Below are 144,179 nucleotides of genomic sequence, written 5' to 3'. Positions count from 1 at the left end.
CATAACCTCACAAAATATACATTTTATCCATAACGGATAGAGAGACTTAAATTTGCATTTAGACTTGTCTTATGCATCAAATTTAATCACCATTCTTCTCCAATCAGGCCTGTAAAGGCTGCACAACTATTTTCTCTTACCAATTAATCTTTGATCAAATATTCTTCAAGCTTGGGGTAGTTAGGGCGCATACTATTTGTTAGTTTTTCATAATGAATTGGTTAGTTCGGACAGGTATTCCCTGCCTTTCTGCATGGCTTAAAAACTTTCTTGTCATATTCGAGAAAATAACATTTAGAGTTTAAGGTCTATTTCAAATTGAAATCAGGATTAATAAAGGATTACACAAAAGTAATTTAATTTTGTTGATTAAGTAACAGTAGCGTTCAAGCAATTCCTCAATAGTTCATGTCTCCAAGATCCTACTCCAATATTAAGGAGTGGGCCTCGCTCTTCCAATGGCTACCACCACAGCTCCCTCAAAGAACGATGCTGTGCCAATTCTATGTACATATATACAAATATTTTGTCAGCTTCTATATCGCTCGCCCATATATGGCGATGGAAACGCGCAAGTAGGCTACATACACACGTACACTTGCTATAGTAAATGGCTTCATACTACTTGTATTGTAGTCGCATTGCATAGCACAGCAGAGCATAAAAAGTGAAAATCATTTGGCTTTGGCTGCGTTGCCTAAAAAAGGGCATGAACAATTTTGTGAACTGCTGAAAATAGGAAAAACGAAAAATAAATGCGGCGCTTTTTATGCCAAAACTAAAGCGTTGGATTCCTAAATGGGCAAATACTTTTGGCAGCAATTGCAATTGCTCGCTCTCTCTCTCTCTCTCTCTCTATCTCTCTCTTGTTTTTTCAGCTTGGATTGCAGCTTCATTGGGGGTGGTTCTTGTAGAATAGACGAACATGGGTGTTGACTTAGTGGTTGTTGTCCTGTCTATGAATTCGCCGTAGGTTTCGGTAGCCCTTTTATGGTTTGCGAAAATTCCAAAAGGGGAAATGGTCTAGTGAGAGGCTTTCATCGAAAGAGAGCGAGAGAGTAAGAGAGGCGGTTTGCGCCAGCGCTCAGAGAGGGACAAGCGCACGTTTGTTGCACGTGCAGTTTTTCCACATGTTTTTCCACAACTTTTCTCGTAGTCTCTTTTTTTTTTTGTATTCTGCTTTGCCGGTCTGTGTCCACACAATACAAATGTGTGTGTGTGTATATACATATATGTATGTATGTATGTATGTATGTATGAAATGTTTGGGTGGTTGTCGAAAATCGACCTTCTGGTGCGCCTTTAATGCGCTTGTAAGGCGTTGTTGTAACATTTCGTAGAAACTTTGAAGGTTGCTTTAAAAACACGCAGCTACAAAGAAATAGAGGAATAGAGAAATATAGAAGGGGGGGAAGTAAGTACAAGTAGTTCTTGTTTCGATTTCTTGTAATGCTTCTTGTAACAGCGACTACGACTTCTAATCAGTCGGCCCGATAGAGACCAAACAGCATATCAGCAAATGAATATTCCAGGTGTTATCATCGACCTTGTTGCTTTGATTATGGGGAGCAGCAAAGTTTTCACTTCAGGGTCTTGTGTCTCTTGATTGGGCCGACTATCAGAGTTTTGTGTTTTCAGTTGCTTTCATTAAAGGAACATTGTAAGTAATATTGTATTGTTTTTTCTTTTTCTCTTTTTATCGTGCTGCCACAGACCCATGTCTGCGTCACTAAAACACTCCTATGACGCAAGTGGTATCCACGTAATGCCCAAATATGTACCGACTTCATGCGCCAGAGCTCTCCAACTCGACGATCATCCCGCACAGCGATAAGACTATAGCCTTTTATTTATGATTTATTAGTCGTGCCGCGCCTCACACAGCGTTTATCTAAATTTCTTAAGCACTATCGCAACCAGAGTACGCTCCCATATCTATTGCTGGTACTGTCGTGGCGCTTTTCAAAGATCTACACGTTTCGGGGAAACCAAAGAACGTTCTAAGAAATTCGAATGCATAGTTAGTGGAACCTCCACTTATCATTAATGATGATACCATTCTTAGCAACGCGAAGATGTACCTACATATAGCTATAGATACCCTTATTCTGAATGGCTGTCCACTTTTTTTTTTTCAAATCTCAGCAACAACATCAATAATTTCATTGAATAAAATATAATGCAAAAGCTAACAACTACAATTTAGGCCACCGAGATGGAAATATATTGCCCAAGAAACTTTGTGTTCGGATCTGTACTTCTACTATTTATTTCCAAAGAGTTCTAGCTCAGAACTGAGAATTAGACCGGAACTGTCCCTGTTAAGCAAACTCAACCAATAGAAGCTTGGGGGACTAGCATCGTTATTATAAATAGGAAAATAGAAAATATGAAAAACCCGTATCGAAATCAAAACACCTTGTCGGTAAAGTTTTGGTTCTTCATTTTCGATGATAGACATAAGTATTTTATACATACTTGTACATATATTATTTTTTTAAATTACTTGTAAATTTCACACGAATCGGAACATTTTAACGGTAAAGTTTTGATTCTTCTGTGGTGGCAATTTTTCGATTATAGACGTATTTTATACATATACTTGTATTATTTTTTAAAATTTAGACATATTTTTTGGAAATATATACATATGTATATTTTTTTAGATTTAGTTTCACACGAATCGGAAGACTATATCATACTATATAGCTGTCAAAAGGAACTGAAATGAACTGAAAATTTATACTAGAAACGGGAAAGGGTATACCAGAAATATGCACATACAGTGCTCAATTTTTCACTGAAAACTTCCGTCTTCAATTTCTGATCGAGTTATATTCGTTTCTTCTTCTATGCACAATAATTGGTTAAAGGTACAGACTTCATTGCGATTTGGTTTTAACCAGGGACTGTAATCATTATAAGCGTTATTAAAAAAATTACAAAATAATGATTATTTTTTAATTTTATTAATTCGCTCACAGTTTAATGATTAATTTTGAGTTTTACTTTAAAAATTAACCAATAATCATTATTGATGAGCAAAAAAATAAAACTTATAAAATAATGATTATTCTTTGAGTTTTATATTGTTGATCAAAAATAAAATTCAAGCTGAAATTTTGTCTGTTTCATAAGGATTAAGGACAAAATTTATATATGTCCTTTATCAGTGAGTCAAGACGAACATTTCTAATTAATATTAATATATTAATATTTTAACATTAAAATTAAGGGGAAGCTCAAAATAACAGAAGTCTTCAAAAAGTATGGTCGCGCTACCGAATATTCGAAATAAATAAATAGATAATAAATTAATAAATAAATACATTTTATAAATGGTTAATTTCCTGGAATTACAAATTAATGTTTTCAGCTTAAACTATGACGTTTATACTTTAGTTTTCCAACCAAAAAAGACGTTCTTTCGCTATCTAAATTTACTCAAAGCTATACTTTTTTTAATGTTAAACATGTAATCTGATAAATGTTTAGTAAAAATAATAACAGCCGAAAGAAAAAATGTGGATGGTAGAAAATTCAAATAAACTAAATACACCTAATTCTGTTTTTACAAGCTAGATTGGTTCTAGAAAAAGTCGTGTAAAAAAGACATTAATCATATGTTATTTTACATCGTGCTAAATGGAATAGTGTCGTGTAACAATTTTTAATTTTCAAACCTTGTTAAATCAAAACCGTGTAAAAACAGAATTAAATGTATAATAAAAGAAAATGTTGTCGTTTCTATTAATTTTTCCAACAAAAAAATACGTTTTTTCGCGATCTAAATTTTAAACATGTAATCTGATAAATATTTAATAAAAATAATTACATTCTGAAAGAAACAATTTTGATGGAAGAAAATTCAAATAAACTAAAAATAATAAAAGAAAATTTTGTCGCTCATACATATAGGGCAGGACATACATATTGGATCCCTGAAAATAATAAAAATGTATTAAATTGTTCTACCTATTTATGTTTAATTTTTGTTGAATCAAATATATAATACAGGGCCGCTATTTTCCCTCCACACTTGTGGGTAGAATTTCTTCAAATCAATCTTTGTGAAATGATTGTTTGAACTCAGGTCGATAGAAAGTTGGAAATAATTATTTAATAGAGTCTAAGCAGGAACTACTCGTAGTCGGCCAAGGAAGTCTGTCATGAGTGTTCTGTGGTTCTTCTGGCCTTTCTGAAGCAGTTGCGAAATGTTGTCGCACTTATTCCCAATTGCGTCCACAATGCCGCAATCAGTTGAGTCATGCTCGCTCCGAGGCGACAGATATAGCCTTAAATCGAACACGTGCCTTGATTGCAACTCGAGTCTAAGCAGGTTGCCTGTCACTAAGCCTATATACGAGCTATATAGCTATGTGTACATACTTATGTGTATATAGGCATTGAAATCAGAAATAGGCTCTACAGTGTTAGTATAAACTGTATACGAGCCGAGAGCCTAATCTAATCGTGAGTTCTTTATTATCATCACGCTGCCAACCAGGCAGGTCGTGCTTGCCTCTCCGATAAGATCATGTGTGGGCAGGTGGGGCGCAAATAGGTAATTGCGTAATCGGAATAAAATGGCAATAAATAATCAAAGAAAAAAAAAAAAAAAAAAAAACCGAAAACAAAAAAAAAATTTAATAAAGTAATGATGATAAATATAATCGCAGTATTGGGAGATAGCACGAGTGCTTCATTGTTGCCATCAACTGTTTGGCCTGGGGATTACGAGAAGCCCTGAGACTGGCTCACGCATGTGACCGATCGACGCGACGATCGTTTCAAGACAGCGACAACAGTGCTCTCCTATTTCCGGCTCGCTCGACCTTTCCACAAACATAGGTACATACATACATATATGGGCATATGTACTTAGTATGTACAGAAAATACATAACAATGCCATCAACAAGTGTGCGTGTGTGTGTGTGTGTGTGTGTGAATGCGTTTAATTAATTACCTAATTGTCGTTTTATTGCTATTCATTCCAATTAAATGGCAGCCCAGAAAAACAGAATAAATGGTGATAAAACAAAAGTGAAACAATAACAAAATAGACAACAACTGTGGGAGAAGAACAACCAACAACAACATGCAAATGGGCCCAAGGCAGGGCCAGGCACAACAGGCCATGGCCCATTGGTTTGTCGTTGTCGTTGTTGTTTGGCCTTTGGAGCTTATCAATTGCAATGTCGCGCCCCACAAGCTGTTTGTTTCGAACATTTTTTCCAACTAACCACCACTTAGCCGTTTGACCGCGCGTCATGTCAAATTAGCCAAAAGTTTAATTAGAAATTCAATTCGATTTTGTAGAAAAGCAGGAAAAGCAGTTCTACGACTTGCCGAATTAGCTGTTTTTTTTTTAATAAACAATTAAGTATTTGTGCAAAACAAAAGTTGTTTGCTCGCCATATTTCTGTGCGGAAAGTTCAATTCGTAACGTTTATGGTTTCAGCAGTGGGAGTAGTGGCTCCATCTGTTGTTAACTAAGATGTGACTTAAGTTGCCGCTAGATGACACTTTTTGTCGCATGGCGCTGCCACACTGCTTCAAAATGTTCTGCGATGGCAACACCAGCAGCTGTTTAGGCAATGACTGCCAAACTCATTGCTAAAAATATAAGCATCAATGCCTTCATTTGTGCAATAACAGCTGTTAAGTACATTTTAAAACTAAAAACAAAACAGAAAAAAGTGATAAACAAATGCATGCTGTGCGCTATCAATGCATGTGGTGTCCAGTGAGCGCTGGACAAAAGCAGCAACACCAACACAGCCAAGCAAAGGAGCAGGTGGCACAGTTGTGGGTCAACTGGACAATATACGCAATAAACTGACGCCGCCAACGCTTGCCCCTGCCTGTCCATAAGGATGCTGGCTTACAATGTGGCCCGCCGCACTGACACGCCTGCTAAGACGACGCATACTCCTGATAATCTTTGCCCTAATTGCCATTATCTACATCTTTGGTAATCTCTTTGATCGGGTGAGTAGTGTGCTTACATCTAATTAGAAAAAGCAACACAAAAAAGAAAAAAAAAGCACCAATAATATTGCTAATGAGCATTTCGGTCACAGAATGGTGCTTTTAATGCGCTGCACTACGATGAGTATACGGTGCAGCGAACGCGTCCGCTACTGTGGCAGAAAATGCTTCTGCCGGAGGAACATCTCAATCGTACCCATGATCCGGAGCTGCGCTGTCGGAACTCCGTGCAGGGACGTGAGCTGCTGGCCGATGAGCGGGGATTTGTGTGCCGACGGGAACAGATGCTCTCCAATGGGTGCTGCAATTTGGAATTGGCCGACGTCAGCTACTACAGCTGCCACACCTGCAATGCCAGCTCCCATTGCTGTGCCATCTACGAGTATTGTGTATCATGTTGCCTGCATCCGGACAAGCGACCGCTGCTCGAGCTGGTCCTACGCTCCCCCAATGGCCAGAAATATATCTATGCCACAGTCGAGGATCATTTCGAGCTGTGTCTGGTCAAGTGCCGCACCAATTCACATTCGGTGGAGCACGAGAACAAGTATCGAGATGAGGAGGCCAAGCATTGCTATGGCACAACGGAAGCCCACGAATCACAACGCGCTGTAGCACCCGGAGGCGGGCAGCATTAACAGAGAAACGCTTACATTTACAAACTTACAAGCCAAGGTATTTGTTTGTTTGTCTCAGTTAAGTGCCCGATGTCGTCTACCTCATAATCGTCCAAGTCCAAGTGTCACTTGGAGGTCGCAAGCATCAAAAAGACTTCGATCTTGGCGAGCTTCATTTTTCTGAACAGCTGGAAGCCACTGCACATTTTATATACGCTATTTATACATAAAGATCTACGCTCAATACGTATTCGTAAAAGAGGTTCAGTAGAATGCGCGTGTACATACATACATATGTACATATGTACATACTATATAGTCATGACGATAGCTGCATTTCAATATTCAGACGCCCTCAAGAAGTGAAAAGGCTATACATTTTTTTAATTTTTTTTTTTTTTTTTAATATATTGTAACTTAGTTTAATTGGTTTGTAGTTGCTGTAGAGCAACCACCATTGATTTAAGCATATTGCCAAATTCTTGGTTAAATTGTTAAGTTGATTAAGTTTTTTGCCATTGTAAAAAATTGTGTACGTAAGTCTGATGTTAGGGAAAAGCATCACAGTCTGCACAGTGAGATATGATTTCCATGACGGAACGATTAGATATAGATATACACACGTCGATCGAAATCGCAGCTGCTCTCTCAACGTTCCAAAAACAACAAGTACTGGAACCAATTGAATCGGACAAACCGTATTATGTAGCTGCTAGGATGCTAGAATGAGGGAACGACCGAATAACTTCATTAATTCTTAAGACAGGCGAATATTTCGACCAACTACATATATGCCATGATTGGGCGAAACAAGGTCACCATGTTATTCAATCCATGAAATTTCGACCACAACATTGAATAATGACTGCAAAAGTGCTCAGGCATATTCAATATCCAAATGAACTTCATTTAGAGAGGAGGGTGCTTCCGTAGTCCATATTTTCTTGCCCATATCGGTAGTAATGAGAAATGACTTTAGAATATAGCTTAAGGGAATCAAGAGTGAGGGAATAGCTTAAGGCAGAATTGTGGAATCGTTAGTAGTAAGGCAAAGTTGCTTATACTATTTAATTTTTAGCTGTGCGGTTAAATTAATTTTAATAATTTATTATTTTTTATTATATGTGTATACATGTCCCGCCCCATTGAGTTGTGGGCGTGGCATTTTAGTAGCTTGGATATGGACATTTTTGTGTAATACTCGAAATAAGATTCCAACAAAATACATCGAATATATGTATGTACTATAGATATATACATATGTACCTAGAATATAAATGCATCTGTGTATGGCTGCTGTAAGAATCACTCGATGGATCCTCAGTTCGTGTCAAACGATTCGGTAAGCACAACATTTTGATCGATGCCATAGAAAATAGTGCCATTCTGGATGTAGCCCCAGGCCATGCGACGCGAACTGAAGCTAACGCCAATCTCGCCATTGTAATCGACGACAATGGCGCCGCCAGTGCCGCCAAGACGTTGAGTCATCAGCTTGCATTCCTGTTCTGCGGCTGCCTGCGCCGACAGCCCTTGGTGTTTGATGGCTGAGAGTATGCGCTGAGCGAGATTGTAGCGCATAATGGTCTCGCCATGGCCGGTGGTGGATACGCCTCCAACAGTGTTGTCCGCATAGGTGCCGCAACCCAACAAAGGCGTATCTCCAATGCGTCCCGGCCACTTGCCCGTAATGCCGCCCGTTGAAGTGCCCACCACAATGTTTCCCAACTCATCCATGGCCACAGCGCCCACAGTTTCGCCGCTGGGATCGGTGCGCAACTGATCGAGTTCGGTGCGTGCATACGTGACATCCTTGCCTTGCAGCTGCTGCCTCTTGAACTCCAGCAGACCCTGCTGAGCACTCTCCGTGACCAGAGTACCAGCAGCCAATTTCTCAAAACCGGCGCCCAGTGCAAATTCCTGGGCTGCCAGGCCACCAATGAACACGTGCCGCTTCTTCTCCATCAACTTGCGTGCCACCGATATCGGATGCAGAATGTCGCGCAGCAAGGTGATGCAGCCGGCACGCAAATCTTGGCCCTCCATAAAACTGGCCTCCATCTCAACATCACCGGCCGTGTTAAGGCACGAGCCATGCCCAGCATTGAAGCATTCATTTAGCTCCATCGACTGTATCGCCCACTCGACAGCATCTGCGGCACTGCCCTCCACACTCTGTCCGGCCTGGAGTCGTGGCCAGGCTCGACGTAGTGCCTCCTTGATCCCATTGAATTTGCCAGGAACTCGTGCATCGGTTATATCGCCGGCACCGCCATGGATGAGCAGAACTGGGCGTGGCATTGCTAGTCTCCGACCCTAACTGAACCGATCGTAGGCAGCGACTAGATCTCTCTGGCTTAGTCTTACTTACTCCACCTACTATAATTATGAGTGCGTATCTGTGAACTGAAAAAAGCCGCCTGCCTTGTTTGTCTTGTTTACTGGCTTTTGTGCTTCGCTCTTTTGCACTCTTCTTCTATCGTCTCGCTTTACAAATGGAAATCCGTTTGTTTGTAATGCTTGTATGTTTATGAATGCAAGTAGATTCTGCCTTATATTTGTGGTGCGCTGATAAGATTTTTAGGGATGGCAAAATACATATATACATACATATTTAGATAACGGCAAAAATTGCATATGCGCGCTGGTATCTCTGAGTATGAAATACGATTTATTCTTTAATAAAATTAAAGCTGCGTTTTTAATTTTAAATACATATGCATATACGTACAAGTATGTAGATGCAAATAAATACAGAAACACACGCAGCAGAAATTATCAGCAACTACCACTCAGAACAAAAGTGCAATGGCCCGATCTTCTCCCAGCCATACTATCCCTCTCTCTCTCTCTCTCGTTCCCTCAAAAGCTTAGCTTGCATTCATGACATCTGCACTCACTGCAACTTTTTCACTCTCGCTGAGCAGGTATGTCAGAATAAGCTCTGTGGTGTGGCCATAGTGTTTGCATCGTGCTTTTTAATGCTGCCACATGTTCTGCCGTGCAGTTAAATTCAAAAATGTCGCTCATTGGTGTAGCCAGACAATGACAATCATCGATGACCACTCAGAACAAAAGTGCAATGGCCCGATCTTCTCCCAGCCATACTATCCCTCTCTCTCTCTCTCTCGTTCCCTCAAAAGCTTAGCTTGCATTCATGACATCTGCACTCACTGCAACTTTTTCACTCTCGCTGAGCAGGTATGTCAGAATAAGCTCTGTGGTGTGGCCATAGTGTTTGCATCGTGCTTTTTAATGCTGCCACATGTTCTGCCGTGCAGTTAAATTCAAAAATGTCGCTCATTGGTGTAGCCAGACAATGACAATCATCGATGACCACTCAGAACAAAAGTGCAATGGGCCGATCTTCTCCCAACAATACTATCCCTCTCTCTCTCTCTCTCTCTCTCTCGTTCCCTCAAAAGCTTAGCTTGCATTCACGACATGAGCACTCATTGCAACTTTTTCACTCTCGCTGATCAGGTATGTGTGTGTGTCAGAATAAGCTCTGTGGTGTAGCCATAGTGTTTGCATTCTGCCACATTATTTTGCGGAGCAGTTAAATTCAAAAATGTCGCTAATTGATGTAGTCAGACAAAGATGTCGGTGTTTGGTTTAGGCTGTGTATGCAATTGTAAAAATGCTTTGCTTGGATATAAGGGCATTAAAATAACATTCCAGTCGAAATGGGAGCGACAGAGAACGTATATTGAAACGTAGAGCTTATTGTGATGCCATTTCCATGAGAGCATGTAACAAAAGACATGCGTAATGGCATATCATGGGTTGCTATAGATGACAAAGCAATTGTGGGGGATATCCATAATACATCATGATCGCAATCAAAGATAGAGGGCAAATTCCCAGTGTCAAAAAAATAAAATAAACATCGGTTAATCAAGATCTGCTATAACTTTTACAGCTGACCTTTCACGATGATCTTGGATTTTTTAATCGATTCGTCCTATATTACATAATATGGCTTGCAGTAAAGTCTCTCTGCACATGGACTGGATAAGTCTAGATACTAAGCTTGTGCCCAGTTTTCTTGGTTTATAAGTTTTGGGTGTCTACCGGACAGAATATAGAAGATAAACGTTAAAGAACTAGGTAAGCATAAGGATCCAACTTCGCTTCGTGGAGGTTTTCAATGAGAGGATGCTAAGCTAGAGACACGACATAATGGACTTTTCTTACCTTGCACCCGAAGAGGAATGAGGATATGTTTCGTTTGTGCCAAGTATGTAACAGGCAGAAGGATGCATTCCTGACTTGTTATTAGCATGATGAAGCAATTCGAAGAACGGCTGTTCGCCTCTTAGCCTGGAATTCGACCAATCTTATATTCTCCTATTTCCTAGGCAATTCATATATTTTTATATGATAATTTACTTTTTCCCTTTTGCATAAACTAAACCTTGCATACGTATGTTAACACCATAGTTTTCTACCTCTGTTTAAAATTTTATTTAATCCGTCAATTAAAAACAAAACTGTTCGCTCTTGCAGGATGTTGATTTATCTGGGTAAAGGGTATTTTACGGTCGGGTCTGCTTGACTGTAACACGCTTTCTTTCATGCTTTTGTTCGTCGTCGAATTGCACACTTATGATAAATAATTTGTTTATTGCGTTGCCTTCATATCAACTGCCCATACTGTTAGGCGTCACATAAGCCCTTAAACAAACACAAATTCACATACATATGTATACAGACGTATAAGTATGTCCTTAATGATCGCAGGCAACTGACCTAGAAGCCGATTTCGACCTGCAGGGAAGACTTGCAGTTAGGTCCTTCGCTTGACTTCATTGGCCTTGTCAGCAGGTGCTAAGCACACACATATACATAAGTACTATATACATATACGTACATATGTTGCTAGTAAGTAGGCTTAGTGTGGCGCCTGCATGTGTGCAATGCATATACATACATATACACTGTGCATATACATATTTGCATTAGCTCCCCACGAACTGCGCTTTTCGCCAGGCACACACAATCTCGATGCATGCACACTTGTAGACTTGGTCTTTGAACCCGTCAAGCGTTTGTATTTAACGGTCAAAATTAATTAACAGCAAGCTGGACGCATGATTGTTAATAATATTGGCAGAGGAGGCAAACAGTTGGGGTTGCCACATTTTGCGAAAAACTATCTGCAGTACAGTAACACCAAAGGCACCAACATCGATATAATACATATCTGCAGTTTGCTCAAATTTTTGAGTGAATAATAATAACAATATTTTAGAAATGCAAATAAAAGAGTGAGACCATATAAAGGACACGGGCAGGACTCCTTGAGGCTGTCATATGAGAGTATAATGCCGCTTCTTTTTTGTTGTTGTTGGATTTTTTCAATCACTTTCCATATGTATCAACTGTACGTGCATTCTATTATAATAATAATTCCCTCGTTTCGATAGCACTAGGCCTGCTTTCGAAATGACCTGCCATACTATTATGTGGTCCTTACATTCATTGCAGAGAATTGTGTATGGCTTTAAATAATTCCACTGGTTGAAGACTGACTTATAATCGGCTCCAAATACATTTGGATCACTCCATTCATTTAGAGCCACCACATACAAGTATTTATTTAGGTACGTAATTCAATTTTGTTGGCGTTTCGTGGGCGTTTTTGGTTATTTACCAAATTGCTGTCATTACCAACAGGGATGTTGTTATTACTTGGTTTTGTTTGTATTTCCACACGTATGTGTGTGTGTGTGAGAGAGAGAGGAAATGCATGTTTTTGGTCAAAGGGCATCAAGTTCGAACCAAAAATCACAGAGCATATGCACACAAGTCGCGCATTTCGTTGTAATTCATTGTTGTTGCTTTCGCTGCTGCTGTACAATCAATTCCACATGAATTCGATTGTTGTTGTCGCTGTTGTTGTAATTGTCTCGTGCGATTTGACAAATGCATATAGGCTCGTTTGTGTGTGCGTATACGCCGGTACTGAAATATGTATGTATTGACAGCCGTAATGAATATGTGATGCAGCCTCGTCTAGCATTCATTTTGTTGGCGAAAACTAAAAAAAAAAAAAAACAAGAGAGAACGCTACAGTCGAGCAAGCCCGACAGTGTAATACCCTGTACCCAGGTAAACTTCCGTCACTGAGTTATATGCGCCCATAGCAGCAGCAAAAAGACGAATGCAGTTTGTGGGGGTTGTACTGGCCAGAATTTGTTTTGCTAATAACTTTTCTTAAAATTGACCGAATTCAATAAAACAGTAGACAATTATATATAAATTATGTGTGCAAAGTTTGGTTTGGTTTGGTTGAAATGTGGACGCTATTGAGGAAATTCTGTAGCGGGGGAAGGGGGGGAAAATTAAAAAAAAATAAAATAAACTCGTCCTTTCTCGGACCTAGGAGAATCTGGATGCCAACTTTGGTTATTCTAGCTTTTATAGTTTCTGAGATCCTTGCGTTCATCCAGACGGACAGACGGACGGACATGTCTAGATCGATTTCTGTCGTCATGCTGATTCAGAATATATATACTTTATGGGGTCGGAGATGCTTCCTTCTGCATGTTACATACTTTGCACGAACCTAATATACCCTTTTTACCCTACGGGTACAGGGTATAAAAAACAACAACAAAATATGCACACATGAAAATTATGCATGTACATATGTAGATACAGGTATGTACATACATATATATATATATAGCATGTATGAGAATAGACTGGCTGTCCAACTGAATAGGTTCAGTTTGTGAATAAAGAAAAACGATGTACTTGTATACAATCCGCATCTATGTTGATTCCTTTATGTATGACGTTTTCAATCGACATAAAAATGGAGGAGGTTATCAATGCGTCTGTATTTTCTATTTTTCTATTTTATTTATTTCGCATTCGACTGAGTGAACCGATTTTAATATTTCCTTTCAGCTGGTGCTTCCCGAATGGTCCGCTTTCTACTATTTTAAATATCAAATTCGAGTAAGTAGCGCTTCAACAAATTCTTAGCCCAAGATTCATTCATTTTCTCACATAAAGCTAATTTTGATTTGCTATGGGAAATCAATGGAGCTATGAATCTAGAGTCAGTTGAAATAGTCGAACAAACGAAAAAGCTTGAAGCTTGTATTATAGCTAGATTTCTTAGCAACATTACTACGTACAAAACACAAATTAAATATGGCCGACAAACCAAAACGTCCACTATCTGCGTACATGATATGGCTGAGCAGCGTACGCGAGTCCATCAAGCGGGAGAATCCTGGCATTAAAGTTACTGAGGTGGCGAAGCGCGGTGGCGAACTCTGGCGCGGACTGCGGGACAAGTCTGAGTGGGAGGCAAAGGCAGCCAAGGCCAAGGAAGATTACAATCGTGCCATGCAAGAGTTTAAGGCGAATGGTGGCGACAACGCAGGCTACCGTGGTGGTGCCAGGAAGCGCGCAAAGCCAGCAAAGAACCCAGCAAAGAAACAATCGAAAAGGAGCAAGAAGGATGAGTCTGATGACGATGAGGTGGATGAGAGCGACTAAATTAACAACAGTGGACCTGTCAATCGTCGTCAGATGTTTTTCTCTACTCTAAATTACACACCCAGCCGATGTTTCTTGTTAAAATTTTACTTGTGTATTACACTTTTCGATGATATATTGAGGCATTATCGTCTCTACATACATATGTCAGCAAGATGTTTTAGTAAATGGATTTTAATGAATCTTCACAATTTTATGAGGTGCTATTCTAAACATAGGTTGGCAAAAATCTTCTAGCTGAACTCTCCCAGCGAATGGTAATGGCACTACAATAGTCCCGTGCCTTGTTGATTGGTGGTGTCCAGTTAAGTTTAGGGATCGGGGACGCATAACCTTTGAACATGGCTCAGGGGTAAGGGCTGGATCCTGGTGTCATGCGACCCGCACCAAAGATCAGCCAGACTAGGTGCCCCCCTAAAAAGCACAGTCGCAAATAAATAGCAAATTTATTTGCAATATCTTTATAACATAGGATTTATCTTATTAGGAGTGATTTTTTTCACAGCTCAGCCTTAGGAATTAATAATAATCTATATCTGCAACTGGATAAGACAAGTTTACATTCAAAGTTTGGGTTTCCTAGCTTTAATGGTTAAAAAGTTCGCGGCGCTCATACAGACGAACAGACATACATAAAGGTACCTACAGTGAAAACTCTCCGAACACTCACGGTCGGACAATTTATGTCCGCCCAAGGGGAGTGACCGCTTAAGGGGATACCTAAATACTTTATACACCGATCGAATGTTGTAGAAAAAGTGTCCGCCGAATAGAGTGTCCGGATAAAAGAGGTGTGTCGATCATTTCGATATGCTTGATCTATTTAAATGAAGCGCATCGTATGCTATACTATATATGCATGTGCATATGTTCTTTCTATTGACACGTTCTGGTGCTGTTGTTGTCATGGGTTTTTTTAGGCGTACATGCTAAAATTTCACAATTTGCATTTTCAATTAGGAATTTTTGTGAAATTTGCTCAAAATTGATTTACAAATGTTATAGCCCGACATGAGTGGACCCTGCTATGAATCTGTATGTAAGTATGTATGTACGAGTAGGTATGCAAGCTCAGAGTTTAATGCTGGGGAATGAAGTGAATGATTATTGGGATGGTCGTTGCTCCCGTTGAGTGTGTTTTGTTGGCTGATTTGGTTTTTGTGAGTGTCTGCGTCCGTCCGTCCAAATATTTCTGACATGTGCCAATATTGTAACTAAACATGTTGTTGTGAGTGTTGCCTGCTCATTGCCAGCAAAATAATGTGCATATTGATGCATTGATGGCGCATACAACTCTACTCTCGACCCTGACTTTCCGGCCATGCGAGCGCATTCATGTCTGAATGTCCATAAAATTAGGATTCCATCAATCAAATAATGTGACAGATTATTAGTAATGTGATGCATTTCTCTCCCCTTCCCTTCCTATTTATTTATATTGATTTTTTGAAATAAATTCCAGTCTAAACGAAACCAAAATTGCCTGCAATGGAATTCTACTTTGATTAAATTTAATTTAATTTACAAACATAAACGTACCAATTCAACAGCTTTTGAAAAATTCAACTCTCACTATTTTGTCCTTTATCTGAAAGGTTTGTGCAAAGCCAAAAATGTAACTGGCAGATTCCACAAATGTAAGTACATTTAAACAAAATAAAATTTAAGAACACATTGAAACTTACGTTTATATCTACAACAAAATGTTAAATAAACAAGTAAAAAGTCAATTTTTAAATGAAATGTTTTTATATTTGCATAATGAAGTGACTTAAAATTTAGTTGTAAAATTTGTAGATAGGATTGTTTTTTTAAACATTATTTGTATTGTAAGATGATGATCTTTACTCCTTTGACTGCACCTTTGCCGTGAGAAGTTGCAAATTAATTTCAGTCGTTGTAACCCCCTCTACAAAAAATTTTGCTATATAAAGTCGACCACACGTTCATTATTATGATGCACTATTTCGCCTTAAAATGGATCTAAGTTGGATCTAAGTTTTTGGACCACCCTTTGGTAAAAGCTGCCTACGCCCTTGTGTGACACACTTTTGAAAATCAATATAAAAATAACTATAGTATTTGCTTGATAACAATGGCTTATATTACAATTGGTTAATTTTTTAAAGCTTTGTTTAATTACACATTTTCCAAAATCCAAAATTTACCCTTAATTGATATTTGTTTGCCCTTTTGCATTTGTTTAAAGGTAGTAGCAAACATTGTGCAATAAGTTGCACAATAACTTTTAGAAATATAAATGGTTATGATAAAATGCTTTTAGAATATACAAAGCTGACTTGAGCGTGAACTCTAACTTTGTAGGCCTATATTTCGCAATCGCTTCGAACATGTTAATTTAATTATATTTGAACATTTTTCTGCAATAAAACAAGTGAAGAAAAACTGCTTGTTAGCTTTTTTTTCGGTCATGGTGGACTTTTCTATGGAAATGCCCAAATGTATTTATTTATTTATTTATTTATTTATTTAACAAATCAAAAAATAGTGCTGTAATACGTTTTGCAAAAACTATGATTTATGTTGTATTATCTCTATATATATCTCTATATATATAAAACAGTTTGTCCTGACTGACTGATTGGCAATCAACGGCCCAAACGGTGAGAGCTAGGAAGCTGAGATTTGGAAACAAGTTTCCTGTTAAAGTGCAAGTGACTTGACCTTACACTCTAAGAAAAAATACCCGATAAACGGCGTAGAAGAAATAATTATAATAATGTAGATACATACAGACACACATATTTTGTGCATATTGAAAAAATATGTATGTATGCTCCTTTATATGTTTTGCAGTTGCATAAGTGCAACAAATATCTTTGCTAAATTTTAGAGCTTAATTACATAAATATACATATATATTTCACAATTTAATCCACAATATTATTATTTAATTTTTGTGAAATTTCACAATTTAAATCCACAATATTATAATTTAATTTTTGTGAAATTTCACAATTTAAATCCACAATATTATGATTTAATTTTTCAGAAATTTCCCAATTTAATTCCACAATATTATTATTTAATTTTTATGAAATTTCTCAATTTAATTCCACAATATTATGATTTAATTTTTCATAATTTTCCCAATTTAGTTCTCGACTTACCAGCGCTTAGGAACTTGGTATAAGAATCGCAGAGGAGGGCGCCCACAATATTTATATCTAATGGATCAGAAATTTCACAATTTAATTTCAAAATATTATAATTTTAAATTTTCAAAAATTTCAAAATCTAATTCTCGATTTGCCAGCGCTTAGGTACTTGGTATGAGAATCGCAGAGCAGTGCTCCCACAATATTTTAATTTAATTTACATAATTTATTTACATATATACATACATATGTACATACATACAATATAAATAGAACGTGCATGTATTGCCCTTAATTATCTACTTCTGTTTCAAATTTCATTCAAATCGGTTATTTCTAAGAAAAGTTATTAGCGAAACAATTTCACTCCGGTACTACGCCCACAGTCTGCAGCAGCAAGCTCGCTCTTCTTCTTCTTTTTGCTTCTGGTAGAAGCGCATATAACTGAGCTTCGGAAGTTTGTCTGGGTACAGGGTATTTTACTGTCGGGCTTGCTCGACTGTAGCGTTCTCTCTAGTTTCTGTTTGCTGTTAGACAAAAAGAGAATATTATTGTTTCCTTTCAAATCAAACTAAATACACGCGTATAACGAGTGTTAATCGATGTACCAAAATGTCTTCAAGCACTAAATTCATTCCGGTTTAATAAACTGCTAACATTCTACCCCTGTTGTGCAAAGATATGCGTACAAGTTAGCTAGCAAGGACTGCATTTAGTATTAAATATTTGTATGCATGTTGCGTATACGCAATGTGAACGGCAAAAGGACGTATGCGTTATGCATCCTTGGCTGCTATTAGCAACCTGCTGTTACTGCTAGCAGCAACAATGTCTGTGTGGCCAAGATGCCAGCATTGGTACAAGGGTATCATTAATCTTGAGACAATGCGCCCGGCATGACGTTTCTATTTGTGCCACGCGTTGCGCGCCGGCAACCAAATAACAATTTACAGGGCAAAGGCAAACTTGCCCAAATGCCCAACATATTCTACTGCTGCTCTCCTGTTCTTGCACATACATACACACATACTAAATACATACATACATACATACATATGTATGTGCGTACAAACGAGGGAAGCAACAGCGACGATGACTGCGAGACAAAATTACAATAATTTAAAGCAGTTTAAGCTTAACAAAAATCTCTTCATCATTATCATCATCAGAAGCGGCGGCAGCAGCTGTATAATTTGGTAGCATTTCTTTTCTTTTCTTTTTGGATCGGAGAGGGGGGGGGGGTGGTTGTGGGTGTGGGTAGAACGTGGTGTCGCCACCGCCTTAGACACAAGAGCGTTGCCAATGAATGCGTAAATCTGTCACAATTAATACCTTAAATCGTGTTTATATCGCATACTCCCACACAAACACACATACACACACACATACACACACACATACACACACACATACACACATTATACGTATATAGATACACTCGTACATGTATAGTATACATACAAATATATACTTGTATACACAGGCGTGCAGCACTCGCTGATACGCTTTCACTTTGGATTCCACAAAGGCAGAGCAAAAAGGCGCTCAAGACGCAAAGTCAAATAGGGGCAGCTGTGTGGAAAGTGTGGCGGGGGCAACAGGAAGTGTAGGAGGGCGCAACGCTCATTTACACCGGAAGTTGCCAACACAATTACAACAAAAACAGCATCAGCAGCAACAGAACAGACGATTTAAGTATAAGGTCTGCGAAATAAATAAATAATGTGCCGCTAAGCACTTTCAGTTTTTCACGTTCCAGTTTTTTGCGGCTATTTCTTCTTAAATTCTATCAAGTGTGTTCTCTTGAAATCTAGGTTACTTCTAGAAAAATAGGACTCTAGTATGTTGATAGCCCATCGGCATATCTCCAAATCTGGCTATAAGAATTTTAGAATTTAGAAAAGATAAGCGAGTCCTGAAACTCCACATTCTGGTATAATTTTGAATTAATTAATTTTGTTTTCTTGCCAATAGTGTTGTGTTTTGTTGTAAAACACTGTCACATAAAATGCACATAGTTTTCTGAATAGAAGTTTATTTTGGATAACAAATACACACTTCAGATCCATGGAGTTTAGAAAATAAAAACTTAACGAATTGTATTTTTAAGAAGCCAATTCAGTTCAATTTTTAAATTGAATTTTTCTTTTTGATTCCCCTTGAACCATATTTCAGTACAAAATTCGCATTTATTTTAAATGAAATAACATTATTTTTATCACATACTTTGAAAATTCGACAAATTTATGTGCAAATTATTTGACTATCTAATCTAATCAAATTACAATAATATTCATCTCTGACCCGGCATTATTATAAATAATTAAAATTTAATTTAAAAATAAAAATAATATAAATTATGCAGTAGCACCCACAGACTTTAAGCTTAATTGTTCCTCATTTTTGGTAATATTTGAAGTTATAAAGCTATAAGTTAGCGAATATAGTTAAGAACAACCTTCTTTGAAAATCAAACTGATTGATCGATAGCATCAACAACATGGGTTGGCTCGAAACTACGCTTTCGGCACTCTTACGTTGTTTAAATGTATGTATATTTGATATTTATAAGATAAGTTTTTTCTTCTGTTTCTTTATCAAAAATATATATGGAAGAGATTTCCAAAACTGAAGGAAATAATACTCTGAAGAATAAGACGAGACGGTGGATCAAGTGAATTGAAAAAGTTATTTTGGTACAAAATTTGTACGAAGATGTTGACCAATATCTTGTATCTTATGTTTTGTTATAATCCTGATGTGGAGGTTATCAGTTATTTGCATTTATTTTATTTTCATTTACTTTAATAATAGACCCTGCTATAATGCGCCTTTTATTTGTATATTCAGTTGGGGATGCAGTGTAGGAATCATCTTTTTAGATCTAGTACGCATAGATAGAAAGCTAGTTATACTTACTTACTTTTAATCGGTTACTAGTTTTTTCATGTTGTACCAGTTTGCCTTTTTTTGGAGCTCTTATTGAAGCGGGATACTATATATATGTATAGTATATCTGTAAGCATTTTGAAGTGTAAGTACGAATATGCTTACAATTAAAAGTTTTGATTCCATTTCGAGCTATAGGTTGCCTATTGTGGTTGTCGTATTGAGAGTTAAATAAAAAGGACCAAGTTGCTGGCTGCTTTTATTTATTTCACACACCTTACAACGCACAAAGTTTGTCGCGCTTTCATTGTCAACATGTTGTTGCAACAACAAGCAAAAGCAAGCAAGCGAACAGACAAGGCTGGCAGGTGGAGTGGCATGAGAGGGGCGTGGCAGGCAGACAGCATCTTGTGCCATTAAAGCCATGTTAATCGATTTTCTGTTGCTGTTGCCAACTTTGCACGCGCCGCCACCGACGATGATGACGATGCCACATACACGTACATAGAAAGGGCCAATGCGCTGTTGCTGACACGAACACATGCCCGTTTCCCTGCCAGGCTCAGTCCCAGTCCCAGTCCCAGTCTCGGTCTCGGTCTCAGTTCCAGCCCCATCTCGGCCCCCTTCTGAGCGCACCCCTTGGCACCGCCCTGCCTTGCTATTTCAAGCAGCACCGTTGCGTTAACTTGGCACAAAGTGGAAAATAATCAGCGCTGCCTTAAGTGTTTAGGTGTGAGCTGACGCGGTCGGCGGTTGGGGCACTGCCCCAGTGAGCGGTGTGAGGCAAGTGAGTGTTTGGAGGAAACACTATACTGGCAATTGTGTATAAAATATATATTGAAAAGGCCGACACTTGCACTCAGGCTGCTGTGTAGAAATCGAAAGCTTGTCGATGATTGCAGCGCCATAAAATTATGTTAATAATATCCAGGTGGATGAGAAAGGATGAAGGAAGGATGCTGAAATAATACTATGTCGTTCATAATATAATATATGGTTAATAGCATAAATCAAACTATTATATAAATGCAATAAAATACAATTTAACTCAACTCTAGTTACTGAACTATTCGTAAGGTTATAATTAATACACTTAGGTACTTGATCTAAGAAGCTTGCACAAAATGTTTCATGAGACGAACGTGAACCAAGGTCTTGCAATATATATATATACTTGTATTATATATATAAGTATATTATAACTTTGTAAGTCGCCTTTCGTGCTTCACAACCGAATTTAGAAATGTTTTCTACCAGTTTTGTGCTTTCAAATCAAATTTTTCGTTATTTTCTAATTATGTTAGAAGGACATGAAATTAAAAACATTCAATTCATTTCATAAAAGGATATACTTGTTGCTTCTTTCACGACTATTGCTAGTCTTTGTAGGTCAACATTCTGCTTGGTATTGACAGTCTTTCGGACATAGCGTTTCCTTGTTTAGTTATTTTTTTTGTTAGTTTCTTAGTAAGCCTTGATTATTGAAAATTTTAAGCAAAATTATTAAGATTGAAGCCATCATTTCGAATATACGTTTAGATCTTGGGGAATTTTTTTCTGACACCGCAGCAGATGCAGTTTGCTGCCATTATGTGAAGACAACTTTATTGCTTCTTGATTTTGTTACCCTTTAGGTATGAGAAGAAATGCGAAAAATATGGACCAAAATAAAATGTAATTAATTAGTGCAGCATGAGAGTTATAAGATGCATGTATTGCTTGTCTTTTATGCGTGTCCTTTACTGAAAATAAACATCCTGTTGCTATGAACAGCACCCTTCATAGGTGTTGTGTGTGCGTGTGCGATGCTTAAAAAGTGTTTTCGTAATTCCGTAGCTGTCCCTAAGCCAAAACTAACTTACACCTAACTAAATGACAAAGTTTTAAAAGTCATGTACACACAACCTACACACACACACACACCCAGAGACCAACACGAGGAGTGCAAGCATTTCTCCCTCTCCGTGCAAAAAAGAAAAAGATGAGGGCGTTGTCTTACCATATGCTCGCCAAAGGTGCTTTGGTTCAAAGTATTTAATGACCAAATATTTGTGTCCGACTACACTACAAGAAAAAGAAATGTTAAACAATTTGAAACTTCTTCAATTAATAGGTTTCTGTGAAAAACTTATTCTTTGAAATTAAATTATATTCGAAATTATGAAATTTGAATACTTTTTCTGTATCAATTTAAAGCATTCAATTATGAAATGAAAATGATCGAAATGTTGCTCCGTCAATTTGAAACTTCTTCAACAAATAGGTGTTTGTCATACTTATAAAATTTATTTTTTGAAATTTGATAGGTTGTTGAAAGGTTGTTCCGTCAATTTGAAACTTCTTCAACAAATTAATTTTAAAGCAAAATGTATTCCTTGAAATTAATTTATATTCGAATTGATGAAATTTGAAAGCTTTTTCGGTATCAATTTAAAACTAACAGTTATGAAATTTTGAAATGAAAATGATCGAAATGTTGCTCCGTCAATTTGAAACTTCTTCAACAAATAGCTGTTTGTGATAAAATTTATTTTTTGTAATTTGAAAGGTTATTGAAAGGTTGTTGAAAGGTTGTTCCGTCAATTTCAAACTTCTTCAACAAATTGATTTTAAAGCAAAATGTATTCCTTGAAATTAAATTATATTCGAATTGATGAAATTTGAAAGCTTTTTCGGCACCAATTTAAAACTAACAGTGATGAAATTTTGAAATGAAAATGTTCGAAATGTTGCTCCGTAATTTTGAAACTTCTTCGGCTAATATGTTTTTGTGATAAAACTAATTTTTTCAAATTAAATTATGTTCTAAATGATCAAATTTGATTACTCTTTCGGTATCAATTTAACAATTTCAATTATGAAATTTTGAAATGAAAATGATCGAATTGTTGTTGCTGTTATAAAATTTGAATACTTCTTCGCTAGCAATTTAAAACTTGGAATTATGGAATTTTGAGCAATATTTGTTTTTTTTTTAATTTTTAATGTCTAGATCAATTTTTCTCGTTTAAGTGATTACGAATAGTACAAGTATGGGGGGGGGGGACCTGTTAGTATACCCTTTTTACTAGGGTTGTAAAAATTAAAAAGCATAATTGTTTCACACAATCTATAAATCGCAACAAACAAATCCATGCATCGATTCAATTATTTTTGTTGTTTTTTTTTTCGCCAGTTATGTGAACTTTATATTAGGTTTTAATTCTCGAGTCTTCAAGAAGATTCCGTTTGCTTTTGAATTCCTTTCCAAATTAAGCTTTAGATGTTTTAGCCAAAACAGCGATGATAATCGATGTATCGCGTTCAAGAAACAACATTTTTAAAACCTCACTTTTTACCATTCAGGTGTAGAGCATTAAGAGAAGCTTTATTTAAACAGAATATATATTCTGAAGGTATCTATATCACCAATACGTACTTGTATACATATTCCCACACACGGCTACGTAACATTTCAGGGTTTAACGCTGGCTACTGCCTTAACCGCATAAACGAGTGTAATGCACACATACGAGCACATATGTATGTGTGTGCAACTGGATGTGTGTGTGTGTGTGTGTGTGTATGATCTCGGCGAAATGAGGGTAGGGTTTGTGTAGACGTGCCCCTATGCGTTGACGATGCCGCCACGGTTGCATGTTAGTGTCAGGTGGAGCAACATTTGGAGTGTTGTCGTCATGTTTTGGTTTTTGTTGCCGCCATCACAGTCATACATAGTTGTTGTTGCTGCTGTTGTTGTTCCTGTTGCTGTAACTGTTGGTGCTGTAACTGCCATTTTACACATTTACAAGTTGCCACTTTATATTGTATAATATTACCACGTACATGTGTGGCACACTCTTTGCCATTTCTCTACACTTTTTTACGCCACTCCCCTCTCTCTCTCTCTCTCTCTCTCTCTGCCACGTGTGCGCCTCTCGGTGTGCTTGGGTCCTTGTGTGTCTGTGTGTGTTTGTGTTTGTGTTTGTGTGTGGTGTGTGTGTGTGTGAAGTAATTCAATAATTATGCTGTTGACATCATATTCGTGTAAATTTCTGTTTGAGCTTTTTTTTTCGCTGACGAGCGGTTTGAGAGCTGCGGCTGGATAAGTCACACGCCGCTTAACAATTAACCCACTAACGACATTGCCAGCGCACGTGACATTGCGAAAGACAAGGAGGGCCCTGGCTTGTTGTTTCATATTCCATTTGCCCTTTTGTGCCCACATTGTTTCCAGCTTTGGCAACCAAATTTTGCAGCAATTACATTTATTTTTAAATTGTAAATGATATTAGGTGTTGAACGTGCGCGTTTTAGGGCGACTGTGGTTTCTCGACTTTAGTTAACCCATGATATAGGCAAAAATTAAGTGGGTGTATGGCTGCTAACCTAATAGATTAGCTGCCGGCGAATACGAGCATGAGTATAAGAAAGTGCAGCTTACTTCAAGAGAGTACGAGTAGATATGTGTGTATTAACAATATTATGTCTAATTCGATTTACATAAGCATTCGTGCATTCAGAAAGGCATACTCGTAATTGAATCTACCTTTACTACAATATGTACGAGCATATGTCGCATTTATTTATTGATTTTAATCATTTTCAAAAAGTCTTCAACTACGTATACCTATACTTTATATATGTCTTATTTATTTATTTTATTTTTTTTAATATTCTTAAAAAAGTCTTTATTTACGTATAACCAATATCGTTGTTATATTGTTTCCTATTGTACGTATGATCATAAGATAAGTATATTTTTGTTGGGCGACAGTATTCTGCTTGGTAGTACAATTTACATAGAAAAATGTGTGAAGGTACTTTCTAATCCAACTGTACTGTCTAGTCAAAGGAGAAACTTAGTTATTTGTGAGACCAATAGTTTAAAAATGAATGAGGAATATTTTATTGGATGCTTTTTTGGAAAAATATTACGGCTATATATGTAGCATTTTTTGATATCAAATATAATACTATACTTAATTATTTATACTTTAATTATTTTCCCGCTTAAACAAGTTCCACGACCGTGAAGGTATTTTGTAATCCAACTGAATATGAAAATCTGTAAGATTTTTAATAAAATTGATTAAGATGTCATTTAATAATTATATCTTAAATGAAGACACAATTCAAACAAGAGAGAACGCTACAGTCGAGCAAGCCCGACAGTGTAATACCCTGTACTCAGGTAAACTTCCGTCACTGAGTCATATGCGCCCATAGCAGCAGCAAAAAGAGGAAGAAGAAGAGCGAACTTGCTGCAGTTTGTGGGGGTTGTACTGGCGAGAATTTGTTTCGCTAGTAACTTTTCTTAGAATTGACCGAATTGAATAAAATTTTGAACAACAATAGACAATTATATATAAATTATGTGTGCAAAGTTTGGTTTAGGTAGCATTTGAAATGTGGAAACCTAATATACCCTTTTTACCCTACGGGTACAGGGCATACAAATAAAATAAAATAAAACTTATGTAAACATATGAAACTTAATATCTAATTGATGCAGTCAAAGGAGAAACTTTTTATGAGAGAAATATTTTTAAAATGAAACAGGAAAATTTGAAAATGTTTTTAGATGCTTTTTTGGCAAAATATTACGGCTATGTTCTCTATATAGAATTGTGCAGAATTGTTTGATATGAAATATAATACTTGATTATTTGTAGTTGAAATTAGTTGAAATTAGTCGGAAAGTCCTTTAGTCCTAACACATTCCGAATACTCGTATTTCAATGGCGTTAGTTGTCCATTATGAGTAGCTCTGATAATTGACATAGCTTTTGGGAGCAATCATGGAAATGGATTGCCAGATGAATGTAGTATGTTAGTAGCTGTTTCCTCGTCACACCTACGATATTTAAGCCTGGCCAATGGCAGGAACTTTGGCTGCAAGTTCGATGTCGGCAACAAGCATAAATACGACCAACAAATTTTCAATTACTTGTTTGGGATAATATTTTCGGGAAATGCAATTTGTCTGACTAACTTTATTCATTCATTTTGGGGCTGAAGTTGGTGCAAGCACACACACATTCACACACACATATGCTTGTTCTAAGCAAACAGCAGCAATGAATGCGCTTTCCTACGTCCTACTTCCTCCAGCATGGGTGTATTAGTGTGCGCGTCTGTGTATGTGTCAGTGCATGTGTGTGAAAGCGCGTGTTTGCTTGTGTTTGCAGTTTTGTGCCAAAAAACAAAACTTTTGACAAAAAAAAAAGCAAAAACGAATGGAACGCAAAACGTGGAAAGCTAGGGGCAAGGGGCATTGCGCAACGCCAAGGGGCAGAGCTAACAAACATACTCACACATACACAAACACACACACATACACCGGCAGCGGCAGCGACAATGGATGCGGATGTTGTTTGTCGCGCTTTAAGCTGTTTGTGTGTGTGTGTGGGTGCTTGGCGGCAGTCAGCGGAGTTATTGTGGCACCAGCGAGGGGGCGGATTATGTTGCGAGGGGCGTGTCTGTGCCACCGCGCTTCTCGCATGTTCACTTTGACGCTTTGCACGTGTTTTCCGTTGAAATTGTAAAAGTTTTGTGATTTTTTTCTCGTTGTAGTTACCGTCCCCCCCTTCGCGACACCAAACCAACTAGCCCCTTGCCAACCACCTCCCCCCCAGACACCTATCCACACACACACACACACACACAGCTACCCGGTCGGCCCTTCGGCGCGCCACGTTGTCAGCATTGTGGCGCTGTCGCATCTAATTTCTGGTTTAAATAGTTGATTCCGGATGCAAAGGTTCATAGTTGCGCTTTTGCGCAAACTAACCCTTTTCTAAATGCTTTGAATAAATGCAGCATTTCCACGAGAGTGTGGCTGGGCGTGTGTGCGAGCATGTACATGCATGGCTGTGTTTGTGTCTGTGTTGGTGTCTGTGTGTGGGTGTTTGTTAACATTGTAGTTGACATTAATTTCATTCGTGCCCTGAGTTGGTCAAGTTTTGTTTGCCTTCCTACTTTTTGGCGTCACTGAAGCTGGCTTAGCCATAAATGAATTGTTGCTTATTCTCACAACAATTTAAATCAAAAAGTGATCGTAAAATAAATCGAAAAAAATAAAGAAAAGGCAAATTGAAATGGAATTTATGTTATTAGTATCTGAAATGTTGGTATTTTTGGATCTGAGCTTCTTTATCAATTGGCTTTTAACGAAAGCTAAAAAAAATCCTTATGAACAGCTGCCAATTAGTGAAGGCTTACAATATCCATCGACTATTTATAGTTGTTAATCAATCAATAAAATTATTTAATTTTAGACATAAAATCTGTTATCCAGAATATTTTGTGACACAATCCGTAACCACTTTGTAGACTAGAGATAAGATAAACTAGCTGAGCATGGTTTAAGGGACATTGTGTAGACTCGGTGCAGTCCCAGCTTGGGCTAAAAAAAAACTACTTAAAAAATATGTTCAGGCAAAATTAAGGCTGAGTTTTATTTATGATCAAAAGAATAAAACTCAAAGAATAATCATTATTTTATGTGTTTTATTCTTTTCTGCTGTTGAAAAGTAAAAATAAAATTTAATCATTAAATTTTGAGAGAATTAATAAAAATTACAATTTTTAAATCATGGTGAAAATGCATAGATAATCCTAAAAAATGATATTGGTGAATTCCTGTAGAGTTAACTATTTAAAGTCTTGTGTGGTTTCATCTGCAAAAAGAAAATCTACGAGCATTACGCCATCGGGACATGGAAGATGAATAAAGTTTAATGTCCCTGACCCAATAAATATGCCTGCAATATACATTTTGAAAATGTGCACGTATGGGTTAATTTAGCTTATATACTTACTTTTAATGTATTTAATGATTGACTACACTCTAAATAAAATTTTAAATGCATTTCTTTCACTTGTATTTTTTGCAATCAGGCGATCGCAGCTGCTGCAAATATTGGGTTCAATCAACTTTTATTTTAATCCTCGATCATTTCAGCAGAATTTCAATCATGTCGTAGATTGAATATTTATTTTATTCTTCATTCAGATGCAATTCTGTAGTGATTGTCTTCAAATATTGATCGATTACTAAACCGCGCCGTGCACTCGAATAAAATAGTAAGATATCGTTTTGAAAAAATAGTTCATTTATTCATTAAAAAAAAAATGTTTTGTCACTTAGAACTAAATACAATTCGACACAATTTCACGCTTAAGGGCTACTGAAGTGTTTGAAATAGAAACAAAAAAAATTGGTTGAAACACTAAAAGAGAGGTTGGGGAAAAAATAAATCATTTTTGCTGTTGGCAGACTGGCAGGTGTTATGTAGAAAAAATATATATAGTTATAGATAGATAGATAGAAAATAGACATGCTAGAACAGAGAACACACAGAGAGATGTCTGATTTACTTTCTATTGAACAGCAGCCGCGTCCTCCGTATCGGTGCTGGGGCCGGAGAAGATATAGTTATCTTTACCCGATATACCTGTACCACCGGCGTCGCCCAGCCAGGGATAGACATTGGGACACTCGCGACAGGTTTCCATGTAGCGTGTATCTGTTAGATTTTGTTCGGGTATCTTGAAGGAAAGCGCGCAGGTGCTCCAAATGTTACAGGGCTTGGGTGCCACTGCAACATTCTTGTCACATTTCCAGGCCTCAATCTGGCCGATGTCGCGCAGCTCCTTGGGATCGGTCATGTACTGCAACATTTGCGTAACCGTTAGGATGTAGACGTCGGGCCTGGGGAGTAACAATAAAAACGAATGAGAACGTTTAGAATTGCTTAGCTGAATGATGAATGGGTTAAGAGGTGCATCTATAACCATACACGCACGCACACACACATCCACACACTTCTATATACACCCACCCACTCACGAAATGACGGCGCACAGGTGTCTGACAAACAATAGAAATAGAACCGTAACTGGCACAAGCAACAACACAAGCAAACGCAGCAAATACGCCGGAGTGTAGAAGCAACAAAAAAAAAAAAAAACGGCAAAATGAAAGCAAGTCAATGCAAAAGAAAACTTTACGGCACTCTTCCACTTGCACAGTCCCTTCCAAGCAGCGGAACCAACCAACCCACCGACCCACCAACCCACCAACCGACCGCACCGTGCACATTTCATCATCGCTCTGGCACGCATTTTCAAGCATCTCATGCAAACATTTCCATGGCTGGCAGCGGGCAGCAGGCGGCATGCAGCAGGCAGCAGGCAGCAGACACCAGAAGCGGCACGGCACGGCACGGCACGGCAGCATCGTCAATGTTGAAAGTCATTCACACTAATTAAAAACTTCGCACAATTGTGCGAGAAATAGTTTTGCAGCTGCTTCTGCATCATCCGTTCATCTCAGCCCCAGCTTCAGCCCCATCCAGCGCCATCCTCAGCTCCAGGGCGTTACTTACTACCATTGCCTTCCGGTTTTTGTACCGAGCCCTTTTTCTACATTTTTCTATTGCCACATGTTCAATTGTCTGATCCTGATTGATAATTTCAATGAGCAAGCTAAATTATGTGCCAGCATACAAGTCAAGAATATATGCATTCTGAGTGCAAATTGATTATTAGAAGTGGTTGGAAAGACCAATCGTATTCATTGATTCGAATACATAGGACTTACCCCTGAATACATTTGATTCATAATGAACTCTGGCTTGACTCAAAGTAGTTCACAATAGAATTTTGAAATTTCTTAATAACCGATCCTAATTAAATGATTAGAGTGCTAAAGGCGACTGGTGAATACCGTGTACACTTTTTCCTGTACAAGCATTCAGTTAAAATAAACTGTGTTCCTTTGAAAACTGCATAGTTTATCAATTTTGATAGAGCATCGATTCGATTGTGGTGTAGTGTTATAAAATATCACACAGATCGTTTTCATGACAGCTATATGACATAGTTATCCGATTAAGATATCTTCATAAAATAAAATGTATTCTACTAAGAGCGATTATTGCACCGATCGGTCGTTTGGTGGCTATATATAGTAAATTAATTAATTAGGCTATTTCTGCACCGCGATAAACTAGCCTTGCATATTGATAAGACAAGTCTATATAACAAGTTTTATGTTCGTAGCTGTTATGGTAACAAAGTTCTCGATGTTCATACAGGCGGACAAACTTTTAAACTTATTGGTAACGAATAATGAAATGTAATTTGAATAAAATTGATTGTTTAAGGTAAATTTGAAAATTTCACCTATAATATGTACTGATATTTGTATTATATTATACTTATATATTGACTGATCAAAGTTTAATTAAGTTTGAAATGAAAACTGTTTTCCTTCTGATTTTTTAAAGACTTCCAAGATCGGGAAAAACCAGTTTTTGAGTGAAGAGTAGTTTTGGAATCTGGATGAATTCAATTTGACCCGGACTGCTCCATTTAAGCAGCGCATATACCTAACCGGTAAAATATTATAATTTTTTTTTGCTTGGTATCCTTTTACATTCGTGTGAAGTTTTCGTGTGTTTGTTTTCGACGCGAAAAGTAGTATGAAAAACAAATAATCAACGAGTATGTTTGAAATTTTGTGTTCCCACTGGAATTTTGGCTGCGGAATTATTGAAAATGTTGCAGAGGGGTTGTAGGGAGTCTGCTCTGTCGAGAACGCAACTATTTAAGTGCCAACAGGCTTTTAGTGAGAATCGTGAGGTCGTGCATCTACCTCCGGAAAATGTGAAGGAAATTGTGTTCGAAAATTGCCGAGAGGGAGATAGCAGAGTTTCTCAACATCTTTAATGAATCGACTCAATATATTTCGGTTGATGTTTTGGGGCATGCAGCTTACGAAAATACCAACTCATGGATTTTTCAATCATTTCCTGAAGGAACTACATCAGCCATACCGGCCGAGTCTTTAACAAGTGTACGAAAAATTGTTCTTGGATGTAATTTCATTTTTAGCCAGTTCGAGTTAAATTGGATCAAATCTCCACTCTAATGAATATTTGAAACTTATTTTGGAGTCAAATGGTTTTAGCTTATTTCCTGATCGATTATTAATAAGAAAAAAAATGAAATATGCGTACAATTACGAACAGAATTGGCTATACTTTTCAGTTATTTCTGTCTCAAGGCCACTACTTTTATTCGAAAGTAAATAGTGCCAACCATACAATGAAGGACAAATACAAGTAGGTTGCAGCGAGTTCTCATACAAGTAAAACGAGGTAGAACCTGAAAACTGTGAAATGAATTGAATTCAATCCCGTGGATTCGAAAGCCTTGCATTTAAATTAGATGGCATTTAGCTAAGCATTGCATTGGCCATTGTATTGCATTAATGGGCCCTTCTAATGCAACTGACACTTGCATGCGTGTTTTGTTTGCAAAATCCCAGTCTCTGATATGATATTTTTTATTTAATTTTAAACTAAAGCCCACACACAACACACCAACAGAATAATGCAAATGCAAATACTCTACAAGTACTATTATGATAATGGTGTTATAGTTGTTGCTGCTCTGGCTGGGGGTGCTGGAGTGAGAATTAGGCGGATCGGCTAACTTTGCTTATTTGTCTGTGTGTGTGTGTGTGTTTGTGTGTATGTGTGTGTGTGTGTTTGGTTGGGTCTGGTCGTGACATCGCCACATAATTTCCTATACGCAACGCTTCACAAATCCATTGTAACATAAAGCAGCAAAGCAATTACATCACAACATACACACACACACACACACACACACACACACACACACACTCACACTCACACACACTCTTACATGTTGTTTGGCCTGGTCCGCTGCGGGATTTGGGGGCGGCGCCTGATGACGCGGCTACTCGACGCTAGCGCTGACAAAGTGCGATGCTATCAGCATAACTTCATTACGGAAGTTTTGTGCCCCTTTGCACATTGTGCCACTTTCTCTCGATGTGTGTGTGTGTGTGTGTGTGTGTGTGTGTGTGTGTGTGTATAGATGTGTATGTGTTCGACCTGCTCATGTTGTTTTTGTGCGTTTGTAAAATGGCTTTTAGTTAGCCTTGCTCCGCAAGCCCTTAAAACGTTACGCGCACCCTGTTTTTTTTTTTTTTTTACATTAAATTTTATTATAAGCTTACATACACACATATATATTTCTACCCTGCAAGCAAAGGGTATGGCAATACCTTTAAAAGCTGAGCTTCATATACAAACAAGCAGCATAAATATATCTCAAAGCAGCCAAGAAAGCAACTGAATTGAATAAACGCAAATAAACGACTACTGATCTGCATTTTATTATAGTATTGTGGCTTATATCGAAAAGTTTTTTTTTTTTTTTTTTAAATGTTTTCTAGCTAGTAGGAATAGAAATGTTCGTGAAGCTTATTATTATTCTTTTAATACGATTCGAAAAAGGCAAAGGCATGGTTAGGACAGTTTTCAATCGTTTTTAAGTCGAACAGCACTATGTTTTCAACTAACAAAGGAAATGAAAAAAAAAAAAACTTAGCCAGCCTAATAACGATTGATATGACTTTGGGGAATAATTTTCTTCAACTTGAAATAGTTTCTGTAATCTTTATAAATAACAACGGTGACCAGATAATTAAAAAATGGTCCTACCTAAGACAGATCTTAAATAAAGATAAAAAAGAATGAAAAAAATAGTACCAATAATTTTTATAAATAACTATTACGTTCTTGTAGAAAAAACTGTTTTTTATAAAATATTATTAAAATATTTTCACTTGCATAGTATCATAAAGCGATGCGACAATCTGGACATAAGTATTACTAAATAGTTAAGAAAGAAAATATAAAAATGAGCAAAAAAATAAGCAAACTAAATTTCTACAAAAAGTATGAAAATAAACCTCAGCTTTTCAAAACAATGCTCCTATTATTGTCCATTAATATCACCTGATGAATAGTATGCGGAAATGTAGACAGTTACAATATCTAAGAGCCTGAGTGATATTATAACTATTTACCCACATATTGTAAGGTATATATATAAATTTAAATTCATCTGTTTTTTAATAATAAACAATATAATTTGTGTCCGTTGCCACATCAGGCGGCATATTTCTTCGAAGATGCAGATAGTGGAGATGTAACAGTTAATTTCTCCCTAGATAGTATATTTTGTAGTCGGGTATGCCAGCTTTAAGCATTCTTATGTTTTTTGTTATTTTTTTATTTTTTTATTTTTCCTGCCTTGATGGCACCCAGCATGTCCAACGACCTGGCTGTCTGCCATGTCTGTCCTGCACTGATATTTTTCAAAATGAAAGTTTAACAAAATTAAACTTTTCTCATTAAAACGTGCGATTTTTTGCTCAGCACTGCCGACGTCGTTGTGCCTTCCACTCTCGGCAGCTCCTGCTACCGCTGCTGATTTTTTAAACGCTGACCACAGCTCTACGTCGGCTGCCATTGTCGGTTGCCGCTGAGAATCCGCTGAGAGTTGTGCATATGGTTGACTGACTGGCATTGGCATGAATGGCTTGGTTGAAATGATGTGGTGTTGGGAGGGGGGAGGTGGTAGGGATTGAGGGGGGGGGGGGGTTGGTTCAAGTAGTGGAAGGTGAACGAGAACAGGAGCAGGAGCAGGAGCAGGAACAGGAGCAGGAGGAGCGCAGACAACGTTGAAGCGTGAAGCGCAGCGAATTCAGTTGAAGCTGCTAAAACTCCAAACATACACATACATACACATAACCATGTACATATGTATATGTGTACGATATATTGTACATACACACATACGCAATATATGTAGATGAGCGGCGCAAAGATGACGGCCGTAACGGTAACATATGCCGTGTCCATTCCCATTGCTGCTGCTTGTATAAGCAATTTTTCTACCATTTCGCAATTTTGTTGCTCTGGTTGTTGTTGTTATTTCTGCTGCTCTCTCGGTTCAGAGACTGCTTTTTGTTTCTCTCCGTTTTTTTTTTTTTTTAATTGAATATAAAACTTGCCAACGGCAATCGGAAGTGCAGTGCAGGAAACGACAGCTGTGCCTGTGTGTTGTGTGTGTGTTTGCCCGTATGTGTGTGTGTGTGCCAAAGTTGGCTTTCAATTAAGACAACGCAAAAATATAAATAAAAAAGGAGCAATCAAATAAATTTATGAAAAACTGAGCAGCAGATAACAAAGTCAAGAGTACAAATTTTGACTCCAACAATGGCTTTAAAACGCAACAATTGTTGCGATTCTCGTCGACCATAAATAGTCAGGCGACTAATAAAAAAAAAAATGACGTCAATCGTATTTACACATTTCTTTCATTCGGCTTGTCGTAAGTACAAAAACAATACATATATTTTCCAGAAGCACTCCCAAAATAATCGAAGCAGCACTCAGAAAATAACAAAAAGTTAACACAATTTGCTGTCAAAGAAAACTATAAACTACTAATATGAAAAGAAAACGATCTGCTGATCTAACAGAAATGAGCAAGAAACGGACACAGGGCTGAGTCCATAGAAATATAAATACGTTTTATATAGTCTGTCTTTCAAAATTGTCCTTGCCTTCGTCTCAAAAGACGGGTCTTTTTAGCAATGGAAATATTTCTATTTATACTTTCTTTATTGTATAACAGCATCTACCTTTTGGATATTTCAATCGTGAATAACTCTAACTATTTGTGTGCTTACATTTTTGATATCTCTTCCATAGATTTTCCGATTTTCCTTTTATCCATTTAATGGCGATAGACTACCTGAACAATCAATTAATCTAATGGCGCGCATTGTATTAGCTTCAAAAAAGGTTAAGACCACCAATAATTTAAAAAAATGTTTGAGCAAACTATATGATTTGGATATTTATATATATATATACTTGTATATATATATTTTTTTTTTGAGCAGACAAACAAATATTTCAAGTTGTATATAAACCGAATTTAAATTGCGCTCGAATCGGCATTCATCCGTTTTGCAAAGGAACCAAAAAAAGCATTTGTAAGCAAATGTAGATTCAAACAGAATGCATAATCATTTGATTTATTCCTGGTTACGGTTCTGGAGATGTTTAGTATTATTACTATTGGGGGTGTGTCCTATAAATTTCAAGTTTAAACTTATGCCACTGCTTTAAAAAAAAACCAATTCAATCACACACATACCCGTACATATTATAAGTAGTTTTTTATGATACTCACAGTTCGAGCGCCCAGTCCAAGAACTTGTGCAACCCATTCTCGAGGGGCTTGGTCTGGAACCAATTGGTATGGAATGGCATCATGTAGGGTGCCTTATTCTGTTCATAGTAACGCGAGAAGTCCTCCTGCAGCCACTCGAACACTTCATTCTCATCTAGGTTATGCAGAACACATTGATCCAAATAGGGGCAGTGACCGCCCTCATAGCCCTCCACATAGTGCGTATTTAGGGGCACCTCCCACACGCCAGGGAATGTGCGGGACGGGCATGTGCCGCTCTTACACTCATGCGAAATTTTAAAATCTAGAGTGTAGGGCCACACGGGCACAGCTACTGGTGGCACGGTAATTGAACTGTCATAGATGTAGCCGAAGTCTTCCAGAACCTTGGAATGAAAGAAGTAAAATAATAAACATCTGTAAGTAATCTGGGCTTAACAGAAAAGAATAAGTAGCTTTGCTTATCAACCTACGTAAAATCATAGCCCGAAAATTATTAAAGGCAATTAGTTTTCTTTTTTTAAAGTTGCTACTACTCTTGCAGGAGATTTAATAAGCATCTCCAACGCCATAAGTATACATCTTCTCAATCAGCCTGACGAGACGAATCGATATAGCCATGTCCGTCTGTCTGAATGAACGTCTGGATTTCAAAAACGGCTGAGTCCATATTGAGCAAACTTGGTATGTAAATTATAAATTCTATAAATTAGGCAAAACCAGTTTATTTTATTTTTTTGAATCTTTTCCTCCTCCCTTGTTCGTCCTATTTTTCTTCTGCTCTGCGACGGGTACAGGGTATTTCACTCTCGGTCTTGCGTTTCCCTTGTTTATTTTTGAATTAATTAAAGTTAATAAACGAAGAAATGAGAGCATTTGCTTAAATAATATTCGGCTCGTTGCTAAGTCTTCGAGACCCTTTTTTAATACTTGTATGTCATGACTCTTGAGGGATGGACTGTTTAACATGGTTTGAATATTTTAGAAGCTAAATAAATGTAAACATGCATCTTTCAATGCCGTTGATTGATAACTGAATCCAAATAAGTCATTTAATAGTTAGCTTTGATGCTTGCACTACAATTTTTAGAATGCAAATGCAAGTGACTCTGATTAACATATTTTTGTTTGAGAAAATAGAACAGATATTGCAGAAATCAGATACTGCTATCATATATTTGATTACTTTGTATATTCCTTGCAGCTCGAGTAAGCAGAACATGAACTAATATTTGATATTACTTGTATTTTGAATTCCTCTTAAGCCCAACCAACCAGTTACAAGACTAATCACAAATACTTATATAGTACATATATTCTTTATTTCATTAGCCTGCATGGCGTTTATTTGTATGGGAAAGCTGTAATCGCTTAAGGATAAGGATAAGGCTAAATACCTTGATGCCTCATCTAAATGTTGTCATCAAACACTCTCCAAGGTATGTGTTTCATCATTACGGGTATTATTACCAACAACACCATTGTGTTGAGCTCATTGCAAATATAGTACAATAATATACTTTGCACTGGGCACACAAAACACGGTCTACGCATACACGCATACATACATATATTACATGTTATTTAACACGATGCAACATGGAAATGGGCCAAGAGGGCAAAGGGCCAGAAGCACTAGTTGGGGCAGTGTGGGCGGCGAGGTCGTTTTCACAAACATTTTAGCCTATTATCCGCATAAAGTGATTTGATATTGATATGATTTTAAATGGCTGCATATATATGTCTGTACATATACGAGCCCTAACCACTATTAATTGGTACGGCACGGTTTTTTTCGACAGTGCAACTTTCAATGACTCATATTTATTTGTAGGCGATGATTGCCCAAACATATTTATACTTTTTAAAAAGGTCATTGAATTACCTTTAATTTCATATCAAAACATGCACAAGTTTCATATCAACAAAATGAAAAAACTCAATTTAAATAAAACAACTTTCATACTACACGAAATATTTTGACCATTATTAATTGGTACGGCAACATTATTTTTCTTAAAAAAACGGTGAAAAATGTAAAATGTAAACAAAAACTGGACAAGTAACGGTAAATAGAATATTGTGATGAAGGAAAAGTAAAAACATATGACATTTAGTTGTAGTTTTAGTTTTATTCCCTGATTTATGAGCACGATGGCACGTGGCAAGCCAGTTTGTGAGGAAGTTCGAGCTAAAATTCTAAAAAAATTAAATTTGGGCAACAGCTATGGTGAAATATCGAAAAGTCTTATGCTTTCTAAGTCTACAGTTCAAAATATAGTGAAAAGCTACAGAAAGAATGGCAATATACACTGTAATACAGCAAACAGAGGTCGAGTCTCAAAAGTTACTTCGCGTGACAAAAGAAGTTTGTCGAGTATAATAAAGGAAAATCGGCGAAGTACTGTGAGAGATATATCGGCAAAATGGTCTGCAAAAATTGGGAAAACAGTGAAACGAGAATGGACTCGACAGCAAATGAAAAGAATTGGATATGGCTTCTATAAGGTATGATTGCGGTTCCTGCTTAGCATAACAGATAATTTTTTCTGTACAATTAATATATGTTGGTGTTTTTAGGCCAAAGAAAAACCATTGCTCACAGCTTTGCAGATGAAAAAACGATTGCTATGGGCAAGACAAAGGCAGAATTGGGAACAGAGGCGTTGGCATTCTATAATTTTTAGCGATGAATCCAAATTTGATGTGTGTGTCGGTGATGCTCGAAAACGAGTAATACGAAAACGTACGGAGGCATATCACAAAGATTGTCTTAAACGTACAGTCAAGTTTCCAACGAGCACAATGGTGTGGGGATGCATGTCAGCCAAAGGTGTGGGACAACTTTACTTTATAGATGGAACTGTAAATGCAGAAAAATACAAGTGTATCCTTCAAAGTAATCTCCTTCCATCAATACCAAAGCTTTCTGAGTGTGGGGAATATACCTTTCAACAGGATGGTGCATCACCACACACCGCAAAAACAACCAAAAATTGGCTTCAAGAAAATGGAATTGATGTCTTAGATTGGCCGTCATCAAGCCCAGATCTAAGCCCAATAGAAAACTTGTGGGCAATCATCAAAAGAAAGCTGAGGAATGACCCACAGCGTACTCTGTCAGGACTAAAATCAAAAATTCAGGAAATTTGGGATTCCATAACTCCAGAAGAATGCCTAAAATTAGTAAATACCATGCAGAAGAGAATTCAGGGTGTTATTAAAAATAAAGGAGATGTTACTCAGTTTTAATGAATATATAATGTTGCCGTACCAATTAATAATGGTCAAAATATTTCGTGTAGTATGAAAGTTGTTTTATTTAAATTGAGTTTTTTCATTTTGTTGATATGAAACTCGTGCATGTTTTGATATGAAATTAAAGGTAATTCAATGACCTTTTTAAAAAGTATAAATATGTTTGGGCAATCATCGCCTACAAATAAATATGAGTCATTGAAAGTTGCACTGTCGAAAAAAACCGTGCCGTACCAATTAATAGTGGTTAGGGCTCGTACATATGCTATAGGTATATGAGTATGAGTGCGTGTGTGTGTGTGTGTGTGTGTGTGTGTCAATGCCTCGCCTCTCGGCTAACGGCGCACTTGAACCGTTTTATGCGTTGTGACGTTAATGTCATGTCATGTCATGTCAAGTAGGCGACTATGTACGCGATTTGTGTGCGGGTGTGTGTGTGTGTGTGTGAGCGCACAGAGAAAAACATTTTTAGGTATTTGGGATGTATTTTTAAGTTTCTTAAATTAATTGTTTGCTCAAAGACTTGAGCGAAATATTATTTTGCAATCAACAAATTCGGCATCTTAGTCTAGATAAAGACGAATGGGGTTCAACTGGGGTTTCTGACGTCATACTTATTTCAAAGAAATGTAAGCGATATACTTGAAATAGTATAACCAACTTTAAAAAAAGGAGGAGGTTCTTAATTCAACTGAAGTTTTTTCAGGATGCTGTTACTTCAAAATTATCCTCGAAACATTATGTTACTTTAAATGACAAATTCTACTATTTTAAATATCAAATTCGAGTAAATAGCGCTTCAACAAATTCTTAGCCCAACATTCATTCATTTTCTCACATAAAGCTAATTTTGATTTGCTATGGGAAATCAATGGAGCTATGAATCTAGAGTCAGTTGAAATAGTCGAACAAACGAAAAAGCTTGAAGCTTGTATTATAGCTAGATTTCTTAGCAACATTAATACGTACAAAACACAAATTAAATATGGCCGACAAACCAAAACGTCCACTATCTGCGTACATGATATGGCTGAGCAGCGTACGCGAGTCCATCAAGCGGGAGAATCCTGGCATTAAAGTTACTGAGGTGGCGAAGCGCGGTGGCGAACTCTGGCGCGGACTGCGGGACAAGTCTGAGTGGGAGGCAAAGGCAGCCAAGGCCAAGGAAGATTACAATCGTGCCATGCAAGAGTTTAAGGCGAATGGTGGCGACAACGCAGGCTACCGTGGTGGTGCCAGGAAGCGCGCAAAGCCAGCAAAGAAACCAGCAAAGAAACAATCGAAAAGGAGCAAGAAGTCTGAGTCTGATGACGATGAGGAGGACGAGAGCGAGTAACTTAACAACAGTGGACCTGTCAATCGTCGTCAGATGTATTTCTCTACTCCAAATTAAACACCTACCCGGTCATAGTACCCCCATCAAATAGTCTACAAAAATCATTAAACGACAACAAAGATCCGATCAAAAATTGCGTTAGTGTGGGCTTCAACTGCCGCCTTCAGCAAAATCCTCGCCACACAACACAAAAAACAAAAATAAATTGTATTTAAATATTAGTATTTAAGTTTATAGTAGTCGTTTCTTTTTTTTAGTTCACATAAAAAAAAGAACGAAACATTTCCATTTAGTGTAATTCTGACAATGGCATCCGTGAGAAAACTATTTTAATCATACATCATTTATTTATTTATTTAATATATCGACAAATAATGCTATCAATACAGTTTAGTAATTTTTAGCTACAATTGAAACTTGAAAAAGATGAGAAAGCCTCAATAATAACTAATAATAATAACTATTTGTCATTTGGCCAGCTATGCCACGATTCATAGCCAAATGTTGTCAGAGACATTATAGACCTACTCCACTAAAAAATAGATAGTATAGGAGAAAACTTAATTCTACTTAAGAGCTATCTAGAGAGAAAGATCATTATAATTGGAACAAATGATCAGAAAACGATTGTTGGTCTACAAGGCACTGAAAAGTTAAGCGACCTAAGAGAGCAGAGGAGTCTACCTCACCAATAACCAAACTGTGGAGAAACAGACCTACGATTTACTAAAGAAGGAAGGTTTATAAGCATCACTCTGCTAGAGAACAATTGCCAGAGGTTGGGATCCCAGCTTAAATCACTTAGAGCAAAAAGAATGAATTGCTTCTGAACAGACTCAATACGTTCCTGATGCTTTCCATACCGGATACACAAAACGCATGAGCAGTATTCAAGCACAGGGCGTACTAGAGCAGTGTAAAGAAGCTTAGTGGTATAAGAGTCATTAAATTCCTTGGACCAACGTTTAATGAATCCAAGTAATACATTCATTTTCTCACACAAAGATAACTTTGATTTGCTATGGGAAATCAATGGATCTATGAATCTAGAGTCAGTTGAAATCGTAGAACAAACGAAAAGGTTTGAAGCTTGTATTATAGCTAATTTCCTTAGCAACATTTCTACGTACAAAACACAAATTAAATATGGCCGACAAACCAAAACGTCCACTATCTGCGTACATGATATGGCTGAGCAGCGTACGCGAGTCGATCAAGCGGGAGAATCCTGGCATTAAAGTTACTGAGGTGGCGAAGCGCGGTGGCGAACTCTGGCGCGGACTGCGGGACAAGTCTGAGTGGGAGGCAAAGGCAGCCAAGGCCAAGGAAGATTACAATCGTGCCATGCAAGAGTTTAAGGCGAATGGTGGCGACAACGCAGGCTACCGTGGTGGTGCCAGGAAGCGCGTGAAGCCAGCAAAGAAACCATCAAAAAAATCATCGAAAAGGAGCAAGAAGGATGAGTCTGATGACGATGAGGAGGACGAGAGCGAGTAACTTAACAACAGAGGACCTGTCAATCGTCGTCAGATCTTTTTCTCTACTCCAAATTAAACACTTACCCTGTCATAGTACCCCCATCAAATAGTCTACAAAAATCATTATACAACATTGAAGATCCGATCCAATTGCCGCCTTAAGCAAAATCACCACAACACAAAACAAAAAACAACAATAAATTGTATTTAAATATTAGTATTTAAGTTTATAGTAGTTGTTTCTTTTTTAAGTTCCCACAAACGAAAAAAAAGCACGAAACCTTTCAATTTAGTGTAGTTCTGACAATCGCATCCATGAGAAAACTACTTTAATCGTACCTCATTTAATCCAAATTATCCCCGCAACATTATGTTAATTTAAATGACAAATTCTACTATTTTAATTATCAAATTCGAATAAATAGCTATTCAACAATTTCTCAACTCAACATTCATTTATATTCTTAGAAATCCCTAGATGGTGTCTACAAATTTATGAGAAACAAACACCATTCACCTTAATCGATTGCACAGGATAATCGGAAATTGAGGAAAAAAGTGCCCCCACAATGACTGGTGAGGGCGTTTTGGACGCTTGGCCGCTTGTTATTCTTCATACTTGTTGACAAACAAAATCAGTTCAAAAACGGCCGACATTTTACCAAAACAGTAATTAAAGAATAATAAAATCTAATAAATTATTATTATTATAACTTCAATGCAACAAACTACAAAAATCTTCATAAGAAACGGAAATATGAGGAAACGCTTCAAAAGTGTTTAGTTAGTATTAAATAACAACCTTTCGGAATAGAGTGATTTGTCTGCTGTCGGAAAAGTGTTTTAAAATGTTGTGTATTATCATATGGAAATAATTAATTATGAACAACTAAGTATGTTAGTTGTACTTGTATTTATGGTACTTAAATAAACATGCAAATCACGCAAATGCTACTAATTACAAGAATTAGTATTTAAATATGTTTGAGTCTTATTTTTGCAAGTGCATGGCACAGTACGAATATTTTCTGTTTCAATTTCCAATAATCGCAATTGAAAATTATAGTATGTATCAATTACCTCTCTCATTGCTTGACGCATTGTTTGGGGGCTGCACAGCCCGCTGTGTGAGCCGTTTCTTTGCATTTATTTGTACGCCTGCTGGCGAGTAAATGCATGGGGCAGATAGGGGAAGGTATGCACTCACCTTGTATTGTGTGTTGCGTCCTGGTTTGAGGAATGGGGCACGCATGCCGACCACATCGTTGACAGACACATTAGCAAAATGACGCAAAATTTCACGCATGCCAATCATTTCGCCCACCCACTCCTCATAGCCCTTGTCCTGCAGTCCGAGTTGTTGTGAAATACTTTCGGTTGCAATCTCATGACCAGCATAGCCCAAGTGTTGAATCTGTTGATAGTTGCTGCAAGGAAACAAAAAAATGTGTGTGAATATGAAAATTGTTGTTGAGTAATGCGGCTTAATTAAAAAAGGCACATCATGAAGTTGGCATTTGAAAGGGATGCCAGGCAGGACCTTTTTGCAGATTCTGTGCATTCTTATCTCACAATTGTATAACTCAAAATTCTAATATAACTTGCAGTCAGGAAAATATATATTAAAAGTAACAGAAGCTGATTAACAATTTGTTACATTGTATTGCAAGTTGATGAACACCAACAGATTATTGAAAGGGTTTTCGAAAGAAAGGCAAATAGATAACCACGTTCCTTTGATACTTAATTTGTAATTAATATGCTTACATAATTCCGTGAAGCAACAAAAATGAAATTCCAAATAAGTTTCAAAAATCTAATAAGTTTCACATTGACTTGAATTTTCTGATGAGTTCAAGAATGAAGATAATTTTGATTTGCTATGGGAAATCAATGGAGCTCTGTATCTAGAGTCAGTTGAAATAGTCGAACAATCAAAAAAGCTTGAAGCTTGTATTATAGCTAGATTTCTTAGCAACATTAATACGTACAAAACACAAATTAAATATGGCCGACAAACCAAAACGTCCACTATCTGCGTACATGATATGGCTGAGCAGCGTACGCGAGTCGATTAAGCGGGAGAATCCTGGCATTAAAGTTACTGAGGTAGCGAAGCGCGGTGGCGAACTCTGGCGCGGACTGCGGGATAAGTCTGAGTGGGAGGCAAAGGCAGCCAAGGCCAAGGAAGATTACAATCGTGCCATGCAAGAGTTTAAGGCGAATGGTGGCGACAACGCAGGCTACCGTGGTGGTGCCAGGAAGCGCGCAAAGCCAGCAAAGAAACAATCGAAAAGGAGCAAGAAGGATGAGTCTGATGACGATGAGGAGGACGAGAGCGAGTAACTTAACAACAATCGTCGTCAGATGTTTTTCGCTACTCCAAATTAAACACCCACCCGGTTATAGTACCCCATCACATAGTCTACAAAAATCATTATACAACATCAAAGATCCGATCAGAAATTGCGTTAGTGTGGTCTTCAACTGCCGCGTTAAGCAAAATCACCACCACACAACACAAAAAACTAAAAATAAAGTCTATTTAAATATAAGTTTATAGTAGTCGTTTTTCTTGTAAGTTCAGACAAATAATATTATTATTTTATTTTTTATCAATATTTTTATAATAATTAATTTTGATATATTGCAAATTTATGTTCATTTTAAAGGGTACTAATACAAATTTTTCCTAAATATATATGCATTTCCTACAAGTTAAAGCTTGTTTGAAGATGATATGTGACAGCAAAAATGTCTTTATTTTAAAAATATTATGCAATGATCATGAGAAAACTGAGGAGAGGTTAAAATATTTGACCCTCAACTATAGCTCCAACAAAAACTAAGCTAATGCTTATCATTCAAATATCGACATCAAGAGTAATTATATAAATAAATATATAATATATTTAATGGGAGAAAAATACAGATTTCATAGTATCAGCCGAATTGTGATGGGAATAAATTGAACTGACGTGGAACCATTGCTGCTCCAATCAGAATCGAGTACGAATTGAAAAAAAGAAAAGCAAGATAATTACAATTTAGAAAGCAATTATCTAACAAAAAAATGAACAATCCTCTTTCGGAATGTACAATAGCAAAATGCGACTTTATATTTAAAATCTTCTAATTTGAGTGAAAAAGGAATTTATGTGAATACGACATAATACTTGGGGCTATGGCCAACAATGTTACGAGCAAGGTAAAAAATGTACGAGAGTACAAAGGGAAAATTTGATGTAGTGCAGCTAAAATGTTAACAAATAGTTTTCACACTTGATGCACAAACACAAATAAAGCCACAAACACTCATGCGGGCTGTAGTAGATATTGCAACAATGGTTAACAAAGAACTTTGGTAAAAGGTACACCAACTGACTAACTGAGTGAGTGAGAGACTGACTGGCTGACTGACTAACGGAATGAATGAATTTCTGACGTGCTATAAAAAACTGCAGGTTTTGCCAATTAAAAGAACTTTACAGTTGCAACAACAGCAACAATACCAAGAGAATCCGAAGCATGAGCACTTGCAATGAAAATGAAGCTGGAGATAAAAGTTGCGCACAACAGTATGCAATGGCAAATGTGCCCAGTTATGCAAAGTAAAAGTAACAAGCATAATTGCGCATGTGTGTGTGAAATAAATTTCTTAAAGTTGAAACAGGCGCAAAATGCGAACGGAGACGCGCGCCGTGCGAATAGTTTTACAATGTTTAACACATAGAAGAAGGCAAAAAATAATAAAAAAAAATAGCAATAAAAAGAAAATCTACTGCAACAAAAAAATTGTTAATGAAATAAAATGATGGAAGTGCTTTTATTTTTATTTTGTGTTTGGTTTGCTGTTTTTTCATTCTGTCTCTCACCCACTGCTTAATATTGTTGGTTGCTTGTTTTTCATGTGCATGTGAAATATTTTTATACGTATTCATTAAACATTTCACTCTGCAGTGCAACCAGTCGGAAGAATATCTATTTGTGTGTGTGCATGTGTGTTCTTATGTATAAATGTATATATATGGATAAATATGTGTATGTGTATGGGTGTGTATGTGTGTGCGTGTATTTGTGTGCTTTATTTTTGGACAAACAAACTGTGCAAATATTTCGCAATGAAATTACGCCCTAAAGTCAAACTTTTGGCTTGTTGTAAAAAAAGAAAAAAAAAACGGCGAGCGATAAGTTAGGGCAGGACTTGTGCTCGTGTAGGAGCTGAAGCAGCGAATAAGAGAGAGGGGAAGTCAGCTAGAGCTGAGTGTAGTCAAAATAATGAATGGTGCAATGGCAAGTGCCACGCACTTTTGAATGACGCACATAACGGAAGTGTCCCACGCACACACTCCACCCACACCCACACCAACACACACACACACACACACTACTTTACGAGTATGCATGCACACATACGGACACATGTGCTAATATAATGTGCCACACAATGGCGCGTACAAACTATCTGACATCGTCAAAAAGTTCATGCAAAAATGTGAAAATGTGAAAAGTTGGCTGAAAAGCTCAGCACCAGCTACAACTTGCAGACGGCGACAATAAACGCCCACACACTTGCAACAAACACGCGCACACGTATGCACACATTTACACTCACATGTGAGATAGATTTATAGCATGACATTTCAATTGTTGGACAAACAGTTTGCCTGGACGAAAGAATTGGGCGAAGGCGGTACAGGGGACAGGGCAAAGGGCTCTTGGTCCTGGGCCAAGGCTGTTAGAAAACTGAAAACTGCACAAAGTATGGGTAAGGGCAATAGTTGAGGTGGTGCCGTCTATTTCTTGCCTGGTCCTGGGCCAAGGCTGCGAGGCAACTACATTTGGAGGTTAGAGGCAGCATAAGACAAGACCAAACAGACATTGCAACGATGTTTTGCATATAAACAAAACACACACACACACACCCCCGCACACATACTCGCACATAGAACGGGAAGTGCATGAAAGGCTTGAGGGTTTGTCGGAGGCATGTGTAGATGCACAGGCAAAATGTCAGCAGCAATTAACACTGCGAACAAATAACAACAACAACAACAACAACTACTACAAAAACAAATGCTGCAAAACAAGTGCCACCAACAGTGGCTGACGAAGCAGAGAAGGCGCCACGCGAAGATGTACAGAAATAACTAACAGAGGAAAACAAAAACAACATGGATATGAACCAAGGCAAACAGAAGGAGAAGAAGACGACGAAACAGATACTAGTAGCAGAAAAAGAAGGTGGACAAACACAAACACACACTGCTAACCAACACATGCCATACTTTTTGATGAATGCTCTTTGGCCTTGCTTGACAGCACATGCAGGCTACCGTCCATCATCAAAGTGAACGATCGGGCAGATGGCGATATATTTTTATTAGGCTGAACATTTCAGGTCCGACCATTTACTACAAGTATATACGCTCGATCTGGCGTGATTTCCCAAAACCACACAGACAAAAAGTAATGCATAGGCGAAACAAATTAAAAATAATTCAAACATGAAAAGGAAATAAAGTGTGTGCGAAATCTTGTATAATAAGTTCGTTTCTTAAAAGTCTCCCTTTTTTATTGTAATATTCAATATTCAATTCAATAAAGTAGAGAATGGTGTCAACATTGTATATTATAAAGAAATGTGAGTAAAAAATGTAAAATAGGCAAGGGAACAAACTTTTCTAGAATCTATTTTTAGATTTTGATTTTGATTTGTTTGGATTGGCATTCGATATTTATCCACGACTTGAATTCTTTATTTTTCTAAGAACTTATAAAGTAGACATTTGAGATATAGAAAAGCATTTGAAAACCCTAAATTTTGATTTTAAAAATTATACAAATTGTTTTGAAAGTGTTTTCAAAATTTGAACTATATGTGAAATGTTGATTTGAATGGAAAATAATGGTTTAACTGTATTTATTTAATAATTTGCATATAACAATATAATAAAATGCATATTTATGCAGCAATATAAATGTTGTGCAGCTTATAGATTCAAATGCCATTCAAAAGGACAGCCTATGTACAGAAATATCTACGAGTTTAGCCAAGAACTCCTCTAAATAATCTACATAATAATTGCAATTGAATGAAGTTCACATTCTTGTCATTACTGACATGATCTGAGTTAATAAAGCTGCGATTTCGTATATGAGTATTTAGTCGGTAGGACTGAAATGAGTACGTATGTATGTATGTTTGTGCTTATATGCACATATCTACATATTTAAGTATGTGTATGTGTGTTGACTATTGTTTATGTCAACAACACAACACTCATACGCATCGTGGCACAGCGAAATGGTTCGCAGTTGACTTTTTGTTGTGCAATTTTTGTTGGTTGTTGTTGTTGTTGCTGTTTCATTTCTTTGCTCGCACGCCTACAGAAAACAACAACAGCAAGTGTGAGTGAGAAAAACAGAAAAAAGGATGAAATGCTGCACCCAAATATGCTAGGAAGTAATTAACAATAAATAAATAAATAAATGGATTTTGTCTGTGCTAACGAGAAGCAGTTGTCCCAATGCCGTGGTCTCACTTTTTCTCACCTTCCCCCCGCCACGCTTTCCTGCCCATCATCACACATCACTTAGAAGTGTGCTTGCTTATGTGTCTTTATCTGTCTGTCTGTCTGTCTGCCTGTCTCTGTGTGGGTGTTGAGTGTTTTGTCCTTTGCTGTGTGGCGTTGTGGCTGCTAACAAGTTCAATTTGCATTTAAAAACGAGTAACACATGTAATCTCAACGATTAGAAATTGTTGGCATTGAAGAAAACACATAAAGTCGGTGGGAGTGTCATCCACACACACACACATGCTTATATATCGACCCATACACTTACAAATATGTATATGTACATGTAAGTGTGTTTGGAGTAAGTATGTTGCCGGCATCGTCTGAACAATAAATGCATAACGGCCCATAGCATTCTGCTGGCCATTCCACTTGGAACTTGTTTTCCTAGCCTAACTCTCTCTCACACACACACGCCCCCGCTACATATTTTTCTTCAATTTGCGTGGCCTAAAAGTATGCAACGCATTCCGTTGTTGTTGCTGCAATTTCTTTTAATGCGCTTTTAAAAGCCAAATCTACTGCACTTGTTGGCTGCCGTCGCTTCAGACTACCGCCCTCAAATTATCGAGCACATATGGCCTCGAATGAAGTTTGCCTTCCACATTTCGTATAATTTCTACAAATATTACCCATACGGCCCACGGTAACAATAACAGTCTGTCTAAAACTAACTGGACGCTTAAAATGCTTTTCGGGTCATTTTTTTGTTGTTATTTTTTTGGAAATATATTTAAGCAAGGAATCGGAATGTTTCACTCTTAACATATTGTTGGCCCTTAATTTCTCCAATGAACTGAAGGCTGTTTAAATACAATTATTTTTTTGTGCAGTATTTTAAGAAACGAGACAAATTATTATTAATAAAAATCTTGCAGAAACGGTATAAAGAGGTGTGTATATGTATATAGAAATATATTTGAATATCATTATAATAATATGTATGTATTGTTAAAAGGTACATTGATATCGATCTAAATATTTAATGACTATCGTACTAATTACGAAGTAACCAAATTCAATTAAAAGTAGCCTTTAACAGCATTGCACGATATGTCTTTGACCCTAAAAGAAGAGACTCCATAACGGCATACGATATAATTTTTGTAACCTAACCCTAACTATTGGATTTAACTTAGGACGCATGCATAGAACCATTACTTGAAATGAGCCGAATTATCTGTATGACAAAATCTCATTTACGTCATCATCAATAAGAATTAATAAGTTCAGAACGACACTTTTTCATATATGCTGTTCGTCTGTGGAACGAGTTAGCACATTACTTCAAAACAATCAGCAGTGAAACGCATTTAAGAACTAGAATTCAAGCCCACCTTCAAGAGAATAACTAAATGAAAATAAAGTAAAAAGCACAATGCTAACACTAATACATTCTGTAGACGACACTTATGTACTAGTTATAACGATAATAAAAAGAGCGTAGAAACTTTAAATTTATGTACATATAAATAAAATTTAACTCATAAAAATAGGTTAAGTGGGCTAATCAAATCACTTTCAATTTTATTTAAGAAAATTGTATGTATGTTTTCTGATTAGTGTATTAATTTATAAGATTCTTTCTTGTCGCACTAGAAACTAACAATACATAAATATATAAATAAAACTAGGATAATGATTACAAAAATAAATAAAATAAATTAAACAGGAGTGCATTCAAAAGTCGTTCTCAGGCTATTTTAAATGAGAGCCAACAGTGTTCGAGCAATGAGCTTTTGTTTTTATTGTGACCAGCCAACCAGCCAGTCAGCTCACACAAAAATTTACTTAATTTGTGTCAGACATATTGTGCGTGCATGTGCCTGGGTGTGTGTGAGTGGGTGTGTGTATTCATGTGTGCGTGTATGTGTGTGTGCCATCCATGACCATGCCTAACGAGCTGCACAAAACTCAGACTTGGAAAAAAGCCAAAGCCAAGGCTCGTTTTCAATAAAGCTCGTCGACGGCTAAAACAACAACAAAACGCACACACACATGCAAAATTCATAAAGAAATTGGCAAAAGAAACAAGCAACCAAAAAATGGGAAAAATGAAATCGGGATGTTGGGGAAGGAGTGCGGTTGTAAAAGGAAGGAAAATTCTTGATGGTAGGCAGCAAGTGGATAAAAAAAAAACACAGCTCAGTTCGTATAGATGCCATACATATGTATGTGTATGTATGCGCTATATATGTATGTATGCATATATGCATTTGAACAAAGCCAACTTAATGCATTTGCTGCTGCTGCTGCTGTTGTTGTTGTTGTTATTGCTGGCGCTGTTGCTTGTCTATATGGGAAAATTATGGTTTGGTTCGATGGCTTGCTGGCTTGCTGGCTTTCTGGCTGGCTGGCTTACTGCCTGGTAGCCCTTAACTTCGGCTCTATGATCATCGTTATTATCAACACCAGTTAAGCAATAACAGCAGCAACAACAACAGCAACAATAAAACCAACAACTGGTATAGCAGCTGTGTCTGCATGTTGTGAGTGCGGTAGTGATTACAAGGGCGAGTAATAAAAGTAGACAACTAAAAACAGAAGAAGCACACACCGAAACACATCCAGTTACACACACACTCACACACATACACCAATGCTTGTGCACAATGAAAAATGAAAGGCAACACAAAGAAAAAAGAGGAAAAACGTGGTTGGAAAGGAAAAAAAAACAAGGTCTAGTGCAGTGCTTAGCATGCAGGGATGCGTGTATGGGTCAGGAAGTACTCGTAGCGTCCACCACAAATACTCACACACACGCACACACAAACACACACACACACACACACATACATATATATACACAATTACACATATGCACAAAAGCACCTGCACACACATGCACACTCATGCAAGCTGTTAAAGTGTCGTTGGCTGTTGTCATAGTCATTGTCAACGTTGCCCTTATCTTTATTTCACATCAACGACATTGTCATCATCATTATCATCATCAGCAGCAGTAGCAGCAGCAGCAGCAGCAGCAGCAGTATCGTCATTGTCGTAGGTAGGTTAGTGGAGAGGCATAGACACAGATTCAAGACCAAGTCTCATCATTGTCGGCAACAACTACAATAAGGGGCAGCAGCAACTATGCCTTCATCAACAATTTGCAAGAAGAATAACATGAAAACAGCCAAAATACAGGGGGTAGCTCAAAAGGCACGCACTCAACCACAAAAACACACACATCCACATGCAAAAATATACATACACATACACATGTGAGGCTCACGGCTCACGGCTCATGGCTTCATGCATTAAGCAGAGCGCTCAAAAATCTAACATCTAGATATTAACGTTACGGATATTTTGCTACAAAATTGCAGTTGTCGCAACAAAATGTTGCACGGCTCACTGCCAGCATCAGAGCGCTCGACATTCAGCTGCCAATATGGGTAATGGAGAAATGTTCATACTATATATATACACACATACATATGTACCCGTGTATGTGGGAGTGCAGGCTACCATATTGTTGTTAGAGAACAACAATTTAACGCAATGACAGACTTAAATGTGTCTATTTCGTATCGCTTTCGATTTTTGATATTCAACTATAGATACAAAATTTCAACTAGACACACGTATATAGAGTAATATTTTAAAAGTAGCCTAATTTCAAAATTAGTTATATTTCAAAACAAATGTATGTATGTATAAAATATACAAATTAAAATTGAACAGCTTTAAAAAAAACTGATAAAGTGTTCAATAGTCCTCTTCTTACGACTGCAAATTGCTATTTATTTATTACCAAACTAATCAGAATAATCAAATGCAGATGTAAAGATTTTAGAAAATTGTATTTATTGTATTGTAGTGCCCTTCGACTGAACGGAGAACGGCGATTCGCTGCGCAAAGCAATATCGGGCAGATGCGTGAACTACACAGGAGGGACCGGAGGCTTGCTTCGATGGGGGCCATTTTCCAGTATAAACAAAAGAAGCGCCAAAAATAATTGCGACATTCAACTCAGTTCTAATTTATATAATTTTATTAGCCTTCCTAGAACAGGTGCTTGTTCTTGGTTATCGATGCGTGTTTGCAGCCAAATTCCGGATTACTTTCTACTTTCTTGGAAAATAGCCTTCTTCGAAATCATGCAAAATATTCCAAGTACAAAGAACTTGTGCTTTTTAGATACTATTTCACATGCATTATGTATATACTTAGTATAGAATATCGATAGTCCCAGAACAAAGCAAAATATTGGAAAATTATATTTATTTCCCTACCTAGTCGGGAGACAGAAATCATTATTATTAGATAGGACCTTGAAACGTTTTAAAAAAAGTTGTGTGCCTTAAAAAACTGAAGCATTATCTTAAATCTTGTACAGAATTGGCTTTGTCTTTGAAATGTTCTCTGTTATCGTTCCCTTTTATGTTAAATAAATTATCATATACATACATACGACAAAGATCCTTAATTAATTATTAATTATTATTATTAATTATCATTAATTTAATTATGCTTAATTAAAATCCAAAGCTTGGCTGTAAACACGTATCGAAAAGCGATAACAGCAATTATAAAAAAGTAAAAAACAGCAGCAGACGTTCAAACAGAGATGTCCTCAATGAGAAGGTATTCATATAACGAGATGTCTACAAAAATCCGTAAAATGGTCTAAATCGAAGTTAGTATAGCTCGATTCTTGTTGAAAGTATTTCTGTTTTAAATTTGAAGCGTGTGCATGTTTGTTTTCGACAAGAGTCGCAGTGCTGGGTGATACCATTGCGTATACGTAATTTGGCTGGCATGGCTAGAGGCGGAAGCGCGCTAACAACTTGAGCAAATTAAAGGCAAACGTAAGTAACTGTGATCACAAAATGCCAAAATGACAGAGCAAAGCTTATTCACGAGCGTTTTTTTCTTTCTTAAATTTTAGTTGCCGCTTGTTTTCTTTTATTTTGTATTCTTGCCTTTTTGATGGCAACTTAAAACTTGCAGCCAAGTACCACAACAACTAACGATTTCAATGTGTGGTAGCGACAGAAGCGATGAGGCTGGTAGCGTTGGCGTTGGTGTTGGTGTTGGTGCTGGTGCTTCTGGTGGTGGTGGCGGCAACTTTGACGCTGGCAGACAGCTGCTCAAAACTTGGCCGGGTCATTTAGAAAGTTTAAAGCTAAAGATGGCAGCAGTAGCAACGCCAGTGACGGCAAAGGCGCTGGCAATGGCGGTGGCGGTGGCATTAGCATCAGCATCAGCATCAGCATCAGGCCATGATAGCGACGGTGTGCCTGCCGGTGACGGTTGCGGTTATTAGGCGTAGGAATTTGCCTAGCAGCTGGACGCGGTGTCATCCACTCATCCAGACATTCAGCGACGAGATTTGTTAGCCTTGCTCTGGCACAATGGTCGATATTGCAAAATATTTCATGATCTCAATTATATTTTGTTAGAAGTCGAAAGCGCTTTACAATATTTATTGAGAGATATGCTAAAAAAAGAGACCATATATTCATGCACATGTATGAATATTCGAATAGGCCGTGGTTGAGGAAACTTAAAAAAATTGAAAAAAAAGAAATGCTTGCTTAAAGCCGAAGCTTTGTTTTTACAGTTCACTAAAACTTTATAGGAAATATGGACTTATTATCTCAATGATTATACCTATTGATGATTGTTGTGTATCAGGCCGCGTATATTTCCAGAATGTGTTACAATTCAAAATGTGTAGCTAAAGGGCACAAGATCAATGTGACCAGGTGACACTTTTACAATAATACTTAACAAGGTATCGAATACCTAACATGCCTCTCCTTAGCTTTGTCATAACACTCAATAAAATATATACATTTGCATTGATACATGTTTAACATTATGAGATATTTAACAATTAACAAAACAATTATTCATGGAGTTCAATAGAGATTTCATCATAAATTCAGGTCTAAATTCAACTTAATACATTTCATTTTGTTTTCTTAATTGCAAATATTTGATTCATAAGTTTCATTTTCTATTTTTAATTTTTAAGTGGAAGGCTTAACAACCTTTCCCTCTATACGTGGTCTTAGCTGTCTTCTGGTTGGTGTTGGTTCAGAAGGAATTACAGTGTCATTTTGACTTTTAGATTCACTTGAACAATCACTTTCGATTTGATTATCTCGTTTTTCTGTTGCAATGTGTTTGCTTTCTTGATTTCTAATTTGATTTAAATGTCGTTTTATTTCACGATTGTTATGAGTTAAGATACAACAATAAGATCGAGGTCCCAATTGTTGGCTAACTGTTGCTTGAGTCCAACTTGCCTTGTTAGGATTTTTATAGTCCCTGACCATAACCTTTTGACCTTCTTTAAATCTTATGTCGCGATTACCTCTGTAACTCATGACACTATCCTCCTGCTTTTTGCTTATTTGATCATGTACAATTGGAGGTTTTAAAAACGAAAATCTGGTCTTTAGTTGTCTACCAAAGAAAAGTTTGGCTGGCGATTCGCCGGTCGTGCAATGAATCGTGTTTCTGTAATCTATTAAAAATCTATTCAGGATTATGTCAAAACTAGAATTGCTGTTAACTTTAATGCTTGCATTTATTGATTTTTTTACAGTCTTTACAAAGTTTTCAGCTTGGCCATTTGTCGCTGGATGACCAGGAGCTGTCAAAACATGCTTTATGCCATTGTTGGCCATGAAAATGCGAAATTCCTCTGAAGTAAATTGTCTACCATTATCAGACACTAATACATCAACTAGACCATATCTACAAAATAATTCTCTTAAGGTTTTTATTGTAAACGATGACGTAATTTCCTTTGTTTTAAAAACTTCTACCCATTTAGAGAAAGAATCTACACATATCAATAAATAAAAATTATTTATTGGTCCTGCAAAATCTACGTGTATTCTACTCCATACCTGACCATTTGATTTCCACGGTATCAAAGTAGACTTTTCTGGACTTGGTTGTGATTCCTGACATGCGATACATTCTCTTATTAAATTTTCAATTTCTAAATCCATATTTGGCCACCATACGTATGAGCGTGCTAACATTTTTGTTTTCACCATTCCTAAATGAGATTTGTGGAACTCTTGTAAAACTTGATTCCTAAGTTTTGTTGGAACTATTACACGATGACCCCATAAGATACAATCGTACTCAACTGTTAGCTCATTTGCTTTATTTATGAAATTTGAGAATTCAGCCTTGTTTAATTTTTGTAGCGATCCAATTTTAATGGCTTCGCACACCTTTGAAAGGATTGAATCATGCCTTGTTTCACGAGCAATACTCTTGAAATTCAATTTAAACGGTATATCAGATTGAATGAAGTTAATATAATTGTATTCCTCATCTTCGTTTGATTTGTATAACTGAGGCATCCTTGAAAGTCCGTCAGCCTCGTTTAATGAACCCTTTATGTGTTCAACTGTGTACTGAAATCCTGACAATATTAAAGCCCACCTCTGCAAACGTGCAGACGCCATAAGTGGCAATCCTTTTTTATCTCCAAATATTCCCAAGAGGGGCTTATGATCAGTTCTCAAGATGAACTTGATCCCTAGAAGGTATTGTTTCAACTTCATTACACTATATACAATCGCGAGAGCTTCCTTATCCAGTGTGCTATAATTAATTTCACTTTTTGATAAGGCTCTGGAAACAAATGCTATCGGTTTAAGACCATCAGCAAATCTATGTGCTAGTACGCCAGATACGGCATTACTACTGGCATCAGTCGTTAAGACAATAGGCAAGTTTGCGTCATAATGCACTAAGACTTGTTCTGAAGTTATCTCACTTTTAATTCTCTCATATGCTTTGTTACATTCAACTGTCCAAACAAATTTTGAATCTTTCTGCAAAAGTACATATAATGGACTCATTATCTGTGCGAAGTTTTTAACAAACTTTGAATAATAATTCACCATTCCAATGAATGCTCGTAATTCAGATACATTTTTAGGTGTGGGTGCTAGTAAAACGCTGGAAACTCTATCAACATTTTTGCTTAATCCGTACCTGTCTATTGAGAACCCTAAGTAACGAATTTTAGATTTGAAAAATTCACATTTGTTTGCATTTAAAGTTAGTCCGGCTGATTTCAGCTTGCTAAGAACTGTTTTTAAATTTGAAATGTGTTCTTGAAGATTGCTTCCTGTTACTGTAATGTCGTCCTGATAAACTACGACTCCTTTTATTCCTTGGAATAAACATTCCATTGTCTTTTGGAATATTGCTGCTGCTGTTTTTATACCAAAAGGTAATCGTTTGACTTTTAAAAGTCCAATATGTGTGCTCCATGTGCACAACAACTGAGATTGCTCATCTAGGTGCAACTGGTTATAAGCATTGCTTAAATCAAGTTTAGTGTATAATACGCCTCCTTGAAGTGCTGCAAAAATATCATCAATTCGTGGTAACGGATATCGTACATCGACTAATGATCTATTTACGGAAACTTTGTAGTCTCCACAAATTCTTATATCACCATCTGGCTTAAGAATCGGAACCAATGGGGTTCCCCAATCAGAACTATCAACTTGTTCTAAAACTCCTAACTCAATCAAAGCGCGTAATTTTTGTTCAACGCGGTCTTTCCATGCTAATGGTAGCGGCCTAGGCTTGAAAAATATTGGCTTGGTGTTTTCCGCTATTTGTAACATAATTTTGCTCCCATTAAAAGAACCTAATTCGGGTCTAAACACATCTGCAAATTCACTTTTTATTTGTTTTGTAAGTACAGAGAGTTGTTCACTTTCGCTAACATTGTTAACTTGAACTAATTCAAAATTAAACGATCTCAAAAATGTTCTACCAAGTAAAGCTGGACTCATTGTTTTCGCAACTACTATAACCATTTCTTTTCTTATGCCTCGATATTCAATTGTTGCATCGTACTCACCGACAATTTCAATAAGACGACCATTGTAGTCCATGTACGGAACATTACATTCTCTGAGCGGCTTCTTCATCACTGCCTTCTCATAAACTGAATATGGAATAATTGTACAAGATGCTCCAGTATCGCAAGTGACGTTCATGTTACAACCATCAATTGTAACCGGTAACACGTAAACCTCACCAGAAGAAGTTGGTGCCACGCTAAATACAGAAAAATTAAATTCATTTAGCTTAGTATCTAACATAGGATCTTCAGATTGTAAATTCGATACGCAATTTATTCGTTTTGAATTACATACGCTCGCCAAATGACCCTTCTTCCCACAAGTGTGACAATTTAGATGTTTGTACTTGCACTCTTCAGATCGATGATTTTTCCAACCACAGTGCACACAGAATTTCTGCTGCTTTTTGCCTCTGCCTGCGTCGCCGTCACTACCGTCGCTGCTACTGCTTTTGAAGTTCATCCCATGTGATCTTCCGTTGCCCTTGAAACTTCCAGTGTCATAACTGCCGTTGTTTCTATTGTTGCAGTTTCGCTTTTTTCTTTGATTTGCGCTGCTTCTGTTCACGTAACTGATGTTCTCTCCTGTCCTCTTTGCAAAATCTTTGGTCTCCATTATCATTGCCTTTCTTAGTGCGTCAGAAAGAGATAGACGTTCATCTTCTTCGCACATGCGTTCAAATATTGCATTAGGAAGACTCATCACAAATTGGTTAAGTACGAATGCTTCCAAATAGACACCAAATTTACAGCTACATGCCAACTGTTTTAAACGGGCATACCATTCTGCAATTGTCTCATTTTCGCCTTTGACTGCCATATGAAACTTTTTTCGTTCTCGAAAAACAAGTGTAGGTGGTGTGTAGTGCGTTGAAAGTATTTCGCAAATTTCCTTGTATGACTTTGATACAGGTGAATCTGGACTGCATAAACTGTGTAATACACCATACGGGCCTGTTCCAATTGATTTCAACAACGTTGATTTTTTTGCATTTTCTTCACTCACACTTTGCTCGCACATGTGTATTTCAAATTTTTCTTTCCAAATTGCAAACGTTTCACTGTTTGGCACAAACTCGGGTATGCTTATCATGTGATAAAATTGTGGAGTTATAGGTGCTGCTGTAGTCATGCTGGTCATTTATTTGTTCTTCTTTAACTTTTATTTTCTTAACCTTTATTTTCCTAACTTTTATTTTCCTCGTCGCCAATTCTGTTGTGTATCAGGCCGCGTATATTTCCAGAATGTGTTACAATTCAAAATGTGTAGCTAAAGGGCACAAGATCAATGTGACCAGGTGACACTTTTACAATAATACTTAACAAGGTATCGAATACCTAACAATGATAAATTACTAGTTCTAGAGAATTTTTTTGTTGGCTCCTCTCTAATTTCTGCAAAAATGTGATTGAGATAATCACAATTTCTGTCAATTTCTATATGTAATTGTGAAATTTACTCACTAATATTCTTTATTCATGCTAATTGTCTGTGGAATCAACTACTTCTACATTAAAAAAAATAGTAGTGCAAAATTAAATTCTTTGTTTAAAAATAAGTAAATAGCTGTATAAAATGGTCGAAGAATAAAATAACCCATTAAATTAAATTCTATAGTTTAAAAAATAGTTTAAGTAGTTTAATAAAGGCGTACGAAATTGTATGTTTTTGTGACTAGTGCACTAGGAAATAATAATAAAAAGAAACTCATTTTCAGTTTGAATAAAGGGCATCAAAATAGGATCAAACAAAGATGCTTTTGTTAGAGGCGGGTTAAGCGCTACACTCTCTACGAAACAAAATAATATTTTGGCTGCAATCTTTTAGTATGGCACCACTGTGCATTTAAGTTTTTAGTGAATCGGGATGACTGCTGTTTAGGCATAGCTAGCGAGCCGTGCTTAGTGATATTAAAATCAACGACAAGGCTGCACATAGCCAGGGTAAGGTGGCAAGGCGGCTAGGCGGCAAGGCGGCAAGGTGTGCGCGGTTGTTGCAACAAAATGGCCGCTCATGGCCGCAGCATGAAAATAAAAATGAACTTTTCGTTAAGACGTGAGCTAGGAAGCTGCTAGTTATACACAGACATGTATACGAGTATGTGTGTTAGTATGTTTGCTTCTCTCTCTCTGAGTGTGTGTGTGTGTGTGTTAGTTTCATAAGCAATAACAAGAAAAAGTTGTGTGAGTGGCGTGTGTTGTGCCCACAGCAACAGCAAGGACGGGCAGCCGCTATAGCTTCAAAGTTGTTTACCAGACAAAGATGTTAAACAGATTTTGGTTTCGTCGTCATCGCTTTTATGTACTAGCCCAGCCTTTCTCAGCCTGCACTTGGGGCTATGTTACTCCCCCTCCCCCTCCCCATCCTCCTCCTCCCCCCTCCACCATCTTCTGCTACTTTCTGCTTTCTGCTGGCGCTTGACGTTGGGTTTCGTTAACGTTTGGGGCATTTGCGAACAGGGGCTGTGGCCACAACGACTTTTGCTTTCTTTTCGCCCAGAGAACAAACTTAAAATGTCAAGGTGTTGATTACGCGTGTCAAAGTTCAGTTGGAAATTTAAGTAGCCTATGTAGTAGTTGCTACTTACATGTGCATACACGTATGTCCAATAATTGTTGGCCTGTGCACCATACAATTGCCATCCCTTTCATAAAAGAAAATAATGAATAAGTTGTAGGCAACTTTAATTGTTTGTTAGACAAAGCCGTTGCGTGTCTGATTAAAGACTTGAATCAGTTTGTAGTTATTATTAAGCCTTTTCAATGGCAATTGAACACTTTGAAGCAAGAGAGAAACTGTGAGGAGAGGCACAGTTTAGAATCAGCAGGAAGTTTGTAAGTTAAAAATGGACTGGAAAGCAAAAGTCGAGCAGCTCTCCAAAACTCTACAGAACTTGAATCTATATAGAATTGCCGCATTTTATGGTGAGTTCGGTATTTCGCTTGCAGAATCAAATTGACAAATTGGCAAACTCTGCCTTAAAAAGGTCCGAAGAGTGCTTTCAAACTATCATTATAATGAAATGCACAATCTCAAAACTACAAAACATATTTACACATGAGTATGCAACACACACGTTTACATAATTACAAATGCACAAACAATGGCTAGGCTTTCATTGTGGCTTAAGGTTGTGGTCTGTGGCCGAATGGAGGCCATTGAATTGTGTTTTATTGATTTCGGTACACATTCGATCTATCTCGAAGCATCTTTGATTGAAATGCCATGTTTGAGGGCGTCTCTACGGGTTGCTGTCATTTAATATTTCAACATGCTCATTAACAATCATTGATTGTCTGTCTGGACAGAGATGTGGGTGGCACTTCGGCCTCAAAGTGAATATTGTAGTTAACAATACTATTGCACATATGCACTATACATTTCATGATAGCTTAGCTCTATTAAAGTTCTATTCATTAATCAGATATTTGAAGACTTCTATTGTATTCAGCTACAGTTATTTCTTAGAATGTTTGGCTTTAGAATCGATTCTCTGCGCTCAATAACACATTGTAAAATATAAACTAGATAAGAAATTAAATTATGCAAATATTTGTATTAAACAGAGTTAAATGTTTGAAATTATCTAATATCGGGAAACAAAAAGCTTATGTTAGTTAAATTATTTATTTATTTAACTTAACATTTGTAACTCATGTCGAACTCGTCCTATATCAAAACATTTGATACACACACGTATAAAGAATATATGTATGTATAGTCTGAGCAATGAGGGTTTTCAGGTTGCAGTTAAATACAAAGCTTTCCTTTTGCGTCTAGTTTTAAAATAGAAATTGAATTTATAACGATCGAATGGTTTATCAAACTGTATATAAAAACTAGAGAAAGTTTAATCTTAAAAATCCATCAAGCACGGCTGGTGTGCCTTACCCCTATTAGTTGGTTCTAATAAACCTTTAAATCATTGCTTGATTTCATTTGAAACAAACATAATGCGAACAGTCCAATTCTTTACCAATTAATGTACACACATTTTAAAAGGGTTGTTTGAAGTCTTAATGTGCCTTAATATCATCTTCAGCAGCTGTTTGTGGGATTAAAAATTGGGAAAAGATCATAGTACATGTTATGGTAAGATGTGAAATTTTTTATGCAAGTTGTGATTTATTGATTGAGTGCAAAAGAGCAAATAAATGGGCAGGAATTTTTCCCAGTTCCACATTTTCGATGTCGTTTTTTTCCATCTTTTATACTTTTTATATTAAATATGCAATTTATAATCCAAATTATGGTAATTTGTATTTTCTTGTTGAGCTAGATTAATAAAATTCGCATTTTGCTTTCGTGCTGTGAGCCATCCTTTATTGCGTGAAGGTCAGGCGGGTGTTGCTTGGCTCTACAGACTGACAATTACTCCGCTTTCTGATCTCTATATTTGATTTTAAATTGCTTTGTTTCTGATGAAAAGGCACGTAAATCTGTTTTTATTGTTCGCCAATGTTAAGAAGAAAAATCTGCATAGCACTCTGAATGCTGTTTGGCCATTGTATGGAAAGCACAGTGGGGGAATGCAGACTAATTGGAAGAGAAGAACTCAATTCCCAAGGCAAGATTTTCCTCTAAATTTATTATTTATTATTTTTAATTAGTCCAAATTAATACTAATAATTAATGATAATATTAAGCAATCGTGTAGACAAACTAGCAAGTAACTAACAAATCTTTTGAATAAATAGCAGCAATGATTCAGAGACTAAATAAATAAATAAATAAATAAATAAATAGTTATACCAAAAGCTAAATAACTCCAAAGCATTTTAGTCAAATAAAACCATTGTAAGGACTTGTTAGCGGACCTATTTATTGGATTTTCTTTCGCTTTCAGCTTGAGAATTATTTTGTATATTAAAGAAAGAAGAGAGAAGATTGTGATTGATGACGTCAGTTTAAAGGCGACATACATTTGTTAGCAAATTGTTCGATTATGTTGGATTATGTAATTATTTGCAGATAAATGTTTGTTGCCAGACCATTTGGAAGACATAGGCGTTAATACTTGTAGTAGTTGCAGTTTATTTTTCGGAATGTACGAAGTATACTTTTGTAGCATTATGGTGGCTTTAAAGAAGTTAAACTCTACCACTGTGCGTGGGCAGCCGGCTGTGCAAACACTTGAGCGACTTTATGTTCGTGGAATAGGGGGAAAACTATTTAAAATAAATAATTGTACAGTTAACCCACACCCAGGCCAACAAAAACAGCAGCAACAACAACAACAACAACAATAGTACTCCAAGTAAGTGAGCATTGCGTTGCCTTCGGTGCTGGCCATGGCCAATTGTTTGGACTGTTGCGCATCCTTCAGTTGGTCAGTGCTCAGCATCCTCAAGCTGTGGGAAAGTTTTCTCGCTGCGCTTTTGTTTGTTTATTTATACTTGTAGTATATAGTATCTCGCGCTCTCACAGTTCATTCTGCGGCCTGGCTGAAAATTCGTTTAGCGTGCGACTCAATTTCAATTTTGGAAAACGGACGCGGTTATGTGTAAAACTTGGAAGAGTCGCTCATGTTTATTCAGTAGTTGCAGCAGCTCGATGGCTGTTCGTCTCTATGTCTGTATGTCTTCTTGTCTGCTTGTCTGCTTGTCTGACTGTCTGTCGTATTGTCCCCTGTGTGGACGCTAACGCTGGGGGTCTGTCTTGAAAGCTATGGCAAAGATTTGCAGTGCCTGGCAACGTTGGCATAGAACTTTCTTTTTTTTTTTTTTTTCATTTAATTTTATTTGACTAACATATACGAGTACTCGTATACGTGTATGTACGAGTTTTGTTAACAAGTGAAATTAAAGCGTAAATGTTTGAAAATTAGATTTTACTCGAGTCGCTTTTGTTTAGTTGGATCTGCACAGTTTTGTTCATTGCCTGAACGGAATGGAACTGTGTGTGTGTATGTGTGTGTGTGTGTGTGTGTGTGTGTGTGTGTGTGCACTGAGGTGTTGCTTAGTTTTTGGCTTGTTAGTTAGTTAAAAGTTTTTGCGTGCAATTAAAATGCTGCGCCAAAACTTTCTTTTCACATTGTTCCTAATTTTTTCTCCATTTTTTTTCTTTCTTTTCTGTCTTTCTCTGTAGTTGGCCAAAGCAAAGTACAAGTGAAAATCATTGTATGTGTGTGTGTATGTGTGTGTTTTAGCCTGCAGTCACAAAGTAAAAGTCTTGTGGCTATTGTCTGATTGTTTTCTTAGCCGCAGCAGCAGCAGCAGCATCGAAGTTTGTTATCAGTGACATTTTGGCGTATAAATAGCAAACGCACACAGTTCCCAGTTTGCATTGCGGACGTGCCAGCAATTGAAAAATGTATCTACACCTACACACACATACACACATATGTATATATTTATAGTATGTTTATCTATATGTTTGTGTATATTCAAGTACATATTTAAACAGATAACACACGACAGCATAGAGCAACGAAAATGTTCGCTTAAAGAGCAACATTCTGCGAACAAACTGCAAAGCTGCAATGGAATTTGCAGCCGAATTTTGTTAAGAAATTAACTTCAGAGAAAACAAATGAAGAGATGGAGAAACTATAATTCCAGAACCGAAATGGAGGGATTAAAACAAATAATTAGAAAAGAGAGTTCATGATTAAAATTAAATTAAATTAAAAGTAATTCGTGTTACGAACGAATTATGGATGCACATTTCATGGCATACGTATTTGGACATTTTCTTTAATGTAATGGCTACCAGGACTCACTGAAAAGGACCGCCTTCTTAAAAATAGTATAGAAATTATTGCTTTGGTGTAATAGGCAAGAAATCAGAATTTTTTTTGCATATATCCCGGAAATCTATCGAAATCCATCAGGGAGCTAGTTTTGAAATGGTTCTACACCTTTTCAAACGTTTCTTTTTAAACTTGTTCAGCAAGCAGTTATTGTTGGTTAGATGCAGCGAATGCATTCTCATTTAGTCCAGTATCAGAGGGAAATGTTTTATTTTGAAATTTATTCAAAGGAAAAAATCATTTAACTCTAGATGCTTTGAATATACTTGTATTCATTTGATTTGATAAAATTCAATTTTTCTTTCGCTTATACCGAAATGTTTTTCAATATTTCACCCTTAAGCACAGCTTTAAGAGTTTGTATTTTTTGAAATTGAAATATATATTCCATAGTTATTGGTACTCCCATATTCTCAAGATGCAATAGTTTTTGATTTCATTTTTGTATTAATTTAAGATTGAAATATTATAAAAAAGCCTAATACTTGTAGTGTAAAAAGTAGTCTACAAGCAAAAATACAAAAACTTACAAAAATATCTGATCCCCGACTTCTAGACGTTTGAGGAACTTAATGTTCTATTTATTCTATGCCTTTAATATCGCTATGAATATTATTTAAAAAATAAAGCTACAAATAAATGTTATAAGATAAAAGCGAAACGGCATAATATAGCTCATTAATTTACTTTAGAGAAAAAATGAAGAGAGAGAGAGAGAGTTATTAGCCAATCCAGCTAGTTGTGCTCGGTGTTTGAATTTTTGAATCCATATGTACGTTTATAATGCATTTTATTGTAAAATAGTTGGGCAATACGCTTCTGGTGGAAAAAATGTTGTTAAATTTGTTCCTCGTATGCAAACCAAGAGCCAGAACAGTCAGCTGCCTCTACAATTTTAACAACATTTTGCGGATGTCCGTGCACGCAAAAATTAAATCACGCGATTTCGCCCAAAACGCAAAACGCAAAACGCAAAATTGTGTGGAAATGGGAATGGTCGAAAAAGTAATGTTGTGTTTGCGAAAGTTAAATTTGTTTGTCGAATCAAACATTTACCCCACCATACCAAACTCTTGCCGAACTGTTGAAAATGGATTGAATAATACAATTGTAAATATCCTTGTTGTACTGTGAAATGTTTCAGAGTTAGAATATGTTGGGAATTTATCAAAATAATTTCCATGTTTGTTGCTAAATATTGACGAATGCAGCAACATATTAGCTCAACAAGTTAGGGAAGGGAGGAAGGAGCGCAGCATTTATTCTGAAACCACTTGATTTATTTATTGAAAGCGTTTAAAGGCTTAGTGAGTTTGGTTTGATGTTTGCGGAGTTGTGGTATAACATGTATTATAGGTGTTACATAAATGAATGCAACCTCATCTTCTTAATCTTCTTTAAGCTTTGGGCAATAATTGAATGCTTGTCATGTTTTTTGGTTGCAATCAAATTTGAATCAATGCATTAAAAGAATAAGCCTTTAGGTCATGGTTAAAGAACTCTCTTAAATGCTTCTGATTCACTTTGTAATTCAATATAGTAGTGCCAGCTTATGAATGCTGATCAATGTAAACCTAAAAAGTCAAGTGGGAAACGAGTAGAGCTGCAATTTGTCATTCACAAAGAGGGATATATAAATGTGCACATCCTGCTTTATATAATGCACACACATATATACACTTGCCACAAACAAGATATAAGAGACAAAACTAATTGCCTTAACGGCTGTAGAGAAACAAAAAGCGTAGCGCACTTTTTGGGGCCACCATGGCGATGCCGACGACATCCGACAAGAAATGGCAACCCTGCCCGCAACGCCGCTTGTCAAATCAAAATCGTCATACAAAACACTGAACGCTTTTACCCAAGACAGTGCAGAGTGCAGAAAATGTGGTCGCAAAAAAAGTAAAAAATAAATAAAGAAATCTTAACAAAATAAGCTGAAGAGTTGCGGAGCGCATTAAATCATTTCCGCACTAAAGAGCTCAACTCGGCAGCTTCTTGTGGCAACCTACATGCACACATACATATACATATGTATGCACATAAATATGCGCTTGCACATACGAGTATATATAGTTGTGACTGTTGCAGTTTACCACTATTTATGTGCTGCTTCTTCTCTGTTGTAGCTTTTTGTTACAATGCACCACGAAGGAGGAAGGGGGCAAAGGAAATTTGTGTCTCTCTTCCTTACTATGTGTGTGTCTGCGTGTCTGCGTGTCTGTGTGTGTGCGTGGCAAAAGCATAAAAATGATTTGCCCGAAAAAGCAAAGCTGTATATATGTATGTATACATATGTATATATTCACATACACATGAGCATTAGCGCATTCATGTGTGTGCATGTGTAACATATTCAGGCAATTACTGCCATTCAGCGCATTTCAATTCAACTTCAAAACTGCTGCCGTTGCCGCCATGGCCGCCGCATTCGTCTCTCGTCCTGTGGCAAAAGTAGAAAAAAGCTTTTAAACTTCACTCAAGATTTTGCCGTTCACGCTACCGCTCGCAAATTTTTTGACTGTTGCCGCTCACTTAGTTTTCCTGCTTGTCCTTGTCGACGTCGTCGTCGTCATCGTCATCGTACTCTTCGACATTCTTGGCAGTAGCGTTGCACAATGGATAAATAATGAAACTTTGCACTAAGAACGGGCAATTGAGATATGATATGGTTATTCAAGAAACCTACCTACAAAGCTGCATAAAGGTATTTTAGTACAGTTTATAATAAAAGTAATCAAACAACCTACTCTAGCTTGATTTAGAGCGTTTTTCTACGTGTCTGCGTGGCATTAAAAACAACATCGTTAACCGAAACGTCGATTGCACATTTTTTATACATAATTGTTTAGCAAATCATTATACAAAGACTTATGCCCGATCCAGTTTATGGATTTGATTTCCATATACAATGCTCAATACGTAAAGTAATCGAAAATAATTCTGTCATCAGATTACGGACACTCGAAGTCTTTGGCCGATGAGGTAAAGTCATTAACGGTTTGGTCTTGAAAGGCAACATAAAGCCCTCAAATTATTGAGAAAGTGGTTTAAATTAAAATCTAAGATTACATTTAAATCTAAGATAGCTTTTAATTAGATTTTATTAGTGTGAGATGGCGATTTGTTTAGTACGGTCCTGTTAAAACGTTATCTACTTCTCAACATTCTCAGACTTTGATAAAAATCATTATGCTTCAAATTGAAATTTTAAAATTTTGGTTTTTGAGAAGCTGTTTTTATTTAATAGAGTAAGAGCTGGCAGTCTTGTTGCTGTTAGAGATTTATTAATCATTGAATATGCATAACAATTTATGTTTTATGTGTGCAATGAAAAGGTATTTTGTAGTAAAATAAATATAATCGTAATTACAGCTTAATTATTTAATTTAATTATTACCTTTCCAATTGGAGTGACCAGTAATACTGATATAAAGATACTCGTACCTAGGTTGAAATTAAAGAATAAGTGTGAAAACTAAGTCGAAGCTTTACAATCATAATAAGGATTGAGTATTCCATTTTTTTCGGTTTCAAATTTTTGGTAAATAATAATGACTAATATAAGCCAATTATGATGTTGTAGCTGAGTCCAGCTATGTTTTCTAGTTGAGGACACTCGGACAGTATACAGAAACATTAATACAGGCTAGCCTGCTGTATAAAACCAACTTATCATTGTGATCGGTTGATCTTTATTAGATAAATTATTTTATTTCAATGCTGTTGTTTAACATTATCAATTAAATGTTTCACGAATTAAAAATGAAAAGAAATTGCTTAACTGGTGTTAAAAAAAATTCAACATTTTTATGCAAGTACAATGATTTTGCTTGGCTTGTTAAATATAAATATAAACCATTATCTGGTAGCTTCAAAGTTTTAGTAGATATTAGAGAGAATAAAACGGAAATTGACAATTTGAACTTGCATTTGACTCAAAACCCATCATAAATAATAAGAGCAGGTAGAAGAAAAAAGTGTTTGCAATGACTATGATTTTTCAAATGAGTTTTTCTGACAACTCTTATTGTTACCAATTCCTTGATAAACGTTCCTGGAGCATAAAAGAGAGTCTTGCAGGCATTTGAAAATTAAGCGGAAAGTTGTTTGAGCATTCTTTTTTGTCTTCAACCACTGTGTGTTGTCATTTCCTCATGTGTGTTGTCTGCTGTGTCTTTATCTATGGCTGTGCTGTTCATTTTCCTCTTTCTTTCTACTTGTTCGGCTTTTACTTTGTTGTTCTGATATGTGTGCGTGTGTGTAAGTGTGTCTGTGTGTGTCGTTTTTATAAGTCTGTCAAAATGTAGTTCATATATTTTGCCGAAAATTCATTTTGCAGTTGACATAACTTTGTCAGACCCAATTTATCAACAACAATTAGTAGAGCAGGGCACCGCCTGACTGACGCTTTACTTCCTTCATATACGTTAGTATGTGTGTGTGTGTGGGTGTGTGTGGGTGTATGGGTGTGTGCTGTGCACCGTGTCGTTGAGGGCGTTGCATAGGACGTGGCAAGTATGTGACAAGTATTTTGCACGATGAGAACGACAAGAACGAAGACGCACGAAAACTTTGCCTGCCACAGCAGCCAAGCAAACGTGCGACAAACAGATGACTTGACTTGACTCCACTTGGCCCCGGGTCCTCCCGCTTCCACAGCTTCCCCCTTAGTGTTCTTACTTACACACTCGACTTGACATTCGCAGTGGCTGAGTGAAGTAAGTAGATGATGAAGATGTTGCAGCAGCAGCAGCAGCATCAGAGCATGACAACATGGCGTATGCGTAATAATATAATACCAAAAATAATATGCACAGTTGCTGCAACAGCAGCAGCCCCCGCTTCGAAAACATACAGGGCAAACCGCACAATAAATACATTTAAAAAATTATTGCATCTATTTTAGTCAAGTACTGCGTACTGCCTCCGGCCCTGCCTCACCCACATTCGTACCTCTATGCATATGGATGTTAAATTTCAATTTATTCACATCAAAACGCTTGTCACTCACCTGTACTCGTGCGACAGGAAGAACGTGCCGCGAATGTTGCAGCCATTGGGATTCTTACGCTTTCCATTAAATATCTTTTGGTAATGATCATAGTTATTTAAATTCACAGCACCATCAAAAGTCAACATTATAATTTGGGGTATCTGCAAAGGAGAATGTTAGTTAGAGTCAGAATAAAGGAACAAAACATTCAAATGAAACTACACTGCATAGATATATCTGATACACATGTATATAGTATATGATAAAATAAGTAATCTCATTATAGGTTGTTTTTATTTATCTGATTTAAAATTGGCTATAAACTTAAGAATATCAATTTTTAATAAAGTTTAGAGCACAACATAGCTACGATTTAAAAAAAGGTGATAACAATAAATTAAATCAATAAAAGATTATTTAAAAATCTTGCATCTATTGTTAGCATTTTAACAAAAATAAAAACAACAAAGGTGAACAGTAAGCAATAGCTTTGAAAATATGCCACTTAATTACAATTTTGGTATACACTTGAAATTCTTTTATTTGCCTAAGAGAGCTCGCTAATTTGGACTATAATTATAAGATAGCTAAGTATGCCTTGGCTTAAGTCACAAAGTAGTTTATTCATACTCTATGAAAGTAATGTAAATAATGTTTATTAATAAATTTTATGACCACCATGGGCCCAGTTTAGAAATGTTTTTTTCAGTGAATTTATGAGGGTTTTAAATAAAAATGAAACTAATCTATTCCACTTATTTAAAATCTACTATTTAAGGTATAAAAGTATTAAAAGTAAACTGGGTGTGTTCATACAAATATTTTCAATGACATTCACGCATAGCTCAACGGAGCAGTCCTGCTCAGATTTGTCTTCGTTATTCAACAAACATGGAAATAGGATGCATTACAGGGGACTTAAGTATCCTGTATGAATTGATTTGATTTCTGAGTACATTTTAAATCGAAATGCACCCCAAACCATCACCCCAACCGCCACAAAGGCTTCTGTTCGATTTGAATATACATTCAGAACATTCCTACTGAGTCCCAAGATATATTGAAACTATTTGGAACGAAAACGAGAACGGTCAGAAAATACGATTTTTGAAATGTTCTATATTTATGGTAAACAAAAATGGTGCCGAAATAGTGTCTTCCAGGGCAGATTAATTTTATAAAATTCAATAATATATCATTACATTCTGAATGTTAAAAATAAAACTAAGAAAATAACCTAATAATAATAAGCTCAATATGATTAAATTTGTAATAACTAGCGTAATAATTTAAAAGTAATCCAATACTTGTAACGCTAGGATAAGGCTTATAAATAAATAAATAAATAAATGTGGTTGGCGACGAATGGTTGACGGGGAAAATCTTACGAAATCTTTAATAATAAACAAGCAATAGTAGCATTGATATTTTTTTGTGACAGAAAAAAAACTGACTTGCTGGCACACCCGTAAAATGTAACAAATTTGTGTGTCTCGCAAATAATGTTTAACTTAGTCTGAAATAGTGTAAGTAAAGTTTGATTTTTCAACATAAATGCAGTAATGCTTATAGTAATAGTACATAGAGGCAGAATATTGTTCTTTTTTGTCTACCTAGAGCTAGGCAATGCGTAATTATGTGATATGTAAGCACATTGCCGTATTTTTCAATCCGAGTTTGATTGGCAAACGCATCTCGTTCCCAAATAGAAATAGAGCGAAAACCTCAGAGGCAGTCGGGCATGCGATGGCATTGAAGACGCACAGCGTCTAATTGAAGGTTTGGCGGGCTGCCAACGACAGGTTTAACTCTTTTCTATTTGTGGTCTACGAATCGTCTGTTGTTACGTCTGAGTGCGTTTTGAGGCGTATAGTACGTTGCGTATGCGTAATGTAAACATTATCGCATCCATATAATTATTGGTTGCTATGGCAATGTCAAAGTACGAGCATGCCTGTTTATTTCTTCTTGTTGCTTGTCGGCTTAAGTAAATTAATTTCTAATAATGCTCGAACATCATCAGCAGCAGCAAAGATGCAGTGAAAAAAAAAAACACAAGAATAAAATAAAAATACACGAATAATATAATCAGCAGTAGCTTACTGCGCTGCAAATCAAAGCGGTGGCAAAGCAAAGCAATTCCATTAAAAAAATTGCCACCCCATGAAAATGCACACACAACCATACACACTTATGTATGTACATACAAACATCCATACATACACATGCACAGAGCGGCAAGAGCATTTTGTTAGTCAACAGCAATAAAAAGGAGTGCTGAGTTGGTGGAATGCGGAATGTGCCGAGTAGTTGCTTCGGGTTGCTTCTTTTACTCTACTGTGGGCAGCCAGCAAACACTTTTAGTGAACGCACACACACTCACATATATATATATACTTGTATATATATATATACACACAAACAAACAAACAAAAATCACAAACATGCTCGCATTCACACACACACATGCACAGAGACTTACAAATAAATGCAGTTGCTGGCAAAATACGCGGCACTCTCACTTGCTTCGCTGCAATTTCATAATCAAAGGCTGCCGCTGGCCTGGGCTTAATGCGGCGTACACTAGTTGGCAATACCAACAACAACAAAAATAAAATCAACTTAAAAACAAACACCTTACCTAGGCTATGGAAAGGAATAAATACCCTATAAGACATGGCATGTAGTAAGCATTATTTTGAAACTATGTTTAACTCATTGGTGACACAATTCGAAAGAAATAAACAAATAAACGGATATTAAAAAATACTTAAAACAATCCTGCATTGTGGCTGGCAAACCGCTACTTCATTGCATTGAATATTGATGAACAAAAACCAGACCATTGCAGGAAATGTTACTAGATCGAAAGCATGGAGTCTACGCAGCTTCAATGCAAAATAAAAGAGAGCATTTTCTACATGCATCTGATTTGGAAAATATTCAAACACTCGTATTATTATTATACTTTTAGTATTCAATCCCTAAAAGTGTTTAAGAATTGTTTCTTTTAAGCCATTCCTGGTATAGTCGATGCATTAAAAATATTAGTATTTCTATAATTCCAAAAGAATATATAAATCTATTAAACGGTTTTTCTACTTTGCATAAATTGATTTTACTTAATGTATTGTTTTTATGGTGGCATTACTTTATTTGCGACTATTTCCGTTTGCAATTCATTCCTTTTTCTTGTATTTTGAGGTCCCTTTTGCATTAATAAGGAAAGATGGACATACTTTATGTATGATTGTACGAATTTGTCAAAAATGTACTGGTTTCGGAATTCTGATCAAAAAACAAATACAGTAGGGTTTCGACAATCACTTATTCGGTCACGTTGTTGCTTGCTATTGTAGACTCTATAATCTAGAAAATGCGAACACTTCGTTTGCCTGTTTTGAGTTCTAAATAACCAGGAAGCTTGTATTTTCGTTAAGATTGTTAAGCAACTGCTTATTAACAAAGGCCAGACGTTGCTTTCAAGAAATGTTCTTTAGAAAGGAAGTTAACAAAATGCATCATAAGGATAGGAGGATTAAGATGATGACCTGTTTTCTTTAAAGTTAATTTTAAGTGCCTAAATTAAAATCTTTAGGATTAAAAACTGATAAGAAGTTCGATGTACTGACGATTGTAATCTCACCTCTAAAGAAAAAATAGAATTGGGGAAAAAATTATGCTGTTTTCTGATCCCATACCCAGAGGGTAAAAGGGTATACTTTACATATATTAGTAAAGTTCAGTTAAGAAAAGTTATGCTTTAATCAATAATTATTAATATAATAATTAATTAATATACGTTAGTACAATAGTTCGTTTAATCTGATTGCTCTTTTAAGTCTTTGTGACTAATTTTATAAGACGACCGCTGATTACCGACTTCTTCTCTTCGACCCTCTGTTCCCTTGCTTACGCCGTAACTACGTATTTCGAAAAGTATAGATTAATCTATATTTGTATCAATATTCCCCTAAGCCTTAAGTAGAACAAGTAAGTGTTCTTTGCTGCCTTTTATTTTTAGTAATGTTTCCATAACTCCGGAACATCATGAAAATTGTTATTTAAATTACAGTCACATGCGTTCAATGCTCATGTGTTTGAAGGCCTTTCTTGTTTTTATTTCAGGCCATTTTATGGGCATTTTTCTTTGTGGATGTTACATTCAGAATTAAAAAGCCATAGTACCCTTCTCAAAAGCAAATGCGCACAGGGTATATATGAAAACAACAACCACATTGGCAATGGCATTTGCAGCGTCATTCAGCCAAAGCCAAAAGAAATGACGTACTATAATAATAAAGCGGAATCGAATGCGAATGCGAATGGCGGCGAATGCAGTTCGCTTGAGCTGTACATAAAGGCTTGTGGCACGCAGCTAGCACTTGCATAAAGGCGGTGGTGGGTGGTGGGTGGTGCGGAGTAGGGTGGGGTAGGTTGTGGGTGGTGCACACTTAACGCTTATTGTAGACACATAAAAAGGATTATTGTACAAATTCAATATTAATGCAGCGCACTGTTGAGCTGGCTAAATTATGCAGACGCAGGCAAAAGAAAGAGATAAACAGAGAGAGAGAGAGGGAGAGCGGAGAAGATATGGAAAAGGTGGATAAAAAGACTGAATAGACTTCAAACATCGAACAGCGGTCAGCTTAGTAGTTGTTATTGCTGTTGGCCAAGAGGTTTCCGAAGTTGCCGCTGAGCTGCTCACAATGTTGCCAAGGCGAGGCAAGGTGGTTAGGTGGTAAGGTGGTTTGTTGGCCAGATGGCTTGGGCAGTTCAGGTGGCTAGGTGGCTAGGTGGGCTGGGGTGGCTGGGCGGCTGTTTGGCTGACTGGTGTCGCATAAGCACATCATTGGTCTCTGCTTAAACCAAATTGAAATTTCGCTGCCTGTGTTCGCTTCTATTTTTTATGGCCCTTGCATTGCATTTTTTCCTACTCTGGCTCTTTTTCTTCTTTTTCAAAAAAAAAAAAATCTTTTTTGGCGCATTGAAAGGCATATTTCAATGCCCGTTTCCGTAAAATGAGTGAAAATCGGTTGCAGTTTCATTCACATCTCAGTTTTTATTCTTCTCTTTCTTCTTTGCCGCTGAACTATGAAGTAAAAATATTATTGCAAAAATAATGAATGTGGGCCAGCACCAAGCGGAAGTGAGCACATCTGTATGATTCTATGCAAGTGTATGAGTGTGTGTGTGTGTATGTGTGTTGGGCGTGTCACACAAAAAAGAATTGAAACAAATCATAAATTATATGCATGAGCTAATGCACCCCATTGTCGAGAGCCAGTTCGATATCTCGGCATTTTTTCTAGGTTCATCATTTTATAAGATTCGTTGAAATGTTGACGCTGAGGCTTCACGATGTCCCCGGGCATTGTAGCCATGAACTGGCTTATAGTTTTAAATGGCGCTAATGATAAAATGGACGACCATTCAGTGGTCGAGGCGCTGTGATATTTATATTCCTTTGTTTAATTTATGCAGTGTGCTTCTTTATTTGCTCACTTAGTTGCAAATTTCTTTAACAGTTGATTGGTCAGCGATTGTTCATTATCTCTAAGTTCTTCATTATTTCAATACAATAGACCCCCAGACCCGGGCAGTACTCGTAATATCTCGATTGTTTGATATTTTTTTGGCACTTTATATTGTGTTTTTCGATTAGGTTATAATCTTTGCTATATTCAAACTCCCTGAGCGATTGTAAATTAAAGGAGGAGATCGTCAGAGCTCCGGCAGCTTAATTAAATTGGAACAAGTGTTGTTTATGCATTGAAAATTATTATTTGTAGGAAAAAATACTCTCTATATATGAAAAAGTTAGTCTCTTAATGTCTTAAATGAATGATTTTGAATACTTTGGTCTCTTAGCTGCGCTATTAACTTTTATTTATCGTGCGATCTAAATGCTAGAAAAACATTTGTGCGCATATGATAATAAAATTATAATTTAAAAACTTGAATACTCGTTCCGATCTTTCTATTCCATTTAAAAAAATACGCAATATAACAATTACCAAACATCAAATGGGGTGACGAAACTTTGAAGTGATTGACGTATTCCACGGATCTCTTCTGCTATCAAATAGTTCGATTATATATGGCCTGTAGTAGACTTGGGTAGTCATATGGATAGGAGAAGTGTATACGCCAAGTTTGGTGCTTCTAGCCATTGGGCATCAAACGTTCTTTGAAACAGAAAGACAGACAGAAAGCTGGCTCACAGACAGTCTCTCCAATACATAAAAAATGTAGTATTTTTTTGTAGGCCATCGAGACATTTCCCATCTGCACGTTAGTGGCCCTATCGAATACATTTATGCAACTATTAGAATTCAAATTGTTGTTATTGATCTGCGTAGCTAGAGAGGTCAAGTTAAATGTTGAAGTATTGCGTTCTTCATTTATTTGCTTTCATCATTGAAGATAGCTAATCGATATATCATGTTTCTATATAGCTGTCCATCTACAAACTAACTATTCGACCCACTTGGGGAAACATAAAATATTCTGTGCAATCAAAGTGCCCCCACAGAAGTTTTCTGTTTGCCAAATTTAAATGGAAGGGCATGAGAAGTATCCTGGCATCAGGAGTATGCGTACCGTTCCTCTTTTTTTTTTTCTTTTTTTTTTTGTAGAGAGGAAAGAAATGCAAATTGTACATTTGACCTCATTTGGATACCAACGTTGTCGTCGTCTGACTAACACATATGCACTATACGAGTATATGCTACATATATGCATTTATATATATACACACACACACGCACACATTACCCATATATTAGCAAAACTCTGTCTGCAATCTTCGTAATGTGTGCGTCGATAATTTCTGTTTAGTGCGACTAAAGTTTACACTGTAGTCTTTAGGCAAATAGAAGTAGTTGACAAGCACCTCTGATGCACCAAATAGGGGTGGCAGTTGCTGCTGATGGATGCTGAACGGTAAGCGAGCAGCGGAGCATTGCACAGTGGGCTGATAATTCCCCTAAATAGTGGAAAAAAGCAAATAAACTTGACTTAATTTTCTATAAGGAAAAAATGTGCTTCAGGCAATGGAGACTCTTTGTGTTCCGTTTTAAATAATTATGAACTCATAGAAATTGATGATTAATTGAGAGTTATACAAGTATATCCGAATCGTTGAAATGGATATTGGAAAAAGCAAATAAACTAGACTTGATTTTCTATAAAGGAATAATGTGTTCCAAGCAATGGAGACTTTTTATTTTGAGTTCTGTTTCCAAAAATTATCAAGTCATAGAAATGTATAATTATTTAAGAGCTATACAAGTACATGTATTCAAATGGATGGAATGGAAAGCAAATATATATCGACACACAGCTGATTTATACAAGACAATTAGCTGTCTTATATATACTATATAAGAACACGTTCGAAAAACTCTTAACTCTAAAACAATCGCTTTTTTAATATTTATGACTTTACTCCGACAACACCGGAAGAGATTAGTTGACAAAGAAAGATGTTCTTGTCTTGAAAAGGGAATTAAATGTGTCAACAACTGGATTAGTTTTGAATTTGTCGAATTCATCAATTGCTGTATTGGAAGAGTATTTCAAATGGAAAAAGGATTGTATTACTAAATTATTGAACTGACTACAATTGCACTTTTCATTTTTTTTTTATGTGGAGGTTAACCTAATAATTTGTTTTAAATTGAAGCAAGCAAGCATTGTTAGTTCATGGTTAATGTTTATTTAATTTTGGTATCATAAATGGCATGCCTGGTCTACTGTGCGGTGGCGACTCGGCGCAAATTTGCATAGCTTAGTTGCTCAATCGCAGTGCTGAGTTATTCTTACGACAATTGAGCAACCCATTGATTGAGTGATTGCAGCGCTGCATAAATGCGTTCCTCCCCCCTGTGCCACCCTTGCGTCGTCAGTGCTGCTGAGCGTCAAGTGTGCGCAAAGTTTTTGTTGACACTGCGCCATCTTGCAACTTTTTTTTTGTTTGATTTGATTTTATTTTTTGTATAAAGCAAGCGAACGCCCAGCAAATCAAATTCGTTTCGAATTCAAATTGTGCAAAGCGGTTTATTTAACGCGCGCTTTTCATTACATCGAGGCAGGGGCAGGGGCAGGGGTGGGTTAACAAACTTTTCAGCCACATTTCACTTTATGATGCGCCTCCCTCCCCCTCCTGGGCAGCATTTGAAAATGTTTGCATAATTTTTTCACGGTTTTCCTTTATAGCGGATATTGCCTGCCACGAAATAATTCGCAAGAAGTTGAAGTTTTTTTTTTAATCAAATAAAAGCGAGAACAATAGCGAAAATAAGAAGATTTTTAGCAGCTTTAAATACTTGTACTTGATATAATAATTGAAATAGTAAATGCATAAGACACGAACTAGGCTTGTCAATTTCACAAAGACCAACAAACAAACGATATGTTGGCATGGCCACCAGGGCGTATGCTTGATATGTATGCCTGCAGAGACAGCGAGAGAGAGTTCAGTGCAAAGCGAAAATAGCCGACATATAAATAAATGGCACAATTCAAAGCGTAATCTGCGAAATGGGAAATGCGTAGTGTGGTGGTGACATCAAGGATAAACAGAGTTTAGGACGACAGCAGGCAGAAAGTAAAGGAGCTTGTGGCTGTGGCTTCGACTGTGTGTCAGCAGTCAAGCGAATGGCAGAATGTGCGCACAAATTAACCGCTTGTTTGTGGTTAATTGAGATGATATTAATTATAATTATAATTATGCGCACACGCATACACACACACACACACACATACGGATGAAAAGCCAACTAATATGGCAAATGTATTGGGGGGATGCAGATCGGGAGGCGGCGGTTTGTTTCCAAATTGAAATTGTTGAGAGCCGCCGCTGCCGTTGCTGCTCTTGGAACACATGTAAGCGCTAATAATACTTAAATAGGCACCCACGCGCTGAAACACACACACATTCACACATTCACACATTCACGCACATATTTATATTTATATATACAGTCGGAAAACGGACAGACATGCATTTCAATTTCGAAATTAAGTGGTTCACTTGTGTTGCCTGTGTTCGCGTTCGCGTTTGTGTTTGCGTTTATGTTGAAAATCGACCGATGCCGCAGCTTATTGCCACTACTGTTATTATTGACGCAGTCAGCAAACCTCCTCTTGCTACCCTTGCTAGCCTGGCCACCTAAGCGTATTTATCTTTTATTCCTTGAAAGGAAAGCGAGCATATTTCTTTTATCATGCAACTGATCCGAATGCTAATTTTCTGTTGATTTACACATTTTCTTGCCCTTGGTTATGCCTACATATTTCGGTAATTCATTCACTTTTGTACCAGAACATAATATTAGCAAGCTAGACAACATACAAGTAATTGCCTGACGATATGCGGTTTTTAAATTACAAAACAATCCCATACATTCAAAGCAATTTTCTTTCTACATTCACCTAAAAGAAATTTTGAACCTTAGTCTTCGTCGTTTTAATACATACAAGTAATGAGCTTGTAGATTTTTTTCCCGGGCAAATTATAAATTTAAGGAAAGGAGTAAAATGTTATATTCAATCGCATTTACCCGATTAATTGTACCAATCCAAGCAATATCTAATGCAGCTAGCTCTCTAAAATAAAAATTGTACGCCCTTTTACAATCAGTAAAATTCCTAGTATACATTTCCAATGTTATAGGGTATATATTAATAGGTGTATCTTTCTGACTGCCAATTTGTATAAATTCTGCAAAGGCAATTTTGGGTTCAGTTCAAGCGGCACTGGATTATTTGAATAATCTGTTAAAGCTCCTAATTTCCTCGCACTTTTTATGCCCTGTGCCTAAAGTTTCTTTTTTTGGTTTTTTTTTTTTTTAAAGGGTATTTCGTGGATGGGCTAATTCGACAGTCACATTCTCTCATATTCTTCTTGTTTTTATCATGCATGCCAAAACCACAACTAATGTGCGCTTCAAAATGTCTATCAAACACATTCACACATTTGTACATACAGCTACGCTCAACGAAATAGAATCAAAAAAAAGGACTTTGAATCATGCACACCAATTTCCTGATTAAAATTTTATAATAGGATTTTATAATATTAAGATATAAATCTACAAGGTGAGCTCCAAACTAAGGAGAACTTTTCAAAAATAAACATACCGAATTGATATTTTTGGAAAGCGTTTATTTTTATTCAAAATTTATTTATTTCAAAATGTTCATACGATGTCTTTTCATGGGAATTGGAATAAGTTTGCGATGAATGAATGCCTTTACTCGCATATCGTAGAAACAACTCTACTTGCATCCATCCGATCCATCCAATCAATATGTAGTGGCATTTATTTTTATGATATTTTTTTCAGATATTTGTAATATCTGTATTGTTTGGGATTAATCTATCAATTTACGACAAAATGCATTAACCTGCTTTTAAAATTATAGCCAGTTTAGTTTAGCAGTTTAAAGAGAGCATCTTATTTTTGTAGAGATTTTTCCAAATCAATTACGGCATTTGGTTCAACACTAATACTTTCTTGTATTCCAGAACTATTTTCAGTCAATTGCCTGGATCTGTTCAGTTGAGCATTACTGTGTATACGTATTTAGGCATAGAAAATCAGACAAACAAGCACTAAGCCGCGCAATACTTTTATCCCCTTCATTTGCGATACATACACTGGTCGGCACAATTATTTTGACGAACTGTACTCACGACTATCGGTGCTGGTTGCTTTTAGTTTCAAGGAATAACGGTACAATTTTCATACGGGATATTGAGTTCATAGCAACAACAATATGTAGGCAAAATATTTTGTCTATTACTCTTCACACCTTTTTTCTACAAATGACAATGTGAGTTGACTGCGGATTCAGGCACGGCATAAGTATTTTGACCAAACCTTGTCGCCGTTTTCGCGTACGTTTTATCAAGTGATACTAAAATAACTTTGGTGTAACAATTTTTGTTGACCTTTTTACATTATTTTCATTAAAATTTGATTCAAAAGTAATCGATACAATGGTAAAAAAGACAGAATTAAGTTATGTTGTTAGAGCCTCAATAGTGGCGAAGTTTAATGCCGGCGTAGCACCAAAAGACATTGCAAATGAATATAATTTGTCGCGGCAAACAGTCCACTATCAAATTAACAAATATAAGACCCACAATGACGTCAAAAACTTGCCTAGATCAGGTGCTAACCGCAAAACAACACCCATTGAAGATCGAGTCCTATTGCGGGAATTTAAAAAAAATATTCATTTAAAGCCGCAAGCTGCTGCAGATCAATGGAATAAGTCGACCAAGACTCCAATCAGTGAGCGTACTGTTCGGCGACGCCTAAAAGAAGAAGATTTTAAGACATACAAAGCGAAGGACATACCTTACATATCAAAGGTGAACAAGCTCAAAAGATTGGCTTTTGCAAAGGAGCATCTGCATAAGCCAAAAGAGTTTTGGAGAAGCGTTCTATGGACAGATGAAAGCTCCTTTGAATATAATTCATCAAAAACAAAGATTTTTGTAAGGCTCCCACAGTTTCAAAGACAAAAAAATATCCCCGTATGTCAAAAAGTGAGCCATGGCGGAGGCTCAGTCATGTTCTGGGGATGCATTGCGTACAATGGGTTAGGTGATTTCGTTCCCATCACCGGCTCAATGAACCAGCAACAATATTTGAGTACCCTTAACGAAAACGCATTCCCTTCCGGTGACAGGCTGATTGGAGAATCATTTATCCTGCAACAGGATAACGCCCCATGCCACAAAAGCAAAATGATAAGAGCATTTTTAAGCGATGTTGGTGTTACTACTCTGGATTGGCCACCACAAAGTCCGGACTTAAACGTTATTGAGAATGTGTGGTCTCTTGTAAAACGTAAAAGAAATGCGTCTTTGCATAAAACCGAAGAAGAAACTATTTCCGAGGTCACTTCTCTTTGGAAAGAGATACCATTAGAGGTCCTTCAAAATTTAGTGGACTCAGTTCCAAGACGTCTTCAAAAAGTTATCGAAGCCAAAGGCGGGTATACATTTTATTAATCTACCATCAATTTCTTATGTTTTGTTTAGTATTAAGCTTTGTTTTTTTTGTTAATATCCATTGTCAAAATACTTATGCCAACCCATGAAAATTACCTTGATTTATAATTTTAAAAGTTCTTATAAAAATATATCCTTTGAATTATTTTTAAGTTTGTAATACCAATATGGAATTGAGAAAAAAAGTTTCCTTTGATATCTTAAACCAATAACCAGTTATTGACAAAAATGTATGATTTTCTTCTCGTCAAAATAATTGTGCCGACCAGTGTATACTTAGTATACAAACACACATACATATATGGGTAGGTGTGTATGCAGAAGACAATTACATAGATCAAATATCATAGCAAGCTGTATTTATGGCTAGATTACTGCTAATGGGTATCATCTATAAAAGGTCAATTAGTTAATTCATATATTTGCATTTCCAATATACTTATGTATATATGACTATGTGTGTTTGAGTATATATTTAATGTATATAAACGACTTGCGATGCCCAGTTAAGCGAAAAAAACTTGGCATAGGTTTAGTGCTTTTTGCTATGATTCGGAGTTCCGAAGAGATATGATAGGGTGGGGAATGATTGACAGTAACGTAGTTGGAGATATGTTGTGGTGAAGTGTTATCCTTTACGCTACTTAATTGGAGCTCTCTAGGATGGCCTAGAACTGGACAGCGACACCGTGGATTGTGTGAAAAGCCGATCGAAAATTGAATGATTATGAAACAGAGGTTAAAAGTTGATTCGATTTTACGTAAACGCTAATACCAGAAAGCGTGGAAAGGGTATGATTTATTGAATTTACTTTTTTAATTACGAATGCCACATCCTCTTTATTTCGATATCGAAATCATTTTGTTTTCAGCTAATTTTCAAGGCAACATTAGTTAAACCATAATGACATCTCATCGAAACCCAATGTATGGAAAAATGTTTTATAAAATAATTAATCAATTCATAAAATATAATAAGTTATGAAAACAATAAATATATAAACAATAACAGCTGCTGGAAATCTTATTAGGTATTAGGTGTTGCACAAAAAATGATAAATTATAGAACAGATATTGAATTAGTATCAACATAGCAATACTTTTGTTGTTTCTTTCTATTAAAGCGACTGCATGAACGCTGAGAGATGAATTGCTGTTGCTTCCAAGTATATTTAAGAATAATTGCACATTTTTCAAAGTGCTTTTAGTCTGAAATGTAGTAAGTAAGTCAGTGAGTCTAGAAATTGTATAGGAAGAAGCAAAAATCAACTCAGAGTTGAATTTCATTCGATTTACGGCTTCCCAACCAAAAGTACATACATATTTCTTGGGCAAATAAACAATCCGTAGTTATTAAACAGGATATACGAATCAACAAGAACAGATAAAACAGCAACAACAACAACTACAACAACTACAATAGCAACAGCAGAAGCAACTGTAAACACAACAAATGGAAAAGACAACACAGTACAATTTCCTTATGCAAAGCGATGATAACAGCAGCACCAGCCTTCGTATGCAAATACCCAGATTTATTGCCACACTGGTGGCCAAGCTCCGAACTCCAACTCCAACTCCGATCTCCAGCTTCAGCTCCAACTGCAAGTCCAATTCACAATTCACGTCGTTGTAGACGTCGGGTTCCAAGTCGCCGGCGATGTCTTTGTCGCCTGCATTGCCATTGTAAAAGTAAAAGCTGTCAATGGTTTACAATTTATCGCTTTGCGAATTAACACTTAAAAGCAGGAATGGATGATCAATGAAAAGAGTTGAATCTTAGAAGTAATTCCTAGCTGCCCCAAAATTTTGTACCCTTCACTCTCCTCAATAGAATTATATTAATTAATTTCCAACTTGTTCTGCATTTTTGCAGCAGTTTGAATACTAAAGAAAATATTTGTTTTTTTTTTCTTTCAACTAAATGCCAATAACTTGCAAAGATTGTCTTTTTTATTTAATTTAAAAAAGTCATGCGATCCAGGAATTGTTTGGACTTTAACTTTGTTTTTGGTGAGTGGTTTAAAAATAGTGTGATTATAGTCTAAGATATATAGTATATCCATTAGTGATTTTCTCTTAAAATAGCAGGTCATTGAAACTTTTCTACCAAACACAATATAGTTTGTCATTTAAAATGGAGGGTATAAGGAAATGGTCTTACCTTTTCGGCTTCCAGTTCGCCGGGTATCTGTGTTCCATCTTTCGAGCAGAAGCAGTAGGGTAGCTGGCACTCTTCCGTGTTGCAACGTTGGGCGGTGTCCGCGGGCGCATCCGTCGCCGGTGCAGGTGCTGCAGACCAGCGGAAGCGGGAAGAAGCAAAATAAAAAAAAAGAAGGAGAGAGAAAACAAGTTAGGAAATTATTTAGAACCTATTTCGTTATGCGTTCGCAATTGGTTGGATATTGAATTGAGGGCAAGACAATCAGCAGCTGCAGCTCGAAAGCTAAAAGTCAACAAATAACACACAATGCAATACAAATACCAATAAGAATGCCTCCTCTCGGCCATGGCTGGGCCAAACAATGTACGAAGTGTGCAAGAAACAAGTTAAAAGAAAGTTAACAGAGAGCGCAAAAGCCAAATAACCGGAAGCTGAAAAAAACGCCCACTCTCAGCCAACTGCCCCATGCCCTATGAGCTGCACTCCCCCTCACCCCTTTCTGACTCTATTTGCCCGTCTATATACAAATATAGCAAATATAGCAGGGCACTTGCAATATTTTCGGCAGATATTTGCATATGTGGGCGGATGACAAGATTGCAATATCTGTTTGTATGTAGTACGAATACGAGTACGAGTTGGTGGCAACACAAGCTCAATCGAATTCAATTGGCATTTCTGCTTTGTGATCGTGTAAACAAATTCGCTTAAAGTCCACAAAACAAAAGGTGTGTAAATAGAATATAAAAGGCATCGCCCGAGCCATCAAGCAACCGAACGCAACCAACAGGTAAAGTTTCTGCATTGGGGATGATGTTTGACTATGTATTTGGAGTATTCGCAACTCGAATATTGGGGCCAACAATGGCAAATAATAAATGTGACAGACTTTGTTGCACTGGCCTTTGTTGTGCAGCTGCGATAGAGGGCATGAAAAGCATTTTTGAAATTCGGATATGTGCACATACAAGTAAATATATACTCGAACGTATACAAGTACTGTGTATATACATATGTTTCATCGTTTTTAAAGAATAGTTGTGGGCATAAAATGTGTATTCGCTTAGTCATTTCTACCCTTTATTAATTGGAGTTGCTCTTAAATATTATTGCGATTTAAAATTATGTTTGTCATTATTGCTGTTAAAAATATTATATCAAGGATATTGAATTTAAAAGCTGGCTCATATCTGACCCGTTCTTCAGACCGTCTCCACAGCTGGATACGCTGTACCCTGGATCTATCAGATATATTTTCACATTTACTTCCATTTTAGAATCTCTAGCACTCCCGATGCTCGATATTAATTGCTATTTCTAATTATTAAATTGTTGCGAGACTCAAATTTTGTCAGCATGACTCATCTACCTCGACTTTTCCGTCCGTCTGGATGATCGCCTGGATTGCGATAATAGCTGAGCCCATATTAACCAAACTTGCTATGCGGACTTTCCTAATTTCTATGTAACAACAGTGTATTTTATTTTTTGATTGATCCTTTCCTTCCCCCACTACAGAATTTCGTCAATACTGTCCTTCCAAAGCCACACAACTTTGCATTCGCATTTAATTTATAAAACTCTAATGTGGTTTAAAATCGTCAAATTTTTAGAGAAGCTACTTATTAGTTTGATTTATTAATTGATTGTTAATTTGATTTTCTTTATGACCCCATGGGTCGAAGGATTTTTTGAAAGCTATATATAGTCTTTATTTAAGATCAATAATTCTTTGTAAGATATTCAACAAATGATATAGAATTGCATTTTTAACAGCGAAACAGAACTATGCACTGCCTAGCTGGACTTTAGCTTGTATGGTATATATGAAATGCATATCCAAAGCTTTTGTTATCATAGATACATACTAGTTACCGTAGATGGTACTTGTATATACATACACGAGTATGTACTTATTGCCATCTACAAAACCATCAATCAGTTTAAGTTTGGCTTACATCGCGTGACGTTGGAAAATGCAAAACAAACTAATGATGCTCAAATTTGTACACGAAACTTTTAACAAAACGTTGAGAGACGCATGGCCGTCAACTTAAGAAGCAACTGAAATAACAAGAAGGACCACCGTAAAAATAAGAATGTTGTTCTAAGTACTATAAATGCAGTAAAGCGAAATGAGTACACATTTATATACAGTGAGTAACGACTATTGCTCCTTATACTCCTATGTGCATGTGTGTGTCTGCGTCTGTGTTTGTGTTTGTGCGTGTGTGTGTGTGTGTGTGTGTGTGTGTGTGTGTGTTCAAGCATTTAAACTCATGTGACTTTCTCATTTGCCATTATAAGGAATTAAGTATGTCGCTGGCAAAGTATTTTGGTCAAGTCAGTGAACCAAAGCGGAGACAACTACAAATTTCCATTTACAGGGCAAATTTTCTATAACGAAAATGCCGTCATATAGTTTTGTACAAAGGTACATAATATGGTATTATATACATATACACATAAATATAATAAATATTTTGTAAGCTTTAATTTTGTGTATTACGTAAAGCTCATTAAAATAGTTCAATAAAGCTTGTAACTTTATCAGTTATTTTTTCCAATAACTACCATAAAATATTTTGAAATTTTCAAACGGAAGTAAGGTGTTTTTGAAGAATTTTAATCTCGATTATAACTGTTTTTTTTTTTAAATCTAAATGGGGAATGTAGATGCGAATGCTTGAAGAAATGTCCTACAATAGAAAAACTATATAAAAAGCGGAGATCAACTACAAATATCCATTTACAGGGCATATTTTCGATAACGAATGTCTTTCTATAGTTTTGTACAACGGTACATTATATAGCATTATATAAGTATGTACGTACACGATATATATTTTTTAAGCGTTTATATTGTGTATGATGACGCTAAGCTCTTTAAAATAGTTTGAAAAGCTTGTAACTAGATCAGTTATTTTTTCCACTAACTACCATATAATAATATAAAAGTTTCAAGCAGAAGTACGGTTTTTGTGTAGAATTTGGACCCCGATAACAATTAATTTGTATCTAAATGTGTCCTACAAACGAAAAAATTGTATCTCTATAAAGTAAGATGCTTTTCCATTTATAAAATGTTATGAAAGTTGACAGACTGAATAAACTTCTTATAACTGACTGACTGGCGCTTCACCTACCTATCGAAATAAATGATAATAATGAAATATACTTGTATATTTATTTATATTTGTTGTTGCAGTGCATGTAAATTTATAGTATTCTGGGAAGTTAAAGTTTTAATTGCCGTGTCGCTGACCTTTCCAGAGTATGAGTTCATTTATTTACATGAACTTTTTAAAAAGGGTGAGAGCCACGCCACCATTAAAAGAAATTGTTAAAATGCTTCATAAAAATGCTTCAATTATTATTCTGTAATTCCAGTTTTCAACGGAGTCGTCATAGAGAGTTTCATTTATAGAAGAGCGTGTATGTGTGCGTGTGTGTGTTGTTGCTTAAGTGAGTAGATCGTAACGGCTATCATTGCATTGGCATATGTTTTACGATTATGTTTGTTCGATTTCTCACGGTTGATTGCATTGCGCACTGGCAAGTGGCAGAATCGAACACTGAAAGCTGAACGCTGAATTTTGAGTGCCGAGTGCTGACTGTCTGTTTAACAAATGTTTTTACTGCACGGTTACATACTCACTTTGATTTAATTATAATGTTTACTCGATATTACTACATATGTGCATATACATATATATGTATATAGGGGGCTTATAGCATGCCACAGACTCCTCAATAAATGAATGCATTCATTTGTATGCTCTTCATTCTATGCGAACAAGGGCGTATGCAGATTTTTACCAAGGACTGACGGATTGTTTTCAATATTTGAAATTTTTTAATTGTTTTTGTACATTTATTCATTTTCTTCGGTTTCTAGAAAACACATCCATCATCATCTCCATTGATCCAGGATAACCTCTGAATAATCGCAATTTAATTACCAATTATTTATAAAGTCAATGTACAGCAAAGAAAAAAATTGTTTTCTGATAATATTGAAGATCTGATGTAAATAGTATGCGGTTTTGAAAAAATCGTTACTTCTCGAATGCACTATAGTTCTGTTAGTTAGCTATAAATTATAAATTGAATGCGAATGCATAATAGCATATAAGTTTTTTCTCTATGCAATATTAAATTCCAGTTGTCCTGGAAATTTGCTCTCTGTTTTGTGATTTATGATGCCCTTCGGATGTTTTATTCTATATTCAAAGTAAAAAAGGAGTAAATGTGTTTATTTATACTCTTAAGGTACGTAAGCTATATTTATTTTAGATTTAATTTAATTAATGGTTTTCTGCAATACTACGCCATCAAACTTTACAGTCAGAAATGTTTTTTAGGCATAGGGTATTTCACCTTGCTTGCTTGCTGGCTTGCTCGATTATAACATTCTCTCTAGTTGTGTTATTGCTGGAGGGCTACAAAAATGAAGCAGATAGAAGCAGCAGGATTACGTTACAAAGCAACTAACAACAAAGCAGATGCAGCAAAAATAGTAAACAATGTAATATGCAATGAATACACACATAAGCATGGATAATATTCGGCAGTAAGTATCAATATGAAATCAATTTAATAATTTATGGACACCCAAGAGATCTCTCAAAAGAATGAATAGAAATTTAGCTTGTTAAAATATTGCGAATATTGGTAATAGTAAGGCTTATAAGCAGCTTAAGGGATAATTTAGTAATTATTTAACGATGCATCTGAAAATGCAAAAGGTATTAGGAGGCTAAACTAAAGAAAACACAGTACGGGTGGCCCAGTTATTTAATCCATTAATTCAAAATTGTTTACAAATATAGCTGCGTCATAAAATGTATTTTAATTTGGAAGGTTTGAGCAAAAATGAAAATGTAGTCCAACTAACTTAATACAATAGAGTGGATATAAATATGCACTGTATTCTACCTTGAATTGTTTAGATTCGAGAAATAACAAATAGACTGACTTGTGATAGTATTGAGAAATTCTGTAGTTAAAATTATCTTTAATCGATTCATTTAAAACGGGCTTAAGAGTATTTTTAAAATACGTTTACATTTTTTAAATAAATTATACAACAGATTGATTTGGAGATCTTAACTTTATACACTGGCTTTAACAGAATGCACGTCACTTTAAACTGTAATCATTTTCCCAACTTCCCATTTCTTCAAAGCACTCACAACAAGGACGTGAAATAGTTGAAGCCTACTTTCATGGAAGTATAATTAATATGCCATGCAGTTGAAGCACAAAGAGCTTGGAGCGGTTTTTTGTGTAATAACAAAACTGAAGCCAGACTTGAATAGGTTTAACAAATCCAATTCAATTAAAATGAAAGTGTAAGCTGTTTTTTGGGCCTTTTTTCTTACATATGTATTTACAAGACTATTTTGAATTTAGTATTTTCACAAATGTTCTGCTATATCGCCAATAGCACTCAATTGAACTTTTAACACGTGCTCTTATCTGTTCTTTTTTTTTTTTAGATTTTTTTGTAAATATTTGATTATTCAAGCTATCAAATTGTTTTACTTGTTAAATGAAAAGCGATAAATGAGAGGCATGCCATGTCTGTAGCAGCATTGTTTAAATATTACAAAATGGCCAACAATGATGGTCAATCAACTGTTTTCATAATTGGAGCACTTATATGCTTTTAAATTTTAAGGCATTATTTGAGGCAAGCGATAAAGGGAAGAAGAAAATTGAGTTTATTGAAAAATATCAACCTTAAATCAATGTCTGTGCAAGTATGGCTTAGTGTTGAAATATTTGTGTGTGCGTGACATAAATAACTGAAATGAAATGCCTGCAATTAATTGTCCATGCACACACCCACACACACACACAGACACACACAGGCACACAAAGATGCACAGATAGGCGTGCTATGGACATTTGCCATCCTTGTCCGGACATGGGTCTAAGTGAAGTAGGTTGCACAATTGGAATTGCAATCAACATAAATCTGTGTATGTCGTAATGCATTTCGAAATTTTACCAAAAAATGTTTGGGTTGCATGCTTATGGAAAACGAAAACAAAAACAAAAACAACACAATAACAATAGTAGCACTAACTAAAACCACCACAACAACAACAACAACAACAACAAATTGTACAGCAAAATAAATGCATAAAATTTTATTACTTCAAAATGCATAAGACGGAGATACAAGTTCCTCTAAACAAAAGTAACTTGGCAAATTTGCGCTATTGAGCATGTGAATGTATGCATGTATGTACTATAGGCTATAAATGTATGTATATATGCATATGTGAGTGTGCGTGCACGCGACACTAGTTTGCTACTGTGCATGTGCATGTGTATGTGTGTGTGTCTGTATCTGTGCGCTTCTCTGTCTATCTGCCTGTTAGCAAAGGACTTTTGCACAGTTATTGAATAAAATGTAATAAACACTTTTAGTAACTTTGTCTAGTATGCAACGCCAGCAACAACAATAGCAACAACATGAAACAACGGCTACGTTTTCACTTGCATACGCTGCGTATACGTAATGTGTAATATCTGCACATGTGAATATATACTTTGGCAGCTACGTCGACATCGACATCGACATCAACATTGGCATCTGTGTCGTTTCTATTTGTGTTGTTTTGTTTGTGTGTGCGTGTGCGTGTGTACTGGTTAGTAAGCAATATTGAAATGCTGTCATTGAACGTGCTCACTGAATTATGAAATTGAAAACTATTCAGTGCAAAATTTCTTAGAATTCGACGAATTTTTCGTGTCGCCTTGTGCCCGCACAGCCATACGCACACACACAACCACACCCACGCACAAATCCACACACACACACACACTGATATATTTGCTTAGTGGCATCAGAATCGTTGGCTTTAACAACACTGGCCCCCAACACAGTGTCAGTTTCTTGGCCGCGCGCTGTCAATGGTGGCTGAGCCAGCTGAGCAGCAAGTTGGCAACCAAGTAAGCAAAAGCAATGTCACTCAACTAACTTTTTCTTCTATACATGAATACACAGTATATAGTACTACAAGTATATGCATATGTATTTCATATCACCTAAAGCATGCATTAGAGCACTGAAAAAGTGCAGTTAAAGTGCTATAGATAGCATTAAGTAGTGGTGTAAAGCTATAAATCGAATATATCACAAAAGTATGTTCCGATTGAGATTATTCTTTGTTCCTCCATTTCTGTTGTATGTATGTGTGGAAAGTTGGAAGTGGTGGCTTGAAAGTAGAGCTTTTTAATGAAGTATTGAAAAAAAAAACAGAAGCTTTGAAGGAAAGCGAACGAACTGTTTTGTGTTGCTATAACATATATATTTCTGTTTAATTTTTACATATATATATATTTACATCGTATATTTTACATTACTTTAAGCTATCGATATTGGTCTCAAGGATAAATAATAAGTATTATGTTATACACATTTAATCTTTTGAATTTCTTTTCATTTTTACTTTTATTTCGTGATCTACATTGCAGTCCTCTGGCTTAGCTTCGCATCGGATTCATCTATCGCATTTAAATTATTCAGTTTTTCTATTTCTGCTATAAATTTATAAATGATTTGCCATTTTTTGTTAAATTCGAAATAAAATTTTACTTGACAACTGTTTAATACATTTATGTCTCTTCTACGACAATGTTAAAATGATGTTTTTCTACAAGACCCGTACCAACAATTTCATTTTATGCAACAGTTTTCCTGACAATCGCATGCGTTTCATGTGATAATGTGTTGACAGTTGCACTAACAACGGAACTAATATTTTGATTTGCCATTGTACAAATAACAGTTAACAGTTACTAACAGTTCAGTGGCTGTATTTAGGAAAGTATTCGCCAACGTCTTTCGCAAGTGTGCCAGGCTAATACATATACTACTTAATATTATCATACATACAAAATTTGGTTGAGTCTGCCTTCTAAACATGACAAATGTCTTTTTTGTCCTTTTTAAGCATCTTGCATATATATTAATCTGTTGATTTCTGCCCAACTTAACTAAGTTCTAAAATTGAAACATTCAAATAACAAGCAACTCCAATTGTTTTTCAAGGATTTTGTTTTTTCATTTAATAACAACGTTGTCTACAAAGTAGCATACCAAATTATTTAAAGCGATACGGAATCGATCGTAATAATAAGATAAGTGTTATGGGTTAGGTGGATTGGTTCTTTATATTATGTTTATATATGGGATGTCAATTAAATAATATTGAGTCTGAGCGGAATTTGTGCACAGCACAGCTGTAGAAAATTTACATACGTTGTGGTTCAATTAAATTTAATGCAATGCCGAAAACTGACTTAAATATTTTAATTTCCCTTTCGCTCCCCCTCCCTTGCCGCGCACTGATGCGTTGTCCGTGTGCTTCAACGGCAATAAATTGGCAATAAAAACGGGGATGGCAGAGGCAAAGCAAATAAGAATAAGAAAAAGCAAATCAAATCGAAATGGAATTTTATTTATATGCACATTGTATTGCATACTTTTGGGGCATGCATTAAGCAGTTGCGCAAACAGACGGACTTACAAATGCACACACAGAGACGCTCGGAGAAACACATACTCGTGCTACATATTGTGTATGGACGTACGGACGGACGGACGGAGGGACTAGATGGGAAGACTTTTTGTTTATTTGCAGCATTGGCAACATTTGTTGTCACAGTTTGGAATTTCTGGTTGAATATTTATATGCAATACATCAGCGAAGAATCCAAGTGAATGGCAATGAATGCAGGCAATGTAAGGCTTTAAACGATGAGTTTCTCAATCAAATATAGTGCTTGAAATATCTAATAATCTAAGCAAATAAACATATCAAGTCTGCATTCAGACATTCATTCATTCTAATTAAATGGCGATTTGACACTCAGCCTAGATGTGCATTGTTTTAAATTTAAAAAAAAAAGTCTTTTGATATTTAATCATCACATAGAAATCAAGAGAAATCTTAAAAGTATTTCCGAAGCAATACATAACAATTGTGTATTCCTAAGTACTTTTATTGTGAGAATAAGTGCGGCAGGACTACTATGAAATAATGCCATTGTACTTGTATACTTAAGATCAAGTAATTTTTATTATGTAAAAATTTATACGAAAGTAAGACAAATTCAACATGCGTTTACTTTTTTGAAGCGCTACTCATAACTAGAAAATTTCCCACCTTAAGTACAAAAATTTGTAAGCCTTAAGGTTTTTTAGAACTGTGACCATATGGATGTAGTTCGTTATTTAAGGGAATCAGTGGATAAAGATTTTCAATTTACTGAAAAATTAGATAAAGAGGAATGGGTAAAAAGAGATAGCATCTGAATACAAGATTTGTAACATCCGAATGAGAAGAATTATGAAGTAGTTTTATATTTAAAAAAAAAAAAATAAACTTAACTTGGTCGATTAGTTGGTTGAAGAATTCTTTATATTTGTTCGATATTTAATGAAAACATAAAAATAAAATTAAACTTTTTTTTTTTTTTTTCGTTAAAAACTATTTTCAATTAAAACGGGTAATGCTGTATTTTATGTTGATCTGACACTTGTGACTGCTTTTTTATTAACATATTTCACCGTGCGACTCTCACTTTTTCGGAATATGTATAACAAATACTAAAGAAGGGAAAGCACCATAAGTATGTTTGAAATACTTCTTGATCGTGCCGATCATTGTATTCAGTCGAAAGGTGATTAAAAGATCCTGATTAGCTTCTTTTAGTTGGATTTGAACAGCTCTTGACTAAAGCACATGCGTATATTTTATCATTCGCTCAATTATGATGATGATGGTTGCTGTTTTTCAAATCGTGACTAACATTAAGCTGGTTGCGTGTAATTCCAACCCACGCTCACCACGAAAGTTTCCACATTTCCAGCACGAAAAGCAAAAAGGGCAAATAGTGTTGCAAACAAATTGTCAAATGGGCAGCAAAGTGTTATACACATTGGCTAAGCTTATTTCGTGTGGCGCTTCAAAAAAAGAAATAAATGAAATATAAAAAAAACCGTCAAAATTTTTGAAAACTTTGCACACACTTGTAAGTACATATGCACATATAAATCGGTACATGTTTTTATATATACAATATGTGTGTATATATGCGTATGATGCGCGTCAGCAAAAGCCAAAAAAAGTACTTCTTTTTTTTTTTTTTTGTAATGCTCAGAGCTTTGACCTAATCTCTGCTGCAATATTTCGACACAGTTGGGTGGTGGGCTGGTGAGGGGGGCGTCGGAACTCTGCTCTTATATGTATGTATGTATGGGCGTCATTTATGTTATTACTTTTCTTCAGTAAGCGACACGTACATATGCATGTATGTATGCATGTATGTATGTATGTGCAGCAGAGAGCTATTTATATGAGACAACACTCCAGTTTAGGGTATTACCCAAATCCCAAACGCTTTAGCTGTCGCAGCTTTCTTTTAAGTGCCCCGTCTATACCCGCTGGCTTTGACTCCGGCCGCCGGCCTCTAGCTTCTTGCTTCCAGTTTCAGTTTTGGCCACGATTCTGGTTTTTAGCCATGGCTATGACTGTTGCAAGAGTGCGTGCTTGCATGTGAGCGATATGTGAAGCTATCTCTCTATGTGCGTGCCCTTTTCTGCTGAATTTTGCATTTTTTCTCAATACACTTTCCGAAAAGCGCAAACAACTTAAGGCTCGACAAAGATGTCTCTCTTTCTACAAATTTAGAAACTAGCTATAAGCAGTTGAATTGTTTTTAAATATAAAATTTATTTATGGTTAATATTCTACTACTTTCATGATAATTAACTGTAGATTAATATGTAGGCTACGAAGGCTGTATGTATTTTAAAAAGCAACGATAATTCTTACAAACAAATTTGCTTTCATTTATAATAGTCTACAATATTTATTATAGGGTAGGGATTAAGGGAATCCTTTTTTTTGCTGCTAATTAGGCAACCTTAGTTTGTTGTAATTGGCAAAGTCTGGTCACAGACTGTATGAAGCAAGCGATTGCCAAAAATTGAAACAACACACAAAATTTAAAAAACAAAAAATACTAATATTTAAATCTGAAACTTTTTTTTGTAATATTACGGCTCTGCTCATATTATTGTTGTAGCCTCTACATTATTCTTCAAGAATATGAATAAACTGCGTTGTCGGTCACAAGCGCAGGTCGAAGAAGACATGTCGCTTATTTCAAATGAATTTCGGAAAGTTGCCGTTTAGGGAAAAACTAATGCAAGTAAAATTAAGAAGCGAATACTTTTAGGATTTACTTTTCTGATTTGCGGCAAAAAGCCACCATTCCTTTCAAAAGTGCATTAAAAGTGAGCTAAAGTACAATTCAAGGTCGTTCTCAATGCTTGGGAAAAATAGCGACATATTTGGGGGAGAAGTTGCTAAACTACTTTTGCTTTCATCGACTTTCGAAACTGCATTAAAACAGATGTTTTATAAAAACCGAAACTGGGTTTTTTTCGTATTTCGATTCTGTCGAATTAAGTTTGATGTGGCAGCAAAGCCAAAGGCATACGAGTATACAAATATATATCTGGGAAATAATATTAAAAATTGGAAATGTACTATATATTGGAATTCAAGTAGAATATATTTCAACACTACAAAAAAAGCAATATTTGTACAGTGTAGGCAATTACATATTAGACTTGAGTCAGCCACAGATATCGTTTCTTTTATGTCTTTTGTCCTTGGCCAGATGCATATACTCGCATGCAACTGCCTTAAGGAGCCGCACTGGCAGACCGAGGTGAAAGCGACCGTTGATGTTGCTGCTAGTCATAAAACTTAAAACTAAATCGTAAACGTAAGCTTTAACTTTGCAAACACACACACACACACACAGACACACACACACAATACGTAGAGATATCAGCACTCCGTCGTTATTGTTAGACCTGTTCATTCTTAAGCCTTCGCGTTTGTGGCCCATTTGAAGTGCAAGAAATGCTTGAAACGCATTCAAAAAACTTGGCACACATACATCTTGCGGACAGATCTACCCAACTTCCCAGCTGCTCAGCCGTGCACCTTTGGCTGCTACTCTGACCCAACCCCCCCTCCTCCTCTCGTCCTCATTCTCATAGTTGTGCTCGCTCTTGGGCTGCCCGCCCCTCTTGTCAGTCTTCTCCTTCTTGGGAAATTCAATAGTGCGCGCAATGTTAGGATTGCATCTGTCCCGTTGAATGTACACACAGCTTTGTCATCGAATGGGCTTCGATTTCTGGGGTTACGTGCAATGCTTTATGGCCGGAGGATGAGTTGTTGGTGAGTCGATGGTGGTTTGTTCGCTCGTTCGTTCACTCGTTCGTTCGGTTCGGTTTGGTTCGATTCGGATTGGTTTGGTTTGGTTTGGCCATAAATGAATTATGCGACATTTACTCAAAATTGCTTCCTAATGCACAACATCCGGCAGGCAAATGTCTGTATGTCTGTATGTCTGTATTTATGTATGAATGTCGAGCTGTGCTGAGTGTAGCAATGGCGTGCATGTGTGTGTGTGTGTGTGTGTGTGTGTGTGTGTGTGTCTGAATTCTAATAGAATGCCCAATTCTATTTGGAGCGTCTAATAAATTTCGTGCTTCGCTTTGGTCATGTAATTTTTTGCCCAGCGTCTGGCCGAGCTCCGGTCTCCAGTCTCCGGTCTTGGGACTTTGTCTGCGTACCTCTTTCTCTCTCCCTCTGCCTTTCCTTCTCTCACTCTATTGCTGTGATGTGCTGCCTCTTGTTCTGGGTATTGCTGGGGCACTAACTTTGCTTTTTGTTTTAGTTACCAACTTTGGTTTTGCAAACTTGAAATCGTTTAGCAAACCGCTTGCCATTTGCCACAAAAACCTGCTGTTCAGTGCCCCAACGCATCCCCCTCCACCCCCCACCACCCACCTTCCCCTACTTTCTCTTTAGCCCTAAAAAGAGCTCTTTCCACAGCTCCAAGCCCCCCCTCCACTTTCCCATTGCCCCATCTTGTGCACTGGCAACCAGACAAACATTCATACATACATATGCAACACTTAGAGTGCACTTAAAGTTTTGGGGTGCTTGATTTATGGCGTACTTTCAATTGTTTCTACTACTAATGCTATTTCTACTGCTATTTGTGCATACCATTGCGCTGCTCTTATTTTAGTTGCTTGCCTACAACAATATCAGCAACAACAACAACAACAGCCATTTAAATGACAACATTGACTGTCGTGATAACTTGCTTATACCCTACAAAAAAGAAATATAAGTATCACATACATGAAGTGTCCCGATTTGAAAAGGACAGACAAAAGATTGCAGTATTATTTGTGAAAGGCCAAAAACTAGAATTGATTTCAAATAAGCTGAAAAGCCTTTGGTTTTTTCTTAGTAAATACTCGTATGGGTCCGCCTAAAAATTGGAATTGGAATTCAGAAAACTATATTTTTGAAGCATATATAGGCCACGAAATGTTTACTTCTTTGAAATTGTATGCTTAGGAAAATATAAAAGGCAACATGAAAAATATTCCGCATATACTTGTAGAAAAGGAAATGATTATATAGTATTCCTATCTAAAGGATTTGTAAAAACTTGAACTTGTTTGTACAAAGTGAAAAGTAAGATCTGCAGATCTAACACTTTCTTCCTAACTTAGCTCTTTTTTCCTAAATATGGTTTTGTGACCAATAAATTTTAAAACCGTAAGTATTATTGATTGACTGATTGAGAAACCAATTTTAGTGATATTGGAAGGCTATGGCAGAAACTAGTTTATTGAATATCTTATTAGGGAATTAACTCTCCACAAAAATGATTATTAGTTTTAAAATTTCTCTTTGAATTGAAATAGTATTTGAAAACTGAAAAGGGCATCTAAAAATCCAGTTCTTTCAACTTTTTATTTTTTCTCTCCTATATTTTGTTAATTTGATGGCCACCCAGACTGCCAGCCTGAATGTTCCAAGCATGTCCGATCTAAAGACCACAATCTGTATGTACAACTATGTATATATGCATGGGTACGTGTAAGTGTGTGTGTGTGTTTGTATGTATGTATGTGGGGCCAGCATATGCTTTACTTAATCACTTACTTGTTGCAAGCGGTCCACATTTGGCTTCATCCTTGAATGTGCAGAACTTTTGCACATCATCGAAGTACAGGCCGGATGGGCAGCGATTCAAATACGGAAAGCCATCGACGCACTAGATGCATATATTTATATATATATATGTATATATGTATATATGTATGTGAGCATGTAAAAAACAAGAGAAAACGTATCAGTTGTGCTTGTAAAGTGAATATGTAAGTTGTTGTGTGAGTGTATTATAAATTAATTGTGCACTTTCGTCAAAGTGCAAAGTGTCCTGAAGTGGCAGTTCAGTTTAGTTTTGATGGACGCACCTGATAGAAACGGCGACAGGTCGCAGGATCTGCATAGTTGCCATTCGCCAAGTTCGATGGACATTGGAACTCCTCCTTGTCTTTGTTTTGGGCTGCAAAATAAATGACAATGCATCAGTACGAGTATATGCACCTACCATGTACATAGTATTATAGTTTGTGGTTCACGTTCCCGACAAACAATTGAAAAGTTCAGAGGTATGTACGAGTAGTTAGTTGACAAACTGTGCAGCTTTAGAAGAGAGCGATCTGCATTCTTATCTGGCAGTAATTAATTGCAGCATAATTTACTGCGTCCATTCATTTATTTTCATTCGGCATCTATTTTTTTCATTGTTTACAATTAGGCAACATGTTTGCTTTGCAAAATGTTGAATAATGCATGAATAAATAGGCCGCATATCTATCAATTAATTGTTGTTGTTGGTGCACTTGAATCGAGCCGTCGCTATTGCCATCGCTGCCGGCAAAAAGATCACGGCAGCAGTGAAAAATCATATAGAAATAACAAATAATTATAATAATAGCCATAATAGGCACACACGTGGATAAGGCAAAGCAAAAATACGAGGGCTGGCTAAACACTATTCAATTAATATAATTTTCTACAAATGTTTCAAGTTAAGTATCTCTTTCAAAGACTAGCAAATAGTAAACATTTATTGAAATGTTTTAAAAAGGGAATAATATGCAAATCAATTCATAATTATTTTGTATTACTTAATATTCTCTGATTTAGTTACAAATATGTTTGTTCTTGCACTCGAATGAATAAATATTAAATATTACGAATGAAAATTAAATTAGCTTTCGGCCAATTTGAAATGACATTTAAATTTATATCCATTCCACTTATGCATAATATATCGAATAACGACTTAAGATGGAAGCTTGTTCAAAAATAATACTATACATGTATAACTACAAGCGTGCATTTACATTCTTCTGGAGGCAACATTATAAATACAAGTGCGGGAGGAGTTATAAATTTAAAAATTTCAAGAATTTTGTTTGCTTGAAGTTTGTTTATTTGGATTTGAAGAAATCGTTAAAACGCGGCTCTAGCTCTTTTTTAAACTTATAGATGGACCTCGTCATACCTTTAAAAAATATAATCTCTGCTCCACTCTGCACTTCAACAACCCCTAGAACACAAATTGAAGGCGACTCTAGCTCATTTTTAAAAGTAAACACACACTTCTTCATGCTGATCAACATAATATCATCTCGATCTCCACTCTTTTCAAATATTTCAACAGCCCCTAGAACACAAATTAGGGCGACTCTAGCTCTTTTTCAAACATAAATTCCGAACTTCTCATACTGATCAAAAATAGATCATCTCGATTTTCACTCGCTTCCAATATTTCAACAACACCTACAACCAAAGAATGAGACTGTAGGTTTGTTTACCAAGCTAAGTAGGTCAAGTACGTGCTCTCTAGATTAATGTACCGATATTCCAGATACTGAAAGAATTTTTAGTCATCTTTGCTACCTAAATGGCAAATCTTTTCTTTTTGACAATTTAAAAGCCCCTGTCTAAACTACTCTAAGCTTGAGAAAAAAGAAAAAGAAGTGCATTTAAAGCACTGAAGAATTGATATTGTAATCTGTTTTTGGTTCTTCATTTATGTTCTTTGTTACTTCAAACATAATTATGCCTTTTTGTAAGCCACTTTATGCTAATAATGAAGTATAGTTCGAGGATCCTGGACTGTACATAAATATTTATTGAACAAATCTCGTGTCTATGAATATTATAATGGTTTTCATTTAATTAACATTTGGGCCAAATGTATATGCTTTATGAATAATTGCAGAGACAGCTCATAGTTGTGCATTCACACACACCCTCACTCACACACACAACCGCACCAATTTAGAGCCAATCGCTAAATATTTGCCCAAATTACGAGGAGTGTGGGATTGTTGGTTCGATTTCGTTGTTTTGTTATTGCATTTTTGAGGCTCGTTTTAATCTAAATGTTGTTAGTCAATTTATTTTCATTATACATGTATAACTGAACCTTCGTCCCATTCCCTCGCTGATATCCTTTCGCTTGAGCACGCACATCGTTGACATGGATGCTGCTGTCTAGTTGCTGTTGTTTTTGTTGTTGTTGTTGCTGTTAATGTCCCCTCGACATCCATTGCTGCCCTTTAACGCAGTACATGTTATTGTTGCTTATCCTGCCGCCATTTTCAAGCGTTTTCATTAATAATTTAACGTGCACATTTCGATTTAATTCGTTGAGTGTGTTTTTTTTAGTTAATCAAACGTAAATTGCCATTTAATTATAATTTATCTCTCTTATTTATTAATTTTGTATTTGTAGAGCCATTTTGCTTTTCATTTTGCGGCTTTTTAAATGTCAACCCGTCAAGCTTTTCAGGCTTAGATTTGGCTTTTGTTTTAAATACATATATAACTCATATATACATATATTAAATTTGCAGTCGAAAATAAAATTGCATGCATTTTGGGACAAGACATAATTAAAGAGTATTACGTGTCAATCATATATTAGTCTAAGATACAGAGCTCCCTCTTAGCAGTGAATGTAGCTTGTAAATTCTATGTATTTAGCCACGTTTAAAAATAAACCACATCAAGTTTGGTGGCGCACTCAAAAACACATTAGATAATTGGCTTTCAAATGTGTTTTCATACCTGCATGTATTTAAGCCAAGCATGTTGTTATTCGATCTCTCATTTGTTTTTTGGATTGCTCATATTTGACATTCCATCAGAAAGATAATGACCTTGGTTACCTCTTTTCATAATTGCCGCCAAAAGAGTTCAAAGTGAATACTGGGAATTGAGCAACGCTACTCCGATATCCAATTAGACGGAAGCCCTATAAAAATGTTTATCGGGGGCTGCAAAAAACTGCAAGTTTTGTTGCATCTCCTTTCAGCAATGCCCTTATTTGCTTGTTATTCATTTTTGCATTTATTATTTATTTATTTATTTTCCATGAATTTTATTTACCTTTTTTTTTGTGATGGGTGCAGCACGAAAATACTTTTATGCAACAATTTGTGGCGTGCGCTCTTGTGGATTGATTTTGTGTGAATTTCAATTTAAACTTTACCAAAAAAATTTATATTTACATAGCACATATACATATGCTTGTATATATATATGCGAGTACATATGCCAGCATATAAACGCATGTATGCGTGTACCAGCAATCGATGTGACCCCGAATCGAATGGGATTTAAAGTGCATCTTAAGGTCGCATTCTGGCTAATAAATAATTTAAATGAACTCGCATATCATTTTTAATTTGTTGATATTGGAAAAAATGAATAATATAAATGCAAGCAAAGGCAAAAATAATAATCTATGAGCATATGTATTTGTATGCGTACAGTAGGCCTCATAATCAATGAGTATTGCATTCAAATAATTTAGCTTCAAAATGCTGTACTTTTTTATTTAAAGATCTCATGGAATTTTATAAATTTGATTTACTTTAACACTTCCAAGAGGATAAGTCCCCTAGACGTTTTAAGAGAAAAAGTGAAGTCTTCGACTCAGCATAACATAGCATTTCTCTTCTTTATATTCGACTGCTCTAATGAGCTTTAAAATGCGAATTCAATATGAGAGCTGATGCTGGATTGCACTAGGAAAGTAGTATCCTCATCTCTCATCTATTTCTACAGTAAAGAATGGTGAAATCCATTAACAGATTAAAGATCTCTTCAAGAAAAATATGCATACTATTGATTGTCTATTGCCACAGAGACAATCAATATTCTTCTTCCCTACTTCTCTATTTACAAAATATACCCTCAATGGCATCATACCTCTTCTACCCATACACTTTATTTTATAATGAAATTGCAACATCGTAGACCTTTCAACAGAGTTTCCCTTTAATTTATATTATTTTAAACAACTAATGCATTGATCCTAATAGGTTTGACTCAGTGGAATATTTTATTTTTTGCAAAAAATCGAACAGCTATTCTATAATTTATATAACATTAGTGAACATTATGGCCCACTATTTTGACCGCAACTGTGTGAGTGTGTGCGGTCAATAAACGGTTATTTATGTCTTTTTGCAGGCAACAGAAACAACAACTATCCAGCCACAGCAACAGCCTGCTGTGGCAACAAAATGCAGTTAATTTAAATTGAACATGTAATATAAACAATACGAAAAAATTGCACGGCAAAAATGTTTACGACGTTAAAAAGGCATAAAAACAATGTGAGCGCTTTTATAAACTGAACCGAATCCACAATATCCTTCATATTCTAAGCCCAACCTATTTAACACACTTAATGCGAAATCTCTACCAACACACACACACACACACAACCAATTGGGGATAATACGCCACATTAGTCAGATCTGTAATGCTAAAGTTTGCAGGACAAGTTTACATAAAGTGCTTGCGTTACAAACTTCTGATGTATGGGAGGAAACACTCTATTATGTCGAGAGTATAACAACAATTAAAGATTTAAAAAAGTAACGTTCTCAACACCAGCAGCAGCTATATAAAAAACAAAAAAAAAAAAAAAATCTACCTTGACCGGAGGAGGAAACACATTTTCGTATAATTATTATGGCTAATTAATATTTATTAACAGGCGAATGTGTTCAGAGAAGCTGCGGAAGGGGATAGCAATAGGGGTTGTTGCAGCCTCAAAAGTACGCTTCGGCTTGTAATATTATTGCAGGCGATTATTGAAGTAAGTCTGCAACTGAAACAGCCAGTCTGTCAATCTGGCTCTTCACATATAAATATATAAATATAAATATATATAAATATAAACTCACAGACATGAGCATCACAAGTTAAACCACAGGTATCCATATTCTTTTTTAGGTTATTGTTTAATTGCAGCTTTTACTCTTTTTCTACGCTCTAAGTTAAGTCAGTCCGTCCATCCAATAATAATTCAAGAAATATTGGCCAGCAGTTAGGGCCCAGTTGTGCAAGTTGACCCCCTTGGCGCCTTTTAGTTGACCCCCGCCTCTGTCTCTGTCGCTATTATATGAGTTCTCTCATTGCGGCGACTTGCTTGGACATTCACGCTCCACCGGATGCGGCCAAGAAAAATATTGTAAATTTATTTAAAACGCATTGCCGGCAATTACGGAGTATTCTTTCGGGCCTTTAATTAAGGAATTGCCAATACAGGAAATGATAATAATTAAAAAATATAATAAGCAGGTCAAAGGAAATAAAAACACGTTCAAGAAATTTGTAGCAACAAATGCATACATTTAAAAGAGGTTGAGGTCCAAACACGAGAGAAATAAATGGTTTTTTTTGTTTTTTTGTGTGTGTTCGGCATTATTGTTGTTGTTGTTTTCACACATATATATTTTATTTAGCATTCAAAATGTGGCACTTTAAAGAGAACCGCTGCAATGCAAATTCAATTCAATTTTTTGTTGTTTGTTTGTTTGTTTGTTTGTTGCATTGTTGGCAAAAGCTGGGCGCCATAATTTTTATAAAACAGCAATAGCAACAGCCACAGAAACTAACAATAAAAAAATACCAACAGAAGTGGCAACGACGACTGCAATAGTAACAATAATAATGTGGGGCAGTGCAATAAAGCTTTTTATGAATTTATCGCTCAAAGGAAAGCACGAACTGAGCATGAAATGAAAATTCTGCTATTCAATGGTGTGCGTGAGTGTGTTGGTGTTTGCAAAAAGGGAAAATCAAAACAAAGAGCAACATAAATTGCACAACTGATATAAAAATGTGTGCTTATCGAGTGCTGTTAATTATAATTGCTTCCAACGGATTACAAGAATATATTTAAACGTTAGAAAATATGATCAAAGAATCGGGATTTCTTAATTACACATCAAATGTATCTATTCGTGTATCCGAAAGCTGGAGGTCTTAAGAATATCGCGTAGATAGTGTTATGATTCGTGCCATACTGATAGAAACAAAAAAATAGTTGGTACACATTACGAATAAAAAAAGTACGTTCTACCATCATCAAGAACTGAGACCCTTGTTCATCAGCCGTGACTGAATGCTTTTAATTGATTTGCAAGACTGCTTTCTTAAATATCGACTTTTTGCCTCTCATTTGCAAAATGCGCATTACGTATACGCCCTGAAGTCCTAGCCTTCGGAGTTCTTCCATCGCTGTGGCTTGCACTTTAACTGATTTTCTGTGTCTGTGTTTCGCTGGAATTTTCAAGTAATTTTTCACGCATTTCTGTGGCTGTTTTGCTCTTCATTTTTCACACCGCACACATACACACAAACACACAACTATACAGAGACGCAATTTCTCTCACATGTGCGTGAGCTTGTGTGCGTGCGTGTTAAGCTGCTTAAATGTTTTTGCTGCTTCTTTTGGCCACATTGTTCTTATTCTGTTTTTTTTTTTTTGTATTCTGCATTTACAACACTTAAATTGTAAATAATGCCGTTTTTTTTGTTTGTGTGTCTGTGTATGTGTTTTTTTTTTGTCCCATGCCCAGCTTCGTCCTCTCGTCTTTTGTGTAATGGCCAAAGCCACTTGGAGCCTTTGTCAACAAATTTGCGTTTAAATGGCTCGTGTGCCGTCGTCGGTTTGTGCTTCGGATTTCTTTATTGGCAATTCATTTTAATGTATTCTTAAATTATCTTTATTTTTTCATTTGCAAGTAAGTTAAAAGTGGCAAAGAGAGTAAGCGAAAGAAGGATGGGAAGGAGCCTCTGCGACTGCCAATGATTAATGTGCAGCGAACTTATGAAATTGCTACCAAGTGGAGATTTAAGTGTTAAGTGCGAGGAATAAGAGAGAGGCTTCAGTTAAGCCCGTCATGCTGTTTGGGGTTAGATTTCAACAAACAATTATCCCAATGAGTTTTGTTTTCGAGCATACATACGGGCGTATGGTAAATGCTTAATACATTTGAAAACACTTTCAGATAAGTGCAACTTTTTACAAAAAGAGCTACCCATACAGGCAAAGGAATGTGCGAACCAATGGGGGAGACTCTAGGAAGAAATGACACGAATTACTAAAATTGAATCTCTAATGTGAGAAGAGAAATATATTTTAAACAATTCGATAAAATGCTTGCTTAAAAAATAAACAACAATTCCCAAAAGCGTATCATCAAAGAAAATGTTGAATTGAATTATTGAAAATTTCGTAAAATAAAAACGTTGTTCAAAAGAATGCATTTTTTTTACTTTTGAAGGGCATGCAAATAAATTATGATATTAATTTAAATATTAGAAGGCAAACCAGTTCAAACTATAAAGACTTCTTGGTTTAAAAGTTAAATCAATTTATGAATAAACTCTGTTAGAAACAAAATTGAATAAGTTCGATTTTTTCACGTAGATCGTTGTGGAACCACAACTTTTTAGAACATAGTTTAAGTACATCTTTTATCCACATTAAATCTCAGCTTTACCATGATAATCGGATGCTAGAAGGCGAGCTATCTCTACAAATATTACGATCGAACAAAGAGTAAATATAAAGGTATATTTTAAGCTCGATAAGGCTTTTTCTTAAATGACGACGAACATATTGGCAGCCAAAATTCCTGATTACGGAAGATGCGAAAACTCCCAAAATATATAACGTTTGCAAAGATGAAAAGCATAAGAAGTATACCTAATGGTATTTTTTTTTTGTTACATTTTTAAAGATTACACATTTCACACTTTAAAGACTCTAAGTTTAATTTAAGTTAAGCGCATGTATCATAAAGCTCCAGATTTTTCGGTATTTGTAAGAATTTTAGTTAGAAGTGTTTTACAATCTATCAGATTGGCTCTTATTTGTGGCTAATATGAGCAATTTCTATGAAATTCACCTCTAATCTCTGTATTATTATAGCTCTACAGAAACATCATTTAATTTCTTGCCTTCGCATTCAACTCTCTTCTAATACGCTCACATTAGATAATGAGATAATTTTCCAAAAGGAAGAAATCACCATTAATGTAATTATGCAATAATTAATTTGACTTTCGAACACTATTAACCAAAAACTGTAAATAAAATAAATTAAAAATCAATGTCACAATCGAGAGTTGCATAAATGAAGCTGTTTTCTGTTTCGATGTCAGCAGCCATTTACATAATAAATATTGTATGTGTAAAAGAAAAAATGAAATGAAACAACAAAAAACTCGTTTCAAACTTTTCAACGAAAAGAAAGTAAAGTTTCATCAGCTAGGCGCAGAAATTTTGGACAGCTGTGGATTGTGCAGCCAGAGCCAGAGTCAGAGCCACATCCACATCCACATCCATTTCAGTATCAGCATCACCATCAGCATCAATATAAGGGAACTGACAGTGCACCAGTGTTGGAAAATTGGACAAATGGACAGACATAGTAGTAGATAACAGTGCTGAGAGCACTTCTTTATATGCATGATGAGCGTCAATTGTGAGAATGCATATTTCATTTTTCCTTCTATTTTGACCATAAAAATGGACAAACTTTGGCCAAATTTGCATATTTATAAACACATGAAAACAAAACACCCACACACACACACACACTCAGACACATGCACGCACACATTAATGCATATGCAAATATATTCAGATACTCACATACATACATATACATACATATGTATTCGTATAGTCGAGTTTGTTTCTATAGCTGTATGCAAGGACGTAGGCAGGGGAGGGCAGGGGGGGGGGGGGCATTGCCCCCCTAGAAAAAATTTTGCCATATAAAGTCGACCACACGTTCATTATTATGACGCATTATTTCGCCTTAAAATGGATCTGAGTTGGATTTGTTGAAATCTTTTCATTGATAAGTTATATGTTAAATGCATTGTGCATTATTTAATCAAAATTTTAATTTTTTGGCCCCCCCCTTTGGTAAAAGCTGCCTACGCCCTTGGCTGTATGTGTACGCCGTTGGCGAATCGTTAATTAAACGAATAAAGCAAGCTGGGCGAATGCAAAACTTACTTACAGTTGTTGTTGTTGTCGCTGCCGCTAATCAAGTTGGAGGTCAGTTTGGCGGCAACAAAACGCTTTTCTATAACATACATATATATATGTGTATGTATATAGATAGGTATATGAAATATTACGTAAAAAACAGATCGACAGTGAGAAAAAGAGAGAAAGACAGAGAGAGAGAGAGAGAGAGATCGAGAAAAAAGTAGAGAGTGAAAAAAAAGTGAAACCGGATTATAAAGCCAACTTCCAGTTTTGTGGACGCATACTTTTCTTTTCGATTTATATTGCGATTACAGGCAACTACAAACATATATATAGTTGTATATATATACAAGTATATATATATATATATATATATATATATATATATATATATATATATATATATATATATATATATATATATATATATATATATACATGTACTCGCACTTATGTATATCTATACCCATATATTTGTACATACACTTGTATTATGGCCACATTGTTGAGCAGGATGTGCGGCCAAAAAGAAAATAAATGAAAAGAAAACCAGAAATAAGTGATTACACAACCTGTTGACAGTTGACCTTGTGCCACAGTTGGCGGGCGGCAGAGTGAGCGAGTTGCGATAAAAAAATTTAAAAAAAAAACGAGGCAGAAACCAGTTGCAAATGAATTGACAATTGCATTGATAAGAGCAAAAGTCAATGAAATGACAATGTTACCTAATTCGTATAGCGTCCAAAATTAAACAAGAAATACAAGTAAACACACACACACACACAAACACAAACACACTGCACACACACACACACATATGTATATATGTATATGCGAAGAGACAACCAAAGCGCCGACAATTTGGTCTTCAATTAAATTTTTGCATCGTGTACATATTTCTCAGTGCGTTTTGTTCACACACCTAATAATAAAAACAAATTAAGGAAAAAATAAAAAAAAAGCCACAACAACAACAGCTACGACGAGCGTTAAACAGAAACATGCGGAAATATTTTTTAGCGCATTGCTCACATACAGTTTTGATTTCCTAAAAACACACATACACACACACACACACTCACATACCAAGAGGCACGGACGCACGCACATTTGTAAAAAAAAGGAGAAAAAAAAAACAGTTGCGGCTTATAAGCTGCAACGTCCGTACATCGAGCTCCTCCCTTCCACTTACCGCTGGCGCCCACAATCAGCAAAACAGCGACTAGGTGGTGCAACATTTTAACAAATTTTTGTTGCTGCTTTAATTCGCGCTTCCTCGTTCCTAGTTCTCGACTAGTTCGGGCACTGTTGAACCGACACAGCCACAGACTACGGCTGATGGACAGTAGATACTACACAAGAGCGACAATAGCCACGCGACAGACAAGACACGTCCACTGCGCACAAATGCAAACCGCCAACTGAACGACGAGAGCGTCAAAGAAATTGCAAGAAACCGTTGTCGGTGTCGTTAGGCCTGCGCCGTCTTCTTACCAGCTGTCGCTGTGGCCCAAACCGTTCGTTGGCTCTGACTTGAAGCTGGCTGGCTGGCTGGCTTGGCTTAGAGCGTGAGCCCAACTTTATTAGCTGCGAGCGCTGCCCCCTTCAAGCGCCCAAAGCGTCCCAAGACATGACGCTCAATTCACTTTCATTTTAACTGGTTGTTAACGATGACGCGCCGACGCCGACGCTGATGCCGCCGCCACCGCCACCGTCACCGCCGATGCTGATGCCGCCGCTAACAGCGTCGTCGACAACAGCCGCCGCACCACCTCACCACCATAGGAGCTGGGCCGGTTTATTTGCTGCGCATGCGTGCGCATTTAAATGAGCCGACTGTGAACCGGCCGTTGTCGCGATCCAACCCGCGTTTCCATTAACCCATGATTGACGACAGTCCGTACTCACACATGTGATGAAATCTCCAATCGAATCATGTCATATCATATCATATACTCGTATTATATGCTGCACTTTCAATATTTTCTGTTTCTGTACTGTTCCTAAAAGGTACAAGGGTGAAGTGAAAAATTTAGCAGGCAGTAGAAGGTGCGGCAGTTCCCACAAAGAATAACCCCGTATATACAATTTTAATCAGCTTGACAAGATAAAACTTAGCCCATGCGTACACTCATAAAAAAACACATTTAAAATTAAATATTTACACGTAGATTTAAATTCAATTTCAAGCTTAATATAAGAAATAGTAAATTTGACGATATTTACTCACTGTGGATATGCGGATGTGGGTTTGATTCACGTCAAAGGTTTTTTTTATAAATATATTTATATATTAATGTAGAGCATTTTTATTAGAAAGGAAATTTCCACATTCTTTTGTTATTGTAAATATTGACGTTTTTCGCTATTTATAGTGTAGATCAATATTGATCAAGAGAGGATAATCTGATTGATTACACTTAAATAACAGCTGAAAGCCGACTTCCGAATTCTAGTGAATGTTTGTCTCTACACTAAAAAAAACAAATGTAAATTTATATATTTACAATTTCGAGTTTTATATTAAAATATTAAATTTAAAGAGTGACGATATTTAATCAAAGTGGACGTGGGTTTGATTAACGCCAAAGGTTTGTTTTTTATAAATATACAATATCTACTCTTCTAGTAATAATTGTTTTAAATAATGATCATTTTGTAAATACACATTATTATATAAAGTTATTTATATGATAGGCGATTTTTACAGATAATTAAAAGTGAGGAAATGCTGATTGAATACACTTACTTGACACATCCTTAACTACCACATAAGGGCTTACACTTTGAATTTATACAATTCTAGCCAATGTTTGTCTATAATTTATATGGTGAACAAAATTCTATTAAGCTATTGAAAATATTTAAATTTCATACTATATTTTAGTCAACTACAAAAACTTCAATTTAGAGCTGAGAAAAATATTAAAATTTATTATGGAACATAGTAAATTTAACTATTTCTAATATGGTACAAAATTAAATTGTTTCGAATATTATTCATATTTAAATCAGCAATTAAATATGGTTTTAGTTATATTTACGTTTTATATATTTGATTTAAATACAAAATATTAGAATATAAAATTTAATATGAAAATATTCTTTCTTTTCGAGTTTATAAAAACCCAAACCTCAGAGACCACAGGTGCTAAAGATACTTTTGCACACAGATTTTATATGTTTAGTGTCTTATATACAAGTGTACTTGAACTCCGGTGTAAATGGATACTATTAAAACAGTTCATAAATATATATACATACAAGCTAAGTTAATCGGATGAAAATTGTAGATTTTTCATACAAACGTTGGAGCCTGTTTTTCCCGCTTTGGAGCTCGAATTTTCCTTCATAGTGCTCACTTTCACTGTGAGAGGCATCTAGTGTCCAAATCTCAGCTTGCTAGCTCTTACCGTTTGGACTGTGCTTTGATTGGCAATCAGTCAGGACAAACTGTTTTATATATATAGAGAGATGACTCCACTTATGTGCGGAATATTTATTATTTAATTAAATCAATTTAATTTAAAAAATGATGAGATATGATGAAATATTTAATTTCTTTTTTCGTGTGGGAACAGGTATGTTTTAAAGTATGTAAGTTTTTTTCAATTTTGTTTAATTTTTTAAACTTACATAATTTTTCTACACATAGGTACAGGGTATTTAAAAGTGGTATTTAAAACTTCTAGCTGTAATGCCACGAAGTTTCTTATCTCTTCAAGAAGATTTACTTAAATCGATTTATGTTGCACATATACATACAAGTATATGTTACTCGTATACCCGGTGCTGTAAATATCCAACTTGATAGTAACTATGAACAATATTCTCGATCGCAACAATTAATATCAAAGAGCTTTGGAAATATTTGTTTAACGAATATTTATGCTTGGCAATTTAAATTTTAAGATTTTGAATAGTTTTCTATATTTTATGTATACTTGTATAGTTTTACCATTTATATTTTCATTATATACTTTGTAAATTAGAAACTTGTCAATATATACTCGTAAATTATTAATAAATAATTGTTATTATATAATCAAAAAGTAGTCTTATTGTTTTGGAAAGGATCGGTCTGCAAAAACTATAATCGGCTCTAGCTGTAATTCACATGTCCAGCTTTGATGACAGAAATGTTATGGGTTAATGTTGCTGATTGTGGGCCATTTGTTTTTGAAATTATATTACTTATGTAGTATTATGTGCATCATACATATGCATGTCAACAGGAAAATATTATTTTTTGTGGACTTATCAACACATCTATCTGCCAAATACCCAAGTAATATCCAGCAGGCAGTAAAATTTGTCAGGTGGTGGCCAGAAACCAAAACATAACAAAACTCGCATTTAATTGTCTTTTCATGTGTGCTTTTGTGTGTGTGCGTGTGTGTGTGTGCGTGTTTTTGGAGTCTTTTTGAATTCTTGCGGCAAGTGTTGAATAATTTTGGGCTGCGGGGCATTTGAAATGCGAGCCGTTTGCTCTCTGTCTGTCTGTCCACCAGTCTGTTTTCCTTTGTCTGGGGGCAAGTGTTTGCATATCAATGACATGGTAATTGATATTACAGTTAGATGTGTAGAACTATCAAGATCAACAAGCGCATATTAAATGACGCAATGCATGAAGTTGAAGTGCCAGAGGCAATGTCTGGTGCAGAGTGCAGTGTAAATGAACTCCCAAAGAAGTCAATAGAGGCGACTACAACGTGCGGTTGGGAATAATGGAAGGCTTTAAGTCAAGAAAACTTATATAATTCATTTGTGACATTCTAAGTATGTTCATTGGAAGCTCTAAAACATCAGTAATCTAGTTAAAATTGTAGTACAGGGCACGACTCGTAAATTACAAATGTTGCCTTCAAAGAAGATAGTGCGAGAGATGTTTATTTGTAAATCGTTTTGCGTTTGCTCCATATTTTCATAGCTTGTACCCGAATGTTGAAAGGACAAATTACGGAGATTAAGTGTACGGAACAGGCCGACGGAACCATGGTGCTTCAGAGCTGCTTATGTGTGTTTTTGCTTGACAAGGCAAGGTTGCTCACAAGCCATTCCTTCCGTATTTTACAAGTATAAAGCCGCCATAATAATGTTTGGTCTGTGTTTATAAAAATGTATTCCATAGTTTCTTCAAAATTTGTGCACTTTATCTTAAAGCTACCATAGAAACGATCGGAGGAAGAACTTATTTTAGGAGTGCCACTTTTTTGATTATAACGATATATCATATATCCTACTAAGAGTAATTTTCCTACCGATCTCTCTTATAGTAGCTATATAAAATAATAATGTATACGTATCATTATGGTTTGTAATTAATTCGCACTGCATGTGGACTATAGAAGGCTTCATACCACGTTTGGTGTCCCCATCTGTTCATAAGGACATGGGACATGTCTATATCGATTAGTATTGTTCTGCTGACCACATAAATACCTTTAACATGAGTATGACGCCTCCTTATACCTGTTAAGTGCATTAGGCACTTACACTATCTAGGGTAAAGGGCAACAAAAGATTTTTGTATACATATATATCTATATATATGTACATGTTCTTATTTGTAAGCGGAGGCGGACATGGGAAACATTTGCATAATCGTTGACGATTAAACTTAAAAGTTGGAAAGAAAACGGAGCAAAATATTACATAAAAAATAAATTATGAAAAGATTCCTAAGCAGTATCTGTAAGAACTTGCATTTAATTCGATAATGTAAAATCGTGATACTATACAAGTATATATGTTGAAGATTCCTAAGCAGTATCTGTAAGAACTTGCATTTAATTCGATAAAGTAAAATCGTGATACTATACAAGTATATATGTATATAGCATAGTTTCAACCACTATTTAAAAAAAATGATGTACTACAAAAGCTGGCTATAAAAGGTTCCCTAAATAACATATTTCATTCGTTGAAGGCAAAATCATGATGCTATATAACTATATACATATATAGCTTCAACCACCATTTCAATAAAAGGTATCGCAGTAGTGGCTCTTATTTTCTCCACCTCTAAGTTTTAAAATATATTTCATCTTATACTATTTAAGTATTTTAATATTAATTTACTTTTTTAATCTAATCATACTTCTTCTTTATTTTTATTGCTATGTCTTCATCTCTATTTCCATAGCTGGCTGTTTAGTAAATAAAATTCTCCACCGAGTCGGATTCGAAATTAGATATTTATGTAATTCCTTTTGGATTTTATATTTAATAATTATTTAATAAATTAATAAAAAATTATTTTCAATTAATCAACGCTCCGGTTAAGTAAATAAGTGGTTGCATGAAATTGTGTAGCGGTATTTGAAAATGATTATTAAATAGCAAACTTATGTTTATTAAATGTCTGCAGCTTAAGTTTTGAAAATTCTCATTCATATTTCGTAATAGGTTTTCTGATGTTAAGATTTCGAAGAATTTGCTTGTATGCTTACTAATGGACATTTGCATAATTTAAAGGCCTTTTAAATGTAAGCTGCCATCTTATAAATCTTAATGCCACGAACAACTCAATAAACTGGTCAGCAAATGCTTTTTATCTTCTTCCGACTTTTGGTTTCGTTTGAAATGTCAACCGAACTTGATTCTCTTAACGTTTTCATTTTGCTTTAATTTTATATCTCTCGTATATATGTATATATACGAGTATATACTAGTACGAGTATAAATATTTTGTTGTTGCCATTCAGCAATCATAGCAGATACAAGGTGTGCTCAATGAGTATCTGAATATGGAAATAAAAGTTGATGCCCGGCATCAGGCAGTTAGAAAAGGGACTATGAGGTTTCTGCAAATGTATTCTACAGGTAGAAGAAAGAATCTACCTTTCAGTATAGGTAATCGAAAACTGCAGCAGGGGTTATGGTTTTTATTTCCATTATGCGGTCCGATTTTTTTCATTCATGTCATTCCTTTAGATATAGGCAAGCTCACCAAAGAAACTTTGAGTATTAAATATGCCTTTCGCTTAAAAACAGTTACGAATCGAGCGCGCCTCGATTGTATATATGTATGGTTATATCATTCATACCAATAAGTTCGATTATGTAATAAATACAGAAACAAATACAACTGTTTTTCGGGCAAAATGAACATTTGTCCGATGGCAACAGAAAATGCTAATGAACGCGGGTGCCGCATATGCTTATACCCTCCACCCAAAACGTAGGAACGAGGTACATTAAGTTAGATCTAATTTATGCTACACACTAAATATATGTATAGGCATAAAATCTGTACAGCCACCCACAAACTAAGCATGTATTATCTTTTCAGTTCTAGTGGCAACCTAAAGTTTGCTTCTTTATTTATTATAAAAAAAACTTCAAAACTAGATTTTATAGAATGATTTAAATAAGTTGGCATACCCTTAAGTATGAACAGTGGCTATCGTTCTTTTTTAATGAAGAGTAACAAATTAGAGAGAGAGAGAGAGAGAGGGTAAGGGGGAGATAAGTTTTGATTTCTGTAGTGAACTAATATTAGTGACATTGCAACAAATATTTATACTTAAAAATATTAAAAATAAATGTCTAATAATAGCTAAGAAATTAAAAACAGATAGTAACAAAACAGCTGTATCTTTTGATTTATATATCAAAATATTCTTAGAATAAAATTGAACGCCACGAAGCAAATTGGTTTTAATTTTTGTGTTATATTTTCAGCCTTGTGGTGTGTTTTATTTAGAAGTAGATTTTTTTCTAAATATGTTAAATAAAATAAAAATGTTTTATGAATATGAAAATAAACATTGAAGTGTTCTGGCTATTGATAATAGATTTTTGTATGAAATAAATGTTCATAGTAATCAGAATATGCAAAATTCCAACATATCGATGTCGATATGTTAATTAAGTATGCAGAGCTGCTTAAATGTGTAAGTATGTACATATTAAAAAAAAATTTATCTCGGTAGGGGAAATATTGTTGATTAGCTTGGCAATGGACTGAGTGAAGTGATGGATAATCGAATTATGCATACCTGCGATACGTTCGGGGTATGTTATCGTCAGATAATGTTCTGCTTAAACGATTTGTGTTTAATTCGTTTTTTTTTTACAGCATACAAAATTACGTCTGTGTATTCATTTGATTAATCATTATTGAACTGTTATATCTTTTCTGCTTTGCAGTATGATATATTTATGTTATGAATGGGTGTATTCATTGATTGGCAAACGGAAAAGCATAATTAATAATTAGTCGCACATTTTTCGATTTGCATCGAATCAATAATTCGAGAGACATGCAGATGGCCGTGGCCCAGAAGAATATGTTTTGAATTTATTTGATTTGTTTTATTTCAAATTGCATTTTTAAAGTACTTTTGTTTAATGTTTAATGTTTATGAAAGAGTATAGAAATTTTAAAGCGGCATGTAATGCATGTTACCATAAATCTTATATTGGAAATGGTTATTATTGAACGACTTTGAAATTTGTTATACTTGTATATATGTTGTGTAAAAAATATGATTAGATTTCCTCTAGTATGTTTTATTTTAAATTGCATTTTCATTTAGTTAGCTTCTGTTTTTCCTATACTTGTATTTCTCACAAAACTGGTATGAAAATTATAGATTGGCTGGTATGAGGCAGTATTGGAATTTCAAATCCTAATGAAATGTAATGCATATCATCATAAATATTGGAAATATTGGAAATGGTTGTTAGCTCTATTTTGCATTGGTTTTTTATTATTGAAATAATTGAACGACTTTGACATTTTTATACTTAAATTTCTTTTTGTAATTTTGTAAATGGGCGTGGCATATGAAAATATATTTGGATTTCATCTAGATTGTTTTTATTTAAAATTGCATTCAATTTTGCGCAAATGTATTTGTTGGACTAAAGCTCTTTTGTCTATGTTTCTTCTTTTCTTATCTTTTTAGCAGAACTGGTATGAAAATTGAATTGTGGATCGGGAGGTGTGAACCAGTATGGAAATTTCAAATCGCCACGATATGTAATGCAAGCTTTATTTTAACATGGACATTAACAAACATTATTGAACGACTTTGACATTTTTATATACTTGTTTTTGTAATTTGTATTTGCTTTAAAGATATTTTGTAGGGAATTGAAAAATAAAATCAAAACTGAATGTTACTTCAACTCTTTCACTGGATACATGAAAATAGTTTCTTAGTGCGTGTTTTGTTGTTGCTGTCTTGCAGTTTCTTTAGTTGTATTAGTTAGAATCATGTCCTTGTCGGATGCTGATGTGTGTGTTTGTGTGTTGCGTTAAATTTTTATGAATATTCATTAAACTCGGCTCCGACTACCGCTACATATGACTGGCACAATTTTTGGGCATTTAAACCAATAAATATGTAAATTTTTCATAAATTTAATTAAATTCAGCAGCGGCCATCACGTTGACTTTGGCTGCCACAGCCACAGTCAAAGCCACAGTCAGAGGCCCAGCATTCAGTTACCAGCATTCGCAGTTCTTCAGCCTCAGCCTCAGCCTCAGTCGCATTCACAATCCACAATTCACAGTCACAGTCACAAACAAGCGCCCACACTTGGCAGCGTCAAGCGGCAAAAGTTTTTCCAAAAATTAAAATGTAAAAAGTGCAAAAGGAAAACAGAGTGGTGCGCAGGCGATGCGTGTGTGAGTATAAACTTTGCGGCATTGCATAAAAGATCTATGGGAATAAGAGTAAAAAAAATGTATGCAAATATCGCAGTGCAGCTATCAACAGCGTCAAGCAGATCAAGAGCATAGGCAGTGGTGTATGGAGTATGGAGGCGCCGGGTGGTGATGGGTGGTGTGTTAAGGCGGGGGGAATGGAGGCGATGTCAGAGTCTTTATTGCGACAACAGCTTGAAGCAGGTGGCAGACGCTTGAGCTGTGAGCTGAACCTTGTTGACTGGCTGACTGACTGACTGGCTGACTGACTGACTGACTGACTGACTTGATGCAGCACGCTTGGCTGACTTGAAGCTATGGGGCACGCCCCTTTGGCCCCACCGCCAATGATAAATGAGAATTGTCAGAAAATTTAACGATTTGACTGACAAAGGAATTTCATAGTTTTGTTTACGCGAAACAAAAACGAGAAAAGTGGGCGAGAAACTTGGACGAAGCTGATGCTGATGGTGAGGGTGATGGTGATGCTGCTGATGAGAGAAAGCCAGCGGATAAGCATGAGCGCACTTAAACAATAAAATTGAAAGCAAAAACAGTAAAAACGATAAAGGCGAGAGAAAAATGCAAGTGCGGATGTGTTCGAGTCAAGTTGGGGGCATGGAAATTAAAAGCAGCCGACAGGACAACGCATGAATGCTCCGTGAATGATGTACGCAGGCACACACACACACACACACACACACACATACAGACACACACGCACACACACACACACACATACACACAAATGAACCAGGACAGAGGCAATAGAGATGGGAGGGAGAGATGTGCTAGTGGGAGCGAGCAAAACAGCGCTTCTGTTTGCTGGGCTTGGGTTTGACCGAAGGACGAGGATGCTCCTATCACGTGGCTGCTGCTGCTGGTGCTGCTGCTGCTGATGGCATAGTTACAACACCGCCCTCGTATGCCCCTACATCTCCCTTGCTTTCTTGCTTCAGCAGTTGGCCACGTGATGGCTTGACATTTTCAATTAACACTTATTCAATTTTCCAGCGATTTTGGCCTTTTGTTAGCGGGCAAGCAGCGAACAGATTAATAAACAACCAACAGTTGAAAAACGCACATACAAATACCATTCTGCGTGTGTGTGTGTGTGTGTGTGTTTGTGTTTTTGTGTGTGTGTATGTATTTCAGAGCAGACAGATTACATCAAGTTTGCGCTGAACATGTAAGAAAGTATTTTAATTGGTTTTAGTTTTATTTCATGGATAAGTTTTATAATTGCGGATTTCGCGTTCGAAGCTTTATGAGTGGCAGCTTTGGGTCTGCACCAAAAAAATACCTCCACATGTAGTATGTGGCCAAAAAAAAAAAAAAAAAACAGTTTATGCTATATGTGGTGGAGAAATTAATTAATAAATGAATGAGTAGGAGTTCCTTTTCGAAGCTAAACAGCGATATAAAATAATTTCGATATTATTTCAACATTTGACTTTGTGTGCCTGGCCCCCAGTAATTATTGATTACAGTTATAGCTGAAAAATTATTTATTAACTATTAATGAAAAGTAGTAGCTTCCCTTCAAAGCAAATTGGTTAAAAAGTCATCAAGAGAATGCAAGTACCCGGCACCTAAACACTTGGGAATAAAAAATGAGTAAAACAGACTCTTGAATATCCTGTCACCACCTTCGCCCCTACATTGGTGTTTAAACAAAACACAATTTCTTGTAGGAATCATTCCAATGACAGCTATTTTATAAATTCAATGAAGCTTTATAATGTCATGAAGCACTATAAAAATCTCATAAATACTCAACAGTAGTTGCCATACAGAGACTGATTTTTGTAATGATCAATCCTGTGGCAGCTAAATAAAATAATGAGGCTACATATAGTTTTCAATAAACTTGTTCTATTGTACATATGGATAATACAAGTCTTCATTCGAGTTTTGCTACCACTAGCCGTTGCAAAGTTCTTGGTGTTCATATGGAGAAACAGACAGACAGACGTAAACTTTTTTTATGGATGACTTTTTCATTTTCGAACAGAGAGAGTAAATCATAACCTGTTGCAAGGGTGTACGTGAAGTGGGTCAGAGGGGTGGGGATCTTAAAATGGAACTGAGTTCGATTTGTTGAAGTTTTTTTTATTGATCGTGCAACAAATATATATACATATGTTTCAGAGCTCCACTAATGCAGCAACAAGAACAACTACAGCTCCTGGAAGATCATGTGTCTGCCCATGATTTAATTTAGGGCGGTTAAGAATAAAGTTCTAATAATTGCTTGAGTTATAGAAAAAGCGCTCCTAACTTATCTTTTGCGGAGCTAAAAGAACCTGGTCTGGGTACAGATATAAATAAAAAATTGTTTAGTTTAATTTGTGCAACGACAATATGTAATAATATATGCATACTTTTAGATATATATGCAAATATTTGTTAAACATATAGCGGTGTTGACATAAAAAATGGCCTTTAAATGTTCATTCACAAACGAGAACATGTTTATTGCATTAAATTACTTGAAATTATGATGACAGCAGATAGCAGAGCCTGCTTTGCATGGCATTCTAATTAAGTACTAGTGCCCAGATATGCATTCAAAAAGAATCGATTGAAGTAACGCAACGTACTCTACATTCAGTGCTTCTCAAGCTGTCGAGGTGAAATTGTCAAAAAATAAAATAAAATCAAATTGTTCTCATTTCAAGTCAGTCAGGCGAATAAAATATTTAGTGAACAACAATTATGGAGAGACTTAGCATGCCGTATGATATGGACGAAGCCCAAGATGAAGATGCGAGCAATTTGAAGTTACCCGAAGATTTGGAAGATGTCAAGTATTTTAACAATTCCGAGGTGCACATTTTGCTGGAGGAAGTGAAGAAGAAGCGCTTGCAGGAGGCAGAAAAACTGGCCAACGCGACGGAGTACGACGAGAACTTGGACGACGTCCCACAAATCGGTATACCCGAGATTCTCGACGTGACACTCGACTATACCGAGCAGGTGCGTCTCTTCAAAAGCGAGACGTCTGTGAATGCTGTGCGCCGGTGAGTCGCTCAGTCGCTCAGTCGCTCAGTAGTTCTGAGTTTCTATTTATCTGTTCTCCTTTATCCGCCAGGATGTTGTCCAAGTACGAGCTGGGATTGCATCCCTTTGAGCAGGCCACTCTGGCCAATCTGTGCCCACACACGCCCGAGGAGGCGCAGTCCTTTATGTCCTCACTGGAGAATCGCTCTTATGCCGACTTAATGCTAGTGCTGGAAGATGTGTGCCTGAAGCGCAGCCTCCAGTACTGAGGTGCTAAGGAGCCTTAAATTTTTAAAGCAAATCTATGTAAACATACAATTTTATTTAGTTGCATTGCGAAAGAGAATATGTATAGTATATTGTGACAATGCAATACACACACACACACACACACACACACTCTCTTATATATTCTGTATCCTGCCCTGTCCGGGCGGTGTTATGTAAACTGTCATGGATTAGCCGTGCCATGGACACGCGAAAGGTGAATAAATGCAGAAAAATACAGAGATGCCATGGATTTTCATTATTGCTGTAGCTGTGCAACATCGCAATGTGTTTCTATTTATTTGTATTTATTGTAAAACTATGCGGTGTTTATTTTTGAAAAATTGTTTTGCTTGTTGGCCAGGCTCTGATTAGCAGCGAATGAGTGAAAATCGGAAAAAGGATTGCGCGAAAAAGTCGCAAACATTTTGAGCTCATTGTCTAAATGGTAATAAAGAGCAGGGACGGCAATGTAGTCGTAGTTGACAGTCCGCATCAAAATCAAAATCAAATTCGAAATGCGCGCCCCAAAACAATTTGCGATGCCATTCACTTGGGGGCCAAACTGTAAACTGCAAACTGCAAATCAGGCGCATTAATAATGACTAATGGAGGCCGATGGAAGCCATCCCATTGGTGGTGTGGCGTTTTGTAAAATTGAAATTTGATTGGAAATATTTGCGCGGAATTCCAATTCTCATTTCTCTGATCGACGCTGGGTGCGATGAAAAATGCGTGTGCCTGTGATGATGATTGTTTCGTCACTAGCACCACAACCAACAACCAACAACAAGCAGCCAACAACCAAACACCATTTGCCTTGTTCGAGCTGCAGCTCGAGCTCCAGCTCGAGAGCATGTGTATGTGGACGAAGCTAAGGTTGAGGATGAGGATGAGGATGAGTTTTTGGTAGCATTCCGGGGCCAGTTGCAAATTTCAACTGCTGTTTTCCTGCTCCACTCAATTACAAGACTCTTTTGTGTACGTTTGATTGTCGAAGGAAGTGCAGCGCATTTCACGTGAAGTTCGGACCGCTCGTCGCTTCGCTGGATTTGCCTTTGATGGCCAGCTCGTAACCGAATCATCCGCCAAGTTGTTTTGGTCTGTTTGCCAGTTTGCGTGTTGACTTGTTACCAGTCAGGTTAACAGAGTGCCAGAGTACCCCCAATTCGAGGCCGAGGTCCGTTTGCTTGGCCATGTTGTGCAGTGAATTGAAGTGAAAAGAAGTGCTAACAATAATAGCGAGTACGACGCTCGCGGCTGTGCCAAAATGCTGGCATTGATGATGGACACAGTGGCACAGTGTGAGCCAATTGTTGTTCCCTTGTTGCAGATTTATGGCCTCAGACGTTGGTATCCAGCATGCGAAACACACTTACCGCTTGGCAGCCATTTAAAATTTGCATAAGTACATGGATTCAAACGATGAATGGCCAACGAAAAAACATGAACGCCTGGCCTCTGCATGGTGCACTCGATCATTGAATGCCCTGCGCGCCCAATGCCATAGAAATCCTTTGCTGTCAGCCACGAATCAGATTTACGACGTATCCTTGATCGAAGAGAATGCAAACTTCGCTTTACTTTAGTGAGTGATGTGTTTGATAAGTTAATTAATGTTTCGTTTTATTGATTGATTGAATAAAAGCCCAACTTTATAAACTTCCTTACATAAATATTTTAATATTTATAAAACTTGTCTGCATTCAATAATCTATTCAAACATTCAAGGCAATAGCTTTATATTTTGTTTAAATGAATTTATGAATAAATTATAAAAAGTTTGTGCTCGGATTTGTGCATACGAATAAATGGTTCATTAATTGCAGTGCAGCCATTAATTTCTGTTCACTGTTGACGAAAAATTGTATTCAACAAAAGATTTTAATTAAATGTGCATATTTTAAGCAAATTCATAATTATCTTCTCCATTTATAATGTAGGACAAAGTTATTTCTTGATAAATCTGCGACTAAATCAAAAATTTATGAACGAATAAAACACTCGTGCATTCAATAAGGGATTGGACTTTCCTTTTAAAGCTGAGCCATTCATTTGGGCATAGCTGGAACCTCCTTTAGGGAAGTGGCTTTATGACACAGGACTGTTGAATAAATTGTGTAGACGTGGGACAATTCAAAAAGTATATCCAATTCATTCGCCTGCCTAAAAAAAGAAACAAAATTGGAGCGCAAATTAACTAAGAGTGACCAATAACCACGAATATGATTCTATTAATATGAATTTTACATGCTTGTAATACTTATATTCAAAATTAAAAAATATATAATAATTAGGATTGCACTGCTAATATTCAGGAAAGTCCTTTAAGCAATTATTAATTTGTAAATACTATTGTCTTTATAAGCAACATTATGTTTGTTTGTTGCAGATTCTAGGAAGGCAACCCCCAATTTTGTAATACAAGTATGGTATATTCATGAAGAGAGTCGTAACGTACAATTTAAAATGTTTTATATCTTTAAAAGGGGCACCTTCTTGCTGTATATTTATGATTAATGTTCTATAAATAAATGGGAACTTAATTTCCGTTTAAGCTCTATTGCGAAAATTCTTTGAATTATCTTTAAATAAGTGATCTATCTCTCTCAACCACATGCCAGTTCAATCTTATTTCATAGCTTTCGCATTATAAGGTAGATATTTCGAAAGCAAATACATACTCTAAAATAACTATATTAAATAAATAAATATTTTGTTTATTACGGTTGTACAGGAGTGGGGCGTGAATTTAAAAATATTTTAGACAAAATGCGGTTGAAGTAAAAACTATCACTTGCTTTCTATCAACTTGTATTCGCGACGTTTCTTCTTAGACTGGTTTACACATTCAGGGTAAAGTGCTTTCAAACTTCAATTAATTAGAATACTAGGGAGAGAGGCAATGGCGTGGGCAGCGCTCTGTTAACTAACAGAGGTCGCTTACAGCTGCCAGCCTCTGCTGTAGTTAACAGCGCGCTGCCGCATAAACAACGATGTTGTAGTTAATGTTTTGGATATTTCAAATCCGTTACGCAAATTTTTAATGAAATAAACTAGTTTTTATATTTTCATACACCTTTTTTGTAGGGTGGAGAGTATTAACTTATTTCAATTGCGATTCCACGTATTTTGGCGAAGCTTGGAAACGGATGTATATGCTAGGTAGTTCTAAATATTTTTTGGGAATACACTTCAGTTTATGTAAATATAGTTAGGCCTCCTAAAAAAGCCTTTCGGTATATACTTTCTTGTATTGAAGCAAATGATTTTATTTATATATCATTACTTAGTCAGAGCATACTCTTTTTTATTCACATTAATATTAATTAAAGGTCAACATAAAGAGGAAAATGCCTTTATCTCTTAACAAGAAAATAGCTTTTTTTGGGTCCCAATTCCCAAGTTAACATTCAGCCACACAGACCACCATTTAACGCAGTGTAGGGTACACTTGAATTGTAATATAAAATACCGAAAATAATTTATTTAATATAAATAACAAGCAAAAAAACTTTTTCGATTTATTCCTCGAACGAATTGTGGGCCCAATCCCACACCCTCTCTCACCTCAGGCCGGCTCGGCTCGGCTTGGCTCGGTTCAGTTCTGAAGTTGAGTCCGAGCCATGGCTACTGTGGCGCAGGTGTCTAGTGGCCAGCCTGGCATAAATCTATGTCCATTGCGTAAATTTAACATCGCAGCGACGAAATAAGTTGGCGCCTGCCCTGGACAGGCGACGACCGTCTGGCCAATCAAGTGATAACCACGAGCTCTGGCTAGCAATTCGCATTTCATTTGCCTCGATCAAGCTCTACGTGAATGTGAATGCGCGTTGATTTTAGTCTAGAGATGGACATAGATAGGCCTTTTCTCGCCCCAACATATTGTTGATTTTTCAATACCTTATTGATGTCTGACTCGTTCAATTAAGTTGATATGACAATAAAGAAAGGAAGGTGGCCAAAAAACTCTTACAAGTATCTCATTATACTAAGAATATGTTTTTTATCTCCACTGTCGAAACAAAATTAAGAAATGCTTAGAAGAGATTCGATATACATATGTCTCACATATATCTATATATATATATATCTAACATTATATTAAATGAAATACACACCTCGAATTCAATTAAACATAACTTTTTTGCACGGCGTCTAGAATGGAAATGCAAGAACAAATTTATTTGCGACATAAAAAAACTCGTTTTTTGAGTGCACAGAAATGAATTGTTTTGCTCAAAAATTACTTTCCCCGTGTAGAAATCTCAAGGGGCGGAACAGCAACACTGGTGCGAGCCCTCTTGACCAGACCAGCAGTCGTGCGGGTTATTGCAATTCTAATGATATCATCTAGACCAGGAACAGCTTCTTCAAAAAAAAAAAAAAAAACATTCGATTGCTAATATCTGTTGGACATTTCCTCTAAAAAACGCCTCCTGCTGGTGTTCTTTTTTAGTTGAAATTTTTAAATCTAAAAAAAGAACAATTTTCTGGCGGAGCTTGGGACACAATAAAAAACTTTGACAAGCTTAAAATATCCTTGCATTTATGTACCCTCATCTTGATATTCTTTTTAAGAGGTGTTGTGCCAGGCTTCAGAATATAGCTTTTTAATAGAATGTTGTGTTATACACTAAATATAACACTTCTTTAGGAGTTGGCCAAGTTACAGCCAAGAACAAAAGTTGATCAAATATCCTGCTATCCTTCGTGCACATTAAACGGAAATGGGTTGCCAATAAATTAAAATTTTATTAGCTACAAATTCATTTGCAGACAAGAAGTTGTACTGTCAAAAAAAAAAAAAAAAAATTCATACTTCATTTTCGTATTATTTAGATACTTTCTGTAAAGAATCAAGTATTAGTTAGGGTGCCCACAAAAGTCGAGCTTTGCTTTAAAATGCAAGAGTCTTTATATTGATTTCAAATACTGTTGCAATGTTCGTCCATTTGGCAACCAAGGCTAATTATTAGGAAATGGCATTACGTTTCACATACAAGTAGATGTACCCGTACATATGCTCTTTATGTGTTTGTTCGATTCGTGTTTTTCGTGCCTGACCAAGGCTGTAATTAAAAACGCTCACCTCTACGCTGGCCGGCTAGTCATTTGCGCATTTATTTATTGAATTCCACTTGACAGTGGGATGTTGGTCATGTCATCACTTGAACGAGCTGCACGAATGGCTGGTCGGGTCATTGAAAATGACTTAAAGCGCCTTTTCACCTGAAATTATTTCATTTACGTTTAAAAATTGTAACGCTTTTCCAATAACTTGGCGGCCTCTTTGTGTGCACATAAAACTCACACACAATTGCATTTTAAATTTGCTTGTGCGCTTGTGCGTGTGTGTGTGTGTGTGCGTGTGCCTGTGTTTGTGTGTTAAATAAAAAGTGACAACAAATATTGTTACGGCGCCGTCATCCTTATCCGTGTACTGGTTCTCCTACCCCTCCCATTTTTTTTTTTTTTTTTTTCACCCACAGCTGCACGTCGCTGTCATCGTCTTTTTGCCTTCCATAGCAATTGTCCCTGTCTGGTCCTCTAATGCGCAGAAAATTGGCCGAAATTTCATTTTGAAGCGAAATGTGTCGCTTTCAAGCATTCACAGCCCTCCCCTCCATCCCTTGCCCAGACACATCCTTGTCGTCCTCTGCGCCTGTCAAACGATTCGCCTGCGTTGGCATCTTTTGTGCGCGCCAAAGTAAATAGCGCGCCAACGCCAAAGAACTAATGGAAGCGAAGCTTACTTTACTTGTACGCAAATATTTGCAGGTGAAACAAAGTTACTCGTCCTGTTATCGCTCCCAATTTCTGTGCCTGTTCCACTCCCAACTCCCCACTTGCCCCATACCCCATTCCCCGTGGCCTCTGTGTGCCCGCCGCTTCTCTTGCAACTCAAAACTCGCAACTCGCGTGCTAAGCTGTGTGCAGATTATCAAAGCAAACAGGCAATACCAACTTCAGTTTTTGCCACACCCTGCCCGAGGAGGCAGTTCAATTTTTTAAATACAGCTATTGTAATTCCTGCTAGGATCCAGTAATCTGGAATTGCAGATTGGGCCATCTAAATGGTTGTTATGCTATTTGGCTATGATAATTGGTCAAAAGTCGCTTGAATCTCAACCTGTCCTTCATTTCAGTTTGGACTCGCTATTTACCCGAAAGCTGACATGAAAATATGGCATGACAAATTCTATTGAGTGTTAATCTACCTCGTCATGGGTACCAGTACCTGTAAGGCTATATCCCTCACGCATTATTCATTCAATCACAATATCATTAAAAATACATTGTCCAACAGTTTTGAAGCAATGTTGCCGATCCATTGTGCATCAGGGGTTGCCACAGAAAACTCTAGAGATTTCGGCTCCGGTTGTTTTTGAAATCTCAAAAAACAATTCGTTTTTTGTTACAGAACTTCGAACTTCCCCTCCACGCCAGCTGTCAGCAATAGCTGACTATGCAGTCTCAATAGGGTTGCCAGCGCGATTAAATTTTTAAATAATATAACAGCACTTGCTTTACTCATAAATATAATTTTTGTTATATGCTTATTTAATAATATTTACATAGGATCGAAAATGCTGCCAATTAGAAGTCGGAGATGCTGCCTTGTCCCTGGTCCATTTTCCACTCCTGGTGCAGGGTATATAAATGCCTTTTCTTCTAGTGTATCCACAGTTTCAAAATCGTTGTCAAATTTATATTTCCAATTTGACGTACATTGAGCTTTGAACGCATATCGATTCAGAAAGCCAATCGATAAACCTAAATCAGTGACTCTGCATTCAGTTTTTCACAAGCTGCCAAGCTGAAGCAATTGAATTATTTTCATTTTTACGCAAGTCACGCGAATAAAATATTTAGTGAACAACAATTATGGAGAGACTTAGCATGCCGTATGATATGGACGAAGCCCAAGATGAAGATGCGAGCAATTTGAAGTTACCCGAAGATTTGGAAGATGTCAAGTATTTTAACAATTCCGAGGTGCACATTTTGCTGGAGGAAGTGAAGAAGAAGCGCTTGCAGGAGGCAGAAAAACTGGCCAACGCGACGGAGTACGACGAGAACTTGGACGACGTCCCACAAATCGGTATACCCGAGATTCTCGACGTGACACTCGACTATACCGAGCAGGTGCGTCTCTTCAAAAGCGAGACGTCTGTGAATGCTGTGCGCCGGTGAGTCGCTCAGTCGCTCAGTAGTTCTGAGTTTCTATTTATCTGTTGTCCTTTATCCGCCAGGATGTTGTCCAAGTACGAGCTGGGATTGCATCCGTTTGAGCAGGCCACTCTGGCCAATCTGTGCCCACACACGCCCGAGGAGGCGCAGTCCTTTATGCCCTCACTGGAGAATCGCTCTTATGCCGACTTAATGCTAGTGCTGGAAGATGTGTGCCTGAAGCGCAGCCTCCAGTACTGAGGTGCTGAGGAGCCTTAAATTTTTAAAGCAAATCTATGTAAACATACAATTTTATTTAGTTTCATTGGAAGAGACACAGACACAGACACAGACACAGAGACACACACACAATTTGTTTCCTGCCCTCAAAGACCGCATGATTATGAAAACTGAATAAATATACTCTTCTGCACTATTCGGTATACTTTTGTGAACACAAAATTGTAAGGAAATACAGAAAATGCATAAAAATTTAACAAAAAATAGTCCGGGCTGACGATTCTCGACATGCGACTTTCTACTAAGTCGAGTCTGGCTACGTCGTCCTTCCACCTGGTGACAGTTAATTCGAATAGCCGTCGTCATTTCGTCAATTTTCTTTGCTTCGTTTAATTCAAAAAAGGTTCTATTTAAATGAAATACCGAAGTTAGTTGCAGACTTTATGGTTCTGTTTATTCCCTTTTTCATAAATTGCCTTGGAATTAGTTAAGGAAATGATAAATTTCAAGTGAAGAAATTTCAAATGAACAGTTAAAATTATTCGCAAACCGACTTTCAAACAAAGAAATCAAGAATATTTTTAGTGTGCAAAATAAACATAACCATTCCTTTAAAAGCTTCAAATGTTGCAGTCAAACAGAAAACTAATAAAACCCAGAAATAGCGTAATTAAAATAACTCTAATTTATGGCGTTAATATAAAGATGAAATATTAAAATTAAAAGTATGGCAGAGTGTTTGGGCAGCTGGACAGAGAGATGAATTCAATGATGGAATAAATAAGTATAAAGCCGTTAAGAGCACAGAGAGTGTATGATTGTTTCTGAAACATCAGAAAACAATGGCTTAAATGGAGGTGAACAGTTTTCCCTTTTCGGAAGAAAAGAGAAGTGTTAGTTAGTTATTTTGTTAGTCCTCAAAATAGTGTAGATTGAAACAAGAAAACTAGTTCATATTGATAATTCGACTGGAATTGAATTATTTCTATGGGCAGTTTTGTACGCTAGTTCCTCAAATTATCTGAAATATATGCACTTCGCAATTAATTAGGTTTGTTTCTGTTCAATTATTTACAGGTTAATGATGCCAGTTGCAAATATCTACATAGTGGCGTATTCAGTCTACTGTGAAACGCATGATCTGCCGACCACAACTTGGCCCTAATGCTGTGGCGACGACAGTGAAGGGCAGGGCAAACAAATACTTGAAATACCCGACGTTAATGTGGCGCCTCTCCCTTCGGCATCGAGACATTCGCAATAAATCAAAACTGATTATTTAGATAATTTGTATCTCATTGCCAAATGCTGTCCGCTGGCTGTGCCTGGGCTTGGGCAGCAATCATTGGCAACCTTCATCAATCAAATCAATCAAGACATTTGCTGACCGTCGCAGCAACTTGGCGGAACAATGGCGTGTGGCATTGCGTGGCACTCTGTGGCATGCTTGTCGGCTACAAATTGCTAGAAATATAATTTTTGGTATGCGACAACAACAATAATGGCAGTCAAAACGACAACAGGTTGTTAGTTGTACTGACTTGTGCCCATAAAAGTGTGCTACGATTTTTCTGCATTCCAAGAGAACCAGCCAAAGAATTTTTAAGTGGCCATCTACGCTTTCAGACTTCCTCGGGGAATTTCTAATAGAGATGTGCGCGTGCTCCGCTTTGTTTGCCTTTAAATATATTAGCAGACGTGCCTTGTGCGTGATTCGTACAAATAATAAAGGCAAACAAAAGCAGACTAGTAATAACAACTTAAAAACACGAATCATAATCTTTAAACTGGGGTTTCTCTTAAAATTTTTGTAAACATCCAAGAGGGAGGGAGATTATTAATAATGCTTTATTTTTTTTACCTCTAGTCACAATATTTTGCCACAAAGTTGACTCAACTTAACAATTAACAATCCAGTTTGTTAAGCTAAATGGGTCTAAGCTGTTTCTATACTACAAATATCAATCCTTAGATAATATTAGATGGCTGCAACTCTATTTGACTTCTTAATGGTGATTCCAATAGTGTTTTTCACTGAGCGCGGGTTGACTAGAAGGCCTTTGGACTAAGTGGCAAGCCTGAGGTAAGATTGGTATTCCTACCTTGCCATTGTGAGTCTAAACTCCTGAATAGAGAATAGAATAGGGAAATAAAATAGAAAATAATATATGGCTAGAATAGAGAATTGAATAAATATTATAATACAGAATTGAATACAGAATATAATAGAGAATAGAATACAGAATATTCATCATTTCATTACTCTACTGTATATACTATCATGATTTCTCTTCTAGCGGCATAAAACGCCTTGAAGTTGAGGCAAGTTTCTTGTGAATGCCTGGTCCACGAAGAGAGGCACGCGCTCATCCCCAATGCATAATATAAATAAATAAAATGGAACCGGAGCAATAAAACTAAGCAGCGTTAAACGGACATTTTCCTGCTTTTGTGTGTGCGTACATCAGCTAGACAAACACAGTCCCACACACGCTCCCACATACTTGTATAAACACTTATGTTAAGAAATGTGCGACTGATGTGTGAGCTCATGTGTGTGTGTGTGTGCTTGCACTAATGACTAATTAAGTTTTCATGGCGCTGCGCCTGCTTGACAGGCCATCATCATGTGCTTTGCCAGCATTCCACTTGCCGTTACTCTGCCCCGCCGCCGAGGCCTAAGCGCCGTCATTATGCTCGTTGAATGAGTGAATGGTCAACTTGATTAATTTGAGGCAGCTAGACAAGCATTAATAATCCGGTTAAAGTGAAGGCAACAAAATCAACACGAACAACAATTACACAAACGGACGCACTCACCAACGCCCACACGCAGATTCAGAGACCCTCACATTCACACGCACACACACACACACACACACTTGATGGGAAACGCACTTAAACAGAGCTTGTGGCAGTGACAGCTACGTCAGCAAAGGCCAAGAAACTAGCATTCAAAAAAAGAAAAACAATGAAAAAAGATGAAAAGAAGCCGAGTGTGGCGAAGCAAAAGTAGTAAACAGAAACTAAGTATAAAAGTCAAGACAAAGCCACAAAGTGTCGTTACACGTCTCCCACACTCTCTCTATCTCTGTCGCTCTCTCTATCTGTCTCTCCCTATCTCTGTCTTTCACGCACAGACACACACGCTTTCACCCAGAGCGGGACAATTTTTATCTCTGCTGTGCACTTTCCCACTTATCGACCCCAACGGCAGTGCCGTGAAGTATGCAACATTTTATTTAGCGTACATGCTGAAACTTGTGCAAAAAACAAATAAATAGTACAAGGAAAGCAATGAAAACGCAATTGCTTAAGTCCATCTTAAGCGCCATTTGCGTGGCATCGCTCTGATAAACGAGCGGTATTCGAAACTATTCACTTTCCGTACCACTTGATGGCCCGGCTTCCCCCGCAAGTGCCTAGCTACAGAAGACGCTCGCTAATTGGTGCCAGAGGGCCCGAACCAAATTTGAAAACAATAACACTAAACTTAATATATAAGGGTGTAAAAAAATGGACTGATTAGCATTCATTAACAAACAGGGCGAAATGCGAAAGAAGTGAAACTTAATGGTTGTATTGGTATGATTTAGTTTGAGTTAATGCTTTTTTTATTGATGATGGGAACCCTAATAACTAATCATCAATGATTGTTGACTAATGTTAATTTGGCTTCAAAAGAATGGCTAAGAAATGGAACTAGAAAATGGCTTAAAACCCGCTATGAATAGCTGGAAAGTATAAAAAAAAACAATTATAGGTCGCTAGAGAGAAGGTACAATTCCGCCAGAAAATGTCTAGAAAACTCACTAAAAATAGATAGAAAAAGAAAGTTGCTCAAAACACCGCTATACATAAAACCCGTTAAAAATAGATAGAAAATCGCCGCCATCGATGGTTGCCAAACCTGCTATCAAGAGCTTCAGGCAACAGAGTTCAATTTCGCAATGAAAATATTCCTGGAAAACACGAGAGGTACAAGGAATGGCGGTTCTTAAAAATCAAGACCTACTATCAGATGGGCATTAATAAGCAGAAGTCAAATCTACTGCTAACGATTAGTTTCGTCACAGAAAAGGTTGCCGATTCAGTAAACAACACCCTCACAGAAGAAGTTTCATTTAAAAAAAATAGTTTCAAGCGGAGATTTTCGTTATTTTTTAACTACAAGTATTTACCAAAACATTGAATGAATTGTTCACAAAACTGAGAATTGTTTGAGACACAGAGTAAAGGCATTTAGTAAACAAGGAAATCCTTACCTATCATAGCATCACTGAGGAGATAGAGCAATGGGCGATAAAGTTGTAAGCAATTGATATTATCCGTGACTTACAGTTAAGGGGACTTTCTCATAAATACACGCATACCTACATACATATACAAGTATATGAGCACTGAGGCATGCAGGCCATATAACATAAATTTTTTGTAGCCACCAATAAACTATGTAGAATAGATTAGAAAATAAATTCAAAATATTATAATATATATATTTTATTTTAGGATATAAGGAAACATAAAATAATCAAACAAATGTATAAATAAAATCAGAAATCAATGTGAAACATATACTTGTATGTAGCATAATTAATGATTAAATAAATAATAATGTGATTTTCTTAATTTGTTGCATAATTATCGATTAAATAAATAATAATGTGCTCTTCTTAATTTGTTGCATAATAGATGATTAAATAAATAATAATGTTCTTTCCCTAATTTGGTTGGCAATAAAATGAAATATATAGTCTCATAAGAAACAATTAAACATAATTTTGATATTTAAAGTTAATATTTTTATTTATAGACCCAAAGGGCTTTAGTTTCCATTGCAAGTTCCAATATCGGGCCCCCACTGTGCTGATAAATCTGAGGGCCAGTTGGTTGCCTAAGCTCGCGCTTTCTAACGATACGGTGTGCACGGCTGACTCTATATGTGAGGTCAGGTTCATAAGTAAGTCAATAAGTCAGTTAGTTAATGACAACAACAACAACTTACATGGTTTTGATGCCGGCAGCAACAGCAATAGCAACATTAAAGGACATTTTCTCTCCAGCTGTCGTGTGTGCCTTGTGCTTCCTTTACTTCATCTCTCTCTACAGACGCTGAATCCAAATAATCTGTTCAACAAGCTGCAGTAAAAGTTTGGTTTTTGGCAAGAGCATTTAACAACAAAATGCAGATATTTTTTAGCTGAACGTATTCTCTAAAAAGGCTGGGCATTTATATTCGTAATTGTACTTCTCTTTTGTAGTCTTACTTGCTTTGTTTGGTTTCCTTATTGGGTATATATAGTTATATGTATTTAATGTTAGGAATATTGTTATCTGATGTTATTAAATAATATAAATTATAATTTCTTCTTGTTTTCTTATTGTTATCTTATTAATATTTATTTGCTTAGTTATAAATAATTTATTAAATTAAAGCATTGAACGTTTAATTTACTTTAGTTTTTAATTAACACTTATATTTAAAAACCATAGAATAGTTTTACAATTCATTCGTTGTAACACACCCTATTTTTTGGACAAGAAAAGAAGTATCTTAATGGCGCCCAAGGTTCTAAATTCTTGCTGAAGAGATATGAGAAACTTACTTTACTTGTCCAATCGTTGATGGTGTTTGGTGTTTTTATATCGAAAGCTATGCTTTAATTGCAAATCACTTCATTACAAATGAAAAGCAGGGAATATATATGAGTTGGTTTGAACAACAATGAACAACAATGAAATATAACGAAAGAGATGAAGGCGTTAATTGCTTATAGGAAATAAATGATTGTTCAAGGACTTCTTTTTACTGGAGCACCCTTTTATATGGGAAACACTCATGATTGAATGGAAAATAGTACGCATTAGGAAAATAGTACATTATTTTGTCAATAAGATAACGCATTCGTATTCGTGTTAGCAGTGTAACAAAATTCAATTTGGTTGATGTGTCTATCCAAATAATGAACTGGGCGCCTATTTCCCGGACTTAAGTGCCACGGAGAGCAGTATATGTGGGGCATATTAATGAGATGGGTCTAAGTAATAACTCGCTATTAAAATAACACTAAAGACTATAATTAAGTATTGCTGATTAAGCCAAGTTTGATGTTCGATTGATTACAAAATCTCAAAAACCTGCAAAATGTCTGGAGAGAAGAATGCCTCTTAAAAAAGATTAATCGATGATTATCAATGGCTGATCACTCATTAAAAATAAAACTAAAATTGTTTATCTTGCTTAAGTTTATAACAGGCAGTGAGTAAAACGAACTGTCTTTCTCAAATGGTTATTAATTTAAGACTTATCTATATAACTTGTAAATTATATTAAATACTAACTAATGTTTTAAGTTTAAAACACATCTTTATTTTCAATTTTTAATATTATAATATATATTGTAATAGAATGTATCGGCAGCACTACTTGAAGATTTATTAAATAAATAAATTACAAAACGTACGTCAACTCCCCAAAATAGGTTTATTCTTCTGCTTAAGCCAATCTCTTAAAATCCCACTGGTCTGCCAAATGTATTATTTAAAATATTCCAGTAAGTGTAAGTGTTATGATTAGGGATCGCAGCTTTCAAGGCCATAGTTACCAGTTTTCTAATAGATGGAGCCCATATCCAACCCGATTTAATTAGTGGAAAATAGTTTCAAATTTCCCGCAATGCTATTGGACGCTGTTTCTCATATTAATATCGGCGAGTTGAGCGATAAGTTCAAGTTCATGTCCATGCTTGGCACATATAGTATGTATGTATGTGTGTGAATCAGTCGGGTCGACAATATTTCAATTAGTTCTTAAAGAAATGTCTAGCTCAGCTGTTTGTTGGCTGGCGGCTCTGCACTGAAATTAGCCGGCACGCTTTCAGCGCAGGGGAATTTTTCTCTTGTTGCTGAATCTGTGGCACTTGGGAAATTATCCCCAAAGTTGCTAGCAATATGTTTCAAAGCGCGCACGTGCTTGTGTGCCTGTGTGCCTGTGTGTCTCTGTGGGGGTGTGTGTGTGTGTGTGAGTGTGTTTGCTGGGAAGTTTGGGGGGAAGTACGGCGCATGTTAAAAAAGCATTATGCAAAGTGCGACTAAATGGATTATTATGAACTGCGACAAATGCTCTCGCCCTGTGAACCCACACTGTGCCACAAGCTGCTGTTTTCTTTTTGTTTTTGTTTGTTTGTGTGGCACTTAGAGTTGCATCTTCTATGCGTGGACCGAGTGCCTCATTTTGTGCTTTGTCTGCAACATTCTAAGCTGCTCTCGAGTTTGCTTGCTTGCTTCGTTCCTTAATGAGCAATGGACAGTCAATGTGATGCATTTTTCGTTTTCCACCATTTTTTGTTAAATAAATTTATTTCAAAGCCTCAAATTGGCAGAGGGTTCCCCCTTTTTTTCAAATTGCTTTTATGCGCATGTGTGTGTGTGTGGATGTGTGTGTGTGGCGTAAAAAGCGCAGCTCGCCATCCTTTTCGCGACTCTGACGCTGCCTGCCACGTCGTGGCATGCCAAGTGATTGATGCATTGCGCTTGTAAATTTTATGGCGGTTTACGCTCACATTGTCTTTGCCTTCTGCCCAATAGACGCCCCAATGTGGTCTCCAAGCTGTGGCAGGCCCCGGCCATTAACTCAATATTGCAGCGCTGAACTAGTGAGATTGGCTGTTGAAATCGATTATTACATCTGGTTCAATCAAATCATTCACGACGCCTTTTTTACGACTCTCATTTACGACTTAACTTATTGAAAAGTTAACTTGTCTTAATATAAACAAAAACCCATGATATTCCCAATTCGGCACGATCGATAAATCGATTTTTAAAAGACATTTTTAAAATAAGCAATTAGTTTTAGAAATACTTACAATAACCACGTATATAATTTTATAGAACGGTTTTACCTGCCATTAATTTTTAGTTTTGGGGCCAAACAAAATTATTATACAAAGTTTTTCGAATTTTCTTCATGATGCTCAATCGTCTCTACTATTCTGCACAAATAAAAGCTACTTGTTTTTAAGGCAAACTTTTGCTTTCAGAACACGCGGGACATTGACTGGCAGGCTTTTGGTTTCAATTGGTTGGCGAAGGAAAGCATCGATTGATTCAGGACAGAGCCTGATGACATTTAAATGTGCACGAACGCCGTCTGACTGTCTTCTGTAAAGTCTGGTCTGGTCTAATAAGTCAGATGCCAGACAGACTTCATTTGAAGTCTTCGAAAAATATTGGAAATTTGGAACTGTAGGTTGCAGGTTTTAGGCGCCGTCAAATAATTAATTGTCTCAGCTCATTTAATTGTGTTTTCATTCATTTTTATTATGGATTAAATAAGATTAAAGCGTTAAAAAGTTTAAAATTAAAATTAATTTAAACTAGAAATCAAGTTGATTGCAAATAAAATTGAAAAAATGCTTTAAATTGATTGCAACACAATAACTAGATTCTTCAACAGATTGTACTTTTTTGTTTTTGTTTGGATTGCAATTTATTTGTTAGCTGACTTTAAATTTAGATGTTAGCCACTTGTGTCTTGAGTTCGACCGCCATTGTGCTTTATAAGAAGAAGACGAAGAGCGTAGTTCGGGATCGTCAAATCGTTTCGCAAATCACTTTCTTAGAATAAGAAATTTAAAATAAAGCTGAAGAATTACATAATAATTACGTTTGCCATTAGTTAATATAACTTGGAAGTTGTCTGAATTGAGTATTAACGAAATTCTGTAGCATAGGAAGGAAGGCGTGGGGAATCAAAATCGTAAAATAAACTCGTATCGCCTAAGGACTAGAAGAGTCTAAATCCAAAGTTTTTTTTAGTGTAAGCTCAGCCGTTTCTGAAAAATAGATCGTGGACGGTCTAGATCCATTTGTCTCATCTTGCAACTTAAATAGATCGGCTTTGTTAAGCAAGCATAAAAGTTTAAGTTTTGTTTATAAAGTTTTTTTTTTGAAAATTGTTGAGCTATTTTCGCAGCATCTTCCGCTCACAACAAATCCAGTTACGTGCAGCTTATTTCGTGAGTCACGGCTCACGTTGCAGGCTCCAAGTGCTATATAGTAACTAGCCGTTGCACATGCAATCGCGAACTCAAACAATTTTTGCGGCATGCTCCTCACTGCTGACTTCATGCTCGGCGGGGGGTGCCGCTGCAGTTGTGGGGTGAGGAGCGGGGCGGGGCGGAGTGGAGCGGAGCGGAACGGGTTCGTGGCATGCAAAGTGTGCGAAATTGACTTTGCTTTTGTTAGCGCTGACAGTGGCATTGCCTGGGAGCGGAACTGCGGTTGCTGAGCGGTTCCAGCTCGAATGATGAATGGAAAATTGTTAAGGCAAAATATAAAGAAGGCAGAGAAAGAAAGACTGGCTGTGGGAGAGGGCGGGGAGTGGAGTGGACCGCAACCAGCAAAAGCAGCAAAAGAAATTGTGAATCTTAGTTGAAATTATTATAAATTAATGGCTATCCTTGTGACCCAGTTCCCGAATATTTCGGGGTAAGCAGCAGGCTCTGTGGCTTCGAAGAGCTAAAGAAAGTGGCGAGTAGGGTGGCGGGGAGGGGCATGCAGTGGCGCTGCAGCAGTGGTTATGTGGTGCGGCCATTGTGTGGCTAAAAAGCAACGAAACAACGAGGACTAAAAGAAAAGTGCAGCTCGATTGACACACACACACACACGCAGAGAGGGACACAAATCTGCGCCCATCCCTCAAATTGTCTGCTTGGGGTTGTAAGGGCTGAGAGATTGAGAGGAGTAAAGCTCCCTGCTTGTGGCTGTTGCTGGGGGTGCGGTGGGGGTGGGGTTGGGGGCGGGGGTGTTTATACTATCGCCTTGCCTTGACAGTTGCATTTTTAATGTTGGCCATAATTAAGTTTGTGTAGCAGTAGCGAAGCAGAAGATGAAGCAGAAGTAGAAGCATGTGGATGAGGAAAGGGGTGGGGGGGAGTGGAAAATATCATCTGCAACATAACACCAGACCATCCTCATGTGTACACTGTGCAGTGAAAGTGCCAAGGGCGCACTCTACAATGCCAAACATCGCATATTTATGGGTCGTTCGTCCTCGTCTCATCTAACTTTTCCTGTTTGTCCACCAAATGCATAAAACAATGTTGCGCCACTTGATTATCTGATAGGTGGGTGTTTGCTTACGTGTACACCGTCCAGAATTCATTACAATGTGAATTAAGAGCAGTGTTTATTTGACCCGATATTTTCGAGAGGTTGTTGGAGGACATGGGGTCTACTCAAGGCACTTGGAGTAACGTAATTAACAAACAAAATTACATACACACATAGCCGTAACAGAGCACATGTTAAAGGAGTTTACATACTCGTATGTACTACTTATACAATATATAGTATGATCAGCAAAGCATGACTAAACGAATCGAAGGAGACAGCGAACACATTAGCGCCAGCTAGAAAATAAAGCTGGGCCTTTAGACTCGCCTTTTTCATACACAGGCCAAGTTTATTATTAATCCCATGTACTCGTATACTTCTATATGAGTAAAATAAAATACGCCTTATTATCAGTTTTCTGTTCTATTATTATAACACTGCACAACACAATTTGAAAACAGTGAATGAAGAAATAAAGAAGAAAGTGTTAAGCACTTTAGCACTTTAAAATGTGAATAGCCAAATAGCTGATTTAATAAAATAAGAATACGTTTGTTTTAATAATCATTATAAATATATTTTACAATATACATGGCTCCAAAATATCCAAAAATTGTCGTTTATCAAACTATTCAATACCACAAAAAACCTTAAGAACTATGAATTCAGAAGAGGGTCTACCCTCAATCAATAAATAGTTGAAACTAACTCCAAGTCTAGCTTGAAGATATCATGCTGCAACTACAAGTCTATGTTCGTATAGTGATTTCGAATCACATAGGAACTCATAAATAATAAGTAAATAAAATTATCGATAGCCAAAATAGTTGAAGAAGGAGTGACTAAGAAAAGATATTGCCGGGCAGCTTGGAATTCTTCTCAGCACCTGATTAAATATTTAAAAGAAAATAAAAAAGCTAGGGATTGTTGGGCAATTAAGCACTAAACGCCAAAGGGTTCGAACACGTCACGTTTTCAGAATATTGGTAAAGCAATGCTGAAATGGATAGCTGGCAGCAATCTTCCTATATCTGGCCAAAAATCAGGCAAAAGCTGAAGAGTTTGATTATGCATTGGAAAATAAAAGGTTGAACAACGTACAAATTAAAATAAGAAAAGATGATGAAAATGTTAATGCATAATGATTGCGATGAGGAAATTGTCAGCACTGTTCTTTCTATTTTATAATTCTGTTATTGTTTTATGTGTAAAGTAGATCGTTTCTACATTACCAAATTTTGAGGCTAGTGCTGTTGAATGTTGTTGTACAAAGGTAAAAAATAAGTTCCATTGCTGATATAACAAAAGCAACCGAAGAAAATATAAATGATTGCAAAAATTGCCTTAACTTTTTTGGATTTATGAGAATCTTCACCATTTGATGACTCTTAAAAGTTATACAACGTACATGTTGTTTTTATGTTGCCTGTCCAGCTTATGAAACTATTTTTTGTTATCGTTTTACCATTCGATAAAGCTCCCCAAGTCATCTTTCGTAATTGATGACGACTTCAAATGAAGCTTGAATTGAATCTCTTCTCTATTTTTATAGTATTTGTGTCTTAATACAATTTACTAGACTTAATAGACTGGCTCTCTAAAAAGTTCGATGTTGCCCATTCACACCTTTTTTTAGCAACAAAAACATGACATCAAATGGAAATGGAAAAATAAACAAAATGAACTTTAAAATTCTTATCGATTAGGAGCTGCTTGGGCTACAATTTTCGTAAACTTTTTGGAACTACAGTAAATTTGACTTAAGTTACTAAAAATATGAAATTTTATTATCAAATGGACGTATAGATGAATTTTTGACAAGAGCTGTATATTGAAGATTATCAAGAAAAAACTAGAATCTCTCTATTTTGGTTATAACTCAAACAGTTTTATACTCATTCTTAAAAGACTTCAACGGTAGTTAAAGATATTCAAAAACATTGTCACTTCTTTATACCTAAACCATTTTATATTGGGTTTTCTGGACAATATCTTAATATTTTCCGATTTTATTTTCCTGGTTACCACATTTTTTTGAGTGCACCGCAGGTAATGGTCTAAAATGTAAGTTAAAAATTATGGAGGCTGTCTGAGACATGTTTTTCAAAGGTAATAACTGCTTTTTAAGATATTCTATATACTTATGTTTGTAATGCTCTTAACCATTAAAAAAAACTTGCCTAGTCCGATTGTTTTTGTAGAACTTAGAAATTTGTTGGGGCTTTAACTGTTCTGGACATAGCCTTTTGTTGCGAAATGCAAGTTTAATTTAAATTATTTTTCTCGACTGGACATAATTTAAAACACTGCAGAAAATATTTTGTTGTCATACAATTACAGGAAATAAACTAAGCTACTTACCAACCCCTGACCGATAAAGATATATGTATGTTCATAAATATAAATACTAAAATGTGAAAACACAGACAGGAGTTGTTGTCGCAAACCGAACTAAGTACACTTTTGTTTATATTTCAAATAATAAATAAATAAGTATACAGTGTGAAAACATGTCATTTAAATACTATTGAATACATGAATATACATATTTGAATTCAGCGTGTGAGTATTTTAAAAATGGTCTCTCGAGCCGGTCTTTGCAAACAGTTTATAGCCAATAATAATTCGTGCAAAATGTAAATTTTTGAGCTTATAAGTTTTTAAAACACGTTTATTGTTAAAAGTTTGCTCAAAAGATGGCGGCACTTTCAGATTTTGAGCGAATATTCCTATTCGCCAAATATGAAACATGAACAAATTGGTAGTCTTCCCGAATTAACTGCCTGCTATTTCATTTGATAGAACGAAATATTTAGCTCTGAGTGATAACTGTATGTTGGGAAAATTTAAATATTAAATACAGGTATTCAATTCAATATTAACTAGTTGAACTCCTGCACTGCATATAACTTTCCAAACAATGCAGATGCAAGCTATTAAATGTCCTTAAAAATTGCAAGCACTATTAGACCTATATATGAGAGTTTTTTAATTTAAATGTCTGTATATAGATACAAGTACATATGTGCTTAATGGGTGGCTGAAACTAAGAGTTCTCGAGTGAAAAGCTTAAGTTATCGATTTGTTTTGCAATTAATGGCGTCCATTAAAGCGGAAAAATTGTGCAATAAAAATAGCAGCCCTTCCAAGTTGCCAACTGCTTTTACTTTTTCCGGTTTTATTTCTGTCTCTGTAGCTGCATTGTCATCTGTAAACAATAAATACACCCACGAATCGGCGTCAGCAATAATCGTGCTAATAGAGCCCCAAGATACAAAAAAAGCCACAATGCAAGCTTGCTCGACAAGCGAATACTCTGCGTCGTTTCTGAATACCTTAACCATGTCTTATACTTATGAGCAAACAAATATTGAAGATTAACTCTGCCTGAATATTCCTTTAATATACAAAATAAACACTATCATAGGCGATAAACAAAATTGTTGAATTGGATCTGAACTGTGTAAATAATAGTTTGTAAGAAATAAAATAATATAGATGATATAATAAAATAAAATAAATTTGATCTGCTTGAACATCAAAAGAATGCTAGTGTTCGAACTGATGGCTCTAGCATCCGTAATCGCTGAGATACTGATGGACCGAAAAACTTTAATTTTGACGGGAACGTAAACGGGGAAACAAAGAGCTTTTGGGCATAATTAAGAATATTTGGATCCAGTTTGGTATATCTATCAACAGATGAACAGCTAATCAGTATTGGACTTTCATTTCGCACATCTTTAGTGTTCGGATGTAGGGTATAATGAATGGGGGAGGGAGTCGTGTGTTGTGAGACGGAGTGTGAAGCGGGAGGGAGGGGGGATTATTATGGCGCAACAAATGGTGTGCAAACGCCAATGACACATGAGTCTGCACATGTGTCAAAGCGTTGGGGAAATTGTTAAGCAAACAACAAACAGACGCAGCGTTAAAAGAAATTGAACAGCGCGATGTGGATGTGGATGTGGCAGTGGCAGCAATGAGGCGACGTCACTGACCTAGCGCACACGTGTATGTAGAGAGTAGGCCAGCGGGCAACAAAAATGGTAAAAAGCGGGTAAACAAGCAACATTTGTAGTCAGATACGTACAATTTCCCTTAGCAGTATGTTGCTGGGCATGTTGCCGCAACATAATCAGCGTTCGGCAGCCGCACACGAATTCATTTTGGATGCTGTTCGTGATTTTTGTTACTTCGCGTGTGTTGCTCGTATCGCCATGTTGCAAACGATTGTCATGGCTCGGGCCACGAACAACGACAACCGCAATGGGCAGCAACATGTGCGTATCAGCGCCCAGATGTGTGGACACATGTGTGGGTGTGCGTTAGCAACATGAATCTGATGCAGCATCATCGTCGGCCCAAACAACACGCACGAAAGCGATAAAACGGTAAAGACGATCCCAACGATGCCCCAACGACAGCGCCAACGACAGCACCACGTTTCTACGTCCTATTCAGTCTTCGCGTGTTTCTCAGCTGCTGCGGTGGGCAAAGTCGGCAGCAGCGACATCTTCAGAAAAACAGAAAAACGTAGCACCGAGTAGCGCGTGTTCATGTTTTTAGCGTAAAAATGGGCAGTTCGTGAAAACATTATACGACCCATTTATAAATTAAATTTAAAGTGGTAATTCTTTTGATGGTATTCTAAACAATATTTAGCATACATATGTATATTTTGGCATTTGTTCCTTGTTGTTGTTTCTTTTTTTTTGATTTTTTTTTTTCAACTTATTCTCTAGAGTGTGCGGTGTGCTAAAAGCTCATAATAATAAGTAATTATTTGATTGTCCTGTTAAAGTGCCTTCTAGGCGCGAAAAAGTGTGTGGCCGGCAAAAGAAAAGAGAGAGCATAAAAAGAAAGCGAAAATAGAAGAGAAAAAAAATTAAGTGAGCGCAATAACAACAACAGCAACAGCGCTGCATTAATTATGCCAACAAACTGAAAACCGTAACGAGCTCAAGTGCAATAACAACGCCAACGAGTAGCCAGTCTACAACAACAACAACAAAAACAACAACAAAAGCACACACGCACACACCCATAAAAGTGCATGCATTGAAGAGTGAGAGCGTGTGTGTGTGTGTGTGCAAGCATGTGCGGGTAAGTCATTCAGTCAGTCAAGTTGTTAAATGTGTTGTTGTTGCATGAGCGTGTGTGTGTCTGTGTGTGTGTGAAGATTCTGCTGCAGGCTGTATATTTAGTTTGGTGTTGCTTTTCATCGTCGCCTTAACACACTTAAGCCAAGCAGGCGACGCATGCAAAGTCAAACGCATACACAAACACACACATATATTCCCGTGCATTACTGTGTGTGTAGGTATGTATTTATGTGTGTGTGTGGGATAATACGCTAGCAGCTTGTCTCCCTTAAACAATGCCTTTCACAAATTTTGTTGAGCCACAACCTTTGACTTTGGCTCGTAAACGCTTGTCGCTTGTCGTCTGTCGCTTTTTCTGTTGCATGCAACACACACGCACGCAAGCACGTCTAGGCCACAAAGCCGCACAAGAAATCTGGTCAATGCAGATTTGGACATAACGATAACACCGAATAGATAGGCAGTTCGAACATATGTCAAAATACTAGGCTGAAGCATTGCTCTCATTATAAGAAGGGCACAAGAAAACGTCCGCTTTCTAACATATGTATGTGTTTGTCACCGTGGGAGAAATCTCTAGAAATCTTATGAAACATTGTCTTATAAGGCAACGATTGTTCAATCTCAATCATATGTATATCGCTTAAATGCAAACTTAAAATAAACTGAAACTAAGGGGGTAAGAATTGGTAGGAAAGGGCATTTATGATTTCGCATGAAGTTTCTGATCAGCGAAGCTTTTATACTTATAATTTTACACAAATGTAAGTACAATTTTGAAAAGCAAGAGTGAATATCTTCAATAAACTATGTGTGTAATTAATACAATTAATTAATCAAACATAAATTTTTGCCTATGCTTTTGGCTCTTGCTCTTTAAAAGTTGGAGCATTAAACAACTATGTCTACTGTGACGAAAATATGTACCTCACTATGCCAACTATGCGAACTATGGTATATATACTTGTACATGTGTATAATCTATTATTATGCAAGACCATTAAATACCATTATACCTTTATACTACTTTTAAGGGCTTGCTTCTTAAAATTTGCCTTACATTTGCCTGAATATTGAAGTATGTATACAGTTTAAAAGCCGTCAAAATTTAAAGCCAAGAAATGTTAGATCGTGTGAGCAAGATTTGTTATGGTTTCCTTTGAGCCATAGGTTTGTACTTAATATAGATTTGATGAGAATGTATCTGTGAAAGGAATACGAAAATATACATATCTTTAAAACCATTTAGTACCGTGTTAAAGTTTTCAACTTCTACTATGTTCCATAAACTAAAAACTTGTAGTGTTTTGTGCCAAATTAAACCAGCTCTTATTATTTCAATATTTCTATATATTTAAGGAAATTTGCAATTGCAATATTTGTCAGAGGCTTTAGCTACCCCTTCATACGGTAGTCTTTCTCTTCGCCATATTAAAATCAACCGATTTCTAGTCCGTACTTGGAAGTTTGGTAAAGGCTACAATGTTTTGGAAAACTGTAATGTTTTCATGAAGATGATAGAAATACTAAATTAGCTGTTTATTCCATAAACAGTTGAATTAAGACGAAGGCATCGGAAATGTTCATTAGTAGTTGTGCATTAATTTTTGCCCGTATTGTTGGCCGATTTTGTGTCACAAAAACATTACCTTACGGACTTAACAACAACAATAATTGATATTACGTTTTTGTAAAGATTTGCAGCAATCGAAAATATCATTAGAAAAATGGCGGATATTCAGGGGATTAACTGCGCTCTAATCAGTTCAGTAAAATACGGGACCATAAATAACAAAATTTTAATATTTGTTACGAAATTTGTTGGGCACACCTATTATCTGACCAACCGAAAACATTTGATTTTATGAATTAACCAAAAGTTAAGGTTTTTTTTTACAGTTTGTAAAGTCTTTTATTATTATTTTGATGACGCTGAATTATGTTTATATTGCAAACTAAGTTTTTGCGAAAAATTAAAATATACATATATGAAAGGCAAACTCTTTTGAAAAAAATATACTCACACCTACTATTCTGTACTGATGTGTATATTCTTTGAAAAGATATCGGTGTGGTAAAAAACGGTTAAGTTAAACATACATTTTTGTGAGCTTTAAATCCAGCCTCAGTAACAAATTTACAATCAGAATTTTATGGAATAATTTTGATTTTTGGCCACTGTAGGTCGCAAATTTGCTGCCAGTCTTTGTCAACTTAATTATCTTGGTTGGTGTTGAGTTGCTCCCACTATATCTAGCTTTTTCGCTCTCGTTCTCTCCGTCTCTCTTTTTCTCTTATTCTCTGGCTCTCTATTATTCTTCACGCTGGTCGTGAAAATCACGATACACCCTCCTTAGTGTTAGGCGGCACTTCTTCTGTTAAAGCTTTATCAGCTTAAATGCTTTAAGCTGAAATTGGAGCAATTTGTTGTTGTTCTTGGTTAACCGTTAGCGCGTCTTCATTTCCATTTCTTTATCAACTCATGGACTTGTGTGTGTGCTGTGCGTGGCTGTGTGGGAGTGTGGGCGGGAGGGAGGAAGCCACCGCAATACGTACAAAAGTGTCGCCTGTGAATGTTGTCATTAAAAATAAATTAAATGCTGATTTCATACGCACACACATGCATACATCTTTATGTATAT

The 144,179-nt window shown here is 36.4% G+C and overlaps 10 protein-coding genes across 10 annotated transcripts; 7 read left to right on the top strand and 3 right to left on the bottom strand.

Moving 5' to 3' along the window:
- Window positions 1-5,669: 5,669 nt before the first annotated feature.
- Window positions 5,670-7,715, top strand: LOC115628818 (UPF0454 protein C12orf49 homolog). The gene is made up of 2 exons (XM_030525046.1): window positions 5,670-5,993; window positions 6,086-7,715. The coding sequence occupies exons 1-2, from the start codon at window positions 5,892-5,894 to the stop codon at window positions 6,629-6,631; spliced, it is 648 nt and encodes a 215-aa protein (XP_030380906.1). The 5' UTR covers window positions 5,670-5,891; the 3' UTR covers window positions 6,632-7,715.
- LOC115628817 (probable isoaspartyl peptidase/L-asparaginase GA20639) lies at window positions 7,702-9,325 on the bottom strand. The gene has a single exon (XM_030525044.1). The coding sequence runs from the start codon at window positions 8,909-8,911 to the stop codon at window positions 7,931-7,933; it is 981 nt and encodes a 326-aa protein (XP_030380904.1). The 5' UTR covers window positions 8,912-9,325; the 3' UTR covers window positions 7,702-7,930.
- A 4,420-nt stretch (window positions 9,326-13,745) lies between these two features.
- On the top strand, window positions 13,746-14,278 carry LOC115628916 (high mobility group protein D-like). The gene has a single exon (XM_030525179.1). The coding sequence runs from the start codon at window positions 13,778-13,780 to the stop codon at window positions 14,126-14,128; it is 351 nt and encodes a 116-aa protein (XP_030381039.1). The 5' UTR covers window positions 13,746-13,777; the 3' UTR covers window positions 14,129-14,278.
- Window positions 14,279-28,310: 14,032 nt separating this feature from the next.
- LOC115628855 lies at window positions 28,311-107,292 on the bottom strand. The gene is made up of 8 exons (XM_030525105.1): window positions 107,165-107,292; window positions 97,055-97,146; window positions 96,741-96,852; window positions 82,672-82,799; window positions 68,492-68,634; window positions 42,488-42,707; window positions 35,209-35,594; window positions 28,311-28,831 (listed from the first exon to the last, which is right to left on the bottom strand). The coding sequence occupies exons 1-8, from the start codon at window positions 107,208-107,210 to the stop codon at window positions 28,501-28,503; spliced, it is 1,458 nt and encodes a 485-aa protein (XP_030380965.1). The 5' UTR covers window positions 107,211-107,292; the 3' UTR covers window positions 28,311-28,500.
- Window positions 39,386-40,026, top strand: LOC115628857 (high mobility group protein D-like). The gene has a single exon (XM_030525107.1). The coding sequence runs from the start codon at window positions 39,452-39,454 to the stop codon at window positions 39,800-39,802; it is 351 nt and encodes a 116-aa protein (XP_030380967.1). The 5' UTR covers window positions 39,386-39,451; the 3' UTR covers window positions 39,803-40,026.
- Window positions 40,929-41,505, top strand: LOC115628856 (high mobility group protein D-like). The gene has a single exon (XM_030525106.1). It carries the CDS (start codon window positions 40,949-40,951, stop codon window positions 41,297-41,299), a length of 351 nt encoding a protein of 116 aa, XP_030380966.1. The 5' UTR covers window positions 40,929-40,948; the 3' UTR covers window positions 41,300-41,505.
- LOC115628858 (high mobility group protein D-like) lies at window positions 43,287-43,838 on the top strand. The gene has a single exon (XM_030525109.1). It carries the CDS (start codon window positions 43,288-43,290, stop codon window positions 43,624-43,626), a length of 339 nt encoding a protein of 112 aa, XP_030380969.1. The 5' UTR covers window position 43,287; the 3' UTR covers window positions 43,627-43,838.
- On the bottom strand, window positions 53,831-57,862 carry LOC115628853 (uncharacterized protein K02A2.6-like). Its single transcript, XM_030525104.1, has 2 exons — window positions 57,014-57,862; window positions 53,831-56,919 (listed from the first exon to the last, which is right to left on the bottom strand). Exon 2 carries the CDS (start codon window positions 56,856-56,858, stop codon window positions 53,841-53,843), a length of 3,018 nt encoding a protein of 1,005 aa, XP_030380964.1. The 5' UTR covers window positions 56,859-56,919; window positions 57,014-57,862; the 3' UTR covers window positions 53,831-53,840.
- Window positions 107,293-118,332: 11,040 nt separating the features above from the next.
- LOC115628925 (DNA-directed RNA polymerase II subunit Rpb4-like) lies at window positions 118,333-119,021 on the top strand. The gene is made up of 2 exons (XM_030525187.1): window positions 118,333-118,653; window positions 118,725-119,021. The coding sequence occupies exons 1-2, from the start codon at window positions 118,349-118,351 to the stop codon at window positions 118,900-118,902; spliced, it is 483 nt and encodes a 160-aa protein (XP_030381047.1). The 5' UTR covers window positions 118,333-118,348; the 3' UTR covers window positions 118,903-119,021.
- Window positions 119,022-125,772: 6,751 nt separating this feature from the next.
- Window positions 125,773-126,334, top strand: LOC115628946 (DNA-directed RNA polymerase II subunit Rpb4-like). Its single transcript, XM_030525220.1, has 2 exons — window positions 125,773-126,093; window positions 126,157-126,334. Exons 1-2 carry the CDS (start codon window positions 125,789-125,791, stop codon window positions 126,332-126,334), a joined length of 483 nt encoding a protein of 160 aa, XP_030381080.1. The 5' UTR covers window positions 125,773-125,788.
- Window positions 126,335-144,179: the final 17,845 nt, after the last annotated feature.

This window comes from Scaptodrosophila lebanonensis, unplaced genomic scaffold (assembly GCF_003285725.1).
Source record: "Scaptodrosophila lebanonensis strain 11010-0011.00,11010-0021.00 unplaced genomic scaffold, SlebRS2 tig00000129-arrow-arrow-pilon, whole genome shotgun sequence".
NCBI classification, from domain to species: domain Eukaryota; kingdom Metazoa; phylum Arthropoda; class Insecta; order Diptera; family Drosophilidae; genus Scaptodrosophila; species Scaptodrosophila lebanonensis.
This window is presented reverse-complemented; position numbering and strand designations above follow the sequence as displayed.

Coding starts and splice junctions, on each gene's coding strand:
- LOC115628818 (XM_030525046.1), top strand. CDS start 5,892: ATGTGGCCCGCCGCACTGACACGCCTGCTAAGACGACGCATACTCCTG. Junction 5,994..6,085: donor TTGGTAATCTCTTTGATCGG/GTGAGTAGTGTG, acceptor TTTCGGTCACAG/AATGGTGCTTTTAATGCGCT.
- LOC115628817 (XM_030525044.1), bottom strand. CDS start 8,911: ATGCCACGCCCAGTTCTGCTCATCCATGGCGGTGCCGGCGATATAACC.
- LOC115628916 (XM_030525179.1), top strand. CDS start 13,778: ATGGCCGACAAACCAAAACGTCCACTATCTGCGTACATGATATGGCTG.
- LOC115628857 (XM_030525107.1), top strand. CDS start 39,452: ATGGCCGACAAACCAAAACGTCCACTATCTGCGTACATGATATGGCTG.
- LOC115628856 (XM_030525106.1), top strand. CDS start 40,949: ATGGCCGACAAACCAAAACGTCCACTATCTGCGTACATGATATGGCTG.
- LOC115628858 (XM_030525109.1), top strand. CDS start 43,288: ATGGCCGACAAACCAAAACGTCCACTATCTGCGTACATGATATGGCTG.
- LOC115628853 (XM_030525104.1), bottom strand. CDS start 56,858: ATGAACGTCACTTGCGATACTGGAGCATCTTGTACAATTATTCCATAT.
- LOC115628855 (XM_030525105.1), bottom strand. CDS start 107,210: ATGTTGCACCACCTAGTCGCTGTTTTGCTGATTGTGGGCGCCAGCG. Junction 82,800..96,740: donor ATGTGGACCGCTTGCAACAA/GTAAGTGATTAA, acceptor GCTGGTCTGCAG/CACCTGCACCGGCGACGGAT. Junction 28,832..35,208: donor TTGGACTGGGCGCTCGAACT/GTGAGTATCATA, acceptor GTTACTCCCCAG/GCCCGACGTCTACATCCTAA.
- LOC115628925 (XM_030525187.1), top strand. CDS start 118,349: ATGGAGAGACTTAGCATGCCGTATGATATGGACGAAGCCCAAGATGAA. Junction 118,654..118,724: donor TCTGTGAATGCTGTGCGCCG/GTGAGTCGCTCA, acceptor TTTATCCGCCAG/GATGTTGTCCAAGTACGAGC.
- LOC115628946 (XM_030525220.1), top strand. CDS start 125,789: ATGGAGAGACTTAGCATGCCGTATGATATGGACGAAGCCCAAGATGAA. Junction 126,094..126,156: donor TCTGTGAATGCTGTGCGCCG/GTGAGTCGCTCA, acceptor TTTATCCGCCAG/GATGTTGTCCAAGTACGAGC.